General features: G+C 43.8%; 1 protein-coding gene across 1 annotated transcript; it reads left to right on the forward strand.

The window, feature by feature from the left end:
* The first annotated feature begins 1,561 nt into the window (after positions 1 to 1,561).
* Positions 1,562 to 71,113, forward strand: CFAP300 (cilia and flagella associated protein 300). Its single transcript, XM_075849972.1, has 7 exons — positions 1,562 to 1,740; positions 8,484 to 8,565; positions 11,887 to 11,962; positions 21,350 to 21,516; positions 22,296 to 22,468; positions 68,052 to 68,118; positions 70,533 to 71,113. The coding sequence occupies exons 1-7, from the start codon at positions 1,625 to 1,627 to the stop codon at positions 70,656 to 70,658; spliced, it is 807 nt and encodes a 268-aa protein (XP_075706087.1). The 5' UTR covers positions 1,562 to 1,624; the 3' UTR covers positions 70,659 to 71,113.
* The last annotated feature ends 50,124 nt before the right edge of the window (positions 71,114 to 121,237 follow it).

Genomic DNA, 121,237 nt, shown 5'->3' on the forward strand with positions numbered 1-121,237 from the left:
GCGGAAAAATAAGCACAGAAAGTGCAAAATCTGTCTCAAAATTCCTGAAGGAATTCTGAGGCAGTTTTGTCAGCGTGAACGTGCCATGATGTGGAGAAACAAAAAGAAATACATTTTCAAATAAAGTGTTTTTATTGTGCAAAAGTAGTAAAACATAAATAAAATATATAAATTTGCTATCGTTGTAATTGTAACGATCCACAAAATAAAGTTTACAATTAATTTTTACCACACGGTGAACGTCGTAAAAACGAACCCCAAAAAGGAATGGCGGAATTGCTGTTTTTTTCCATTCCCACCCCAAAAAAATTTGGTAATACATTTTTAATGTACCCCAAAATGGTGCCAATATAAAATACAACTTCTCTCTCAAAAAACAAATACTCATATGGCTACGTTGATGCAAAAATGTAGTTATGGCTCTCGGTGATGAAAAAAATGGCTACGTACTCAAGGTCCAAAATAGCTGCGACCTTAAGGGGGATGTCTACTTTAGACAGCCCTTATATATATATATATATATGGTCTATAAGGGTATGTTCACACGGCCTATTTACGGACGTAAATCGGGCGTTTTAGCCCCGAATTACGCCCGAAAATAGCGCCTCAATAGCGCTGACAAACATCTGCCCATTGAAAGCAATGGGCAGACGTTTGTCTGTTCACACGAGGCGTATATTTACGCGCCGCTGTCAAATGACGGCGCGTAAATAGACGCCCGCGTAGAAGAAGTGACCTGTCACTTCTTTGGCCGTATTTGGAGCCGCTATTCATTGACTCCAATGAATAGCAGCGCTAATTACGGCCGTAATTGACGCGGCGTTCAAGCGCCTGCACATGCCGGTACGGCTGAAATTACGGGGATGTTTTCAGGCTGAAACATCCCCGTAATTTCAGCCGTTACGGACCCCCGCCGTGTGAACATACCCTAAGAGTGTATGGATGTAATAGATGGGGGGTGGGGAGGTACCTCTTGGCAGCCCCGTCAGCTAAGGCAACCCTCCATCTGGAGGACCCCAAGGCCTTATAAGGCTGGGTTCACACGAGCACATTAACGTATTTCGGCCGGAAGTCCCGGACCGAACTCAGTGCAGGGAGCCGGGCTCCTAGCATCATAGTTATCTATGACGCTAGGAGTCCCTGCCTCTCTGCAGGACAACTGTCCCGTACTGTAATCATGTTTTCAGTACGGGACAGTAGTTCCACGGAGAGGCAGGGACTCCTAGCATCGTACATCACTATGATGCTAGGAGCCCGGTTCCCTGCAGTGTGTTCGGTCCGGGACTTGCGGCCGAAATACGTCCGTCAATTACGGACGTAATTAGTGTGTGTGCACATACCCTTACTTTCAATGTTTGAAGGGGATGTTATTTTAATGAAATTCAATGTGGTCACGTCATGCCGTCATAACAATCCCCAAACACTTAATAACCAATGAAGTTTTATGAATAACCATCAGGTCCATAGAATATAGATATAACACATCTATCTACGATAGGAACAGCGGAACCTTTATGTCGTGGCAACATTTCCGGGCGGGTTCCTTTTCCCCGAGCACCGACTGAGCTCTGTTTCCATGGAGACATAGACGCGGCAGAATACAAGTTGCTAGTGAAGCAGAAAGATGGCGCAGGGAGCCGCAGTGACCGGTTCAGGTGCTAAATTCACGTTTTATCATCTGCCGAACCGAACATTCAGCTTCCTGGAGAACAGAGACACCCGGGAGCTGCTGACCAAGTGGTAACTAATAGTCCGTTCCCTCCTCCCGGTGTTCTGGATAAAGGCTCTGCTGTATTGGATCAGGGGAGTTGTGATGCTGCATCTGTGATCATCTATCAGTGTCTGGATTTGGGGACCAGACTGTCCTGTCCCGGTTTAGGATTGTCCTATGTGCTGTACACTGACTATTACTCTGGTGTCTACATTGTGTAGGGATTATGGCAGTCCTTGCGGTTAACCCTTTCATGACTAGTAACCCATTAACAAATACCCTACTAGGGCATTCTGAGTTAATACGGGGGGGGGGGGGGGGGGATGTTCAGGACCCTCATCTAAGTGGGCACAATGTAATGCTTCGTGGCAGGACTGCACCTTTTCGGCTGTATTCCCCCATAGATTGCTGCTAATTGCTAGCGCTCCTAGTGGCGGGGCCTCCTGTGATCACTTCTTGTCAGGTGTCCCCTCTAACAAAAAGGGAGTGTCCAAAGCAGACACCCTCTATAATGACTTTTTTTAAAAAGAATTATTTCGACCATTATAGGGGTTTTCCCGTAATCAATATGTATCACCTCTCCGCAGGACAAATATCTGGTCGTGGGGGTCCCAGCGGTTGAACTCCCTCCGATCAGTGGCCGACATCGCTCATAGAGTCCCACTGTCAAAAAAAAAAATACTCTGTAGAATACATTTATTTTTTTTTATTTAATTTTTCTTTAACACTGGATCCCTCTGTATTGAATAGCGTATTCAACTACCCTTTCCCAATCAGTTAAAAAAGGGGATGGCTACACATACCTCCCCGACTTATACCAAAAGAACACACACTTGGCATACATCCTTCAGCGTCCCAGCATATACGCCAAACGTACGTTTCAAACCCAGTGTGAATAGGCTCTAAGGGCACGCTCACACAGCTTATTTTCAGGCATATTTTAGGGTGAAAAGCGCTCGTGTTACGCTTTGAAACACGGCTGCAAACAGTTTTCCATTGATTTCAATGGGAAATTCACCGTGTAGCTCATACGAGGCGTACTTTTACACTGTTGAAATAAAAAACGCCTCGTCGAACGTTAGACAATTGTAAAGCTTGTAGAATGTTTCATTGACGCTTGCAAAAATCAGCTCCAAAAATGCCTGAATTTAGAGGCTATTTTTTCTTGAAATCAGCCTTTGTATTTTTCTGCCTCAATCAAGTGCCGTGTGAACATACCCCAACGTAGCCTAGTTAGGAGTATTAGATCAAGGCCAGCGCCTCCTGGCAGGACGCTGGGGGCAAGGGTTAATAGGTTATTTGTTGTTTTTATTTTATTTTTTAATGTAAATTATGTACACTTACGGTTTTTATTTTATCTATTTCAACATGTAACATCTGAGCTCCCACCATGCACTGCTCTCTGCTAGCACGGAACCATTAAAGTTGTGTATTTAGCTTTAGATCTAAATGGAGTAGAAACCATCATGTGACTCAGTACAAGGTAACAAAGAAACATTTTTCACAATGTCCATCAACATTTTATGTAGATTTTTTTTAAAAGTCGGATTTCTCTGAAATGCTGACTTGTTCAGCCCATACAAATGGCTGCCCCAGCACATTCAGGCCTTGTTCACACAGTGCAGATTTGACACAGATTTTGCAATATTTTTTTTGAAAGCCAAAACCAGGAACGGAACTCATCCACTGCTTTATTCACTTTCTACGTGGCTGCTGGAGATAGCCCGGCTTCCCTATAGAAGATGAAAGGAGCAGTGGCCGAGCAAGCGCAGTACCGCTTAATTCATATGTAGCACACAGGGACAGCCAGGTAAGCCCGTTCTTAGAATCGGTGGGGGTCCCCCCCAGGGCCGGCTCCAGGTTTATGTGGGCCCTTGGGCGACACAAACTTAGTGGGCCCCTTTTGCGGGGCAACTCACGGTGGGAAGAAAACGGCAGTTTGTGACCCAATATAGAGGTTAGGCCTTCAGTTTGTGCCCCCATATACGCACAGCCCCCTGTATGGCACTGACCAACGGCCCCCCCAAGTGTAGTGGGTGCCGGCACTTGCCCGGATTTGCCGGGTGCTGATGCTGGGCCTTCTCCCAGCGATCGGACCCCCACTGATCAGATATTCCTCACCTATCCTGTGGATAAGTGATAGATATAGATTATGGAAAAACACGCTTAAACTGAAGAAATATATAAATGAAGGCCTAAAAGTTTTCTTCCTGGATTCAATTCAGATTTTAGTTTAAGAAATGCATACAAAATCTGCAACAAACCTGCACTGTGTGAACAAGGCCTTTGGCACATTTTGCATGCACTTTTTAGAGTGCCAACCTACATGGCCTTCCTTCATATATTTTTTTAGCTTGAGGTTCTGTTCCTGTTTTTGGCTTAAAAAAAAATAAAAAAATACATGCAAAATCTGCACTGTGTGAACAAGGCTTTAAGGTGAATCTCCAGTTCTGGCTATCAATGCAAAATCAGATCAGTACATTGTCTTCATTATTTAAGATGCAAGGGTTAATAATCGCGTGCTGTTCACACAGGGCTCTGAGGTGTTTGGTGAAATCCTCTGCAGCTCCGGCGGCTGCTGGAACGTAACACTGACTTGTCTGTTCCTTGGCGGCTGCTTTCCTCCTTCACTTCTATCCCCCTGTTATGTGCTCGCTAATAACAAGTCAATAACATGAAACCGCTCGCCCTGTCTCGTACTCGCTGTAAATAATGGGGCGGTTTGAGGATTTTTTTTTTGAACACTTCTTGACTTTTCTCTTTCTTGTTCAGCATTAGGACTGGATTTAGAAAATATGATCGGTCTGGAGTCCGTGTTACTACTTCACACGGGTCTCAGTTTTGCAGAGATTATAATGCAATGTAATGAGAGATCCTGTTAGAAGTGGAGGATACGGCTACCGGCTAATTCTAACATGGCTTATAATTCCTGGGCTGAAACCTCTCGATGTCTTAGAACTTTTTTTTTTTTTTTGTTCCCAAAGCTCGAAGTAAACATTTTCTTTAGCATAAACACTTCATCAAATATCCACAGGAGATCCCACTAATACCTAGTAGGTGCGGGTCCCACTTCTGGGACTTTCACTTGTCTGGAGGACAGGAGGGGTTTCGTGACCCCCATTCACCAACTCACTTTTGGTCCCCATTCGCCAATTCGTTTGATTCTTTCTGTTATTTAGTCCCATAGAGAGGGAATCCTATAGTGGCTGCAGTGGACGTTAATCAGCCATTTTTACAATAAGTGAGGGTCCCAGAGGCGGGACCCACACCTATCTGCCATTTATTGTTTGAGATGGTAGTGCCCCTTTAAGACCCTTATTCGTTTTTAGAATTGGGTTGGGGGGACTGGCAGGGCAAATTTTATTTTTGTCTCCTGTATGTACAGTAAAAAGAAAGCATGGAAAATAGTCACAAGACATTTATTGAACAATACTACAGGACCGGCGCAAGAATTAAAACTTAACCCCTTTGAGGACAAAACCTTATCTCTTTTTCTTTAACTTTTGTTGATGGCATACCCAGTTTTAAGTCCGATAAGTGATGATCCGACTGATGTGTTCCCCGCTACAATGATGTGGCAGTGACATTAGGAATTCCCTGCTTGGCTTCTTAGGCCCCTGTTCACACGGCACTCCAAAAAAATGACGTGCAAAGGCTTGTCCACACGTAGCGAATTGCTGCATATTCTCCGTCCGGAAAATATGCAGCAGAATACAGCAGCAGCAAAGTTGGTGAGATTTTAAAAAACGCGTTGTATACCCTAATGGTGCGCTTTCCCTTTGCTGTCAATGGGAAGCTTAAATTGAGCGTTTTTGACACATCAAACGCGCCCCGTGAACAGGGAGTTACGGTTGCTGCATGGTTGACCATTGTCTATAATGGGCCAAACATGCGGCCTCCGAAAGAGCAGAGCAACCGGTACTTTCCTGGCCTCACACCACTTTATTCTAGTGTTCAGCGGGAATCACATTGCTCTGACCGCCTTAAATTGTCCATCAATGTCTTAAAGGGGGTGTCTGCTTTTTATTTTTTTCAGTTTGTTCATTTATAGAATAGGAAATCCTACAGTTTTCTAATATACACGTGTAACAAATTCTGCTCTCATGTCTTTCCAGTGTCGTAGGCCCCGGCCTCCTCACAGTAGAGTGATATAACACACAGATTACTGTAATAAATCCATGGGCTAAATGAACAGGACTAAACATGGCGTCTGTCATGTGACACCCCCCCCCCCCCACACACATCATGTGACCCCCTGCAATTCAGTTAGCAGCAGGGTTACATGACATCCATGTGTTAGGTCCACATAGAGGACACATCCATGGAAAAAGCGACTAGTGTAATAATGATGATGAACACTGTGCCTGTCTCACACAAAATAAAAACGTCTGAAAATACGGAGCTGTTTTCAAGGGAAAATATCTCCTCATTTTAAGACGTTTTTTAAGCCACTCGCGATTTTCGCTGCATTTTTTTACGGCTGTTTTTCTGTGCAGTCAATGAAAAACGGCTCAAGAAGTGACATGCACTTCTTTTTCGCGGGCGTAAAACGGCCGAAAATAAGCCGTGTGAATATAGCCTAAGGCAGGGGTCTCAAACTCGGCCAGGTAAGTAGGCCATACATATATAAAAAAAATTAGAAGTGGTCGGGCCGCATTACTTTCAAATTTGATACAATACAAAATTATTGTTAATCAATTAGTTATTTGAACTACAATAACACTACATTACTATAATAATAGCGCTAGGTTAAAATTTGAGAGCATTCTCCACGTGCTTATTTCAACAATCCAGTTTAAGTGTCGCTAAATGCAGTCCGGCGGCCCAGTTGGCGGTGTTTGGCAGACACACATGTCAAGATTGGGCAGCCCCTTTTTAGCTAGTGCCACAGAGTCCTCTGTAGCTAGTGCGACAGAGTCCTCTGTAGCTAGTGCCACACACACCCCAAGTAGTTGGCTCTATTGGGGCTCCCTCTAGGAGTGGAATCCCCAGCCAGAGCATTGCCGACACTTTGGCTGGGGATTCCTCTGCTGTTGTAGCCCCTGACGTCACTGTCCATACACAGTGACGTCAGGGGATCCTCCTGGACCGGAATGTGATGTCAGGGGCAACCCCAGAACCAGTGTCCCGGAGCAGAGCACTAGTATAAGCTCTGCGCCGGAACTCTGGGAAAGCCACTGACATCCGTGTCATGTATGGACAGTGATGTCAGGGGCTTGCCCAGAGCTGGAGTCCCCGAGCAGAGCCGCTTCTAGCACTCTGCCTGGGATTCCAGCTCTGCTCCTGACATCACTGTCCATATATGGACATGGATGTCAGGAGCAACCCCAGATCTGGAGTCCCGGGCAGAGTGCTAGTAGGCTCTTCCTGGGACTCCAGCTGTGGTCCTGACATCACTGGGACTTTTGCTCTGGGGAAGCCCCTGACATCGCTGTCGATGCATGGACAGCGATGTCAGAGGCTTCCCCAGAGTCCCGGAGCAGAGCCTATACTAGCACTCTGCCCGGGACTCCGCCCTGGGGAAGACATGGACAGCGATGTCAGGGAATTCCACAGAGTCTTGGAGCAGAGCCTATACTAGCGCTCTGTCCGGGACTCCGCTCTGGGGAAGACCCTGACAACAATGTCCATATATGGACAGCGATGTCAGGGAATTCCACAGAGTCCCAGAGCAGAGCCTGTACTAGCGGCTCGGTGTCCCACGGGCCGCAGCTTGAGACCCCTGCCCTAAGGGATGTTGTTAAAAAAGTTAACTGTAAAAGAAAAAAACAGAGATGAAAAGATAAGGCCCTGTTCACACTGAGTTTTTTAGTAGGCAGAATAACCTGATTTTGACCTGCCTGCACGCCGTTTGACGCGTTTTTCGTCCGTGGCCATTGAGCTCTGCGATCAAAAAAAACGCAGCCAAAAAGCGGCCTCATGCCTCTTCTTTTTCCCACTAGCGTTTTTTTTTTTTTCCGCTCGCAGCAAAAAACGCCTCCGTCTCCCATTGAAATCAATGGGAGGCGATTTCTGACGTTTTCCGATGCGGTTTCCGCGGCAAGAACGGCAGCAAAAAAATTCAGTGTGGACAGGGCCTAAGAGCTTCTCCTCACAGACACTGACACGCATGATGGGATGCCGCTGGAGGTAGAAATACTTTATGCTCCTTAGTAAAATACTGTTACCTGCACAGTGTTACCTGAATTCCAGGGGTCACATGATGTGTAGCTAGTGGGTCACATGACTGATGCCAAATTTAGCCCATTCAGATATCCTATGGATGCATTACGCAGGACTAATATGCAGGTTATACCATATATTATAATTTTTTTAAGCTGTGGCTAATTTTTAATTCATGTACATCAGAGAGCCGTATGATTTCCTATTCTACAAATAAAAACTGGACAACCCCTTTAAGTGTAAGATAACACCTTTAGAGATTTAATTGGGGAATTGCATAAACAACTATTGTTTAGGGCACCCGGCGTGTCCATGCGTTACATGGGCGACCATTTAATGTATGCCTAGACGCAAATTGTTTCGGTGATTACAGCAGTTCGGCGAGGGTGAGCGAAGCCGGCTTAATTTAAAAAGGGGTTATCTTTGTTAGCCCCCTTTTAATATCCTGAATTTTCTCCCATATTAGAGATCCAATAACTTCTAGATTTCGAATCCCCTGCAGGAGTCGTCGTGATAGCAGCACTGCCCTACACAGCCTGCACCCAGATTGTGATTCATTGCTGCTGAGCTGTACTTCTCAATAATTCCTGTATTCTTTTCTCGATATCAGGTCCATGAATGGTAGAATCACAGCCCAGACCTTCCGCTATGACCAGTACTTCCAGTCCTATCAGAAGGATGACTTTGTTCTGGTAGGTTATGTAAGAGACCTATAGCTTCTCCTACGTGAATGTACCTCCACCGGGGAAGGGTCCTTCTACTTAACACATCTACAATTATATTTCCCTATTTCCTGCTGTTATTCCAAGTAATCATTTGTGAAGTAGATTTAACGCCGCCTGATATGTGGTTATCCTAAGGGGATGTAAAGATCTATAGAATATCTCTGTCCAAATAGTCAAATTAAAGGGGCTGTCTCATCAAAGATATGCCTCCAATGGCCGATTGGTGGGGTCCAGCCTCTTTGAACCCCGCTGATTGCTAGAATGAAGTAGCAGCGGTGGTAGGAAAGCGACTTTGTCTCCTGTCGACTCTGCTGAGCTTTTTTTTTTTAACAACTGATATTGTCCGCACCGCACCAATCAGGCACTGGTGGCATGTTCCATACACCCTGTTACCTGGCCGAGCGTGGATGTTCATGTCAATGCGGAGAGGCAAATAAGTTACACCTCTGGCAGCAGCTTATGTCCTGTGCGGAAAAATGATTGGGAATATTGAAATCCAACATACACGATCCTCCTTTCCCCCAACATCTGCTATCATGGGGCAGTCGGGTGGCACTCCTACACATTAGATCGCCAACTCAAATCAGCGGCTAAGGCCGAACCTTGTCTATTGTGTATGTGCACCTTTAAAAGGTCACTGTCATTTTAAAAAAAACTTTGCATAAATCAATAGTACAAATGAATATGAAAAAAATGTGTAAAAATATCTTTTTAAAGAATATTGCCTTTTCCTCTACTTATGAGCCACGTTTTCTCCTCCCCCACCCGCCTCCTGCACTGATTATTTAAGCCAGATTCACACAAACGAGTGCAAACTCAGCCGTGAAAAACTGCAGTTTTTTTACGTCCGAGTTGCACCCGTGCGTTTTGCGTTTTCACGGACCCCTCATAGACTTGAGTCTATCGAAGGGTCTGTGAATAATGAAAAATATAGGACATGTTTTGTTTTTTTCAATGGACCCTTCACACGGTCCGTTGAAACAATGGCTGTGTGAACGGCCCCATTGAAATACATGCGTCCGTGTGACGGCCGTTGTTTTAACAGTCGTCCAACGGACGTACACTACGGTCGTCTGAATTCAGCCTTACTCTCAATTCATAACTAAAATCCATCTTGAAAGACGCAATGGATTATCAGCTTCACTGAGGGATCAGGTTCCATACTGTCAACAGAAGTCTATAATGAAAGGAGGGGGGAGGGAGCTGCTAGAGGGAGACAGAGGCAGAGAGACTCAGAGATGCTGCAGCAGCTTCTAGTAAGAGTTATTTCTCACCCTAGTTCTGGATTTACTGCTACACTGCTAATTACTATGGTATAATCCCCTCCTTGCTGCTGCAGCTTCTATATATGTAATAGTTAGAAGTGGAGAATCCTGCTCTCCTATCTTTATGTGCAGTGTATAGAAGACATGATAGCTGTTAGGCTCCGCCCACAACCTCAGAGACACTATAAATGAGAGATACATCCTGCAGAGGGATGTGGTGAGTGGCATGATGGGATAGTTAGTGCTTCCATTTGAGACCGAATGCTAAATAAACGTCTCCGTCAAGTTTTCCAGTGCCAATATTACAACCTGCTTGTTAATTATTCAGCTTTATAATAATGATATAAATTTTACTATATACATAATTTTGTTTACTGTTGAAGGCGAATGGGAGATGAACTGATTGTACAGATAATAATCCCATGATCTGCAGATGTAATTAGTGGCAGACTTTCTACCTCAGACTGGGGAATATCTTGTAAATGACTTTATCACATGCCAGCGCGAGTCACATTGCGTCCAGCAGACATAACGTATGTTAATGACATTTCCATATTTACAATGTGCCACTTAAAATATCTGCCTTTTAGTAAAATATATAGTACATGGTCAAAAGAAAAAATTATTCTTGTCTAGCTGTGATGTCAAGAGAGGACAAATAAAATGACCAGTTTAACATGTTACATACAAACAAAAAAAAGTATTTTATTAATTAATTGGTTTTAGCATATAACTCTATTCCAATAGATTAATCAGTAATGCCCTTTTAAATCGGACCTGACCCCTCTGCTGATACGTCTGTTCGAGTAAATGCTTGATTCCCCGATAATATAACACTACTGGAAAATGTGTTCTTAAAGCCCTGCATTGTGCCGTTCCTCTATTATTCCTCCTGGAAATGTATTAATAAATTGACTATCGGGTGTGTCCATACAGTCTGACACTGTCCAATCAGTGCTGTCAGAGTAAGATTATGTACGGACACGCCCCTTTGACAATCCGAATGGTAAAGCCCAGTTGTCAATTTAGTCAATAATTTCTAGGAGGAATAACAGAGGAACGGCAAAATGCAGAGTTCTAAGTATATATGCTTGAGAATTGTTCTATTATTGGGAATATAAATATTGAATATAACAGGCATGTCCGGAAAGCTGACAGGTCCTCTTTAAAAGGTAGACTGGTCCTGCTTGTTCTGAAAACCCTGTATAATCATTGTGTTTCATTATTACTCGTTTGAATAAAGTGGCTTTGGTTGAGGCTGAATAAATATTAAAAGGTATTAATTAAAAAAAACATTCTACCGTCTTGTGTATACAGCTCCTATGCAGACCTATGTGTCTCAATAGTTACAAACTACGAACAAACTTTATAAATAGTCTGGTATTGCGGTCATGTTTTATTCCTTTTAACCTGCCACCTCTAACCTATAGATGGCAGGAGAGGGGGCAGATTGAAGGTAGTAACACATGACGTCATCACGTCATCGCATCCACCAATAGTGCTAGGGCTGCACTCCCACATGATCGCTCCATGAAGAGCGTTCTGTGCATGTCCGGGGGGAGGACCTGTATGGGCTAGGTTGCGGCTGTATGTCACATTGCAACTGATGGCCAGCAGGTCTGCATTTAGGAAAGGGTCAACCCCTCTAAAATCTGAACACCGTGAAGTCTGTGTTGAGCTAACAAAGTTCAGTGAAATTCCTTTGCTCCAATATCCAATAATCCAGAAATTCTTTTAGTCCAGCTCTCGTTTCTAATACCAAACCGCATTACATCCTTGAATTTACCTAAAACAGAATAAGAAGACTGAAGAGAGAGGACATAATGCGGTCATGGTGGTGTATTTTATTTTTGGGTTTCTTCCTCGTAGATTATGTATACTTTTGCTATATATCCGATAATCCAGCACTGTTAACGGGATGTTCATGCCAGATTAAAGGAATCTTACTGAAGTATGCCTTGTGGATAGAGCATGTACCCAGCGAAAGTCTACTTCATGCATCCATATTGATTCTATTTGACAGGCCTTCTTCCAAGACCTCAATGTGACTTCCCACCTGAAACTACTATCCGGCTCATCAGGACAATGGACTACACTGGGTAAATGTAGCGTTTTAAATATACAGATGTACATGAAACTAGAGGCAGATTCAATGTTTTTCCATTTTGAAACGAGTTGAAAAAATAAAACATGACTTTTTGTTTTATAAATGTTGTTGTTTTTTTTTTGTGATCTTTTGTTTCTGAGGGTTTTCTTATTTAACATTTACCAATATCTTGTATTTATCCATTGCCCAACAGACAAAAAAACATTTGCATTGATAACAGACACAACCCCCCCCCCCCCCCCCCCATACAAGGAAGGATGGTGTGGAGGGGAAAAAAGATAGTATCCTAGTTTAACGTGTATATTTGTTGTGTTGTGATGTCACCGAGGGCATGGTGACATTAGTGCATTATTCCTGTGCTGTGATATCATCATGTGCATTATCCGAGTATTGTTTCCTTTACTGTGACATACGTGTGCGCGTGATTCCTGTGATATGATATTATTATCTGGGTTTCCCTAGACCTGTGACATCACTGTGTGCATTATTCCATTACTGTGACATACGACTGCGCATGATTCCTGTGATATGATATTATTATGGGGATTTTCCTTGACCTGTGACATCACTGTGTGCGTTATTCCATTACTGTGACATACGTGTACGCATGATTCCTGTGATATAATATTATTATCTGGGTTTCCCTAGACCTTTGACATCACTGTGTGCATTATTCCATTACTGTGACATACGTCTGCGCATGATTCCTGTGATATGATATTATTATGGGGATTTTGATGGTCCTGTGACATCACTGTGCATTATTCCTTTACTGTGACATCACCGGGCACATGATTTCTGTGCTATGATATTATTACGTGCATTATCCCGGTACTATGATTTCACTGTGTGCATTGTTCCTTTACAGTGACATAAGTGTGCACATGATTCCGGTGCTCTAACTTTGAGTTAATTAGCCGTTTTCTACGCTGGGGAAGGTGGTCATAGTGGAGTGGGGCTCCGATCCAAGTTTTGCTTTGAGGTCTCATGGGTACTTGTTACGGCCCTGATTTGCCTAATCCTATATAAGAATATACAGGGTGGGCCATTTATATGGATAATCCTATATAAAATGGGATTGGTTGGTGATATTAACTTCCTGTTTGTGGCACATTAGTATATGGGAGGGGGGAAACTTTTCAAGCTGGGTGTTGACCATGGCGGCCATTTTGAAGTCGGCCATTTTGTATCCAACTTTAGTTCAATGGGAAGAGGGTCATGTGACACATCAAACTTATCTGGAATTTCACAAGAAAAACAATGGTGTGCTTGGTTTTAACGTTACTTTATTCTTTCATGAGTTATTTACAAGTTTCTGACCACTTATAAAATGTGTTCAAAGTGCTGCCCATTGTGTTGGATTGTCAATGCAACCCTCTTCTCCCACTCTTCACACACTGATAGCAACACCGCAGAAGAAATGCTAGCACAGGCTTCCAGTATCCATAGTTTCAGTTGCGGCAAATCTCGTATCTTCACAGCATAGACAATTGCCTTCACATGACTCCAAAGATAAAAGTCTAAGGGGGTCAGATCGGGAGGCCTAGGGGGCCAGTCAACTGGCCCACGACGACCAATCCACTTTCCAGGAAACTGTTCATCTAGGAATGCTAGGACCTGACACCCATAATGTGGAGGTGCACCATCTTGCTGGAAAAACTCAGGGAACGTGCCAGCTTCAGTGCATAATGAGGGAAACACATCATCATGTAGCAATTTCAGATATCCCGTGGCCTTGAGGTTTCCATTGATGAAGAATGGCCCCACTATCTTTATCAGAAACTTGTAAATAACTCATGAAAGAATAAAGTAACGTTAAAACCAGGCACACCATTGTTTTTCTTGTGAAATTCTCGATAAGTTTGATGTGTCACATGACCCTCTTCCCATTGAAAAAACTAAAGTTGGATACAAAATGTCCGACTTCAAAATGGCCGCCATGGTCAACAACCAGCTTGAAAAGTTTCCCCCCTCCCATATACTAATGTGCCACAAACAGGAAGTTAATATCACCAACCATTCCCATTTTATTTAGGTGTATCCATATAAATGGCCCACCCTGTATAATGAGTGATACAAGGTCAATTAAAATTAAGCTACAAAAATAGAGTTCCAACTTCTTGTTTTTGCCTGTCTTGGCAGAATGCTACAACTATGGCCATTTATGAGAGATTTACAGAGAAGGGAGGGATAGATAAGAATAGCAAACATTTCAACAAAAACTTCTATAAAATTGACCCTTTGTTCAGAAGATAACATTTACGATTCACTTATTGGCTAGAGAGCTTTTGCATTGGCCAAATATGACCGATCAAATTACCCCTCGGAAGCAAACGCCCAAGGGTGCGCCTGGCAGCCCCTCCATGCGCTTTAGATCATTATCGCATCCCTACAGAAATGGCAGATCTTAGGCCTATGTATATGGGTGGCTTTACACTGTTCACACTTGCACTCATTTCTTACTCTCCTCCTCCCTTTCATTATCATTCATTCAGCTCTGTCACCAGATTATAAGTGCCCTATCTCATACATAGTCTGATCGGCGCGGTAATGTTGATAACAGTGGTTTTTATTTTGAAAAACGATCATTTTTGAGCAAGTTATGAGCAATTTTAGATTAGTTTCTTAAAGACCAACTGGGCGTGTTTTTAGTTTTGACCAAGTGGGTGTTGTAAAGAAGTGTATGAGGCTGACCAATCAGTGACCAATCAGCGTCATACACTTCTCATTGTTCCAGCCCAGCATGATCCACAGCACAGTGAGATTGTGCAGTGAAAGAAGCTGGGCTGGAACAATGAGAAGTGTATGATGCTGATTGGTCACTGATTGGTCACTGATTGGTCAGCCTCATACACTTCTTTACAACACCCACTTGGTCAAAACTAAAAACACGCCCATTTGGTCTTTAAGAAACTAATCTAAAATAGGTCATAACTTGCTCAAAAATGATCGTTTTTCAAAATAAAAACCACTGCTGTAATCTACATTCCAGTGCCGATCAGATTATGTATGAGATATGGCACTTATAATCTGGTGACAGAGCCTTTTTAAAGAGAAACTAAACCCAGAAGTGAATGAGAATAATATGCATAAATATGAGAAACCATGTACCTTTCTGCAAGCCCATGAAACTGGTAGAAATCTGCCAAACAGGTACTTACCCTTTTGGTTTTCTCCAATTTCAACTAGAACATTATTAGAAGGGGTGAGGCTTGGTCTCCATTGTAGACAGAGCAGTGGGAGAAGCTTTCTGCTGCAGCAAGCTGCCTACCAGCAAAAGATGTAACTTTTTCATGTTGGACTGCAACATGAAACCGAACAGGATAACGAAACACTCCAGACACAGAGTTAAGAACCCCAAAGAGAATCCCTGTGTCACGCTCTGCCCCCTCAGGTCGTGTTGTAGGCATAACACGGTCTATCAGTTTTTCTTAAATAAGAGAACGGTGTATTTTTGGCAATACTTGCCATGACAATAGGTGACATCAAAAGATTGAAATTTGTCTTTCTTATCTCTCTGTCCACCCCCCATAACGTCAATTATCATTTTTGGTTGCGGTCAGGCAGTTTGCACAAGTAGTATATAGCTGACATTTGAGTTTGGATGGCGGATCCAAGCATTTTTCTTCCCATAATTTCTTCCTAGGCTCAATCATCTGCAGACTTCACGCTTTCCAAAAGTCTGTGGAGTTTTTTTTTGTTGTTTTTTTTAACCCTTGCAGGACTGATATAGAGAAGTAGTTTATATAAATGATATTCAGTTGGGAATTGTATGAGGAGAAGCCCAAAAACAAAATGTCTCTTAAAATCAAATGTCTACAGCCAGCTTGACAGAGTGGCATCTCCTTTAAAGTGTACCTAAACTTTTCACCTGTCATAGTGATGTCAGAAGTTTTTAACGGTGGGGGTCTAAGCACTGAGACCCCCCCACCAATCACTAAAACGAAGCGTCACAAGCACTCGGGTGAGAGATGTGCCGCTTTGTTTCTGATCCGCTATCCTCGAAACCGTGTACGGGCTCAGTAGAATGTCTACAAATCCGTAAACCGCTCGCTTGGCTTTCCGAGGAAAGCCGATCAGGAAGGAAACGGCACAGTGCTCACCCGAGCGATTCTGGCACTTTTTTTTGTTTTAGCGATCGTTGGGGGGTCTCAGTGTTTTTTTAAGAAACAGCGCCATTGTTGTGTGCGGGTAGTGTCTGGTATTGCAGCTCTACCTTATTCACGTGAATGAAAATGCAATACCAGGCACAGCCCATGACCAATAGATCTTGGACCCAACCATGAAAGTCTATGGTCAGCCTTGACTTCTTTATGACATGATGCTGAAGCAAGCGATATTTTAGGAAGCAAAATCTGTAAGCAGAGCTGACGCATCAATACAACTGATAAAGATTTACATATAACACAAGTAATTCACAGAGACCTTGTTAGTGGGAATGGTCATTGCCTCATAAGTCAATAGATGCATTTTTTCCAATAATCCACCGATCACCTCCACTATTGGAGGAAATAACCCTCATTCTCGGCAGTCTACTGTCTAGTGTTCAGCTATTTGCTGGGAGTACCTGTCGTATATAGATCAGACGAGGTCCACACCTTCTATATCCTGTGTTACTAGTGATTGATGAGTCACATTGACAATCGCTATCCCCACCCTTGTGATGAAACCCTATACTTGTGTGTAATTCTCCCTGAGGACATACCCAGCCTTTCAGACACAATAGATAAAGATTATCAGCCAAGTCCCGGGGACTATCATTAAATTGTCACTGTTTTATGGGTCAGCATTTTCAGGGTTTTAAGCTGCCCATAAACTCGTTCGGCCGACAGCTATTCCTCCCGGCTCCCCCATGCACATGCACGCAAGTCTCACCATAAACATGCCTGGTTCTTCTTTTCCCGACGTCTGCCTTCGAGGGATAGTCGTGACTTCCCTACACACATTAGATAGTCCGCCGAACAAGCTGACTTTCCTCTATGTATGGGCACCCTTATAAGCAGGCCATTTCTGGGCCCTGGGAATGGGTGTTTATGTTTTGCATAATTTATTACTTCTTGTCGATTCCTGTCAAGTTGTAGTAGTCCTTCTTTCTTCTTCTTTCTTCTTTCTTCTTCTTTCTTCTTTCTTCTTTCTTCTTTCTTCTTCTTCTTTCTTCTTCTTCCTTTTTATTTTTTTACTACAGTGTAAATCACTGTCCTCCAAACTGACTTGAATGCATCTTATTCCGCAAGTCTTTGCACTGCAAGGTCTCAAACAGCCTCTTGTTGACACTTTTGGAAATCCTGCATCTGTTAGGGGTAGTTCACACAGCGTTTTTTTTTTTTTTTGCGCTAATTTTGACACTGAAACCGCATAGGAATCCGCGCCGAGAAACGCCCCAAATTGCCCCCGTTGACTTCAGAGGGAGGCAGAGGCTTTTTTCCTGGGTGGCTTTTGGCCTCTCACGAAAAAAAAAAAAGCGCGTCATGCTCTTTCTTTAAGAGGTTTCCTCCTCTCACCTCTTATTGCAATCAATGGGAGGCAGAAAAACATTGTCGCGTTTATTGCCCCAGTTTTTTGTTTTTTTTTAGCCGTAAAGTCTAATGCAAAAACCATGAACGAAAAAACAAAAACACTGGCAATTCAAAACCTGCCTCAAAATTTGAGGCAGATTTTTTTTTCTGCCTGACAAAAAAAACGCTGTGTGAACTTGCCCTTAGTCCAATATAAATCTAAGACCGCCAAGCACAATATTAAGAGGACTACACATGGTCTGATGTTTCTATGTATTTTTCATTTAGGAAGAAATGCTCTAATAGTAAAGTAAAGCTCGAGTTTTTTTTTTTGGGCAACCGTTGACCATCAACAACAAAGTCATTCATGCAGAACCCTTTCCAATGATCACGGAATCTCTCCTGGGTTCTATGGGGGAAATATTGGGGGATAGCAGCTCGCCTCCGTGATGCCCAAGTGTCCACCCAGGGCCCACATATAGACTGTATATGTGCCGTGTGGCCCAGGCTCCTGTAGATGGCAACCGCATAACTGTCCCCAAATTATTTGTCCTTTCCCAACATTAAAGTCAGGCCCTATGTTACAGAACACTGTGAACAAATAATGACTGTCATTGGGACTGTAAAAGTCCCCCAAGCACCCCTCACCCTGCCAGTGTTTATTACCGAGTGTTGCTATTGGCTACATCCTCCTGTAGTCAAGGCACGATGAGCATGCACAGATTCTCCAAGCGCCACTTACTTGACCATATTAAAACCTGGTCCGTGGCAAATGTCGGCAGCGCACAGGAGAACGCAGCAAGCACCTGAGAACTGCTGGATCGCCTGTTTTCATCTCTGCCTTCCAAAAACATAGCGGAGAGGATGGTGTAGTAAGAAAAACAATCCTGCCAGAGACAGAGTAGTTTTGCTTAGGAGAATTTTTTTTTCTTTTTCTTTTTTACTACATTTTTTTTAAAAAGAGACCAGCGCTTATTGACCGCCGCCCCCCCCCCCCCCCCCTGGTCTTGGGACAACATTTTAAATATGATGGTGCATATGGAGTAATAATTTCTGATGCCCTCCAGTTGTGTCCCTCTGATGTGGATCTGCCTTTTAAGGGTCCCCATTTTTTTGCTGTCACAAAATAGCTGCAGCGCTTCTTACGCCTCATTCACACGACAGGGTCCGAGTGTCGGCCGGTTTGCATCCGTTCCCTTCCGGGCCGTGTTGCCGTTTTTAACGGCCGATTTTGACCCGTTTTGCATCCGTTTTTTTACCTGTCCGTTTTAAAATCGGATGAATTTCATTTAAATTTGTTGCCACACACAGCCTTTTGTAGATAATGCCACCCAGCCCCCTGTTGGTAATGCCACCCTGCCCCCTGTAGGTAATGCCACCCTGCCCCCTGTAGGTGATGCCACCCTGCCCCCTGTAGGTGATGCCACCCTGCCCCCTGTAGGTGATGCCACCCTGCCCCCTGTAGGTAATGCCACCCAGCTCCCTGTTTGTGATGCCACCCTGCCCCTTGTAGGTGATGCCACCCTGCCCCTTGTAGGTGATGCCACCCTGCCCCTTGTAGGTGATGCCACCCTGCCCCCTGTAGTTGATGCCACCCTGCCCCATGTAGGGGCTGCCACACAGCCCCCTGTAGGTGATGCCACACAGCCCCCTGTAGGTTGCACCCATTCCCCCCCCCCCCCCCACATTCCAGGAGAAGTCACTGACTTCAATGTCCATATATGGACAGTGTAGTCACTGACTTCTCCTGGAGAGGAATTCCCTGCCACAGGTCGGGGATTCCGCTGCAGAAGTGAGTGACGTCGCTGTGCCCATATATGGACAGTGTAGTCACTCACTTCTCCTGTAGTGGAATCCCCGGCCATAGAGTCGGGGATTCCTCTGCAGAAGTGAGTGACGTCGCTGTGTCCATATATGGACAGTGTAGTCACTCACTTCTCCTGTAGCGGAATCCCCAATCTCCGGCCAGGGATTGGAGATTCCGACTTCTACAGGGAGCAAAAAAAGACCCTCCTCCTCCTCACATGCACTCTGCACTGTGAGGAGGAGAGAGAGCGCAAGCGACGGAATACACGGCCATCACTCGGGACACATTCCGGTGATGGCCGTGTATTACCCAGCCCCATAGACTTCTATGGAGGCCGGGTAAACGGCTGAAAATAGGGCATGTCCCATTTTTTGACGGCCAGGTTTCCCGGGCCGTCAAAAACTCGGTCGTGTGAATAGCCCCATTAGGGGTCTATTGTTCCTAATGCAGACGGGTGACGGCCGATTTATGAACGGCCGTCACCCGCCCAGGAAACCCTATCGTGTGAATAAGGGCTTAGACTATGAGTCTCCCACTTCTCAGATTGGCCAGAGCAGCTCACGTCTCCACGCACACGACCGTATTTTCATCTATCAGTAAATACTGTCCGTATATACGGATCCATAAAAATAAAGGGAGGCTGAAAATGATGTCATCAACATGTTTACGGATGCACATCCGTAGCCGTCCGTATTTACGGAAGCTCCCATAGACTTCTATTGGAAAGTCTGTGCCGTAATTACGGACAATAATAGGACAGGTTCTATAATTTTTTTTTAGCACGGAAACCCATCCGTAAAAATACTGAAAGGTCTCCGTGGCCAATAGAAATTAATGGGTCTGTAATTACTGTCCGTAATAAGGACGAAAAATGTGGTCGTGTACATGGAGCCTTGGACTCCATCTGAGAAGCGCTATGGCCATTTTCAGACAACACAGAGGTTACCCTAAAACGTTGGATCCACGGCATAGGGGGGCAACTGGAGGGCACCAGGTTATATTACTTCATATACCCCATCACATTTATGATTTTTTTCATGAGACTGGAGGGTCACTTTAATAATAATCACTGCTCCGCTTGTGTTCTGAACTGACGAACACCTAATACACAGCTGTATTCATGGTTTATGTTGCAAAAAAAAGTGACAAACTATAAATATGGCCACGTAAGAAATATGTACACTATGGGTATGCTCACACAGGGTGGATACGCTGCGTAAAAGTACACAGCGTATCCACCCTAGTCACCGCAGGGAATTCCGCATGAGAAACCACACCAAATTGCGGTGCAGGTTTTCGTCCTGAATGTCCGCTGCGTAGAGCTGCGCGTAAAGGAAGAAAAATAAAAAAGGCTTCATACTTACCCGCAGCCATGGTGATGCGTCCCTCTGCCGCCCTGCAGCCCGGTCTCATGGGATGCCGTCACATGAGAAAAAACGTCATCCCAGGAGGCCGGCCTGGATGAAGAAACACAAAATTCTGTGTAAGTATACGATTTTTTTTTTTTTTTTTTTTGTTTTTTTTTTTCTGAGATGTGATTTTTGTGGCTGAATCAGCTTTTCCACCACAAAGATCGCAACATTAGCTGTTTGTTTCAGGTTTTACCTCCCATTGAATTCATATAAGCAGCAATTATGCAAATATAATTGACATTCGGTGGATTTAAAAAAACGCACCACAGGTCAATTTGAGCGTTTTTTTCCGCACAGCATTTACGCAGCATGTGGATGAGATTTTTTTCAAATCTTATCCACTCTGCTGCTACTGTATTATGCTGCGGATTTTCTGCAACTAAATTCGTTGCGGAAAATCGTCAGTATTTACGCTACGTGTGAACTTACCCTATATGTGTATATTCTTCACCCTTGAACTGGATGAACATGATATGCGGCTCTCTGATGGTGTCAGGTGCTCCCATAATGTGCAGCTTGATCACTGCTGAGACAATCATTGGACATAAGTGTGTATGATGTAAAGTAATAGTAATAAAGAACAATAAAAAGTAACATGTTTTGAATGAAGAAAACTTTCAGCAATTTTCTACATGTAATTACAATGGAGATACTTTTTCTTGCAGACACAAATGTTAAGAAGATTGAAGCAAGTGAAGTGCCGTGCACTCATCTGTCCTTGTCACCCTTTGATCGCTTACAGAAAGAGAACATTGTCAAAGAATGTGGAAATATCTCGAAATGCCTCGATGAATATGTTGACGATTTTATTGTTTCAGATGAACTTCGTAAGGTAGGTGCAGCAATAGACTTGAAGCTTTTATTTTTTTTCCTACCATAGTAAGTGATGGCATATTGCTAGGATATACCATAACTTACTGATCGGTGGGAGTCCTACCACTAGGACCTCTACTGATCAACAGAACAAAATGATCGCATCACTAGTAAAGCACAGTGGCGCCTCTTTGGCGTCTTTGCCTCCACTTGCACCACTACCAAATGGCGACATTTTCTTCCATTTTTGGATGATGGAAATCTTTAATATTCTCCTATATTCAATATTCTACGGGGTTCTGGCTCTCTATAGAATACAGCTTTACCTTTCTACTAGCTCAGACTTCTTCCGGTCTCTAGTACCACACCTTCTTACGTGTTTAATTAAAGGGTTAACCACTTTGGACAATACCTACTTGTTAGAAGGGTCCCTTGACAATAAGCCGATAACAAAGTGTCCCCCTGCTGGAACCACCAGCGATCACCTGCAATCTATGAGGAAATCTGGCAGTAACTGTTCAATTTCCCTGTAGCGCTACCACAGGGGAAATTAAGCATTACACACTTACTCCAATCTATTGTTTGTATAATACAGGACGGGTCCTCCAGATAAAGAGACGCTCTTTATTACTGATCTCCACTCTGACCATGACCTGAGGATCCTAACAGAGAACCCTCTCAATTAACCCCCGAATTCCCTAATAGGCTATATCAAAAAGTTTTTTTTAAACTAGACAACTTCTTGAAAACATCACTTGTTTGTAGCTTTACATTTCTTTCTTAATCTTTTTGTTTTAGGTCCTTCTTTTGGAAGACTCTGAAAAGTATGAGATTTTTAGCACCTCGGATAGACAAGAGTTTTTATTCCTCCTCTTCAAACACCTCTGTCTTGGGGGAGCTGTTTGCCAGTTTGAAGATACTATAGATCCATATCTAGAAATCACAAAATCCATGTACAAAGAACTGATAAGGTAAGACTTCATTTAGTTTTTTTAGTTATACAGGTTATCTATCTTATTAAAGAGGTCTATCAGATTATGGCTTCTTTTTGTCCAGAAATAGCGCCACTCCTGCCCACGGGCTTTGTCTGGTATTGCAGCTCGGCCACATTTATTGGACTTTCAAGAGGACTTGTCATCTCTGTTTTAGTATATGCCTGTATTAGTAAATACTTGTATTTCCAGTGAAATAACAATTCTGGCGCATCTTTTCATAGAACTCTGCATTGTGCCATTCCTCTGTTTTACCTCCTGGAAAAGTAGGCATAAAATGACAACTCCGCGTTCGTATTTCCCTTGTTAATAGGGTGTGTTCCTATACAGCCGTCAGTCCATTCATACGGTGCAGTCAAATGGCAGTTTATTGCTGCATTTACCACAAAATAGCTGTGGATTTGCAAAATCGATCCAAAATCGCGTCCTTCTACCACTGTTTTATGTAATCGTGGCAATAAACCGCAATTTGATCGCACCATGGGATAGACTCTGAGTTTGTGTGTACAAACCTTTTTGACAAGACAAATGGTGACAATAACATCTGTAAAGGGGTCTTTGATGAAAATAATTTAAATGCACATCAATCGCTAAAAACGTTCAACCCAATAACGGGTGCACAGTTCCGTTCTGGCCAGAGTAGAGAGACTGCTTTGACAGAAATGGGGGTACCAGGAACTCATGTTGTTTGTAGGGGTCTGACTGTAATCACGCTTTTTATAGTATGTCTAGTTGATGTACTGTAAAATTGTTTACCCTTTAACCCGTATCTTTAACCCCTTAAGGACACGGACAATTTTAGCCTTGAGGACAGAGCAATTTTTTTAGATTTCCCTCTTTGCATCCCGACGCTCATAACTCTCTTATTTTTTGTACGACGTAGTTGAATGAGACTTTGTTTTTTACGGGACGAGTTGTACTTTATGTGCGTACCATTTTTTTGTACAAATACATTATCGTTTAATTTCTATAAATTTTTATTTTGGCGAAATTGCAGAAAAAAAGCAGTTCCGCAGCAGTTTTAATATTATTTTTTTTTACACCATACACCGATCATCATAAATAATGTTATACATTTGTTGTACAGGTTATTACAGTCGTGGCGATACCAAATATGTCTATTTCAAGTTTTGGGACTTCTATTTTAAAAAGTTTATTTATTATAAAAAAAATTGTGTTTCTGTGTATTTTTTTTTTACTTTTTATTTATTTATCATAAAAAAATGTCACATTCATTTAACTTTTTTTTTTAAATCCAATAAAGGGATTTATTATTTTGATTTTGTAACTGCAATGTACTGGCATAGATCTATATGCCAGTACATTAGCCTGTGTACTGATTGTGCACAGGCAGTTGTTAGGGCATATCTCAGTATGCCCTAACAACAGGAAATATGTTTAGACAGCCCTGGGGTCCTTCAATGGACCCCGGGCTGTCTGGCCATATGAGTTGTGGGCTTTGATCACGTCACAGTTATCTTCTGTGACGCGATCAATGTGCAGTCCCCTTTCCTTGAACGCCGCGATCAGCTTTCATCGCGGCGTTCAAAGGGTTAACAGCGGAGAGAAGATGTTTCTCTCCTCTCCGCTGTCAGAGCGGGGCCGTGGCTGTGTATTACAGCCGTTGCCCCGCTCTCGATCGCCCGCAGAGACGGCTGTCACACAGGACGAGAATGCTCGTCCTAATGCGCAAAGTACTCGCCGCTCAGGACGAGCATTCTCTTCCTGTGTCGGCAACCAGTTAAACGACGTTCCACCTTTTTAAATACCCCGCATTTACAAGATTATATCCAGGTGTCCTTCTGCTACCACAAGAGGGAGCTGAGGCGCTTACTGCATACTGCTGGGAGAACTTGTTAAAGACTGTACATTAGTATTCTGGTGTAAAAAAAATAAAAAGTTGCAAATTTTGACACTTTGTTTTTTTTTTTTTTTGTGCAACTTTGCCGAAAAGTGGGCATGGTTTGGCAAATAGGGAGCGAGTTCCCACTAATTAATTATAATTTACGCCAGAAGTGGCGTAACTTCTGGCAGAAATCGACAACCGCGCATAACTGCCGTAGTTTTCCCTTTCTGGCGTACAGACAGCCCAAGATGCTGCATGTGCCTCTTAATAAATTAGTCGTGTCTTGCTCCTGCGAGCTTAAGACTAATGGGCCGTGAAAACGAGCGCCTATCAATGACACCGCTCATTGACAGGCGCTCGTTTGCTCTTTTCACAAGGAGCTATGTATGGGGACGAACGCTCACTACTACGATCGCTCGTCCCCATACATTTCATTAATGTCGGCGGCACATCTCTCTGTTTACACCGGTAGATGTGCTGCCGACAACTATAATATTTATTGCTGCATTAACAAGCAGATCAGCCGATGAACGAGTGTTTGTTCGTTCACCGGTTGATCTGGGCCATGTTCGGGCAAGCGAGCGTTCATATGAAAGCTCCTTCCCGATCATTGCCCTGTGTAGTTTGCACGATCATTTGCTCGTGTAAAAGGACCTTTATTGAATTCAGTGTATAAACCGTATACAAAAAGCTCCTAAGCTCCCCCTAGTGTTGACTGCTAGTAGTCAGCATGTTAAATGTTTTCAATCTATGTCTATACAGGGAAATTGGAGCTCTGTATCAGAAAAATGGGACTCCAAACCCTTTCAAGGTATATTAACCCTTTCCTGCATTATCACGTACATGCACGTCACATGAAGGGTTCCCTTCCCGCATTCCAATGTACATGGTGATCGCGCCCGTGCCATGACTTCAGTAGCCCGGCTGTGACTGACAGCCAAGATCCTATTGCAACGGACAGAATCATAGAAACCTTCAATCACTGGCATCCTTAGATGCCGTGGTCAATATCAACCATTGCATTTATGTTGTTTGACAGAGGGAGGGGGTTCCCTCTGTCACCCATTGGCGGCCCGCAAAGTGATCGGGTTGCAATGGCAACTGGAAGCCTAACAAAGTAACAAAGCCCCCAGGCCTGCCATAACTACAGTGCATTCGTAAAGTCTTTAGACCCTTTCAATTTTTTTCACATTTTGTTATGTTGAGGTCTTGTGCTAAAATAAAAAAAATGCAAGTTTTTCCCAATCATTCTGCACTCAATACCCCATAATGACAAAGTGAAAACAGAATGTTAGTAAATCTTTGCTAATTTATTGAAAAGGAAAAACTAAAATATTGCATTGACCTAAATATTCCGACCCTTTACTCAGGACTTTTATTTTTTTGCAAACTCCAGGTGGCTTTCATGTGTCCTTTACCAAGGAGAGGCTTCTTTCTGGCCACTCTGCCATAAAGCCCAGATTGGTGGAGTGCTGCAGTGATTGTTGAAGTTTCTCCCATCTGCACACAGGATCTTTGGATCTCAGCCAGATTGACCATTGGGTTCTTGGTCACCTCTCCCCTGATTACTCAGTTTGGTGGGGCAGCCAGCTCTAGGAAGTGTCCTGGTTGTTCCAAACTTCCACTTAAGAATTATGGAGGTCACTGTGCTCTTGGAAACTTTCAGTGCAGCAGACATTTTTTTGTACCCTTCTCCAGATCTGTGGCTCCACACAATCCTCTCTCTGAGCTCTACAGGCAGTTCTTTCCTCCTCATGACTTGGTTTTTGCTCTGATCTGCATTGTCAGCTGTGAGACCTTATATAGACAGGGGTGTGTCTCTCCAAATCATGTCCAATCAAATGAATTTAACCCAGGTGACTACAATGAAGGTGTAGAAACATTTTAAAGATGATCTAGAGCAGGGGTCTCAAACTCGGCCGGGTAAGTGGGCCGCATATAGAAAAAATGGGAAGTTGACGGGCCGCATTACTTTCAAATTTGATACAATACAAAATTATTGTTAATCAATTAGTTATTTGAACTACTATAACACGATATTACTAGAATAATAATACTACATTACTATAATAATAGCGCTAGGTTTAAAATTTGAGATATTTCTCCACGTGCTTATTTCAACAATCCAGCTTTCCAGTTTAAGTGTCGCTAAATGCAGTCCGGCGGCTCAGTTAGCACACATGTCAAGATTGGGCAGCCCCTTTTTAGATAGTGCCGCAGTGCCCTCTGTGAATGCTGCCGCAGTGCCCTCTGTGGATGCTGCCGCAGTGCCCTCTGTGGATGCTGCCGCAGTGCCCTCTGTGGATGCTGCCGCAGTGCCCTCTGTGGATGCTGCCGCAGTGCCCTCTGTGGATGCTGCCGCAGTGCCCTCTGTGGATAATGCAACACACCCCTAGATAAGGCCACAGTGCCCTCTGTAGATAAGGCCACAGTGCCCTCTGTAGATAAGGCCACAGTGCCCTCTGTAGATAAGGCCACAGTGCCCTCTGTAGATAAGGCCACAGTGCCCTCTGTAGATAAGGCCACAGTGCCCTCTGTAGATAAGGCCACAGTGCCCTCTGTAGATAAGGCCACAGTGCCCTCTGTAGATAAGGCCACAGTGCCCTCTGTAGATAATGCAACACACCCCTAGATAATGCCAGTGTCCTCTTCAGATACTGTCACACACCCACTTGTAGATAACGCCCCAGTGCCCTCTGTAGTGGCTGCCCCAGTGCCCTCTGTAGAGGCTGCCCCAGTGCCCTCTGTAGAGGCTGCCCCAGTGCCCTCTGTAGAGGCTGCCCCAGTGATGTCAGGGGCTTGCCCAGAGCTGGAGTCCCAGGCAGAGCGCTAGTAGGCTCTTCCTGGGACTCCAGCTGTGCTCCTGACATCACTGGGACTCCTGCTCTGGGGAAGCCCCTGACATCATTGTAGATGTATGGACAGCGATGTCAGAGGCTTCCCCAGAGTCCCGGAGCAGAGCCGATAATAGCGCTCTGCCCGGGACTCCGCTCTGGGCAAGACCCTGACACACTGTCCATATATGGGCAGCGATGTCAGGGAATTCCACAGAGTCCCGGAGCAGAGCCAACACCAGCGCTCTGCTCGGGACTCCGGCTCTGGGGAAGCCCCAGACATCGCTGTTCATATGTGGACAGCGATGTCAGGGAATTCCACAGAGTCCAGGAGCAGAGCCGACACCAGCGCTCTGCTCGGGACTCCGGCTCTGGGGAAGCCCCAGACATCGCTGTTCATATGTGGACAGCGATGTCAGGGAATTCCAGAGTCTCGGAGCAGAGCCGATACTAGCGGCTCTGTGTCCCGCGGGCCGCAGATGACAGCCCCAGGGGCTGCATGCGGCCCGCGGGCCGCGTGCTTGAGACCCCTGATCTAGAGAAATGGGACGCCCCAGAGCTGAATTTCAAGTGTCCTAGCAAAGGGTCTGAATACCTATGTCCGTGCAATTTAAGTTTTTCATTTTTAATAAGTTTGCAAAAATTAATAACATTCTGTTTTCACTTTGTCATTATGGGGTATTGAGTGCAGAATGATGGGACAAACTTGAATTTTGTTTTTTATTTTAGCACAAGGCCTCAAAATAACAAAATGTGAGGGGTCTGAAGATTTTCCGAATGCATTGTATATGCCTATTAGGCCCTGCCAGGGGCATGGCCTAATAGTGTAACCCTGCAAGGTATCTCCTGACGAAGGTTGTGAAACGCGCGTCGAGGTGTTACTCATTGAGCTTTTCCCGCATCCATCATGCCAGCCACAGGTAATTGAATTTGGGATAACTATCATTACTTTTTTTGTTACATACAGTTTGTGGGGTTGTGATCTAGATTCTCTCTCCCGCTATATATATTACCATCCTTTTATAGCTATGTCTCTATGTATATTGGTATATGGCTGGTTAGTTGATGGTCTCAATTGAGTTCATGATTTTACTTATGTTTTAAACTTTTTTGTATGTATTTATTTGGGGGGGGGGGGGAGTGTTCCATGTTCATGGATTAATAACGTATTTTGACAATTAGACTGCAATTGTGTATATGATGGTTTATAATTTACACTTCTAGTGGAGACATTTATTTTTGGTTTATGTTCGTATTATATTGTCTTGCTAAACATTGGTGCTCATAATATACTATAGGTTCTAACACTGAAAGGCAGTCTGACCGGCAATAATGCTTTGGTACAACGAGTCTACCAAGGCATTATATGAGAGATCAGAAGATCGCATTGTTAAAGTGTAGCTAAACGTTTGACAAACATGTCATAGTGACATGTCAGATGTTTGGATTGGTGGGGTCCAAGTACTGAGACCCCCACCAATCTCTAGGACGAAACAGCTGAAGCGCTCGTGTGAGCGCTCAGCCGCTACGTGTCCGGCTTTTTCCGAAAAATCAATGTATCTGAGTACGGGCTCATAGACTTTCTATTGAGTCTGTACACCGATGCATTTATTTCTGGAAACAGCCGAACAGACACGAAGCGGCTGAGTGCTCACATGAGCACTTCAGCTGCTTCGTTCTAGTGATTGGTGGGGGTCTTAGTGCTCGGACCCCACCAATCCAAATATCTGACATGTCACTATGACACGTCAGAAGTTTGTCAAACATTTAGCTACACTTTAAAGAGGCTCTGTCACCAGATTCTCAAACCCCTATCTCCTATTGCATGTGATCGGCGCTGCAATGTAGAGAACAGTAACGTTTTTTTTTTAAAAAAAACGTTCATTTTTGGCCAAGTTATGAGCTATTTTATATTTATGCAAATGAGCTTTGAAATGGACAACTGGGCGTGTTTTTATTCGTATGTCCAACTGGGCGTGTATTGTGTTTTTAACTGGGCGTGTTTACTTGTTTTACTAACTGGGCGTTATGAATAGAAGTGTATGATGCTGACGAATCAGTGACCAATCAGCATCATGCACTCCTCTCCATTCATTTACACAGCAGCATCACGTTCTTACTAGAACGATGTGCATCCACATACACAAGTGTCCTGATAATGAATACACATGACCTTCAGCCTGGACGTCATGTGTACTCAGAATCCTGACACTTCTGAATCTTTTCTGTGAGATTCCAGCAAGCCACGCATAATCTCGCGAGATTACGAGGTAAACGAGATTTCGTTTCCCTTGCTGGAAATCTCACAGAAAGGATTCAGAAGTGTCAGGATTCTGAATACACATGACGTCCAGGCTGGAGGTCATGTGTATTCATTATCCGGACACTTGTGTATGTGGCTGCACATCGTTCTAGTAAGAACACTATGTGCTATGTAAATGAATGGAGAGGAGTGTATGACGCTGACTGGTCACTGATTCGTCAGCATCATACACTTCTATTCACAACGCCCAGCTAGTAAAACAAGTAAACACACCCAGTTGGACATACGAATAAAAACACGCCCAGTTGTCCATTTCAAAGCTCATTTGCATAAATATAAAATAGCTCATAACTTGGCCAAAAATGAACGTTTAAAAAAAAAACAAAAACGTTACTGTTATCTACATTGCAGCGCCGATCACATGCAATAGGAGATAGGGATTTCAGAATCTGGTGACAGAGCCTCTTTAAGTTCCCTAGTGGGACTAAAGAAAAATAATATGAAATACAGATAAATAAAGTTTATTAAAATATAAGTGCACAGGAAAAATAAAAAATTTAAACCATTTTTTTCCCTAAAAAGGGGTTTTATTTAGTAAGTGTAATAAAAACCACACCACACATATATGGTATGGTTGAGAACGTAGCGACCCGAACAAAGAAGTTAACATATTAATTCAACTGCATGGGGTACGCCGTTTTTTATTTTTTTATTTTTTCCCCATCCCCCCACTAAAAAATATAATTAAAGTTAATAAATTAGTCCCATGTACCCCAAAATGGTACCAATGGAAACTGCACCTCGCCCTGCAAAAAACAAGCCCACATATGGCTATATAGTGTTTTTATTGTGCAAAAGCATAAAAGCATAGAAAACAGGTACATATTTGGTATCACTGGAATCGGACCGACTCATAGAATAAAGGTAACATGTCATTCATGCCGCAGAGTGAAAGGCATAAATTTAACATGCAAAAAACAATGCTGTAATAGCTGTTTTTTGTCAATTTCCTCCCAAAAAAGTTACTAAAAGTTAGTCAATGGATTATATGTAGAAAAATATAAAATAAAATAAAAAAGCCCTCCTACGACTATGTCGACAGAAAAATTACGTTATGACTGTTGCAATGCGTCAATGAAAAAACTAAAAATAATGCTTGTTCGTTAAGGCTAAGTTCTGGTTGTTAAGGGGTTAAAAAATGTATACACACAGAATTCGCTTAAAAAATAGTGTTCAAAGGTGGACATTCACTTGAAGCTCTATCTCGTGAGCAGAAGGGTCTATTTACACGGTGCAGTCAAATTGCATTTTATCACCGCGATTACAGCGAAACCGCTGCTGAAAACCTCTTTATATATAATCTGTGTATAAACTGGAAAACCAAAAATTAGTTTAGAAAAGATTTGCCTTGAACTTTGCGCACTTTCATCAACACGTGCTTTACATTGACACGTTACAGAGTACGCAGAGTTTTTGTTAACAATAAAAGGAAAAGTCTGAGGTTCACCGGAGAAATTTCACAACTTTCAGTACAACGGAAAACAGATGGGGACAAGAATGAGAACCGCAGTCCTAAATGAGGACAATTTAACTAATTAAAGCCCTAAATGAGCAGAACATACATAGAATAATGGGGTCTTTGTGTAAGTCATGTGACCACACAACATTTCCATCATCCTCCTCTATGTGATCAGTTCCAGCATTGCGCCGTTATGTTTATTTTTCCTAATATTGTTTTTGGAAGCGGATTCATGTTAGAAATTATTAAGTAAAGAAAACAAATCCGTTACCCACTAGGCCAGAGCACCTTGTGGGAGTTACTATGACAAACATGCCCTCCACCTGAACCAGAAAGGGATATGTTACTTTAAAAGCGGGAAAAAAAAAAATCAACATGGTGTCCATTCACTTTCGTCGTCCTTTCTCCAAACCTTATGAAAAGAGGAAAAGGAAACAAGTAGCGCAAATCTAGTATGTGCTCTATTATATCAGACCTGCCTTGTACACGGTCGCACACAGACTCGCACATAATAGCTTCCATTCAGCTAGAAATTTTCCCAGACTTCTGCAGCATCTGGGCTCCATAAGCCTTCCCGAAACTTCAATCCTGCTACACGGTCCCGTCACTAGACCACCATACCGTGTTTATATGTGCGGTGGGCAAATAAAGAACACATCAGCTGAGCCTAAACTCCAGGCTCCTATAATGAGCATGGATGTCAGCGATCACCAGCTCCCTCACCATTGACTTCAATGCATGTAATTAGATGTTGATTTGCAGTGTTTCTTCAGATGTCTACAATTACATTTGTTGTTGGATTCACAATAATTCAAAAATACCCCCTCAGGCCGACTTTTTAAGATTTGACCAGTCAGATGAAAGTTTCAATATCTTTTTGCTATTAAATGGTTCGACTTTTTCAGAAGGAGTTTTCAGAAGTATAAATATGTGGTGGCCTAAAATGCTATAATGAAAGGTCTCAAATACATACTTATTCTTTACTGGCCACTGCTGGTCTGTGCCTAGTGTTGATAAGATAGATATATATATATATGTATGTATATGTGTATATATATATATGTATATATATATATATATATATATATATATATATATATATACACACTACCGTTCAAAAGTTTGGTGTCACCCAGACAATTTTGTGTTTTCCATGAAAACTCACACTTATACTTATCAAATGAGTTGCAAAATGACTAGAAAATATAGTCAAGACATTGACAAGGTTAGAAATAATGTTTTTTATTTGAAATAATAATTTTCTCCTTCAAACTTTGCTTTGGTCTTGGAATGCTCCATTTGCAGCAATTACAGCATTGCAGACCTTTGGCATTCTATCTGTTAATTTGCTGAGGTAATCGGGAGAAATTTCACCCCATGCTTCCAGAAGCCCCTCCCACAAGTTGGATTGGCTTGATGGGCACTTCTTGCGTACCATACGGTCCAGCTGCTCCCACAACAGCTCTATGGGGTTGAGATCTGGTGACTGCGCTGGCCACTCCATTACAGATAGAATACCAGCTGCCGGCTTCTTCCCTAAATAGTTCTTGCATAATTTGGAGGTGTGCTTTGGGTCATTGTCCTGTTGTAGGATGAAATTGGCTCCAATCAAGCGCTGTCCACAGGGTATGGCATGGCGTTGCAAAATGGCGTGATAGCCTTCCTTATTCAAAATCCCTTTTACCTTGTACAAATCTCCCACTTTACCAGCACCAAAGCAACCCCAGACCATCACATTACCTCCACCATGCTTGACAGATGGCGTCAGGCACTCTTCCAGCATCTTTTCAGTTGTTCTGTGTCTCACAAATGTTCTTCTATGTGATCCAAACACCTCAAACTTCGATTCGTCTGTCCATAACACTTTTTTCCAATCTTCCTCTGTCCAATGTCTGTGTGCTTTTACCCATATTAATCTTTTCCTTTTATTAGCCAGTCTCAGATATGGCTTTTTCTTTGCCACTCTGCCCTGAAGGCTAGCATCCCGGAGTCGCCTCTTCACTGTAGACGTTGACCGTGGCGTTTTGCGGGTACTATTTAATGAAGCTGCCAGTTGAGGACCTGTGAGGCGTCTATTTCTCAAACTAGAGACTCTAATGTACTTGTCTTGTTGCTCAGTTGTGCAGCGGGGCCTCCCACTTCTCTTTCTACTCTGGTTAGAGCCTGTGTGTGCTGTCCTCTGAAGGGAGTAGTACACACCGTTGTAGGAAATCTTCAGTTTCTTGGCAATTTCTCGCATGAAATAGCCTTAATTTCTAAGAACAAGAATAGATTTTCGAGTTTCACATGAAAGCAATCTTTTTCTAGCCATTTTGAGAGTTTAATCGAACCCACAAATGTAATGCTCCAGATTCTCAACTAGCTCAAAGGAAGGTCAGTTTTATAGCTCCTCTAAACAGCAAAACTGTTTACAGCGGTGCTAACATAATTGCACAAGGGTTTTCAAGTGTTTTCTAATCATCCATTAGCCTTCTAACACAGTTAGCAAACACAATGTACCATTAGAACACTGGAGTGATGGTTGCTGGAAATGGGCCTCTATACACCTATGTAGATATTGCATTAAAAACCAGATGTTTGCAGCTAGAATAGTCATTTAGCACATTAACAATGTATAGAGTGTATTTCTGATTAATTTAATGTTATCTTCATTGAAAAAAACTGTGCTTTTCTTTAAAAAATAAGAACATTTATAAGTGATCCTAAACTTTTGAACGGTAGTGTGTATGTGAAAAAGGTCCTAAGGTTGGACAGATACGTTGCATCCTGTTCGAAATAAATCACCTTTATTTGCCATACCGGAGTGCTGCAGAATATATATATATATATATATATATATATATATATATATATATTATAACTTTGTATTCGAATATATACAGTGTGTGTGTGTCTAAATAAAGTTTTGCAAGTCATGGTCTTAAGCTGGCTATAAGATTTCGGATGATCTAATGTATATGGGGAACTTCCAACTGTCCTCTGACGTCCGATATTGGTTGTCAACATGTCTGATCCACTGTATAGCGGCCGTACTGCAGCTCTGCTCCTATTCAAGTGAAAAGGAGCAGAGCTGCAGTAACCCAGCATGGCCTCTATACAGCTGAGCGGTTCGGGGTCCGTGTGTCGGACTTTGAGGCATCATATACTAATGACCTATCCTGTGGATAGGTCATCAGTATAATAAAGCTCCGAACCTGGACAACCCCTTTAAAGTCTCCCAAATAGCTGGATCTTCTTAAAGGGGTACTCCACTTTGAATAATATCTGCCTTTGTGAAGGGTCCCTTGACAATAAGTAGATCACAACTTGTTCCCCTGCTGGGACCTCCTGTAATCCGCTGTTATCTGTGGGGAAATCTGCAAGTAACTGTTCAATTTCCCTGCCGCGCCACAACAGGTGAAGCCTAGCATTCCACAGTATCCATTCATATCAATAAGTTGTCCATGTAATGTAGGACAGGTCCTCCAAAGAGAGTCACTCTTTGTAACTGCTCTCAACTGGCCGAGAGATGAAAATCCTGTACAGAGGACTCGTCTATTAACTCTGAATTGCCTAATCGGGTATATGAAAATAGGTTTTCTAAACTGGACAGCCCCTTTAAAGGGACTATGTCACCAGTTTATCAATTCCCTATCTCCTAAATAATATAATAGGCGCTTTGCTGCTGATCACTACAGTGTGATTTGTTTTAAAGAAAAAAACGTTTATTTGCAAAGTTATGAGCATTTTTCTAAATCTGTAAATGAGCCTTTAGTAGACAAGTGGGAGGTAACATTGGCGATTCTCCTGAGGTGGAGCCTCCTCATAGCCTCTGATGCTGTCCTATCAGCATGAAGCTGCTTCACACACAGTGTGAGACTAAAGCTGGAGGGAAGGGGGATCACTTCAAACAGCCATACTTAGGGAGTTGGTGGTATCATAATTAAAGTTGTTTCTTCAAAGAGATTCAGTACATTAATCAGAAACCGAGTTGATGATGTCATCACCAGTAGGACAGGGGACCTAAATGTCACCCATAGCTTCCATGTTGCAAGGAAGGAGTCTAAGTGTCCATCATCTCCAGCTCTGATTTCTTCCATGTGCATGATGTGATTGAGAGCCCCTACCTATTGCAGGGGCGTGAAGGCTATGGTAGATTTTCATAGTCTGGGGATAATTTGCCTTACTGCCAATACACAGGGACAGCGCAATCCGTTTTTACGTTTTCTAATCGGACCCCTAAACATGGAGAGGAGAGCTTGAGATGGTGTTAGGCTGATATTGGTTCTATATAGGGAGTTATATATTTTTAAAGATATCTTGCCAAAGGGTGGCTATGGGCTGACATTCCCACCATATATGCAACATGGATCCCACTCCAAGATTACCACGCCAACACATTGGTGAGACCTGTGGATAAGCTTTATGTAGTTTGTCAGGAGTCCTGTACCATTGTGACAAGATCTTCTAATTTAATTCTTGTCATCTGCTGAAGACTGACATTTTGTGAGTAAGAGAGTATGATTTAGTCAACTGGTCAGTGGAGAATTTCTGGCCCAATTCTCTCTCCCATCAGAGAATAAACTTAGGAGTGAGGTCCCCCATCTCCCTTGCTAACAACACTACATAGACTAAAGAAATAGCGTGTGTCAGTGCTGAGGAAGAAAGATAACTCCTCAAATGTAGTTAAAGGTTTTGTGAGACATGTGTCAGGGGTCAAAGAGGATATGAAACTCTATAACTGAAAGTATGGTAGCCATCTATTAGGAGATAATCCTACAGTTTCAGCAATGTCTGCTAAGGGTTTCACCCCATTTTCTCCCACAACATCCCCATTCCTGGCTAATGAATTGGTGGAGCTAAGTTCATAGGATAGAGTGATGGTGAATCCTGTGTTCGCTATAATCAGTGTGAGAGGACCTGGTACAGATATAAGTCCCGATGTAGAAAAGAACCTATACCAAGCCTTAAGCAAAGTCCTTAGGGGGGGTGAGGCGATAGGCTCATGTCGGGAGTAGGGGATCTTACGGACCACTGGAACGCTCCTTGTGCCTGAACAGGACTGTAATCTAATTCCATCTCCACCCAAAGTTTTGATGAGCGGTGATGGAAGATATCCAGAACACATGTCCTAATGGTGGTTCTATGATACAGATTGAAATCAGGGAGACCCGTCCCGCCTCAACGTTTGTGTTGGGTTAATAAAGAACGTTTGATCCTTGGTCTCGAAGGGCCCCACACGAAAGATTGCGTTCTTTTTTGTAGCCTCATAAAAAAGGTTCTTGGTATACTCCGAGGGAGAGTTTGGAATAAATACAACAACAATATATCCATCTTCAGTACACTAATCCTTTAAAACCAGGACAAGATTAAGGTGGACCAACTATGAAGATCCCTTTCAATGGATTGCAACGTTGGTTGGTAATTTAGAGACAAAACCTGTCCCGAATCTGAAGGAATAAATCTCCCCAAGTGTTTAAAAGAAGAGAAGCGCTAATTGACTGGGAACATAGTTTTAAGGCATTTTACGTCCTCTTGGGAAAGGTTGATATTTAGAATCTCTGATTTCTGAGAGTTCACTTTGAAATTGCTGAGTTTACTATACGTATCAAATTCATGCATAATTGAGGGAAGCGAGGCTCTCTGTGATGTGACTTATATCATCATGTCATCTGCAAAAAGCGATCGCTTGTGTGTAAGGGTACCGGTAGATATGCCTTGTGTAGATAGATTTGCTCGTATGGCGTTGGCTAAGTATAAATAGAGAGATAATGGGCACCCTTGTCTAGTCCCATTGGATATTGCAAAAGGGGAAGATCGGAATCCGTTGACCCGAATCCTCGCTGTGGGTCTATCATATAAAGCCATGATGCTAGGGCTAGGCGATTAATCAAATTAATTTGATTAATTCGCCCTTAAGGACTCTCACTATTCTGTTTTTAACATAATAGTTGAATCGAGTCTTTACTGGCGCCGTCGGGCCGTGCTGCAGGAGGCAGCTCCGCCCGCCTTCTCGTCAGTTCCTGGTCCACCCCGTTCTCTGCTTCTTCACGGAACTGCTGTTCTGTACTGAACAACATAAAAGTGTATGAAACCGCAGTTCCGCGGGGAAGCAGAGACGCCTTGTATATAGCGATAGCGCCCCGCTGTAGATACCACGCCTCCTTGCAGATTGAACCACCACCAACCTTGCCGATCGCATCACATCCCACTTGTAGATAGCACCACTCCTCCTTCTAAATCCCACCACAAGCTTCAGCAACCTCTGGCTGGGGATACGGCACCTAGTGGCAGCTACAGTGGCGATATCTACGGGGAAGATGGGGTGGGGTGCGATCTACAAGGGAGTGGGGGTTGTGCTGCGATCTACAAGGGGGTAGGAGTGAGACCTACATGTTGGGTTGCTATCTACAAGGGAGGAGGGGTGCTGTGATCTACATGGGGGTGCTATCTGCAAGGGTGTGTGGCACTCTACATGGGCACTGTGGCATGATATTGGGGGAATGGCACTGGGCACTGTCCCTATATGTGGGCACTGTCACTATATGTGAGTACTGTGGCACTATGTGACTATATGTGGGAACTATCTACAGGGACATTGCGGCACTATCTACATGGGCACTGCTCTTTTCAGGGGACTAATAAAAAATCCCTGACAAATAAAATCCATCCTTCTTCTTTTTTATTTTTTTTAATGGCCATGAAAGAAGGACGGATGGACGGAAATGGTTGAGAATTTGGAGACACTTATGCAAAATGCAACAGAAAAACTGACATTTCATCAGTTTTCAATGGGCATTTTTTTTTTTTTTTACTGTCGTGAGACTGTTGCATAAATGTCTATGATGCCAGGAGTCCCGTTCACATGTACTGCGATCGGGCTGGGAAATCGGGAAGACACAGACCGTTTTTCACAGTCCAATCACGGTCGTGTGAATCCGGCCTTAATGTCGTTTATTAAAACCCCATGGTGTGGCTGGTACCGCACAGGTTCCTGCTGACACTTCAGACACTATAATGTCATCTCGCCCCAGAGTGCCCGCTGAGCGCTAGCGAGAAAAAAAACGAAAAATCGAGATTCAAATTGAAAATCACCCAAACTGTTGAAAAAAAAATCTAGATTTTATTTTTGGGCAAAATCGCCCAACCCTATAGAGTGAAAAGTTTCCTCTAGAAACTTCCAGTTAACCCTATTGAAGGCCTTTTCTGCATCCACAGAGAGCAAGCAAAGACCAGAGTCGGTGTTACGAGCCCTTCCTATGAAGGACATGGTTTTTATGGTGTTATCCCTGGCTTCACGGCCGGGTACAAAGCCCACCTGCTCTCTGTGGATCAGGGCAGGTATTAATGGCTGTAGACGTAGGGCTATAATTTTGGCATATAATTTCATGTCTACATTAGGTAGGGATATCAGTCGGAAGTTCCCGCATTCAGTTGGGGCTTTACCTGGTTTGGGTAGTACTGTGATATGTTCCTGTAGGGATTGGGGAGGGAAACAGTCATTTCTGGAGATAGTGTTGAATGCTGTGAGAATGAGTGGGAAGATCTTTTCACTAAGTTTCTTATAGAATCTCGGGTATACCTGTCAGGTCCCGCACTCTTCCCTATTTTAAGGTCTTTTTATTGCGGCTCGCACCTCAAATTCAGAGAAATCCTGCTAGAGGTTCGTAGCTGTCTCCTCTGAGATGGCTGGACAGACAATTCGACACATCCACAGGAGTTGAGCCATGTGAAGAATTGTCTGGCTCAGGGATGTTGTATAGTAGGAATGAAATTCCTCTAGGATGTCGTTATTAGAATGGACCATACCTTTTTATCAGGTGAGTTTATAGAAAATGTGTGTTCGAGGAGCCCGTAGATGTATCGCCCTGACCAGCCATGCCCCGCATTTATCACCATACTCGAAAAAGCCCTTCCTAACCCGATCTCTGAAGCTTCTAGAATGGATAAAATCTCTTGTCTTATGGAAGAGATCTCTGATGGAGTAGATTTGTTGCAAGTTTCTTTAAAGGGAACCTGTCACCAGCATTTTAGCTATAAAGCCAGCATTACCTGGTGAAAGTGGGTGAAAAATCATTGTCATCTAAGCTATAAATATGTTCTAAGTAATCTCTGTAGCTTTAGTATTCCGGTTTTCAGTGGTCCCACGCCGTATGCAAATGAGCAGAAAAGAGTCAAATCTTCATCTGAAAAGAGTCAGGTTTTCATTCCTCCAGCGTCTCAGAGTGGACTCCACCTCCTTCTTTTTGATTGACAGCTCCTTAGCCAGTCAGGGCCAGACAGGTGGCAACGGTGGGCGGGGTTAAGAAGCTGCATCCCAGAGGGAAAAATAATTACCATAAAAGGCGGGAAGAGTTTAAACGACGATATTTACAGACAGAGGAGGCCTTCAGGGAAGAAGAGAACAGGAACGCACTCTGGACAGCTGCGGCCATTGAGGGGTCAGGCGAGTTTAACAGGTAAGATGTTGATGACAGGATCCCTTTAAGCCCTAGAGTTAGGAACAGTCCTCTGAGCTTGTGGGTACATTCTCTTTTGAGCTTGTGGGTACGTTCTCTTTTGAGTTTGGCCCCATGTGAAATGGAACCCCCTCCCCCCCCTCCCCTTAGAACACACTTAAGCGGAGCGCTTGTGGTGTCTGAGGAATGATTTTGAATGAAGGATTCAATTGTATGAATCGCTCTGATGCAGAGAATCGTCCAAAAGGTTGTCATTGAGCCTCCAGGATGATCATGGAGCTCCAATCGCAGATCCTGAAACGGAGCCATATATAGGAGCATGATCTGACCATAGAAAGCTATCCATAGAGCTACGTGGATGATGGTCAATGAGGTTGTGCGAGATAAATAAATGATCAAGCTTGTGATAACTATTGTGTGCTAGGAAATGTTAACTAAATTCTTTGAGCCCTGGGTGTAGCGTCCTCCAAAGGTCGGTTTTAAGTGTAAAGCCTGAATATCTCTCTTTAGCCTACGGAGGACCTGCTTGTTGACCAGTCCATGGCTGCATCGAACACCAAATTGAAGTCGCCACCCAATATTCTGTTGGAATCATCAGCGAAGTCCACTAGAATTTTCAGAATCTGTGAGCCAAACCCCACTTGTCCCTAGTTAGGAAAATAGACATTAGCGACAGTCAATACGTGATTGGCAAATGCAATCTTGAGAAAAAGGAACCTCCCCTCTGGGTCACATTTAGTATCAAGTATAGTATGTGTGTGATTTATGTAAGGCTATGGAGACTCCACCTGCTCTAGCAGTAGGATGCGGACTATGATGCCATGATGAAAAATAGTTGGTGGGGCACTTAGGAATCTCTCCCAATCGAAAATGTGTCTCTTGAAACATAACAATGTTTACATGATTATGGAGAATCTGTCCCCTTTGCTGGGAGCATTCATACCTCTGACAGAGGGAGCAAAATGACAGTTCATACATCTTTCCTAGACACAAAATACCACCGTATATTAATTAGGAAACACTGGGTTAGACACAGGGAAGAGAGAGGGAGAGACAAAGACGAAACTAATGTAAAGAGGATAAACAAGAAAACAAATAGAGTACAAAGGAGAATTGATGTAGTTCTTGAACTAAGCAAAACAAATGCAACACTCGGTGTTGCGGTCCCTAGGTGGGGGAGAGAAAACCGATGTGGAAGAAGGCTACTCTAGGGAACCCCTGGTATAGGAGACCCTGTAGGGCCTCATGATTCAGCTTCAGGCACCATGGTGAAAGAACTAGTCGTGGCATAACTAGGAAAACAATAAGGAAGAACAGGCATATGTGTTCTGTATATCGAAGCTAAGTATGAGAGCTAAACTGTATGGAGGATAAAAACATGGGGAACAATTCGACATGGTGATATTTTCGAAAATCCATCACAGTTGAAGAAGGGCATTCTCATCTCTGGAAACTCAAAACCTCAAGGTATCAAGAATCTTGGACCACATTAGCATATTTAGAAAAATGCTCATAACTTTGCAAATGTTTTTTAAAACAAATCACACTGTAGTTATCCGCAAAGCGCCTGTTAGATTAGTGTCACGTGGGGTGCGTGGACCCACTGGGCCGTACCGCCTTGACGGTATGGCAGCTGGCCAGCAGGTCACAGTCTATAGTTCGTATAGTGTACCTGTGGCAGCTCGGACAGTAGCAATGACCGGCTCGGCTGGGACTTAGGCAGCAGGCAGACATCAGGCGTGGTGTAGCAGGACAGGATACAGGTACAGGAACGGGGAACACTGGGAACTGGAAAACACTAGGAGACCATTTGCTAGACAAACTTGGGGTACGACAGCAATGCTCAGGCTGAGCCCTTCTTATAGTCCAGGGTGCTCATGGGCTCATTTTAATATTAACTTCAGGTGCGTACGCGCGCACCCTACGGGACCCGGCCGAGGTAAGCGGAAGTGAGCGCTGGTGTCTCCTGAGGAGGAGACACGGGCCAGCGCTCGCAGACCCATGGCTGCGGCCGTCAGGAGGTGAGTGAGCTTGACGGCCAAGGACATGACAGTATCCCCCCCCCTCTTACGCCCGAGCGAGAGAGAAACTTCTTCAGAAGGGTAGGAGCATTGAGGGTCTCTTCTGGCTCCCAGGACCTCTCTTCAGGACCAAACCCCTTCCAATCCACCAAATAAGTTTTTCCTCTTACCTTCTTGGTGTCCAAGATCTCCTTAAAGAGGCTCTGTCACCAGATTTTGCAACCCCTATCTCCTATTGCAGCAGATCGGCGCTGCAATGGAGATAAGAGTAACGTTTTTTTTTGTTTTTTTTTAAACGAGCATTTTTGGCCAAGTGATGACCATTTTTAGATTTATGTAAATGAGGCTTTCTAAAGTACAACTGGGCGTGTATTATGTGTGTTACATCTGGGTGTGTTTACTACTTTTACTAGCTGGGCGTTGTGACGAGAAGTATCATCCACTTGTCTTCGCAACGCCCAGCTTCTGGCAGTGCAGACACACAGCGTGTTCTCGAGAGATCACGCTGTGACATCACTCACTTCCTGCCCCAGGTCCTGCATCGTGTCGGACGAGCGAGGACACATCGGCACCAGACGCTACAGTTGATTCTGCAGCAGCATCGGCGTTTGCAGGTAAGTCGATGTAGCTACTTACCTGCAAACGCTGATGCTGCTGCAGAATCAACAGTAGCCTCTGGTGCCGATGTGGCCGACACGATGCAGGACCTGGGGCAGGAAGTGAGTGACGTCACAGCGTGATCTCTCGAGAACACGCTGTGTCTGTGCACTGCCAGAAGCTGGGCGTTGTGAAGAGAAGTGGATGATACTTCTCTTCTCAACGCCCAGCTAGTAAAAGAAGTAAAAACGCCCAGATGTACACACACAATACACGCCCAGTTGTACTTTAACTGTAAACACGCCCAGTTGTACTTTAGAAAGCCTCATTTACATAAATATAGAAATGGTCATAACTTGGCCAAAAATGCTTGTTTTAAAAAAAAAAAAACGTTATTCTTATCTCCATTGCAGCGCTGATCTGCTGCAATAGGAGATAGGGATTGCAAAATCTGGTGACAGAGCCTCTTTAACTCGAAGGTGTCTGAACGGCCGCTGGAGGGAACTGCAGGGCTAGGAGTCTTGGTATAGCGGTTCAGAACTACCGGCTTCAGGAGGAAGAGAAGAGCTTAGAGAAATATACATATACCATTGACTTGCCCTTGGAACTTCTCTGGAACAGGAGTGCACCAGCACCGACAGAGGAGGCGTCCACCTCCAACGAGAACTGTCGAGAAATATCTGGATGATGGAGGATAGAGGCTGATGTGAAGGCGCTCTTCAGGCTATTGAATGCGTACTCTGCCTCAGGAGTCCACACCTTGGCGTTCATGCCCTTCCTGGTGAGGAGAAGTTTGGAATGAACGGTCTGTAAAAATTGGCGAATCCCAGAAAGCGCTATATGGCTCTCAAGCCTTGAGGGCGTGGCCATTCCAGTACGGACTTTACCTTTTCAGGATCCATCTTGAGACCTCTATTCGAGACGATGTAGCCCAGGACGGGTAGAGCATCCTTTTCAAACACGCACTTCTCCAACTTGGCATACAGACGATTCTCCCTTAAGCGCAGTAAAACTTGACCGACATGTCTCTGATGAGTCATAGGATCTGGAGAAAAAATCAAGACGTCATCAAGATAGACCACAACACAAACATAGAGGAGGTCGCGGAAGATGTCATTAATGAACTCCTGGAAGACCGTGGGAGCATTACACAGGCCGAAGGACATTACTAGATATTCATAGTGTCCATCACGGGTGCTAAATGCAGTCTTCCGTTCGTCACCTCAGCAAATTCGGTTGTAAGCCCCACGCGGGTCTAGTTTGGAAAAAATCTTGGCACCACGTATACGATCAAACAGTTCTGAGATCAGTGGCAATGGATACTTACTTATTTTTCACCGTGATCTGGTTGAGACACCGGTAGTCAATACAAGGACGCAGGGAACCATCCTTTTTCTTGACGAAGAAGAACCCGGCTCCTGCCGGGGAGGAAGACTTCCGTATGAAGCCCCTCTCCAAGTTCTCCTTAACATAGGCGGACATGGACAGAGTCTCAGTAATCAGGAACCAGGAATCCACTCAATAGGACAGTAATACGCCCGGTGTGGGGGCAGCGTCTCCACCTCCATCTTGCTGAAGACGTCTGAAAATGCAGCATAATGACCAGGCAATCCTGCCAATAACCGAGGCAGAGGAGGCTGAGCCGAACAAATCTGTACCAGGCAACGGTTGTGACTCAGGGCCCCACTGGAGAACCTCTCCAGATTTCCAGTCCAGGACTGGGGCATGTAGTCGGAGCCAAGGCAGGCTCAGCAGCACGGGGTTAACGGCCTTTGACAAGACAAAGAACGATGGAAGCTCCCACTTGGAGCCTCAGCGGCTTGGTTACAGCTATAACTGGGTCTGGCAGAGGTAGTCCATTTTCCGATGCAACCATCAACGGCCTCTCCAGAGGGGTGGTGGGTAATTGGAGAAGATCCACCAGGTCTCTACGAATTAAATTAGCAGCGGATCCAGAGTCCAGATACGCAGAGACCCAATGCGTTTTCTCGCCGGACACTATGGTCATGGGTATGGACAATTGAGACGGAAGTCCTTCTTTACCCGAGGTTGTCTCTCCAACCAACCCTAGGCTTTGAGGCTTTTGGGGACACAGACGCACAAGATGGCCTCCGAGTCCGCAATATAGAGAGTCCAGAATTGTGTCTGCGTTGTCTCTCCTGGGTAGATGGCTTAATCTGGTCCATCCTCACAGACTCCTTAGGAGGATCGGCATCTGAGGACAGTAGGATTTGCTGCAAAGTAGGGATCGGACTAGGAAGGCCTCCCTCCTGACGAGCTTCTTAGAGCCGTTCTCGGATCCTTATATCAATTCCGGGCAGCCAGAAGGATGAGGTCATCCAGGGTAGACGGTAGATCTCGAGCGGCAAGCTCGTCCTTAATCTTAGGAGACAGTCCCTGCCAGAATGTAGCCACCAGGGCCTTATTGTTCCACAACAGTTCTCCCGCCAGGGTGCGGTAGTGGATGGCGTACTCGCCCACGGAGGTGTCTCCTTGATGTAAGTTCAGCAATGAGGCTGCTGCAGACGTCCAGGCTCCTCAAACACTGTGCGAAATGTCCGGAGGAACCCCTGGAAGTCACGGGTCTCTGGTCCTTGTCTTTCCCAGATAGGATTCACCCATGTAAGGGCCCCGCCATTGAGGAGAGAGATTTACGAAAGCGAACCTTGCGCCCTCAGACGAAAATGCCCTTGCAAACAGGCTGAAGTGGATCTGGCACTGGTTCAAAAATCCACAACGGGTCCCTCATATCGGTCAGGAAGTGGCAAAAAAAATCGATTATCCACACCGCCAGGAGGTGTAGTAGGAGGAACGGCAGCTTGTGCCGACGTGCGAAAATGTTCAAGGCCTGGAGGAGTTGGTCCTGGCGAGACCGGAGATCCAGCATATCTATCCGCATTTCTCTGGTAACGTCATCTTGGTCTTGGATCGACCAGTGGGGCCCATGGCCTGAGCGTACCGTCACGTTTGGTGCGTGGACCCACTGGGCTGTACCGCCTTGACGGTATGACAGCTGGCCAACAGGACGCAGGTCACAGTCTATAGTTCGTATAATGTACCTGTGGGAGCTCGGACAGTAGCAATGACAGGCTCGGCTGGGATTTTGGCATCAGGTAGACGTGGAATATAGCACCGCATGACTACAGCTCAGCACGACACTTGACCAGGTAATACGGGATACAGTATACAGGAACGGGGAACACTGGGAACTGGAAAACACTAGGAGACCATTTTCTAGATAAACTTGGGGTACGACAACAATGCTCAGTCATGGAAGGAAGGGGCTGAGCCCTTCTTATTGTCCAGGGTGCTCAATTTTAATATTCACTTCAGGTGTGTGCACTGGCCCTTTAAGAGCGGGCACGAGCGTGCGCGCGCACCCTACGAGACCCGGCAGAGGTAAGCGGAAGTGAGCGCTGGCGTCTCCTGAGGAGGAGACTGGGGCCAGCGCTCGCAGACCCATGGCTGCGGCCTTTCGGAGGTGGGAACCTGACGGCCCGCGGCCATGGACATGACAATTAGATAGGCGATAGGGAATTGATAAACTGGTGACAGAGTCCCTTAAAGGAGGATCAATACCTTTCTTTAGTAAATTTCTGCTATTGCACTTATATAATATGTTCTATAGTACCTCCAAAGTAGTAACATGCTCCCTAGTAGAAAGTACCAACCTTCAAGAGCTTTCCACCAATTCATTTCTATGAGGGAATGATTTCCCTATTAACATTGGTTCCAGCTCTCAGATCTACTCTTTCCAGCAATGTGAAGTGACAGGCTGCTTCCTCCTGACAGATTGTTTGTACGTGTGTTGTAAGTGGGTGTGAGAGACACTAACTTGGCTCTCATGGCAAGAAAAACAAAACTAGGGCAGATGCACCTGCCATTTACTTTCGATTCACCTATTATTGCTCATTTCCACACCCTGCACTAGACTCCACATAGCCCTTATTTACACACCATACTATTCATTAAGCTGCAGAACACAACTGAGTATGTCATGTAGAGAACTTTTTTTTTTACTGTGGGAAAAGATTGCTATAGAACAAAAGCTAGGAAATATGCTGTAACCGTGTGGGTTATCACAGGGTCATCCGAGAGGTGTTGGGGCTCTGCTGGGATTGAGTATATTACATAAAGGGGTTCTCTGGTATGACCTAATAGGGCTGAGCATGTCTAGTACGCAACTTGCTAATAAATTAGAGAAGTGGGGCACACTTTCCCTACAGGACGTATTGGCCAATCAGCATTTGGCCCTAAAGGTGCCCATACACATTGGATAAAAATTGGCCGAACACGCAGATTTTAGCGGGACTAGCCAACTGTGTCCTGCAGTCTCGGATGTCGAAGGAAAGAAGGATCACTCGGACAAGCCAATCGTGCATGGGTATGGTGAGAGGAATAGCTGTCGACCGCTATCTAAAGATATGGGAGGTTAATATTCGAGGCACTCTGTAATGCTGTACCGGTCTATCTGTCTTCTCTATTCCCTCTTTGTGTCTTGCTCTGCACTCCTATGTGCTATCTTCAGCCATAGTAACCACCTCCTATATTCAAGACTTCTCCCGTGCTTCTCTTCTTTGGAATGCTCTCCCCTGTTCCACCAGTGTACAACCCTTTAAGAGCGCTCTAAAAACACACTTCTTAGGGGAAGCCTTCAACAATACCTAGCTAATAAACTATACACTTGTTCCCCCTTTTTTTTTTTTGTCCTAACTCCGTCTTCTCTTCCTCCTTTCTTTACAATATTGTGGTTGATATTGGCTGGTTCAGAATTGCATGAAATACCCCTGTTGGCTCGTTTCAAATATAATTATTCTTATTTTTGGGAAATGAAATAAAAAAATAAAGTAGATATACCATCTTGGGTGTACACAGAGCAGAGGGGGACCAAATAGCAAAAAGTCAAAATGCTAGTACTGGATTGTGCCATGGCACCCAGCCATCCTGATGCTTGTTCGAACCCCTCCTCTTTATACCCGCTCTTTCCTACCTTTGTGGGCAAGAAGCATGGCATTATCTCCTGGTTGTCTCCTTCTATCTTGTCTGCTAATGTTGCTGCAACTATGATGTGGGTGAGCCCTGGCTAGGTTCACACCGCGCATAGGTAAAGAGGATAGGTCTGTCTTGAACTAAGCCCCCTTTTTTCAAGGGCCCAATAGCGCGTGCCTCCTTTATGGTTCGTACGTCCTTCTACACCAGCAAGATGGAGCACCTAGATATAGTGAGAAAATTTTTAAAAAAAGACATCATAAATACCACTGACTGATTCTATTTTATAAAACTTTATTAAGTGTAGTGTTGAGAGGACGTGCATGTTTAGCAGATGGACATGTGTTGGTTCTAGATATGTCTATATAAGAGCATGACTCAGCAAGTTGAACCTATTCACCTAGACAGTGGTGTATTGAATTCTGGAGTGGTCCTTCACTTGAGAGTCCTTGTAGGGTTGGGTTTGAGATCATACGTAAAGAAGAGGAAATACGGCGCCAGTGGTAAAAGTAAAATTAAATGGAAGTTTATTTACCATCAACATCCATCAATCAGGCCGTGTCATTCTCCCATTGACTGACAGTACCTTGGTTTCAGCTCACAGACCTGAACAATAGATCATAGACTTCTGAAACATTCCTGTTCTTACACTCCCACTACTTGTCCGCTTCTCTAGCCATGATCTTAAAGGAGTTTTTCCCATTCAGGTGGATAAGTTATTGGTCTTATTTCTTATGCTGCTCACTTCTCATAGCCCTTTATGGTAAGTATTCTCCTTGTACCATCTAGGTGGTGTTGACCGAACCACTCAAAAGATCGAGCACAGTGGGCTTCCTTGCAAGTGGATGGTGGAGTTTGTGGGAAAGGTGGAGGAATTGTGGTGTCCCTATGCTAGGACGTGTGGCAGACCTTTTATACAAACTAAGTACTCAATATATCGCACATTGGAAAAGGACAAAAAAAGTGATGAAAAAAGAACATTACAGGGGTTCTCCGATTTTGTCAATCTCTACTCATGAGGAGGGTATCTGGACGTTAAAGGGGTTGTCAGGGCACGGGACCGTTTTCATACTGATGACCTATAGTTCATAGGACAAGTCATCAGTATATGATCGTGGGGGTAACACACGGACCCCGCACCGATCAGCTATTCCGGTTGCCTTCAGGAATCGGATGTTATGCAGTGGCTGGTTTCTGAATCGGATGGTTTTGCACACTGCATAGCGGCCGTGCTGCAGAGCTGCAATTTGAATAGGAGCAGAGCTGCAGCACAGCCGCTATACTGTGGAGCCATCTGCTCCTTGCACGGATATCTGGTTCCCGGAGGCTGCCGGAGCAGCTGATCGGTGCGCGGTCCGGGTGTTGGACCCCCACCTATCATATACTGATGACCTATCCTGTGGAAAGGTCATCCGTATGAAAAACCACCCTGTGACCCAGATACCCCTTTAAGTAGAACACAAAGTGCCCTCCTGCTGGAAACCCCATCAATCAGCTGTGATCTGTGAGGAAACCTGACAGTAAGCGTTTAATTTCCCTTTAGCGCCACCACAGGTGAAACAAAGCATTACACAGTGACCAGTCAAATCAGTTGGCTGTCTTGTGTAATGCAGGACAGGACCGGTCCTCCAGAGCAAGAGACACTCTTTGCTATCGCTCTCTGGCCAAGAGATGAGGATCCTGAACAAGGGACCCCCATCTCTATTGACTCCGAATTCCCTAATAGGGTATATAAAAATGAGTGGTCTAAATTAGACAACTCCTTAAAGTGTAGCTAAACGTTTGACAAACTTCTGACATGTCATAGTGACATGTCAGAAGTTTAGATTGGTGGTGGTCCGAGCACTGAGACCCCCACCAATCACTAGAACGAAGCAGCTGAAGTGCTCGTGTGAGCTCTCAGACGCTTCGTGTCTGTTCAGCTTTTTCCGGAAATAAATGTATCGGAGTACAGGCTCATAGACTTTCTATTGAGTCCGTACATCGATACATTTATATACATTTCACACGAGTGCTTCGTTCTAGCGATTGGTGGGGGTCTCAGTGCTCGGACCCCCACCAATCCAAACTTCTGACATGTCACTATGACATGTCAGAAGTTTGTCAAACGTTTAACTACACTTTAAGGCTATATTCACAAGCGACAGATTTGTTGCAGCAATTTCTGCGACTGAAAATCCGTTCCATACATCTGATTGGGGTTGGTTCCCCATTCAGATTAATGTCAAAGTCGCAGAAACTTTTGACTGCAGAAACAGACTACACAGGGTTTGTTTGTAACCATGGAGACACATAAGTCTGAGAAGGAGCTGAAGACCCAAAACGATAGGAGTTTTTACAAAGTTCACTTTTGCAACCAGTCTATAATTCTGTAATCTCCTCAGGTCCGTTTCACATGAGCGTCATAAGGACCTTATTTCGGGTCATTAGACCCGTGGTCGATCCAAGATTTTATGGGTGTAATACGCTTGTGCGAAACTTGCCTTAATTGTCCTTTTATCAATTTTTATTGAAATCTAAATTGCCTTTATTTTTTTATAGCAGAGCTAAGGTCTCATTTGTGCCTCCACAACCTCCTGTGCTTCACAGCGGTCTCACATAACCTTTATTTCCCATAAAAGATTCTGTCGTGAGTGGCAGGGAAGTATTTGAAGGGGAATGTTTTTCTAAGAATTGTTATTGGACTTTTCTCATTACTAGTGCACAAGTGGAGGTTGTTGAATGGCTTGCGCTGTCTGTACTATTAGAATTCCACATGTGCAGCTCATTATATTCATATGGGCACCTTCATCTCCAGAGTGGTACTGACATGAACCCAACTGTGCTGTCAGGATGATTTACTCTGAAACTCTTGTAATAGCTTGTTAGCGTAATATTTAAGCCTAGCCTGAAATAAAAACACTGCTCTGTGTCCGGTTTTATTTTATTTTTTTATGTAGAGTCACAATAAACGTGTCTTTGACCTCGTGCACATGGGCATATTACAGATCCCTGCATGTGGTATAGATCCGTAATATGTTGTTCATCTAGGGGTCCGTACTGTACCTCCCTGTGCCTCTAATTTTACTCATTTTGCGTTACGCTATAAGAATCACTGAGAAATAAATCTTGGCATGTTCTTGCTTTTTCATGCCATATTAGACAGGTATTCTTCTATAGAAACATTTTTTTTTGGAGAGAATACAATGCGTCATCGAGGCAGAATACAACGATACGCAGCGTGCTTACCAGTCTGTAATATGGACCTGAAAACACTCCATATGCCCCCATATGGGGTCCAAGCATTGCGGTGTATACAAACTGTTACATCTATAATTTATTCTGTTGTGAGCTCTACTCCCACTACGGAAATTAAGGGAAATGGCATGATGATCCTGAATCTGGACGTGATTTATGACAGTGGTGCTGAGGAATATAAGACTTCAAAGAGTTGTTCTAAAAAAGTGTAAGGCAAAAAGTAAAAAAACAAAATAAAATACAGCATTTGGCCATAATTGTAGACTTCTAGCTGCCGCCAAATTTTTATTGTGCAGCCAACATCCCACTGCAGCGGCCAGGAATTGGAGTTTAACCTTTGATGCTGCGGTCACCAGCACGATACCATTAAAAAATACAACTTCTTCTGAAAAAAAACAAGCCCTCCCTCAGCTATGTTGGTGGTGACATAAAGTTATGGCTCTCAGAATGTGGTTATGCAAAAACAAAAACAAAAATCTGTGTTATTAACTAAACTTTTCGAAAATTTCTGACCTGTCATAGTGACATGTCAGAAGTTTTTGATTGGTGGATGTCCAAGCATTGAGATCCCTTCCGCTAAAACGAAGCAGCAGAAGCGTTTGGGTGAGCGCTGAGCCGTTTTGTTTCTGATCGGCTTTTCTCGGAAAACCGAGGTAACGTGTATGGACTCAATAGAAAGTATATGAGCCCGTACACCGACTGCTCAACTTTCGGAGAAAAGCCGATCAGAAACTAAGTGGCTCAGCGCTCACCCGAGCGCTTCTGCCCCTTCGTTTTAGCGATTGGTGAGTGTCTCTGTGCTCGGACCCCCCACAGATTAAAACTTGTGACGTGTCACTATGACACATCAGAAGTTTTCGGAATGTTTAGTTACCCTTTAAGAAGTTAAAAGACAAAACAAAAACCGGAATTATATTTGCAATGCAGATATTATATAAAATATCTACTTCTACTTAGTCTAGAGAAGATAGATTTTACTATCCTGCAGAATATCCCGCTTCAGTGAAACTAAGCATCAGATCCTTCATAGCAAGTGGTGGTAAAGATGGCACGCATGCTGCTCAGGGAATTAGCTGCCTATCAAACATTGCCGCCTACTGTGACCAATGACAATAAAGAAGGACTCCACGTTAATGTTTTGTTTCTATAACACTGTCACCATGTTAGCACAGTAAAGATGATTAACTATGTGAGTGACATTTGCTTGAAGACTCCAGACTTTGACCTCCAGGGCAATCAGGATATCACACACAGGCAGGGGTAAGTTTCTACCAAACTGCAGGGGGGTCCAGTACACTGGAATACCCACAGGCCACAAATTCACAGAAATATCATTTAAAAATCAGAAGCCGAGAAGTACCCTGTCTATGTCTCCTCAGCCCACTGAGAGGGGGAGGGCACAACTTTCCATGTGATAACAGTGAATGCTGGGAGATTCAGGAGCCTGAAGGGCAGTGATCAGGTGATCACCAGGCCGGTTTAAAGATGTCGTCTGCTTTAGACAATTCCTACTTGTTAGGAGGGTCCCTTATTAACAAGAAAATCACAAAGTGTCCCGCTGCTGAGACTCTTGAGCTGTAATCTGTGGGGAAACCTGGCAGAAAGTGTTTGATTTCCCTGCAGCACCACCACATGTGAAATTAAGCATTACACAGCACCCATTCAAATTAATAGGTTGTCTGTGTAATGCAGGACAGGACAGGTCCTCCAGAGAGAGATGCTCTTTGTAACTGCTCTCCACCCTGACCAAGAGATGAGGATCCTGAACAGTGGACCCCCCCCCCCTTCCATTAACTCAGAATTCCCTAATAGGGTATATGGAAGTGGGTTTTCTAAACTGGACAATGACTTTTTAATATCACATAGGGGTTGTTGAGATGAGACAATCCCTTTTAAGCGGTTTGCATTATTTTAGCATTTTTAAAACTAGAGTTGTAGCTAGACTTCCTTTCTCCAGGGTCATAGATCCAGTTATATGCTATAGCTCTCTATATAAGTACCCTGGCCAAGGCAGCCCCCCAGCTACGCATATATGTTTCAAATAATTGTTTGATCTGGTAAGCTAACTGCTAGCTTCAGCTGCGGAGATAGGTGGTGGCGGCTGGCAGGGCATGTGAAATACACTGCGTTCTGAGTGCCATGGGGCGCCAAGAAGCCACTCTGCCTTGGTTAGGGTATTTAGGTACAGGGCTAGGGTATTTAGGTACAGGGCTAGGGAAGTCAACTGAATAGTTCCCCCGGGAGAAGAAAAGCCTAGCTACAACTCTGCTTGCTTATTGCTTTTCAAATTAAGACAACCCCTTTTTGAAGAAAAAGTCAGCTTCTCTCATTTTTGGTATTCAGCGGTTATTGCAAACACTTCAGGGGAAATCTATGGTCATCCATGTAATGCAAGGACGCGCCAGGTCCGCCAGAGTGGCAGCCACTTTTATAGAGCAGCTCTCCGTTCCGGCACATAGAGGGGGTCCCAAGTAGGGGACCCCCTTTTTGATGTCTATATTCTACACTAGGGCATTTGGACATGGGTTGTCCTGATGAGAACAACTCATGAATACACGTGAAAACACCTCATTACAACATCAGTGGAAGGCTGCAGTTCTGTCTTTGGCAATGTACTATAAGGCCGGGTTCACACATTGCGTAAATATTACGCTGTTGAACCAGCCAACATGTCTGCGCCAAAATCTGCAGTTGAATTTTGTTCCGGATTTAGCCATGGATTTCACACATATTATTGCAATGGATGAAATCCTTTATGAAAATCTGCGGTATTTACAGAACACATGGGGCATGCTGTGGATCCTTCAACAAATACGCAATCTGTGAAAGGGGAAAACGGACATGACGAGGATATGGCTACTCAGGATGCATAGGACCTATTATTTCGGGGCCTTTCAATATTCTGCCATGTTTAGCAAAACTGTAAGTAATGCATTATACTGGGGAAAGCTTTATTCAGAGAAGGTGCGTAATATATCATTTATCTGGTTACCATAACATTAAAGGGGTTATCTGGGGAGATAAAATTGATAGCCTATCCTCAGACCATCCATATCTGATCGGTGATCGTCCAACTCTCTGCTTCATCGCTCGGGCGTTCATTCCTTTCATTGCTCCATACTGTAAAACACAAACACATTTGTAGTGGCGGTTCACAGTATTACATCCTTCTCGCTGTCGTTTCGCAGTAGCATCACGGCGTGTGTCATACGTACGATACTATTTTTCTTGGATAAAGTTTAGGAAATTTGAGAACAATACTGTACGTGTGGGACAATACTAGGGTATTGTCACGAAGGGTCTGTGGACCCACTGGGCCGTACCGCCGTGGCGATAAGGCAGCTGGCCAACAGGGAGCAGGTGACTGTCTATAGTTCTATAGGTACCTGTGGCAGCTCAGACGGGCAGGGCAGGCTCGGCTGGGACTTGGGTAGCAGGCAGATGTCAGGCGAGATGAAGCAGGTCAGACTTGGATGTAGCGTAGCACGACTTTGGCACAGCACAGTGCTCGACCAGGAAGGTATGGATTGCTAGTAACAGGAAATGGAAACCAGTATAGGGACAGGGACAAACTTAGGGAATACAACAACGCTCAGGCATAGAACTAGGAGGCTGGACCCCTCTTATAGTCCAGGGTACTCACGGGTCAAAGGTCGTCCATGAGGTCCGATGCGCATGCTGCCCCTTTAAGAGCCCCTACGGGATCCGGCAGAGGTGAGTGGATGCGAGCGCTGGCGTCTCCTGAGGAGGAGGCTGGGGCCAGTGCTTGCCGACTCGTGGCTGCGGCTGTCAGGGGGAGGTTGGAGCTCACAGCCCGCAACCATGGACATTACAGGTATGATATTTTTTACGTGAGCTTAATAGCTTTCCATGGGGTAAAATCACTTGTGTTATGGTAATTTTATAATCTATACCATGCTTATTATTAATGTGGATTCAGTGATGAGAAGCTGTGGATAAGCTCCATTGAACTTCAATGGAGCTAAACTACAGCAGTTTCAGCTGCTGATTTCTGCCGTGGATTATCCTGAAAATTCACTACAGATTTACCTATTGCAAATCCTGATTGTGTGAACATACCATAAGTGTTCAATTCCTTTGCAGCACCACCGCAGGAGAAATAAAGCATTACACCGTACTTAATTAAATCCATGGGCTGACTGTGTAATGTATTGATGTGCAGGTTAACTCAGAATTCATTAATAGGGTATTTAAATTTTTGTCCTTAAAATGTCCATATTGATAAATGTGTTTCCATTTATACACTAGAATAGTCGATATTACAGGTTAGAAAATGATATCAAAGCGATCATAAAGCTTACTGCTCGAGGCAGACCTTCACACTTTACATACTCGTAGAAATATGTTGCAGTTTGCGGGTGCATGAACAGGTCTGGCCTTCTTCTGGATTCTTCTTGAAGTGTTTCCTAGAAGTGTAACACACACACAACATGTACATCTCCAAGAGATAGAAATATGACTTATGACTTGTCTGTCTAGAGAAAGCCCCATGCACAGTCCAGTCCTTCTTCAGTTCTCCCATCACAGTCTTCAGAGCTGAGAGGTATGGATAACATGGTGTGGGGCAGGAATGTCTTCTTCCTAAAGTATCAGTCTCTACTTACTGTTAAATCTCAATTTTAGAGCAATTATTCTAATGCCACCCCTGATGCTAATGGATCTTCAAAGATCCCCTCGGGCATCCATTCTCAGTTGGTGGGAATGGGGTTGGGTGAAGGAATCAGTCATGTTGTGTTTTTTCACACAATTCGTGTGATAATCCACCCAAGACAGAAGATGACTGCAGACCACCAAGTCTACTTTGGAGGAAACTGCCATTAACACTGTTGCCAGATCTTTTCAGATCATGTTATCACGGTTACCTTTAAAAGGAATGTATCATCAGAAAAAAACATATTTTATCATAAACATTTTATGTATGTGACTGTCTATATAAAAAGTGAACTAGTCCCGTTCTCACAATAGCTACTGGGGCGCACACAATAGGGTGACATTTCCTGTTTTCTGCAGCTCCCTTTTCAACTTTGATGTGTAGACTGGGATTGGGTCATCATAGGGGACATCTCATTATCACTAGAGGAAAGTGGATTACATTAAAGATGACCGCTCTATTGTACTACTGAAGGCCTAGATAACGCAGGACGGAGTCTACACGCAGATGAGGCTCAGGCCTTATTCACACGACAGTGATAAACGGCCGTGTGACGGCCATTCTTTTAACGGCCGTCACACGGCCATTTTCAGAACAATGATGTTCCATGGGTGTATTCACACGCCCGTTTTTTTAACGGCCCGTGAATAATGGCCGTCAAAAAATAGGACGTCCTATTTTTGGCCGTTTTAACGGCCTGATGGCCCCCATAGAAGTCAATGGATCCGTTTTTAACGCCTGTCAATACATGTAACAACCGTTAAAAACGGATCTGTGACCTGGGGATTTGCAAGGGAACTACTAGTTCCCTTGCTGGCTATCGGCGGCTCGACACACGCTCACCGATGCAGCACCAACTTCTCCTGGTCTGGTCGCTAGTCTCGCGGGTTATGGGAAGGCGGCGCGATGACGTCATCGCCTTCGCAAGTCCCGTGAGACTAGCGACCAGACCAGGAGAAGTCAGTGCTGCATCGGTGAGTATGTGTCATCGCGTCGCCACAGATCCCGTGAACACGAGAGGCCTTACCTGAAGAAGACAGCGCTGCATCGGTGAGTATGTAGGGCATTCATGTCGGGCTGTGTGGCATCATATACAGGAGGGCTGTGTGGCATCTACAGTGAGGCTATATGGCATCATATACAGGGAGTCTGTGTGGCATATACAGAGGGTCTGTGTGGCATATACCGGGAGGTGTGTGGCATATACAGGGAGGTGTGTGGCATCATATACAGGGAGGTGTGTGGCATCATATACAGGGAGGTTTGTGGCATCATATACAGGGAGGCTGTGTGGCATCATATACAGGAGGTGTGTGGCATCATATACAGGGAGGTGTGTGGCATCATATACAGGGAGGTGTGTGGCATCATATACAGGGAGGTGTGTGGCATCATATACAGGGAGGTGTGTGGCATCATATACAGGAGGTGGGTGGCATCATATACAGGAGGTGGGTGGCATCCTATACAGGGAGGCTGTAAATAGTGTCTAGGTGAACATGTGACCTTCCTTTGGGTGTTTTCAGGGGGTTGGGACAAAAAAAGCCTGACCAATGAAATTCATCAGGTTTTTTTAACCCCTTCCCGCTCCTGGACATACTATTAGGTCATGGTAGCTGTATCGTTCGCGCTCCATGACCTAATAGTACGTCTCGGGAGTAACGGCCGTTTCGGCCGTCCTCCCGACACATACAGGAGATGTGACAGCTGCTGTCTCGTACAGTAGCTGTCACGGCTCCTACAGCGGGGACCGATCGCTGTGTCCCCGCTGATTAACCCCTTAAAAGCCGCGTTCAATAGAATTCGCGGCTTTTTAGGGGTTAAGCTGCCATCGCCGGCCTGCTACACGATAGCTGCCGGCGATGGTGACTATGGCAACCGGACACCAAACAGTGGCGTCCGGCTATGCCATCGACGGAAGCCTACCAACCACTATGCTTGCTGTCAGTGAGTAGCTGACAGCTCTAATACACTGCACTACGCATGTAGTGCAGTGTATTAGAATAGCGATCAGGGCCTCCTGCCCTCAAGTCCCCTAGTGGGACAAAGTAATAAAGTAAAAAAAGATGTGTAAAAATAAGAAAATAAACGTTTTAAAAGTATTAAAAGTAAAAATCCCCCCTTTTCCCTTCCCAGTCCTTTATTATTAATAAAAATATATAAACAAACAAACTATACATAATTGCTATCGCCGCGTCCGTAACGGCCTGAACTACAAAATTATTTTGTTATTTATCCCGCACGGTGAACGCCGTAAAACAAAATAATAATAATATACCGTACCAGAATCACAATTGTTTGGTCACTTCACCTCCCAAAAAATGGAATAAAAAGAGATCAAAAAGTTGCATGTACCTAAAAATGGTTCTGATCGAAACTACAGTTCGTTACGCAAAAAATAAGTCCTCGCACGGCTTTATTGATGGAAAAACAAAAAAGTTCTGGCTCTTAGAATAAGGTAACACAAAAAGTGAATGATTTTTTACAAAACATATTTTATTGTGCAAACGCCATAAGACATAAAAAAAACTATTAACATCTGGTATCGCCGTAATCGTATCGCCCCGCAGAATAAAGTGAATGTGTCATTTATAGCGCACGGTGAACGCTGTAAAAAAAATAGAATATAAAAACAATAGTAGAATTGCTGTTTTTTAGTCACCACACCACCTAAAAATAGAATAAAAACTGATCAAAAAGCCGCATGCACCCCAAGAAAACTACAATGGATTCCTCAAGGGGTCTAGTTTCCAAAATGGGGTCACTTTTGGGGGGTTTCCACTGTTTTGGCACCACAAGACCTCTTCAAACCGGACATGGTGCCTAATAAAAGAGACCTCTAAATCCACTAAGTGCTCCTTTGCTTCGGAGGCTGGTGCTTCAGTCCATTACCGCACTAGGGCCACATGTGGGATATTTCTCAAAACTGCAGAATCTGGGCAATAAGTATTAAGTTGCGTTTCTCTGATAAATCCAATTGTGTTGTAAAAAAAATGGTATAAAGAGGATTTTCTGACAAAAAAAAAATGTCAACTTCACCTCTACATTGCTCTAAATTCCCATGAAACACCTAAAGGGTTCAGAAAATTTCTAAATGCTGTTGTGAATACTTTGAGGGGTTTAGTTTCTAAAATGGGGTGTTTCACAGGGGTTTCTAATATATGGGCCCCTCAAAGCAACTTCAGAACTGAACTGGAACCTAAAAAAATAAATAAATTAGGCAATACTTCGCTTCTTACATTATACTGATAATGAGCCGTGCCCACCCCGAGATGACCCCAGTTTTGACCGTTTGTATAAACGGAGACCCCTATTAGACCGTTTCAGTGCCCGGTTTTCCCAAGCATTCACCCCCGAGAAGTGTATTTCTATTGATGAGTACCTGGTACATTTTAAAGGGAGGGTTCAATTCCGCGAGTACCTGCCGGGTAAGAGGGCAAGGTATGGCGTGAAGATGTATAAGCTGTGTGAGAGGGCATCAGGGTATACCTACAGATTTAGGATATATGAAGGGAAGGACACCAGTATTCAGCCCCCAGGATGCCCCCCCCCCCTTACTGGGAGTTAATGCAAATATTGTGTGGGATTTGGTGCACCAAATCTGCTGGACCAGGGTTACCAACTCTACCTGGATAATTTTTATACCAGCGTCCCACTCTTCAACTGCCTCGCTTCCAGGCATGCGGCACTGCTAGAAGAAATCTGAGAGGCCTCCCTAAGACTCTGCTTGGGCAAACACTCAGAAGGGGTTGAGAGCAGGGCACAATCTAGCAGCAACATATTGTGTGTCAAGTACAAGGACAAGAGAGATGTCCTTGTATTGACAACAATACATGGCCACACCAGTACCCATGTACCTGTACGAGGTACCAGTACAGAGACCCCCAAACCAGACTGCATCCTGGACTACAATAGGTACATGGGAGGGGTGGACTTGTCAGATCAAGTCCTGAAGCCCTACAGCGCCATGCGGTGTGGTATAAGAAGCTGGCCGTGCACATCATACAGATGGCATTGTACAATGCGTATGTGCTACGTCGATGTACAGGCCAGACGGGAACTTTCCTGGAATTTCAAGAGGTGATTATCAAGAACCTAATTTTTAGGGACCAGTACTTCTGGAAGCGAGGCCACACGCATCATACCAGGGCAACACTTTCCAGGAGAAGTTCCCCAAACTGGCAAGAAGGGAAAAAGTCAAAAGAGCTGCAAAGTCTGCTATAAGAAGGGGATAAGGGAGGACACAATATATCAATGTGACACGTGTCCCGAAAAACCAGAGCTCTGTATGAAAGAGTGTTTTAAAATTTATCATACATCCCTTGATTTATAATTTACCCCAATTTTACTTACCCTGATGCACTCCGCACAGCTTATCCCCCTCGTCTTTCCACTCTGGGCCCTGCTGTGTGTCCAGGCAGCTGATAACAGCCACATGTAGGGTATTGCCATACACGGGAGAACCCACATTACAGTTTATGGGGTGTAGGTCTCCGGTCAAAATGCTCACTACACCTCTAGATGAATGCCTTAAGGGGTGTAGTTTCCAAAATGGGGTCACTTCTGGTGGGTTTGCATTGCTTTGATACCTCTGGGGATCTGCAAATGCGACATGGCACCCGAAAACCAATCCAGCAAAATCTGGACTCCAACAAACACATAGCGCTCCTTTCCTTCTGAGCCCTCCCATGGGCCCAAACGGCAGTTTATCACCACAAATGGGGTATTGCCGCACTAAGGACAAATTGGGCAACAAAATGGGGTATTTTGTTCCCTGTGAAAATAAGAAATTTTGATCACAAATGAAATTTTTTGGGAAAAAATGACATTTTTTTAATTTCACAGCCCAATTTAAATAGGTGCTGTGAAAAAACTGTGCGGTCAAAATGGTAACAACAACCATAAATGAATTCCTTGAGGGGTGTAGTTTCCAAAATGGGGTCACTATTGGGGGATTCCTACTGTTTTGGCACCTCAACACCTCTTCAAACCTGGCATGCTGCCTAAAATATATTCTAATAAAAAAGAGGACTCAAAATGCACTAGGTGCTTCTTTGCTGCTGGGGCTTGTGTTTTAGTCCACGAGCGCAGTAGGGCCACATGTGGGACATTTCTAAAAACTGCAGAATCTGGACAATACATATTTAGTAGTGTTTCTCTGGTAAAACCTTCTGTGTTACAGAAAAAAATTTGAATACAATTGAAATTCAGCAAGAAAAATGAAATTTGCAAATTTCACCTCCACTTTGCTTTAATTCCTGTGAAATGCCTGAAGGGTTAAAAAACTTTCTAAATTCTGTTTTGAATACTTTGAGGGGTCTAGTTTTTAAAATGGGGTGTTTTATCAGGGTTTCTAATACATAGGCCCCTCAAAGCCACTTCAGAACTGAAGAGTTACCTTAAAGAAAAGGCATTTGAAATTTTCTTTAAAATATGAGAAATTGCTGTTTATGTTCTAAGCCTTGTAACGTCCAAGAAAAATAAAAGAATGTTCAAAAAACGATGCCAATCTAAAGTAGACATATGGGAAATGTGAACTAGTAACTATTTTGGGTGGTATAACCGTCTGTTTTACAAGCAGAAGCATTTAAATTCTGAAAAATGCTATTTTTTGTAAATTTTCTCTAAATTTTGCAATTTTTCACAAATAAAGACTGAATATATCGACCAAATTTTACCACGAACATGAAGCCCAAAGTGTCACGAGAAAACAATCTCAGAATCGCTTGGATAGGTTTAAGCATTCCGACGTTATTACCACATAAAGTGAAATATGTTAGATTTGAAAAATGGGCTCTGAGCCTTAAGGCCCAAACTAGCCTGCGTCCTTAAGGGGTTAATGGCCATTAAAAACGGACAGACGGGGGGGCGGAGCTTGCCGCTGACTGAGATGGCGGTGTAAGACAAGTTCTCCTGCATACCGAGTAGCTAAGTAGCGGCTCACAGCGACAGATCGCCTTGAAAAGAAGCGGAAACACGAGGGTTCCACTCCTTAAAGGAACAGTGTCATCACAAATTATTTTTTTATATGTTAAAGATGTTAGTGCTTTATTAAAAACGTTTATATTCATTTGTGTGTTTGTGTTTTACGTTTTCTTATTTTTACACTTTTTCTTCCCTAATGGGGGCTGCCATTTTTTGTTCCATTTCTGTCTGTGTCGATTAACGACACATACAGACATGGAATACGGCAGCCACAGTCCCATAGGGACTGTGAACGGCTCCCGTCCCATTGACTTCCGTGTACGGCGTCTGTGTGGGAACTGCGCATGCGCCGCTCCCACACAGTCCAATTCGAAATTGGCGCCGTCCGGCGCCATTTTCCTGTGGACCGGTAGTCGCGGCCGGACAGTAATATTACTACTTCCGGTCGCGGCTTCCGGATTTGTGCACTTGGACCAGCGGCAGCAAACGGAGCGGACGGGCTGGAGGGAGCCGCGGCGGCAGGAGCAGGTAAGAGATTTCAATGTATGTTCGTGTTTGTGTGTGTTTACTACTGTATGTAAACCTACTACGCTGTGTGTTAGCTCAAAAAATGGCGACACACAGTGTAGGAGGTTACACCGTTCAAACCCCTCGTTTATCCCGGCACTAGCCAGGATAAAGGAGGGGGGGATGCTGAGAGCTCACTAGAGCGAGGGCTTTTAACCCAATGTTGCAATGCTGCAATTTTGGGAACTAGCTCCATCTAGTGACCAAAAATGGGTAGTATTATAAATTAGAAATAATTTATAATATTTCATGACCTGCGAAAAAAATAAAAAAAATTTGAACAATGTTTAATCACCCACACACTAAATGTTTAATTTTTAAAAAAAAAACATGTTTTTCTGGCAACACATTCCCTTTAAACTTCCTAGCACCGGGGAGCAACATGACTAAGAGGAGGGGAGCAAAGGTAGAGCTGAAAAAGCTCCCGGACTACTTCCCAGCGACGGACCGCATCCAAGATGGCGCCGGCTCGCCTCATGAGAGGGAAGACACGCGTCCCTGTGCCTCAACAACGGCTAACGCAGGTCAGTCAGCAGAAAGGGATATATCTATCCAGGGAAGCTCAAAAGATGTGGGCAACCCGGCCAAACGGGGGGCGACTCGTTCAGCACCCTCCCCGCCTATCAGCATGAACCCGAGGCAGGAGAAAGCACAGTCCCCTGCTCCATTAACGGCCTGCGTGGGCGGCCTTACAGCAACCAACGTTCCTGAAATGGCGGCCATCTCAGACGATGCACCCCTTACTACTGCTATCATGAAGGGGTTAATACAGTCGTTGCAAAGCTCAATATCGGAGACATTACATAAAATGATGTCACAGATTCAAACGTCGGTGGATGACCTGGGGTGCCGCACCGATCACATTGAACGCAAAATGGGTGATTATGCTGCAGCCCATAATACGCTTATAGATGCTCACTCTGCCCTTAAAGACGAAGTGGTATGGCTGAAGTCCAAACTAATGGATCAGGAAGATAGATCCAGACGTAATAACTTGAAGGTACGGGGGGTCCCAGAGACCGTCTCCCTTGGGGACTTGCAGAATTATCTACAGGACATGTTTAAGGCTTTGTCTCCTACGATAGCTCCTCTAGACCTGACTCTAGATAGAACGCACAGGATCCCTAAATCCCGCTCAGCTCCTATTGATTCTCCAAGAGATGTATTAACAAGAGTACATTTTTATCAAACTAAAGACCGCATCCTTCAAGAGTCCAGAGGATTGGGAAAACTTCCTGAACCCTACACCCAAGTCTCGATTTTTCCGGATTTATCTGCTTCTACGTTGATGCTTCGCAAGCAATTCCAACCAATTACAGTCACTCTCAGGGAGCACAATTTCAAGTATAAATGGGGATTCCCGGTCAAGTTGATCGTCAATAAGAATGGTTCTACTCATGTGATATCGTCCCCTTCGGATGGAGTATCGCTGCTGCGACAATGGAATATCCCGATCACTAACTTTGCGGCCGTCCCTTCAAGAGCATCTCCACGCCGTATTCCCCCCGAGTGGGAAACGAATTAAGGACACCCTATGGATGGACTCTCAAAGGTGACTGTCTGATCATAAACGCGCGATATATGCTACCTAGATGCCTTTTTTCTCTCCCCCCATGGAGGTTCTTTCGGCGCAGTGTAGGCGCCATGTGTTTCTCATTTATGCTTTAATGCTTTTGGTTTTTATGTTTAACGTTGCCAGGTTTTGTCCATCCAGATGTCTTGCTTGGATCACCCGCAGCCAGCGGGCGACAACCAGGTATTTAGCTCTTACTAACGCACCTTCAGATTTAACACTATGCCGGTTACAATATCCTCCTTGAATGTTAAAGGGCTTAACAGCCCCTTCAAGCGCCAAATGATGTGGAAAGAGGCGCTAAACTTGAAATGTGAGGTTTTCTTTGCACAAGAAACTCATTTCTCGCAACTCAACCCCCCTAAATGCACACACTCTAAATTCGCGCATGTTTATCAAGCTAATAGCTCCAAGAAAACCAAAGGAGTCCTTACGGCAATTAAGGAATCGGTGGTTTTTAAAGAGCACGAGGTGATCTTAGATCCCCAGGGCAGATTTTTGATCCTCATTTGTGATATTAATCATATTACGTATACTTTGGTTAATCTATATCTCCCGAACTCTCATCAACTCAGGGCCTTCCATAAAATCCTCCGTAAAGTTCGGAAAGTTGAAAAGGGCTTACTAATTATTGGCGGCGATTTTAATGAGGTAATGCACCCTATAATTGACTCCTCGAACGCACTTCGGCCACGCTCCCAATTACACCACACGATACATGGGGAGGAGCTGTATGACATTTGGCGATGTCAGCATGGAAACGAACGGGACTTTACGTATTTCTCAGCACCCCACAGGGTGTATTCTAGAATTGACATGTTCCTGGTATGTAAAAGAAGCCTGCGATATATGTCTACATCGTTGATAGGAGATATATCGTGGTCTGACCATGCCCCGATTACTGTGGTGGTTTCGGATACGTCCCCCTCCCCTCCCTTTTCTTCTTGGAAATTTAATGATCTGGTCCTAGATCACCCAATGACTGAGGATCTTATGAATAACCACCTCAATTTATACTTTGAGGTGAACTCTCCCTCCTCCGAGAATAGTTTCTCCCTATGGAACGCGCATAAGGCGTATATGAGGGGAATGGGGATTCAGGCCGCGTCTAGATTAAAAAAGCATCGGGAAAAAACGACTGCTGACATTCTCTCCCAATTACATAGTTTAGAATCCCTTAATAAAAAACAGGTAACTCCGGACACTTCCCTCCGCATCAAAGCTCTTAGAGGGCAACTCCAGAGTGTGCTTACGTCAAGATATTTGACATTGTCAAAGTCTATGCAGCTGGGGTTTTACATTCAAGGGAATAGACCGGGAGCCTTACTAGCCAAAATGATCAAAAAGCGCAATGCTAAACAAAGAACTGCGCACCTATTAGATCGTCAGGGGGGCTACATCACTCACCCTCAGGAGATAAGTGAACAATTCAGGAACTATTATTATAGTCTGTATAATCTGAAAGAGGATCAATTGACGCACCAGCCTTCCCCGGAGGATATAAATAATTTCTTGGGCGGCCTGAATCTCCCTTCCCTCTCAGAAACCGATAGTACGGCCCTGAAAGCGCCTTTTACAGAATTGGAGCTCTCCCGAGCCATTAAAAGTTTGCCGCAGCACAAGGCACCGGGCCCTGATGGGTTCACTAATTATTATTATAAAAAATTTACGAAGGTGTTGTCCCCACATCTGGTGGGGGTGTTCAACAAGGCGGCGGCAGTAGGCTCCTTCCCAGAGGAGATGCTGTCCGCTACTATAGTCACACTCCCAAAACCTGGGAAGTCTCCGGACTCCCCGGCAAACTTCCGTCCCATTTCACTTTTGAATGTGGACATTAAACTTTACGCCAAAGTAATATCTAATAGATTGATTAATCTGCTCCCTACCATTATACATGAAGACCAAGTGGGATTTGTTGCAGGTAGGCAGGCACCTGATGGCACAAGGCGATATGTTAATCTGATAGACTGGGCTGTAAAAAGACGAGTGCCTTCTGTGCTCCTTGCTCTGGACGCGGAGAAGGCATTCGACAGGGTTCATTGGGGATACCTGGAAGCGATCCTTATCAAATTCGGATTTACAGGATGGATTAAATCTGCGATCCTAGCGTTATATTCTAACCCTTCCGCCCGAGTCTTGGCATCAGGCTTCTTTTCCACACCATTTCCCATTACTAATGGTACTCGACAGGGATGCCCACTCTCCCCCCTGATATTTGCTTTAGTAATGGAGCCATTAGCGGCAGCAATCCGGCAAAACACTGATATTCAGGGAATTCAGGTTGGTCACACCCTGCATAAAATAGGGCTATATGCGGACGATGTGATTCTCTCCTTAACAAATCCGTTAGCTTCTCTGACAGAAGCTCAAAAGACGCTAGACAAATTTGGGGAGGTGTCATACTATAAGGTTAACTGCAACAAGTCCCACTTGCTGAATGTAGGTCTCCCTTTACATGTCCAAACCTCCATACGAAGTACATTTCCCTTTCAATGGAATCCCCTTAAAATTTCGTATCTCGGCATTTCTCTTACCAAGTCCACTAATCTCCTTTTTAAGCACAACTTTAGCCCATTATTGCAAACCATTCCTCAACAACTGGCATCATACTCCCATGTCAGCACGTCCTGGGCGGGCAGAATCGCGGTCATTAAAATGATGATCATTCCCATAATCTTGTATCAATTTCGTACGGTGATAATACCCCTTCCTAACTCGTATTTGAGAGAACTCCAAAGATTGCTGAATAATTTTATATGGGCGCACAAAAAACCACGAATCAGGATGCACACGATGTACAGACACTGGAGGAAGGGGGGGATGGGGGTGCCAGACGTCCAGAAATATTACCGGGCGGTTATTCTTGATCATCTAAAATTTTGGTGTACGTCTACGCCCTCAAAACAATGGGCCCAAATAGAGCAGACCATAATAGAGCAACCTCTTTTATCACTCCTGAGGGTAAACCCCAAGGTAAACATTAAGCCTTCCGGGGTAATGTCCCCGCCTATTTCAGCTTCACTTAAAGCTTGGAAACACTACTCAACACATCTCCCCTCATCGGCTCTTACACCTATAAAAAATTTACCTTTTGAAATTCCTGACCTCGGAGCTCCCGGGGGTGTCTCTGGACAATTGGATATCATCTGGAGTCTCCCACATACACAAGCTGTTCACGGGTAGCACCCTGCGGGCATTCTCTGACCTGGTGTCGGAGTACTCTATTCCGAATAGGGATTTTTATAAGTATCTATGTATCAGGCATCTCTTTACCTCTCTGAATGTTAATGTGCCATTATTCCCTTCTGTGGCCCAAAATTATTATTTCGGTCCTGTAAATCAAAAGAAGGGTATCTCTATGTTTTATGAAGATTTGTGTGCCCGCCTTCTCTCCAGCAGGCCTCCTTACTGTGTAAAATGGGAGGGAGAATTACGCTCATCCTTCACATTGAGGGAATGGGGTTCGGCCTTCACGTGGACTAGGAAAATATCGAAAGGGGTAAAACATTGGGAATCGTCTCAAAAACTACTACTACGATGGTATATGACTCCTTCACAGATTGCGAGATCAGATCCTACTTACTCGGAGGCGTGCTGGAGAGGGTGTGGGTGCAGGGGTTCATACTTTCATATGTGGTGGCAATGCCCTGAGGTCCACTCATTTTGGGTTAGGGTATTTGCAATGATTTCCCAAGTGTCTTCCTGCATAGTAGAACCAAGTCCGGCTATGGCATTATGTTTCCTCGATATGTCAGAGATCCCAGCGGTATCCAGGACGGTGTCTAGCCACATTATTATAGCGGCTCGTTTGTTGATTGCTAGATCATGGAAATGCAGTGACACTATTTCCAGTCCTGAACTTGTCAATCTAGTGAATGTTTCATTCACGATGGAACGCATGCATGCGTTACGAACACATCAGTTGCCAAAAATGTTAAGACTATGGGAGCCATGGCAGACTTATCTGGCTTCTTCAATCCCGGGCTCCAATTCAGGAGCATCTATATGTCCCATAGTTTGACCCTGTTGTAAGCAGACACTTGGGACTTCATAGGAGACCTAGAAACCCGCGGAAGGGATGTGCCTGGCCACGGCCGGAGGCTCGGATACCAGAGCACGGGTAATGCCAGCCGGTATTGTGTATGGTTTTTCTACCTCATCCATAGGCATGTAACGAAGCCAAGACATGTTTAGTTCTGGATGGACGATGTTTGTTTGTTGTTCTTTTTGTTCCTTTGGTTTTGATTATTTTAATTGCTGTAATTTATTTTTCTTTTCTATGAATAATGCACTGATAAGCACTGTACCTGCCCGGGCTTTATGTCTCTATGTAAGATTGTGACAAGAATTGTTCATTGTGAATACCGTGGGTTATGTATACATTTTGTCATTGATAAGCTGATTAGAGATATATTGTCGTATGCATTGTTTTTGTATTACCTGAGAAAACTTAATAAAAATTTAATGTTGAAAAAAAAAAAAGACGGACTGGAAATGGATGAAAGGTTAGAGACACTGATGTAAAATGGCCATGAAAAACTGACAGTTGATTAGTTTTTAATGGACATTTTTTTTTCACTGTCATTTGAATATAGCCTCACTTTGTAGCATCCCTGGTCTCTGGGGGAGGGCTCTATTATACTTCTATATTTTCTGGCTACTGTAAGTGAATATCCACAGGTTTGTTGCATACATTTCCGCAAATGAAAAATCTTTTCCATGAATGAGGTTCTTCCTACATCATGTGAATGGAGTTCTGCTGATTTCTTCAGATATTTGGGACAATTGCAGAAATTTCTGTAACAAATCTGACGTGCGGAAATTTACCCAAATAGTTCATGAACGCTTTCCTGACTATTAATTCCCATTCATTGCAGCTGCCATAAAGCAGACACACCCGGGAATACGGGATTGCAGTGTGTACATAAAATAATAACACAATTTAGTGAAATACATGAGACATTCCCTTTAACAAGTCCTACAGCCTAATGGGATTTGGGAAGTTATCGAGGTCCGGGAAAGAGAATTATTACCGTTTTTCTGATGTTGCACTAAATTCTTTATTTCTCTTTTATTTTTAGCGTTCAGAAGAATCCAGAGACAAAGCAGATAAATATCATATCTTATGTCTTCAAAGTATTGGCCCATGTAAGTCTCCATTACTGCATGTACTGTAACAACACCCGATGGGAAAACTTGCGTGTGTGAACATGGCCATCCCTGGCTGTGATTGACAGACGAGAGGATTATTTCTTACGTATATGTTTTGTATATTTTGTATACTGGCTTACTACTTATGAAATATAATAGTCATATTACCTAAATCTGTCACCGGGGGCCTCAAAGAATGATTGCAGGATGATTGTAAGTGTAGCCATATTTGTCAGAAGATCCTACCATCGTCATGGTCCAACCAAACCCAATCTCTAAGAAGGCAGCAGGCCTTTCCCCATTGTCTAATGTTGAGAAGAGGGGAATGGACGGGCTGGAATTTTCCCTGAGATGAACAGTTCAGAATTATTTAGCTGCCTCTCATTTTCCCCTGCTCTACTTTAACTACACACACCAAATCAAAGGCTCACAGTAGAATCGTCCATCTTCGATCTAAAACTGGTCATACATTAGTGATTGCAGACAGACGTTTTCTGAAATACTTGTCATTCTCCATTGATTTATGAAGGTTGTTATTTTGGACAACAACTTGCAAGTTAAAATGACACCTCATCCTTGATCTGTGGTCTGGTCTGGGATTCTATTGATCGGATGCAGATCTGTCGTTTGGCATGAACAACTTTCCGATGAACAAAAAAAAAAATCACACAAAGCAGATCAACTTTTTCACAGATATTTTCTATCGGTCGGAGTCGGTCACATCTGTCTCCTAAAAAAAGACATCGACAGTGGTCAGAAAATGGTCCAAATCTACCTTTTCGGCCCGGCCAAAATCTCTAGTGTCTTGAGCCTAAAGATCTTGAGCTGACAATTGTTAAATGTCTGTGGCTGACTTTAGTGGTCACCGTCTGATTTAATTATTATCTGGACATTCATTATGAGATATTAACCTAACTACTGTATATGAATGTTCCTACCCCAGACCGCAAGTCATGAGGAAGGTCAACACTGAACACAGCATTAGCGAATGTGTATATGTCCCACAATGTCACTTTCGTGCAACTACACCCCCCTCTGACATTTGTAGTCGTCCATGTAGTTTTAAAGGGTGCAACTACTGCAGTAGCGAAGTCACATCTTGATGCTGCCCTTTGCTTCTGCTGTGTTGCAGATTTATTGACCAGCATCCATTGTGCTACTGTGCATATGCCAATGAAATATGGTATCTTGTTGTGTGGTACCAGTAACCATCAAGACCGGAAAGGAAATATTACCTGAGCAGCTTGTTCAGCAGCACAGGGGCCCATAGGGGTAGTGGGCCCACTCGGGCCTGAGGAGGACATTTTAAGACAAGTATCCTCCCCTGCACCTCATGTTCTCCAAATGTCTGTGATAAATTACACTGCCACTACTTCATCTTAATTAGCCAATCACTTAGTTACCCTACCCTAGACCACCAGGGATGTTACCGTTAACCCGTTTCCTGCCCTAGACCACCAGGGATGTTACCATTAACCTCTTCACTGCCCTACACCACCAGGGATGATTTTAATCCTTTTTCTACTCTCGATCACCACTAGTTGGGATTATTTTTTTTTTAGCATGTGCATATGTTAAAGGGAACCTTTCAGCAGTTTTGATGCCTCTAAACTGCTGACAGGGCGATATGGCGGAGGGCATCTTAAACATAACTTTTGTCTCGGTCATGCACGTTGCATCACCGATGAAAACTATATTTATTCCTCCGGCGCACCGATCTTAAGTGCCACTAAGGCAGGACTTGACGACGTGCAAGTGCCTCTGCACTGCAAGACCTTCGCCTCTGCTTTGCTCTAGTGATCTCCTGATTGGTTGCTAGAGCTGTCACTCAGAGCAGAAAGTGGCACTTGAGACCTTTGCGCCAGGGGAATCAAAGGTAATGCGTAGTTTTTGCTGGATGAGTAAGTCACATGTCTTACGATCATACTGATAAATGATACTCACTATGTCAGGTAAACAATAAAGTGGGTGGTCGGTAAGGTGTTCTTCACAACTGCGTTAGAGCTCTGTTATGGAATCCTGACTGGAACAAACAGAAACTATAGGTTTCCGTTTGCATCACCATTGATTTCAATGGTGAAAGATCCGTTGTGAATGGTTTCCGTTTGTCTCCGTTGTGCAAGGGTTCCGTCGTTTTGATGGAAGCAATAGCGCAGTCGACTACGGTATTGCTTCTGTCAAAATCAATGGGTGAAATTAATGGTGATGCAAACGGAAACCTATGGTTTATGTTTTTTCAGTCAGGGTTCCGTTCTGACGAAAAGCTCAGATGGAACGCCTGAACAGAGCCCTGACGCAGATGTGAACGAAGCCTGACTGGGTGACGTATGGTTTGTGTGTTTTTTTTTGTTACAATCTCGGATAACACTCGTGATTATACTTTCTTTTGTGTTCTATCATCTTCCTTGCAGGATGAGAATGGATTATGTTATCCATCAACCACAACTCATGAGCAGACATTTGCCTATCTGATCGTGGACCCACTGAAGCGTCACGTGACTGCGCTCTACCATTGTTTTGGGGGTGGAATCTTTTAAATCATCAGTGTCAAGGAAGATTGTTAAAGGGGTATTCGGCAATAGCAAAAGATGGCATCATCACTAGAGTATCCTGTCACTGGCTGATCAATGAGGGTCTGACCAATAGGACCACAACAGATGATAACAAAGAGACTGAGGCCCCTTTAATATTTTCTCGGAACGGCGCTGTGCAAAGAACTGAAATTTAAGTGAATGGGGCTGAGTATTGGTCAAAGAGTCCACAGTGCGCCGTGGCCCCTTCATTATTGCAATCAGTGGGGGTTTTCATATACCCACCGCTTAGCAAAGGATAGCATGTCCTAGCAATATGCCGTCACTTTCTACAGCCGGTGTACCCCATAATTGTCAATTCTTTACATTTCAATTTATTTATTTCTGAGTCTTTTTATTTTATTTTTATAATTAGATCTATCTAGTGATGCAAGTGAATAAATTGATATCATATGAATAGAGCTTTGTGTTATGCTACATTTTTTGTTCTTTATAATAAAAATAACAAGTGTGGTTTATACATTGCCTTTAAAAAACATCATTGACAAAATGTATCATTTTAGTCAACACTAGAATTTTGAATTACATTTTGCTTTCTGATGTAACCCAGTGTCCGATTCTGCACACAATCTAAATTCCCTATCTGTATGTTTTTGGGCTGCGGGAGGAGACCCATGGAAACACGGGGAGAACATATAAACTCTATACAGAAGTTGTCCTTGGTTGGATTTGAACCCAGGACCCCAGTGCTTCAAGACAACAGGTCTAACCACTGAGGCTCCGAGGACTGTGGCAGGTGGAGAGCTTGACTGGGGCAGTACACCTGTCAAATCGTAACACAGGTGTCCTAAGGGGAGCTCAAGGAGGACAAAAACCCTCTCGTGGAGCCTCAAATTCATCAGCTGATTGGCTCTTTTATGCGGCCAAAAAGAATTACCGTGGGTTGACAGCACATCCTTCCTTTGATCACTATAAGTCTGACTTCAGCTGATCACTTATTTGCTGGTGATCTTATAATTTTCTATTTGGTACATATTTAGAATAGTTCACTAGGACCTTCACTTTTGGAGCGTCTTCTTAAAACATATTAAAGGTGTTGTCTAAGATTAGAAATAGAGTCTGTTTTTTTTTTCCAGCTCCACTCTTGTCCATAGGTTGTCCATGATATTGCAGCTCAGCCCATTTGTTTGAATCGGCTCAGCTGCAATACCAGACACAACCCAAGAAGAAGAGTGGCGCTGTTTCTGGGGAATATCATTCCCCACAAAAATTGTTTGTTTTTTTTGTAATCTCAGAAAAGCCCTTTGCTTACATAACCATTCCCTAGTATTGGGTTATTAACCCAATCACTCCCTCTAGCACCAGGCGTGAACCAAGAACCTTTCAGACCACAGATGTAAACCAGCCTGATAATCACGTGAGTAATAGAATTGCTAAAACATACAAAGGTGAACCTACACTGTAAAATGTGGTATTAATAATAGAAAAAAATGTGACATCTTTGGCCAGTGGTGCAGCTATCGGGGGTGGAGAGGTAGCAGTCGCACCCGGACCCTGGTGTCTAAAGGGGTCCAAAGGTCCCTCTAACCTAAGAAGACGAGTGGACGGCCCTATTACAGATTTTGTATTGGGGTCCAGGAGCTTCAAGTTACTCCTTTTGCTTGGGCCAAACCTCCCAACTTGTAAATCCAATACACCAGCCTATTCCGCTCCTGAACATTCGTACATTTGCTCTTTTTTACAGGTCTCTCATCGGCTCAGTTTACAGCAGAAACTTGATCTACAAGATTCTTGCATGTGACATTTCTGCAGGGCAAAAAAACAAAGCACGTTGATATGTTCTTGAGATCGCTGTTTAGTATCAGACGTGTATGACTGTCCGGCAGGATGATAACCAGAGCCTGAGATAAGCGTGCAATAGAAGGACTCACGCTGTGCCGGCCTCACAACAGTTTCAGGGGCTAAAAATAAATGTGGAAAATACATTTAAGGTCATTTGTTCAGGATTGATGATTTCATGTCGATTTTTTCCGTTTTATCAAGCTGATCATGTGGCTGGTACATTACTACATTGTAATAAAGCCATCATTCTTACCCTCCTATGTAAGGGACTGGTGTGGGGACATGTCCGCTATCCTATTAGCCCAAATGGCCAAAAAAAATGGCTAATTGCTGCTAACAAAGAATTAGAGCATTCCCCCGCCTCCTCCCACCCCCCTCTAGTGTCAGTTACACGTAACGTAAATACTGCGGATTTCATTGCGTAAAATCCGGAGCATGATTCAGTAGCGGCAGAGTGGATGAGATTTGAACACATCTCATCTATACGCTGTGTAAATGCTGAGCGGAAAAAACGCTCAAATTTACCTGCGGTGCGTTATCTTTAATCCGCAGCATTTCAATTGTATTTGCATAATCGCTGGTTTGTTTTCTTTTCGTGTTTTTTGTTTTTTTTTTCGTTTTTTTTTACTTCAGCCGCAAAAAAATGACAGCTCAAAAAAAAAAAGAAGCTTATTCTTACCCGGAATTCGGTGCTTCTTCATCCAGGTTGGCCTCCTGGGATGACATTTCATCCCCTGTGATTGGCTGCATTGGTGACAATGGATGAAACGTCATTCCAGGAGGCTGGGCTGCAGGACGGCAGAGGGACGTGTGACCAAGGCTACGTAAGTATCAGCATATTTTATTTTTACGTGTAGTTTTCCGCAGCGGACATTCCGGCCAAAAAACTGCACAACAACTTGGTGCGGTTTTTCCCTGTACTTTTACACAGGGTAACCGCCCTGTGTGAACATACCCCTAAAGTTAGTGAAAGTTAGTGACGGTTGTCATGTATACATGCAAGTACAGGGCAGCTGTCAGTTACTGGTGAGAGGGGCATAGAATTTTTGGGATGCCCCTGTCTCAACAGGACGTTTCTATATCTTCTCTTTCATGTGCCACTTAAAGCGGATTCCTGTGTCTTGTAAATAAATCATAATCGTTGTATAATTAAACTTACTTTCTAATATAATTTTGTGTTTTAATTCCTCATCAAAAATCTGTGCATGCTGTCATTGAATGGACGCGTTCATCTATTGCATCCATATAACGCAACTGCTCGTCTCATTGCAAGAGAGAGCTCTGATACACTGTAACATGACAAGCACCTGTGTTGGACATCAGAACAGTTTTTCAGACATTGAATGTTTCCATTCACTGAGAGCATTCAGAGATCTTTAAAAAGAGGAATTGAAAAACAAAGAACATTAAAAAAAATTCTTTCCAAGGAGTTTCAGATGATCAACCAAATATAGGACAAAATCTTCTGCAATCACTTTATTTTTTGGTTTTCCTAATCCGGGAAATCTCCTAATTAATTACCTCCGGCCTGAGAAATTCCACTTTACCTGGCAGTTCCATGATGGATATCAGATTTCACATAAAACCTATTTATGTATTTGGACCCAGAGCATGCTCAATATATTTTCAGATTTTACCTGTGAATACTATGCGACTTCTGCAGAAAGTTTGACTGAGGCTTCGTTCACAGGAGCAAAACAATGAAAAACCGGTGCCGCCTTTTTCCATCGCATGATGGAAAAAACAACGGCGCCCAATGGATCCCCTGGACTTGAATGGGTTCTGTCGGATTTCCGTCATGATGTCCGTCGTTTTGCCGGTCAAAAAAAGCACGTCATGCAGAAGCCTAACAGAGCCTCTGACGCAGATGTGAACAGAGCCTTTTACTGTCTGCTGGTTACAGGCCCCACGGGGACACAAAAAGTAAAGCAAACATTTTTCTTTAAAAAGTGCCTGTGCACATAGCGGCCACAATTTTGTGATGCGGTTTTTGACTGCGTGACTTGTACAGATGAAGCAAATTGAAACCATCTGCTTTCCTTGTTAAAGCCGCGCAACCAACGATTACATAATATAACCGTGTGTTTTTTAACCGCGCAGCACCATACCGGCACGGTTATTGTAATTTAGATGTAATTAATCCATCTACACTTAAAGACAACCTGTCCAATATGTTTTTGTGTACAGGGCTTTAAAGATTTTGATTTTAGAGATTTTTTCTGTCTTGGGCTTTTTCTGTCCGTACTATCTGGGAGGGCACTAAGGCAAGTACTGCTACTGCCAAGCTTTCTTCCAGTGGAGGCATCAATACAAGGAGATTGTTCTATTTACTGGTAGCAAGAGCATAAAAAGTGCAAAATTAGACAAATCAAATGTATTGATGAAGGAAGTTCTTCATGGATCTTTACATTGGCCATAGAAAATAGCCAAGAATTCCTCATGTGCCATCAGCAAGGTAAGGGAAGGAGCTGCTTGATACTTCCAACTCCATTTCTATCAGAAAAGAAACAAGTCAACTGGGCAAAAAAAAGATTCCACACGGCCAAATCCTTTCCCCCCAAAAAAATAGATAACCCCCTCCCCCATTCATGTTAGATCTTCAGTGAAGAAAATGATGGGATGCACCAACTTTAATGTCTAAGGGCATCTTAACTCTATCTATTGTGCCCCCGTGAAATGGCTTTAGCACCAAGCCCTCCAGCTTCAGGCAATGTCTATAGCTCCAGTATGACTAATCATCAGGCTTTACGTAGAAAGTTTCTTTATTGGATTCCCTCCATGGGTGGCCAGAGAAGAGAATGGACTGGCTATTCACACACCAGGTAACCCTGCCTGCAGGGTGCTTAGATCTACAGATAATGTGGAAACTGTCCCAATGACGACATGCAATTAAGACAATTAGGATATCGGCAAAGTAAGTACAGGGATTTGCTGGTCAACTGGACATCTACAGTGTTACAAAGTATAGCAGCTAGGTTGCTTGAAAGTGTCTGTAGGTTATGGGACTATCATATAAAAAAAAACATTTTCAGTGAACTCCAAGAGGAATGGGGGGGGGGGCTGTGTGACAACCTGTGTTATCTTTAGTGGTGGTTGTATTGGTGGTCACCCAGTTTTAATAGAAAGTAAGATGACTAAAAAAAAAAGCTGAACGGAATCTGTTCAGACCTAATACTCCTCAAAGCTGAGGATTTTATACAATGTGTTCTTTCTAGGCAAAATAACATCAGCACAAATCTCTCTCCCGGATTTGCTGCAATGCATTAGTGTAGGTATAATGCATTAACCAGAAGTACAGGAAAAATTGCCTGCTGGGTAGATTTTGTCAAACTCTCAACTGTGAGAATCATCGAACTTGTTCAGGGGTTGGAAAGTTGTGTACATTTTTATCATTCACCAATGATTAATGTGGTTTTCCCATTTTGGCATAACCACGGGATATGTTATAAATATCTGATAGATTGGGGTCTCACTTCTGGGATCCCAACCTGTCAAAAGAACAGTGTTCCCATATCTACCGTTCTGCCCGGCAACTCAGCAGGGGAGAAGTGTGTGCGCATGTATACAGCTCTCTTCATTGAAGTCTATGGGAGCTACAAAAACCGCCACAAAATCTTGTGCCCGGCTCTTTCCAATAAAGTAACTTCCATAGACTTCAATGGGGAGAGACATTCACCTGCATGGCCTCATCTCCATTCAGCCTCTGCTTGGATGCCGCCGGTTGAAACAGGGATCAGATGACCTCTCTGCTCCTGATGGATGGGGGCCCCAGAAGTGGGACCTCCACCTATCAGACATTTATGGATATGCCATAAATGGCTAAGATGAAAAAGTCCATTTCAGCTTAATTTACATAAGACTTAACAACCCATTTACTGTTATAACCACTTCTTTCCACTAGATCTTGGAATATGGCCACAGCCGCTTGACCATGGAAATCCAATCCATGAATCTCCCAATGATCAGTCCTTGTGGTGACATTGCCTCCATAGACAGTTATTAAATATTAAGATAGTGTTGCAACCAAAGGATCCACTATGCGCTTTAGCACTTGGCAGTCCTGTTCAGCGGGTTTGTATAGTTTACCACTTTGCAGTTGAGATGTTGAATGTTTGAGTGATGCAACTTTAGCAGGGCAGAAATTAGACTGGGATTTTAAGAGATGCCATCCTATGAAAGCACCATCCTGAGAGTCAATGAACTCTTGCATTCAATGTACTGGAACTATCTACCTTCCAGGGTCTCCCCATTTGCACCAAAGGTTGGAAAAACAATCAGGAAAGGGTTTTCAGAAGCTATATTATTCTTCTATAGTCTGGCCCTGGGTCTATGGATGCCCTTCTTCCCCTCCCTCCTCCTTAGAAAAACGGTTTTGGGTAATGAGCAGTGACAGGGTTTTTCTCTCCCTGGAGGACCATACATTACACGGACAGCCTACTGATTTTAATCGGAACCATGTAATGCTTCATTTTTCCAGTGGGGAGCGCTGTAGCGGAACTGAACCCATGCTGATGCGTTACTTCACAGATTACAGCTGATTGCTAGGGATCCTAGCAGCAGGATACCCTGTGACCAGCCTATTTTCAGAAGACCGTTCTAACAAAAATGGGTTGTTTAAAGTGAACAACATCTTTAGGGTATGTTCACACGAGGTCATTACGTACGTAATTGACGGACGTATTTCGGCCGCAAGTACCGGACCGAACACAGTGCAGGGAGCCGGGCTCCTAGCATCATAGTTATGTACGACGCTAGGAGTCCCTGCCTCGCTGCCGGACAACTGTCCCGTACTGTAATCATGTTTTCAGTACGAGACAGTTGTCCGGCAGCGAGGCAGGGACTCCTAGCGTCGTACATAAGTATGATGCTAGGAGCCCGGCTCCCTGCACTGTGTTCGGTCCGGTACTTGCGGCCGAAATACGTCCGTCAATTACGGACGTAATGACCTCGTGTGAACATACCCTTAACGTGCACCTTCAGTCAAGTAACATTGACATTAATAGCATGTCGTGGGGTTTTACCTGCAGATAAACTTTACTCTGGCATTTATCCTATGCATCTGGCAAACCTTTTACTTACAAAAACTTTTTTCAAATATCACCTACATATGGCAAGGTTCAAGCTAGCTATACACCTAAAGTGGCCACATACATTAGATTACTGTCGGCGGAATGCTCATTCGGCTGACCGCTATTCCTCCCGACCCCAGGGGAATAAGTCACTAACAGACCACTTTGGAGGAGGCTTATCTCCCTGGAGAAGAAAGGATCGTGCATGTTGAAATCCAACATGCTGAATTGTTTTTTCCCCGACATTTGCCTTTAGAGGAGAGTCGGAACACCCCCATATACGACAATTACTGCTGAAATTCCCAGCGGGTTCTGGTGACATTTATGTAATGTGTATGGGCACCTTTACTATAGCTGTTCCTCCCGGCATCCCCGTGCGCATGCAAGCTCTGCCGTACCTCTGCTAGTCGGGTGCTTCCGTCAAAATCGGCTGGTTCGGACAACTTTACTCTGTGTATGGGCACTGCAACCTTAGGCTACATTCACACAAGCGTGTCAGATTCACGCACGTGAAATATGCGCGTAAATCTGATCCATGTGTGTTGCGTTATGCATCAGTGTACTTTGCGAGTGGCATGCGTTTTTCAGGCACCCGCAAAGCGTTTTTTTAAATTATTTTTTTAAGTTTCATGTAGCGGACCCTCGCTGTGCGAATACTCCTGCATGTGTGAACGGCTCCATTGAAATCAATGGGTCCGTGTGCTGTGCATGATTTCCATGCGCAGCACACGGACGAGATTCACGCTAGTGTGAATGGGCCCTTGGCTGGTAGGAATCAAGAGGAACTAGGAATCTGCGAATAGTAAGTGGCTGAGATTATAATCACAATTATTGTTTGAAGATGGAATCATAAAAGCCCTGATAACGGCAAGTAAAGCAATGTCGACATTTCCTCCTGAATGATTCAATATACAAAGAAGCCTGTGTAATGTTTACCCCCTGCTAGAGCGCTATTTAAAACCTGAGCTGCAAACGAAGGATAATGCGAGGCCAGGGCCGACCTGATGATGCTGACAAGCACGGGCCTGCCCGCTTATAGATCTGTGAAGGGTTCTTTATCTTCCTGTTTTCTCGGGGCACAATCCGCAGTAATTCACAGACTGTTATTGTTCCGCATTAGTACTGTTTCGGCTTTTCAGAATCCAAGGCACCATTTTTGTTGCTGTAAGTTCTATGGCAACCAGCACAGGTTTTAAATAAATCCCTTGCTGAGAATTTATCTCATTACCAGTAATCTAGAAGGGACTTGATGTTCTTTATGAGTTCAAAGCATGGCGGCAGCTGAAATATTCCTATCTTTGTTAAGGTTTCCATCAATATATTGAAATACTAGTTCAATTTCAAAGCAAGGATACAAAAGAAGAGAAAATGAGTGGGGTATGGAGGATCGGACGCAGCCCCAAATAAGACATTTGTTGACCGCAAATCCCATCATGTTTTTTATATCTTCACTTATCTCTGTCTACCAGCCCTCCCGTGTTCTTCGTTCTTGTAATCATCCATGTCTCCAAGATTTCTCTCGTGCTGCACGTGTTCCCTGGAATGCCCTTCCCTACCTAATATCACTAACTTCTAACATTCACTTTTTTGAAATCATCACTTTGGTGAAAATCGTGTACTGTGACCTATCGATCGGTTTCTATGGGTCAAAGGCATTCTATGGGGCCCTTGTTATGTTGTGTGAATATGACTTGTCTCTTGGGGCCCTTGTTATCTTGTGTGAATGTGACTCGTCTTTTGGGGCCCTTGTTATTTTGTGTGAATGTGACTCATCTCTAGGGGCCCTTGTTATCTTGTGTGAATGTGACTCGTTTCTAGGGGCCCTTGTTATCTTGTGTGAATGTGACTCGTCTCTAGGGGCCCTTGTTATCTTGTGTGAATGTGACTCATCTCTTGGGGCCCTTGTTATCTTGTGAGAATTTGACTCGTCTCTTGGGGCCCTTGTTATCTTGTGTGAATGTGACTCGTCTCTTGGGGCCCTTGTTATCTTGTGTGAATGCGACTCGTCTCTCTGGGCCCTTGTTATCTTGTGTGAATGCGACTCGTCTCTCTAGGCCCTTGTAATCTTGTGTGAATGTGACTCGTCTCTAGGGGCCCTTTTTTATCTTCCGTGTATATAACCTATTTCTTCGGTTTGGTTTCATTGATATTTAGTTATGTTTCCTGTCTCTTCTCATAGATAGAAGCTCTGTTAACATCTCTTCAGGAAATGGCACATATAACATCTCCCTGTTTACTGTAGTATGAAAATTACACAGGAATGTTAGCTGCACATCCCACGTATCATAAATTTGCTCTGGTAGGTATGTGGTCGCGGCAGTAAACATGCTTCCCACCGTGCTGCCTATAGACAGTGGAGGTTTGGATTTACATGTGGCATAAGACAGACAGGTCTGAGCATCCTAGTAAACGTGTAATCGGGGGAGTTTTATTTTCCATACAGTATCATCAGTCGTACAACTTACTACCTTTTCTATGCTTACAAGCCCGCATTTGTATGTAAGCAAATAATGATTGGTGGGAAAGAATGCATGGCTAGGACTCAGGGCTATATTGCATATATTGAGCATTGTATAGCGATGTGCTGATCATCAGGACGCCTACTTATAAAACTATGGCGCCAACAGTGTCGGTTTGGGCCCGCCAGAGGACATGATTCTCCATCTATACAGAACATACCCGCTACCACTTTTAATTGAATCTTATAATTTATCAATGCACTCACAGGACATAATAGATTTTTTTGTGAATCATCCTATAAGAAATAGACCCAAGTGGCAAGTGAATGGCTCCAAAGTCAACTCCAAATGGGGTTGCCTGGACCAAATGAAGAATCCTCTGGTACGCTAAAAGGGGTTTTCCCATTAGGAACATTTATGACATATCCAAAGGATATGCCATAAATGTGATATCCGACCATGAAGAAGAAAACAGCATAGGTCGCTGAGCTACGTGGTTTCTGTAACTCCTATAGTAGTGAATTGCAGTTACGGAAACAGCGGAGCATTCGAGCTGCGCTGTTTCTGTGACTACCATTCAGTTCTATGGGTCTTACGGAAACAGTGTAACTCAGCAATCTGAGCTGTTTTCTTCTTCATGGTCGGAAATCACACGAGTCAGCTGGAGCACAGAGCGGTAGAACTGGGTTTACGGGGCCCCGTTCTAAAGATAGGTGAGGGTCCAGGAGGTGGAACCCACATCTATCTGACATTTATGCATATCCTGTGGATATGTCATAAATGTCCCTGATAGTAAAACCCCTTTAAGGGTATGTGCACACACACTAATTACGTCCGTAATTGACGGACGTAATTCGGCCGCAAGTCCCGGACCGAACACAGTGCAGGGAGCCGGGCTCCTAGCATCATAGTTATGTACGATGCTAGGAGTCCCTGCCTCGCTGCAGGACAACTGTCCCGTACTGTAATCATGTTTTCAGTACGGGACAGTGACATGCATGCTGCTGCACATGACACGGTCTGCAGCTTCTCATGTGCATTTTCCTGTGCATTTTTAAAGACCTGCATCTGTGGCTTCACACAATCCTGCATACAATTTCATATGATCTCTATAGCTATATGTGATCTAGCCACACCTAATTTGTAGAATGCCTGAGCAAGTCATCATGGCACATAAAGTTACCGGAGCTACTGACTGCCGGCAGGGATTTCTAGACAAGATGGCGTACAGATAATTCTCTTCCAAAAAGCAAATTAGAGGATGCATGGGAGAAAAGATAATAACACTTTTAATAAAAAAGGATAGTCCAAAGCTGACAGCCCCTTTTGAAGTTGTTTTTTTTTTTTTTAATTTATACAAGTGTATTATTTTACTATTTTAGTTGATCTTACTTTTTTTGTATATCAGAAAACCCCTTTAAAATCTTCTTATTTTTTCATGAATATGTCACAGTTCTGCCATATATCTTTTCACTTTTGGTGGTGGTGTTATTTGCTCACTGGTATGATCGTTTATTTGTTCTATCTCGGCCAAATTTCATTGATCGATAAATATAAACCACAAAAATGTCCCACTAACTTACAACTAACAAAAAAGTATAGATGTGCTGACTGTTGATAATATGACACTTTATTAAAGTCCGCAAGATACAAGCTGAAGGGATTTCAGGAAAACTGCAATCTCTGGAAAGAGTAATGAACCTGAACTGAAATCCACTATTAGAACATTATTTACTCCATAAGTGTAAAGGATCTGCCAGACACAGCTTCTGTGTCGACGCCCGTGGTTAATCAGTCTGCATCTTCTCCTAGGTCTGATAGAGTGACTCGATCTGCTACCATTCAGGCTGGTAGGCTGAGGAGTGGGAGAACCTATCACAGCCTGGCCAGACGGTTCTATCTCCCGCCCTTGGTCTATATATACCTTCATTTGCTTCTTGTCTTTGCCTGTGATTCTCTCTTGTTTCCTGGCTCTGCTGTTCCAGCTATTACTATTGACCTCTGCTTCATATTGACCCTGGCTTTACTGACTACGCTCCTGCTCTGCGTTTGATACCTTGTACACTCCTGGTTTGACTCGGCTCGTTCACTACTCTTGTTGTTCACGGTGTTGCCGTGGGCAACTGCCCCATTACCTTTAGCTTCTGTGTACCCTTGTCGGTTTGTCTCTCGTGCACGTATTGAGCGTAGGGAACGTCGCCCAGTTGTACGCCGTCTCCTAGGACGGGTCGTGCAAGTAGGCAGGGACTGAGTGGCGGGTAGATTAGGGCTCACCTGTCTGTCTCCCTACCCCGTCATTACATAATCACAGGCCCATATACCTTTTCTACCCTGGTTCCTACTACTATGGACCCCCTTGAGACCCTGGCTCAGCAAATGCGGGGTCTCTCCCTACAGGTCCAAGCCCTGGCTCAGAGAGGCGACCAGCGTGATGCTAACCAGCTAGTGCCCTCCACCTCACCTCTTGAACCCCATCTCAAGTTGCCTGACCGGTTCTCAGGGGACCGGAAGACTTTTTTCTCCTTTCGGGAGAGTTGTAGACTCTATTTCCGTCTAAGGCCCCACTCCTCAGGTTCTGAGAGCCAGCGAGTGGGTATTATTGTCTCCCGGCTCCAGGACGGCCCCCAAGAATGGGCCTTCTCCTTGGCTCCTGATGCCCCTGAACTTTCCTCTGTTGACCTTTTTTTTTCCGCTCTCGGGCTCATCTATGACGAGACTGACAAGACTGCCTTTGCCGAGAGTCAGCTGGTGACCTTACATCAGGGTAAGAGACCCGTTGAAGAGTACTGTTCTGACTTTAGGAAGTGGTGTGTAGCTTCTCGCTGGAATGACCCTGCCGTGAGGTGCCAGTTTAGATTGGGTCTGTCGAACGCCCTGAAAGACCTGTTAGTTAGCTATCCCTCTTCTGACTCTCTAGATCAGGTTATGGCTTTAGCGGTACGTCTTGACCGACGTCTCAGGGAACGATGACTTGGGGAGGTCGCTTGGGCGCACAGGTATTTCCCGTAAATATGAAAGCTAATAAGATCTTGCTTCTCTTTCAGGTCTCTTTTGAGGGTAGGTCTGCCACCGGAAGTGGATTCAGGGTCTTCTGCTAATATTATGTCTGTGGAATTTGCTATGTCTCTAGCTATGCCTTTGATTGATTTGCCTAAACCTGTCCCGGTAGTGGGTATCGACTAGACTCCACTTGCTAATGGTTATTTTACGCAGCATACCCCTGTTTTTTAACTCATTGTTGGCTCCATTCATTTGGAGCAGTGTTCTGTACTGGTAATGCAGGGATTATCGTCCGATTTGGTTTTAGGCCTTCCCTGATTGCAGATGCATAATCCCACGTTTGACTGGAGTACTGGGGATCTTACTAAATGGGGTAATGAATGCATGACGTCCTGTTTTTCTGTTAATTTTATTTCTCTCCCTGAGGAGGTGAACACTCTACCTGAGTTTATTCAGGACTTCGCTGATGTTTTTTCTAAAAAGGCCTCCGAAGTGTTACCTCCTCATAGAGAATACGATTGGGCAATCGATTTGGTACCAGGAGCTAAGCTCCCTTTGGGTAGGATTTTTAATCTCTCTTGTCCCGAACGTGAGGCCATGAGAGAATATATCCAGGAAAGCCTGGCCAAGGGTTACATTCGCCCCTCTACTTCTCCGGTAGGTGCCGGCTTCTTCTTCGTAGGGAAGAAGGATGGGGGTCTTAGGCCGTGCATCGATTACCGAAACTTGAATAAGGTCACTGTAAGGAAACAGTATCCCCTTCCTTTGATTCCTGATCTCTTCAATCAGGTTCAGGGGGCCCAATGGTTCTCTAAGTTTGATCTTCGGGGGGCTTATAACCTTATCCGCATCAGAGAAGGGGATGAGTGGAAGACTGCGTTTAACACGCCCGAAGGTCATTTCGAATACCTCGTCATGCCATTTGGGTTGTGTAATGCTCCCGCGGTCTTCCAGAATTTCATAAATGAGATTTTAAGAGACTACCTGGGGGTATTTCATGTAGTGTACCTTGATGACATACTTATGTTTTCCAAGGACTGGTCCTCCCACATTGAGCATGTCAGGAAGGTGCTCCAGGCCCTTCGGGAAAACAAACTCTTTGCTAAAACCGAAAAATGTGTGTTTGGGGTGCAGGAGATACCATTTTTGGGTCAAATCTTCACTCCTAATGAATTCCGCATGGACCCTGCCAAGGTTCAGGCTGTGGCTGAATGGGTCCAACCTGCCTCCCTGAAGGCGTTACAGTGCTTCCTGGGGTTTGCTAATTATTACAGGAGATTTATTGCTTACTTCTCGGTCATCGCTAAGCCTCTTACGGATCTTACTCGCAAAGGTGCTGATCTCCTCCACTGGCCTCCGGAGGCGGTCCAGGCTTTTGAGATCCTTAAAAAGTGCTTTATCTCTGCCCTAGTGCTGATTCAGCCTAACCAAATGGAGCCATTCATCATGGAGGTTGACGCCTCCGAGGGGGGAGTGGGTGCTGTCTTGTCCCAGGGTACCAGGTCCCTCACCCATCTCCGTCCCTGTGCCTACTTCTCCAGGAAGTTCTCGCCCACAGAGTAACTATGACGTGGGCAACCGCGAACTCTTAGCCATTAAATGGGCATTTGAAGAGTGGCGCTACTTCCTGGAGGGGGCTAGGCACCAGGTAACGGTCCTTACCGACCACAAGAATCTGGTCTTCCTAGAATCTGCCCGAAGGCTAAACCCGAGACAAACTCGATGGGCGTTGTTTTTTACTAGATTCAACTTTGTGGTCACCTATAGGGCTGGGTCTAAAAATATTAAAGCTGATGCACTGTCACGTAGCTTCATGGCCAGCCCTCCTTCGAAGGAAGATCCTGCTTGTATTTTGCCCCCAGGTATAATAATATCCTCTGTTGATTCTGACTTAGTCTCCGAAATTGCGGCTGATCAAGGTTCAGCTCCCGGGAACCTTCCTGAGAACAAGCTGTTTGTTCCCCTGCAATTCCGGCTAAGGGTATTCAGGGAAAATCATGACTCTGCACTATCTGGCCATCCAGGCATCCTGGGTACCAGGCACCTCATTGCTAGAAACTATTGGTGGCCTGGGTTGCCTAAAGATGTTATGGCCTACGTCGCCGCTTGTGAAATTTGTGCTAGGTCCATGACTCCCAGGTCCCGACCAGCAGGCTTACTATGTTCTTTGCCCATTCCCCAGAGACCTTGGACCCATATCTCCATGGATTTTTATCACCGATCTGCCTCCATCTCAAGGCAAGTCGGTGGTGTAGGTTGTAGTAGACCACTTTAGTAAGATGTGCCCCTCAAGAAACTACCCAATGCCAAGACGTTACCTACCTTGTTTGTCAAACACATCCTGCGTCTCCATGGGGTTCCTGTCAATATTGTTTCTGACAGAGGGGTACAATTTGTTTCATTGTTTTGGAGAGCTTTCTGTAAAAAGTTGGATATTGATCTGTCCTCCTCGGCCTTCCACCATGAAACTAATGGCCAAACTGAGAGGACTAATCAGTCCCTAGAACAATATTTAAGGTGTTTTATCTCTCATTGTCAATATGATTGGGTTTCCTTCATTCCCCTCGCCGAATTTTCCTTTAATAACCGGGTCAGTAACTCGTCAGGGGTCTCCCCCTTTTTCTGTAATTTTGGGTTTAATCCACGGTTCTCCTCCGTTTCACCTGGTGGTTCCAACAATCCCGAGGTAGATGTCGTTCATCGGGAACTGTGCACAGTCTGGGCCCAGGTTCAGAAGAACCTAGAGGCGTCCCAGAACATACAAAAGACTCAGGCAGATAGAAGACGTTCTGCTAACCCCTTGTTTGTGTTCGGGGATCTGGTGTGGCTGTCTTCAAAAAATTTGCGCCTTAAGGTTCCGTCCAAAAAATGTGCTCCCCGGTTTATAGGGGCGTACAAGGTCATTGAGGTCCTCAACCCTGTCTCCTTCCGGCTGGAGTTACCCCCGTCTTTTCAAATACACAACGTGTTTCATGCCTCCCTCCTGAAACGCTGCTCCCCGTCCTTGGTTACCTCGAGGAAACCTCCGGTCCCTGTTCTCACCCCTGAAGGGGTAGAATTCGAGGTGGCCAAGATTGTGGACAGCAGGATTGTCCAAGGCTCCCTCCAGTACCTGGTCCATTGGAGAGGATACGGGCCTGAGGAGAGGACTTGGGAATGCGCCCGGGATGTTCACGCTGGGGTATTGCTCAGGAGGTTCCATCTTCGGTTCCCCAATAAGCCAGGTCCACCTAGGAAGGGTCCAGTGGCCCCTCATAAAAGGGGGGTACTGTAAAGGATCTGCTAGACACACAGCTTCTGTGTCGACGCCTGTGGTTAATCAGTCTGCATCTGCTCCTAGGTCTGATAGAGTGACTCGATCTGCTACCACTCAGGCTGGTAGGCTGAGGAGTGGGAGAACCTATCACAGCCTGGCCAGACGGTTCTAGCTCCCACCCTCAGTCTATGTATACCTTCATTTGCTTCTTGTCTTTGCCTGTGATTCTCTCTTGTTTCCTGGCTCTGCTGTTCCAGCTATTATTATTGACCTCTGCTTCATATTGACCCTGGCTTTACTGACTACGCTCCTGCTCTGCGTTTGGTACCTCGTACACTCCTGGTTTGACTCGGCTCGTTCACTACTCTTGCTGTTCACCGGTGTTGCCGTGGGAAACTGCCCCATTTCCCTTAGCTTCTGTGTACCCTTGTCTGTTTGTCTGTCATTCACATATTGAGCATAGGGACTGTCGCCCAGTTGTACGCCGTCGCTTAGGACAGGTCGTGCAAGTAGGCAGGGACTGAGTGACGGGTAGATTAGGGCTCACCTGTCTGTCTCCCTACCCCGTCATTACAATAAGAAAGTGAAAGCTGAAGGTGTATGAGAAACCAGCCATGTTGTGGGTGGAGACCATGTTCTTGGAGACCTCCCACTAAGGACCGGTAACATCTTCAGGCTTGTTAAATTGTCAAAAATTTATGGTCCATTATTCAAGGAATGAGATCAGTAGAAGTGGTTCCTAGCAGGGCTAGGATAATGTTTAGACATAGTAGATGGCCCCCTTGTGGATATTTGGGGGGTGGGCATTTAAAGGGGTTGTTTGGTTTAGAAAAAACATTTTCAAATACCCAATTAGAGCATACTGAAATAATATAGGGGGTCCCATGTTGTGGAAGCTCAGGCACGTCCATACATTACATAGACAGCCCATTGATTTCAGTAGGCACATGTAATTCTATATTTATCCTGTGGCGGCGCTACAGATAAATTGAACACTTGCTGCCTTGTACCCTCACAGATTACAGCTGATCGCTGGGGGTCCATGTAATGGATCTATGATAAGCTTATTTTCAGGCAACCCTTCTAACAAAAATTTATAGTAAAAAGTGGACAACCTGAGAAACCAAGGGTGGGTGGAGAACATCCATGACTTGGGCCATTCATGCCAAGCTCAATAGAGCTTGTTCCACCTTTTGTTCCAGTGATCACATAGTTACAAAGTTACGTAGTTTGTACGGTTGAAAAAAGACACATGTCCATCAAGTTCAACCAAGGGATGGGAAAGGGGAAGTAAAAATTTTCTACACATAGGAGCTGATATTTTTTTTTCTAGGAAATTATCTAACCCTTTTTTAAAGCCATCTACTGTCCCTGCTGTGACCAGCTCCTGCGGTAGTCTATTCCATAGATTCACAGTTCTCACAGTAAAGAAGGCTTGTCGCCTCTGCAGGTTGAACCTTTCTTTCTCCAGATGGAGGGAGTGCCCCCTTGTTTTTTGAGGGGGTTTTACATTGAACAGTATTTCACCATATTTTTTGTATGTGCCATTCATCTTTCCTCATAACTTAGATTCTCCATGCCCCTTATTAGCTTCGTCGCTCTTCTTTGTATTTTTTCCAACTCCAGGGCATCCTTTCTATGAACTGGAGCCCAGAACTGAACTGCATATTCTAGATGAGGCCTCACTAATGCTTTGTAAAGTGGTAATATTACATCCCTGTCCCGCGAGTCCATGCCTCTTTTAATACACGACAATATCCTGCTGGCCTTTGAAGCAGCTGATTGACACTGCATGCTGTTATTGAGTTTATGATTTACAAGTACACCCAGATCCTTCTCAACAAGTGAATCCGCCAGTGTAGCTCCCCCTAGGACATATGATGCATGCAGGTTGTTGGTACCCAGATGCATAACTTTACATTTATCTACATTAAACTCCATTTGCCAAGTGGACGCCCAAACACTGAGTTTGTTTAAATCCGCTTGCAATTCACGAACATCTTCCATAACTATATTACATAGCTTCGTATTATCTGCAAAAATAGAAATAGTGCTATTAATCCCATCCTCTACATAGCTAGTGCAGATCCCTAATCGGGGCATAGACGCTAACATTGGCTATAGACATGCAATAGCTGTTGTCCAAATGATCGTTGGTCAAAAGCCATCACCCCTGCATGCATGTTTTTTTACTAGGGAGATGTAAGTAGCTACTAGGGAACACTGACACCAACCTGCTGGATCCCTGCTGATGTTTATGGTGCTTGACATTTTGCACAGACCTTTAATTGTCAGCAGATCTCATCAAAGTCGGTGGAATGTGGTAAGAGAAATCGATAGCCAATTTCAGGAATGAACAGCAACAGACAGCCAATGTGCAAGAACAGTATATGGGCTCATTGAATTTGAACTGCTAATTTGACAGTGGGGTACTAGCCATGGACCATTTTATTTACACCCCTGCACCAAATATTTTCTTGACTGAAACCCACCAGTCATGTCCCAGCAACTTGTCAGACAAGAAAATGGTTGTGATATTACAGCAGCTAATCTCACTTAAACCCACCTCTGATGTCACAGTAGCTTTTCTGACTGAAACCCCATTGTGACATCACAGCAAGCTACCTGAGTGATACCCACGTGTTAAGCTGCAGCAGCTTACATGAGTAATACACACGTGATGTCATAACAGGTGACAATTGTTAACCTTCTGGATTCCACTTGTGATGTCTCAGCAAGCTACCTGAGTGAAACCCACTTGTGATGTCACAGCAAGCTACCTGAGTTTAACCCACTTGTGAAGTCACAGCAAGCTACCTGACTGAAAGAAAGACATTTGTGACATCACAGCTACCTGACTGAAACTCTTGTCATATCTCAATAGCTTACTCAGGGGCGGATATCAACAACAGAAGGCCCCTATTTCCAAATGCTAATTTGATGACAGCGGGGTGCTAACTTCAGTGCACAACATTCTCCACTCTCCAGAAAATCCCTCGCCCCTGTACCAATCCACCAGTTGTGAGACATGGATGGCAATGAGCGTTGCTCCTTAAATGTGATTTCATTGAGATCTGGGGGCATTGTTTTTCTTTAAGATAGCATTGGCCTCCGTGTCTGTATGGCCCTTTTGCAGCTGCACAGGTTGCACATATGGTATGTCCACCCCTTGCCAATATATTAGGCCACTGTTACCAGAGTCATCCTGAGACATATGAGCTTTATTTTTGCTATTACCTGAAAAAAAAGTGTGCAATAGTGTTAGAAATATATGACAGCAAATATACGTGATAAGTGATCTTATGTTGGACATATTCCTCATTCACTGAGACATTTCCAGAGGTTGTGTGGCTGAGACATTTTCTCCAGACATTTCTTATACTGTGAACAGGATACATAAAACCTTCCGACAGGCAAACAAAAGGGTTCTTTAAAAATTAAAACAGATTATCTTGTAGGTTTTGCCCAGGAATGAGCGAAAATCATAAATCATGTGATCTGCCTGCCCAGTCCAGAGCCGATACACATGTGTGAAAGAGAACATATGCTATGCGCAAACGAGAAGGTCTCTCCAAGACCGACAAGAAGATGGGATCAATGCAGCAAAAACGACTTGTTTGACATGTTAATATTGGAGGAAATATATAAAAATATTGACGTCAGTTTTGTGGTGTAAAACAGTTGCTAATTTCGGCGCACGTTACAATCTTTGCAGGTGTACATTTGCAGTTCTTTTGCATGGACAATCAAAAATACGCCAAATTTATTAGGATGAGTACACCTCTTAATAAATTTCGAGTATTTTCCACCGGCATAAATTTGTTTGAAACACCAATCTTAATATTAAAAATTTGACAGTGTACAATTACATTTTAATTTATTTAAAAAAATATTATTTTTATTTTTAAAAATGACCAACAAAAAAATTGGCAGATCATCATAAAACAAAATTTTATTGTGGGAATGAGAATTTACCTGGATGCTCTGGTTTTCTATCCACCATCAAAGTCAATCTAACCTAAACTTTAAAAAAGAACTATTTGTACTACTTATTGCCATTTATTTATTTCTGTTACAGCCCACATATTTCTCTGCGCTGTCTAAATTCCCTATCTGTACGTTTTTGTGGTGTGTTTGGGGGGGGGGGGGGGTCCGCTGTCTAAGACCTCCTCTATTAGCCAGAGCAGAGAACCAATAAGTAATAGAGTAGCTCCCATTCTGGCGTGCTGATCTGGCCATGCATTAGTTGTAGCTAGTCTTTCCTTCAGTCTGGGGAAAGATTAAGTTAGATGCCCCAGCCCTGTATCTAAATAACCTTGCCAAGGCAGAGTGGCTTGTTGGCATCACTTAGCACATGGGGCATAGGTCTGTCAGCCCACCCCTGACTATACCCCAGTATTATGAATACTACAATGCAGCTGGCAATATCAGCTTATTGCTGGTTTTACAGGAGCCAAGCTGGACCCGTGGGAATCAGCTGATCACCAGGACGGCATTTTTCAGAGGGGGGGTTGTCTTGGTGACATACAGCTAAATTACTGCAAGATACAAAGATTCTTGGTCTTTGTAGGATCTTGTAAACTCATGGCCTGAAGTTGTCAGTGACAACAGTGTGAATTGCCTGAACTTCTATCCCGGGTAAATAAATTATAAGGTGTGTGTTTATTGGGCTGTTGACACAGCTTTGGGAAGATCACAGTTTGCAATGTTTATCCACCAATCATCTTTTCCTGTTTCCTTCTTCAGGACTCCAGAACCAGACAACGGCCTCAGATTTGAGGATTGCTGGGAAAGATGTCAGGAGATAGCAATCCGTTTATCTTTCCCAGGTTCTTCACCTCCTCTCACACAATATATAGCCCATTAAATAAACATGATGTTTGTGGAGCAGTCTAATCTCCTGGAGAGCGGTTCAACATTTACTACAATACTTCTCCAATGTCTTCTGAGGACCCGAATGCCACATCATTGGAACAGAAACCTGGTGGGAACTCAGTTCAGCTTTTTTAATGGCCTGCAGATGTACACATAGCGGTTTCTGGTGTGGGCTTTTACTGCAGTGGCCAGATGTTCCTTTAAGAACTTGAATTTTTTTAGACCCCCACCCAATGACCACCAAAAGGAAGGACATAGTGCTGCAACCCTAAGATGTCTGTATCTCCGAGTTATGTTGACAAGTCTCCCAATTAAATGTATAAAGCAGAAATGCGCATTACAGTCCCATTGGTTTCAATAGGAAACCCTTGATGGTACAGAGACCCCCATGAACAGTCCCATTGAAAAGTTGAATCATAGAAGCAGTCGGACTAACCCTCCAGCATAGACGCTCTTTGTATAGATTGATGATGAGTACTCTGCATCATTTCCTCTGGTGTGTGAAAGGTACCTCAATCTCAAGGCCCTATTATACCGGCCAATTTTGGCCGCTGCAGCGAGCGCCGATCAATGAGACATCATTGATCGGCACTCGTTTGCTTCTGTCACATGGAGCTATGGATGGGGACGAGCGCTCGTTACTCTGATCGCTCGTCCTCATAGATTATCATCATGTCGGCAGCGCGTCTCCATGTTTACACAGTGAGATGTGCTGCCGACAACGATAATATTTTACTTTTTTTAAACGATACGACCAGCAGTCATTTGCTCGTTCATCTGCTGATTTCTGCGCTGTTTACACAGGGGAATTATCGCCAATGAATGTTCTATGAATGCTTGTCTGCCTGATAATTGGCCAGTGTAAAACCCCCTTTAGAGTGCATAAGGCCGGATCCACACGAGCGCGTGCGTTTTGTGCACGCAAAAAATGCGGCGTTTTGCGTGCGCAAAAGGCGCTTAACAGCTGCGTGTGTCAGCCACGTATGATGCGCGGCTGCGTGCTTTTCGCGCAGCCGCCATCATTATCACACTCCATTTGGATGTTTGTAAACAGAAAAGCACGTGGTGCTTTTCTATTTTCATTCATCCTTTTCACTGCTGTTGCGCGAATCACGCGCGTCCCACGGAAGTGCTTCTGTGTGGTGCGCGTGATTTTCACGCACCCATTGACTTCAATGGGTGCGTGATGCGCGAAAAACTCAAAAAGAACGGACATTTCGTGACTTTTACGCAGCGGACTCACGCTGCGTAAAAATCACGCAACTGTCTGCACGGCCCCGTAGACTAATATAGGTCCGTGCGACGCGCATGAGAATCACGCGCGTGGCACGGACGTATATCCCGTTCGTCTGAATAAGCCCTAAGGGTGACCGCCAGCTCATGTTGGTTAACTCCTAAATAGGTGGTGAGGACTTATGTTAGGACTCCCCCTCTTCAGAAACAGCAACATTAGTAAACAATGGGAAGAGCATAAAGGGTCATGCTGCTCTTCTCTTCTTAATGGGATGTGACTGAGAAAGCAGTGGGGGGGCAAGCAATGGCCGGGACCTTTATGCCCCAAAAGAGAATTTTGTTGGGTTGAGCCGCCACCACCACCAGGAGGACGGCCTGATCTTAATCTTGTAATGGGGCCCATGTTACTTATGAAACCTCTGCTTAGAGATCTAGAATGGTTGACAATGGGCGCAACACTCAGTAGAGCACCGCAACTCCTTGGTCTTGGCTCATGGACCTTTACTGATGTCTCAATGGCACCAGAAGATATTTTAAGGTGCTCCATCACTTTAATAGAAAGCAGTTCTAGGACTACCAGTTGCACACATGAGATCTGAGGAATCCAATGTGTATTGTTTATTATAGAATTTTTCATGACCTCATAAAAGGTTAATATATATATATATATATATATATATATATATATACACCGTGTTCCAAATTATTATGCACATTGTATTTAAGTATCATAAACATTTATTAGTTTTTCAATTAAACTCATGGATGGTATTGTGTCTTAGGGCTCTTTGGATCATTGTAATCAATCTCAGACACCTGTGATAATTAGTTTGCCAGGTGTGCCCAATCAAAGGAAAACGACTTAAGAAGGACGTTCCACATTATTAAGCAGGCCACAGGTTTCAAGCAATATGGGAAAGAAAAAGGATCTCTCTGCTGCCGAAAAGCGTGAAATAGTGCAATACCTTGGAAAAGGTATGAAAACATTGGATATTTCAAGAAAACGTAAGCGTGATCATCGTACTGTGAAAAGATTTGTGGCTGATTCAGAGCACAGACGGGTTCGCTCAGATAAAGGCATAATGAGGAAGGTTTCTGCCAGACAAATTAATAGGATTAGGAGAGCAGCTGCTAAAATGCCATCGCAAAGCAGCAAACAGGTATTTGAAGCCGCTGGTGCCTCTGGAGTCCCGCGAACGTCAAGGTGTAGGATCCTCCAGAGGTTTGCAAGTGTGCATAAAGCTATTATTCGGCCACCCCTAAACATGCTCAGAAGCAGAAACGGTTGCAGTGGCCTCAGAAATACATGAAGACTAATTTTCAAACCGTGTTGTTTACTGATGAGTGCCGTGCAACCCTGGATGGTCCAGATGGATGGAGTAGTGGATGGTTGGTGAATGGCCACCATGTCCCAACAAGGCTGCGACGTCAGCAAGGAGCTGGCAGAGTCATGATTTGAGCTGGAATCATGGGGAGAGAGCTGGTAGGCCCCTTTAGGATCCCTGACGGTGTGAAAATGACCTCTGTAAAGTACGTAGAGTTTATGACTGACCACTTTCTTCCGTGGTACAAAAAGAACCGTGCCTTTCGTAGCGAAAATATCTTCATGCATGACAATGCACCATCTCATGCTGCAAAGAATACCTCTGTGTCATTGGCAGCTATGGGCATAAAAGGAGAGAAACTCATGGTGTGGCCCCCATGTTCCCCTGACCTCAACCCTATTGAGAACCTTTGGAGCATCCTCAAGCAAAATATCTATGAGGGTGGGAGGCAGTTCACATCAAAACAGAAGCTCTGGGAGGCTATTCTGACATCCTGCAAAGATATTCAAGCAGAAACTGTCCAAATACTCACAAGTTCAATGGATGCAAGAATTGTGAAGGTGATATCAGAGAAGGGGCCCTATGTTAACATGTAACTTGGCCTGCTAAGTTTTTTTTGATTGAAAGAGCTTTTGATTTCTGTAAATATGACCTCCTGATGCTGCAAATTCAACAAATTACCATTTTAGTTCTCTTTACAACCTTTAAAATGTTTTGATCTCTGTTGTGCATAATAATGTGAAACAGTGTATTTTGAGTTTTTTACTTCTAAAAAAAAATCTGTTGTCATTAGGAGATTTGTTCAATAAAATTTGCATTATACTCCAACGGTTGATGGCTTGAAGATTATACTGACTGTCATTTGCATCGACTATTTAGGAAAATCAGCGAAAAATAACATTTGGATAATAATTTTGAACACGGTATATATATATATATATAAACGCTGCATTGACATATTCTGTTTGTACGCAATGTATATAAAATAGGGATATTATTGATTAGCCCAAAAATCTATTAAGGTATTATTCTTCTGGAGTAGTCCTTATTAACCTAGAGATCATAGATTTATTAAGCCACCCAGAATATACCTCATTTATCCATAGATCATACATTTAATAACTTATAATCTTCCAGGGATATTACTTATTAACCATAGACCATATAGTTACTATCCTCTTATCCACTAGTTATCAATCCTTATACCACCAGACATTTATTAATCTCTAGACCACCAGGATCCGAGAGGGATTTTCTGCATCTACTATAGCTTGTTTTTTTAACCCATCAATAATAATCAGAAGTGGTGACAAGAGTTGATATCAATATTAACACATTCGTACTATTTGCAGATAATATCAAGCCTTAGAAATTCTGTATATCTAATGAATTTCTTGCAGGATAAGAATAATATGAAAGTAAAAGTGTTCCTGTTTGTTATGGATCAGATCCAAGTGTTTTATGTTTATTGTATGACTCACCGCAATATGTCTTGGCAAACCGCGTTCCCTCTTTGCTCTCCAGAGAGATTATCGTTTTAGCACTAGTTATGCTAATTTGGTGCGGCGTGGGAAAACATTCTGCAAATTCGCACTTTATCTCTCAACCAAAACCTGGAGACCTGAGATGACAGACAATAAGTAACTGGATCCCAATAGTCTTGCAGTGCTTGAATAACAATATATTATAGAACTTTCTGTAGAATATTGTGGCTTAAATAAGTTCTACCTATCTATCTATCTATCTATCTATCTATCTATCTATCTATCTATCTATCTATCTATCTATCTATCTATCTATCTATCTATCTATCTATCTATCTATCTATCATCATCTATCTATCTCATAGATATCCAGCAACTGGATAGGGTATATACCATTGGTCCAATAAAAACTTGGTACAGTATATATGTAATGGCCACGGTCGCAGGCCGCCAGCATTACTCACCCGCAAATGGCCGTGACCGCAGACCCACAAGCTCATGCCGACGTCTCCCTCCTCTGAGACGCCGGAACAGTGTACTGTACTCGGCTGCTGCTAGGGTGCGCTCACCAGGAAAATCGCCCCCATCCTATCCTAGCATACCAGGAACTATAACAAGGACTCTGCCCTCTTCCTCCTTGCCTGAGCGTTGTTGTGACTACCCATGTTCGTTTAGCAAAAGGTCCCTTAGTTGTATCCTGTTCCCAGTGTTCCCGTATCCTGTATCCCAGCGGCGACGGCGGAGTGACCTAGTGGGTCAACATACCCCCAGAGTCGTGACAATATACTAGTCCTTCATCAGGAAGCTAGTACAGTATATACCATTGATCTATGAGGGACTAGGTACAGTATATACCACTAGTCCATAAGAGTACAGTCTGTACCAATGGCTCAAACAGGGCTTTACCATATGTACTGGTTCACCAGGGAAAAGGCAGATATATATATGTAGTTTGAGGTACAAATTCAGTGTTGCCACAGCAATAAATTTTTAATTCCTTTGCAGCGGTTTTTTTTATGCCTACCCAATATTTTTTGATCATCCAAACGGATGTTTGGTATCTTGAACATCCTAATGGATGTTCAGAACTATGTTTGCACATCCTAATGGATGTTTGAGATCGTACTTACGCTTCACCTTCCGGTTAGCATACAAATGGATGTTTAAATGCTAAGACCTTTCTCCTTGCTGTTTTATACCTTTTTTAATGAATGTTGCTTGTTAGTCATTTACACACACATGCCTTTTTAATTTTTGTATTGATAATGTTCTTTTAATGTTCTTTTAATTTTTGAGTTTTTGCTAGTGATTACGTCATTCATGCACTTTGACCCTGATCACATTGGCGGTTCTTTTTTACCGCGTGGTTTATTTAAAGCATTGGTGTTTGTACTGTAATTTATATGGCCTGAGGAAGATGCCGGTGCGGCATTGAAACGCGTAGCCTGGATTGTTCAATAAACCATCATCCTACATTATCCTACTTTCATTGAGAAGCAGTGCCGTACTTATTCCCATTTTTCCTAAGTTATTAATTGTCTTCATTGCGGTGGCCAGTGGGCCTGACCGGTTGGGATTTCGGCAGCAGCACTCACTCCTACAAACAATTTCAACGCGATTGTTCTACGGTCCTGTGGTGAGCATTCATTTGTATCTCACTGGCTGATACTTCTGGGCTTACTCACACTATGTGGTGCCGTGTTTTTTCCTTTTATTTCTCTACCCAATATTTTGGGATCCAAGTTGAAGTTGGAGGCCCAGCTGCTTACCTTACAAAAGTCTGTAGCAGTGACCACCTTTGGTGAACCTCGTTTGAACATTAGGGAATTCCTGGATATAAAGCTAGAATCAAAATTGTTCCTTTTATAAACCAAAGGAAGTGAAAACATGGTGGGGGCATTTTTGGTAGTAGAGCAGGAACCAATTCCCTACATGTGCCTTTCCACCCCTATAGCAGATTGCAGGCTTCCTTATGGTGGCCTGTATTCTGGAAGTCCAGAGGGGCTGTTGCATATTTTATTTAAATGCCTAAAGAGTAAAATATTGAGTTACTATTTTACATATTAAATTCCATCTGATGTACATGTGCTGTAGATTTTTTGTATTACCTCCACTGAAGGGCTAGTTCTACCTTGCATACATATGATGTAGGTACCTGCATAGAGTAACAAAGTAATACAGACATATCCTAAAGATACCAGATAGTCTACTGTCTGTGTGGGTGGAAGTGCCTAAGCTAATCAACCCCTTTAAATTACACCCATTGGCTGCTACCTATTGCAGGGGATCTCTGAGCCGAATGATGAATGTGACCAACATTCTACAGAGAGAAGACAAGAAAAATATATTATTTCTTTATGAATGTGGAGCTCTTGTTATTTTCAGACATTCTTATTTGTAAGGTGAGTCTTCACTGAGCTCCAGGCAAGTAAGGGGGGAATGCCTTCTTTGAATGTAAGATGAAATGTATGAGTAATTTGTTCTTGTTTCTGAATGCCACGTGTAGATACTCCTCCTTGATACGAATCTGACATACAGTAAAAGGAATTAGATAGACTTCTGGAGAAGAATGACGCTCATGATCAGTGGTGGAGTAGTGCTGACCCAGCCATCCTACCACATGTTCCAATGGTTAGCTCATGGGGTCACACACCGGTTATTACTGATTTATGGTATATAAATTCACACATATATACAGTGAAGGAAATAAGTATTTAATCCCTTGCTGATTTTGTAAGTCAGCCCACTGTCAAAGATATGAACAGTCTAGAATTTTTAGGCTCGGTTAATTTTACCAGTGAGAGATAGATTATATTTTTTAAAAAAAAGAAAATCACAGTCAAAATTATATATATTTATTTGCATTGTGCACAGAGAAATAAGTATTTGATCCCCTACCAACCATTAAGAGTTCAGCCTCCTCCAGACCAGTTACACGCTCCAAATCAACTTGGTGCCTGCATTAAAGACAGCTGTCTTAAATGGTCACCTGTATAAAAGACTCCTGTCCACAGACTCAATTAATCAGTCTGACTCTAACCTCTACAACATGGGCAAGACCAAAGAGCTTTCTAAGGATGTCAGGGACAAGATCATAGACCTGCACAAGGCTGGAATGGGCTACAAAACCATAAGTAAGACGCTGGGTGAGAAGGAGACAACTGTTGGTGCAATAGTAAGAAAATGGAAGACATACAAAATGACTGTCAATCAACATTGATCTGGGGCTCCATGCAAAATCTCACCTCGTGGGGTATCCTTGATCCTGAGGAAGGTGAGAGCTCAGCCGAAAACTACACGGGGGGAACTTGTTAATGATCTCAAGGCAGCTGGCACCACAGTCACCAAGAAAACTATTGGTAACACATTACGCCGTAATGGATTAAAATCCTGCAGTGCCCGCAAGGTCCCCCTGCTCAAGAAGGCACATGTACAGGCCCGTCTGAAGTTTGCAAATGAACATCTGGATGATTCTGAGAGTGATTGGGAGAAGGTGCTGTGGTCAGATGAGACTAAAATTGAGCTCTTTGGCATTAACTCAACTCGCCGTGTTTGGAGGAAGAGAAATGCTGGCTATGACCCAAAGAACACCGTCCCCACTGTCAAGCATGGAGGTGGAAACATTATGTTTTGGGGGTGTTTCTCTGCTAAGGGCACAAGACTACTTCACCGCATCAATGGGAGAATGGATGGAGCCATGTACCGTCAAATCCTGAGTGACAACCTCCTTCCCTCCACCAGGACATTAAAAATGGCTCGTGGCTGGGTCTTCCAGCAAGACAATGACCCGAAACATACAGCCAAGGCAACAAAGGAGTGGCTCAAAAAGAAGCACATTAAGGTCATGGAGTGGCCTAGCCAGTCTCCAGACCTTAATCCCATCGAAAACTTATGGAGGGAGCTGAAGATCCGAGTTGCCAAGCGACAGCCTCGAAATCTTAATGATTTACAGATGATCTGCAAAGAGGAGTGGGCCAAAATTTCATCTAACATGTGTGCAAACCTCGTCATCAACTACAAAAAACGTCTTACTGCTGTGCTTGCCAACAAGGGTTTTGCCACCAAGTATTAAGTCTTGTTTGCGAAAGGGATCAAATACTTATTTCTCTGTGCACAATGCAAATAAATATATAATAATTTTGACTATGTGATTTTCAGTTTTTTTTTTTTTTTATATAATCTATCTCTCACTGGTAAAATTAACCTAGCCTAAAAAATTCTAGACTGTTCATGTCTTTGACAGTGGGCAAACGTACAAAATCAGCAAGGGATCAAATACTTATTTCCTTCACTGTATATATATATATATATATATATATATATATATATAATATATATATATACCAGTCCTTCTCAATGAATTAGAATATCATCAAAAAGTTAATTTATTTCAGTAATTCAATTCAAAAAGTGTCTCACATATATTCTATAGATTCATTACACACAGTGATCTATTTCCAGAATTTTTTTCTTTTAATGTTGATGATTATGGTAACAGTTAATGAAAACCCAAAATTTAGTCTCTCAGAAAATTAGAATATTATAAAAGCCCAATTTTAAAAATGATTTTTAATACCGAAATGTAGGCCTATTGAAAAGTATGTACAGTATCTGCCCTCAATACTTGGTCGGGGCTCTTTTTGCATGAATTACTGCACCAATGCGGCGTGGCATGGAGGCGATCAGCCTGTGGCACTGCTGAGGTGTTATCAATGCGGCGTGGCATGGAGGCGATCAGCCTGTGGCACTGCTGAGGTGGTATGGCAGCCCAGGTTGCTTTGATAGCGGCCTTCAGCTCGTCTGCATTGTTGGGTCTGTGGTCTCATCTTCCTCTTGACAATACCCTATAGATTCTCTATGGAGTTTGGGTCAGGCGAGTTTGCTGGCCAATCAAGCGCAGTGATACTGTGGTTATTACACCAGGTATTGGTACTTTTGGCAGTGTGGGCAGGTGCCAAGTCCTGCTGGAAAATGAAATCAGCATCTCCATAAAGCTTGTCAGCAGAGGGAAGCATGAAGTTCTCTAAAATTTCCTGGTAGACGCTGCGCTGACTCTGGACTATAACACAGTGGACCAACACCAGCAGATGGCATGGCCCCCAAACCATCACTGACTGTGGAAACTTCACACTGGACCACAAGCAACTTGGATTGATGCCTCTCCACTCTTCATCCAGACCCTGGGATCTTGATTTCCAAATAAAATGCAATTTACTTTCATCTGAAAACAGGACTGTGGACCACTGAGCAACAGACCAGTCCTTTTTCTCCTTAGCCCAGGTAAGACGCTGCTGACATTGTCTCAAGGAAAGCGAGAGTTGTAGCCCATGTCCTGGATACGTCTGTGTGCGGTGGCTCTTGAAGCACTGATTCCAGCCGCAGTCCACTCCTTGTGAATCTCCCCCAGATTATTGAATGGCCTTTTCTTGACAATCCTTTCAAGGCTGCGGTTATCCCTGTTGCTTGTGTGCCTTTTTCTACCACACTTTTTCCTTCCTCTCAACTTTCCATTAATATGCTTGGATACAGCAGCTTCTTTAGCAATGTCCTTTTGTGGCTTCCCCTCCTTGTGGAGGGTGTCAATGACTGTCTTCTGGACAACTGTCAAGTCAGCAGTCTTTCCCATGATTGTGTAGCCTACTGAACAAGAATATTGGACCATTTAAAGGCTTAGGAAACCTTTGCAAGTGTTTTGTGTTGATTCGCTGATTAGCGTGTGACACCATCAGTCTACAATCTTCAACTTTTACCCAATATTCTAATTTTCTGAGAGCCTAAATTTTGGGTTATCATTAACTGTTACCATAATCATCCACATTAAAAGAAAGAAATGCTGGAAATAGATCAATGTAATGAATCGATATAATATATACAGTACGTTTCACTTTTTGAATTGTATTACTGAAATAAATTAACTTTTTGACAATATTCTAATTAATTGAGAAGGACTAGTGTGTGTGTGTGTGTTTTTATATATATATATATATATATATATATATATATATATATATATATATATATATATATGCTGTAAGTATTTTACCATGTCATTGAAATTTAGATCTATGCAGTTGTAAAGAATGAGTCACGCATCACACCAAAGATGTCCTACAAAGAAACACCTCAACTGAAGATCTATTGTTCAATTCATAGGTAAAGGTTGTCATGTGAAATGCCCATTTTGCCGATATATGTTGCGTCTATGCTGAACTTAGTTATCAGATCCATCTCAAGGCGATTTGCTCCAGTTTCGAAAAAGATAAGACAAGGTTTCCAGCCAAGTCTCAGCATTATTTATTTTATTGGAATATTTAAGGTCTGAGCCAGCTGGCACTTTCATATAATAGGCCTGTATTTTTCTCAGTGCTTCCTTAAATGGATAATAAAGTATATAGGACTATATGTGTTTAGTGTAGAGGACTATGTGTGTCTTTTGTAGAGGTACTATATGTGTCTAGTGTAGAGGATTATATGTGTCTAGTGTAGAGGACTATGTGTGTCTAGTGTAGAGGACTATGTGTGTCTTGTGTATAGTGCTATGTGTGTCTAGTGTAGAGGACTATGTGTGTCTAGTGTAGAGGACTATGTGTGTCTAGTATGGAGGACTATGTGTGTCTAATGTAGAAGGCTATGTATGTCTAGTGTAGAGGACTATGTATTTCTAGTGTAGAGGACTATGTGTGTCTAGTGTAGAGGACTATGTGTGTCTAGTATCGAGAACTATGTGTGTCTAGTGTAGAAGGCTATGTATGTCTAGTGTAGAGGACTATGTATTTCTAGTGTAGAGGACTATGTATTTCTAGTGTAGAGGACTATGTATTTCTAGTGTAGAGGACTATGTGTTTCTAGTGTAGAGGACTATGTGTGTCTAGTGTAGAGGACTATGTGTGTCTAGTGTAGAGGACTATGTGTGTCTAGTGTAGAGGACTATGTGTGTCTAGTGTAAAGGACTGTGTGTGTCTAGTTTAAAGGACTGTGTGTGTCTAGTGTAAAGGACTGTGTGTGTCTATTGTAGAGGACTATGTGTGTCTAGTGTAGAGGACTATGTGTGTCTAGTGTAAAGGACTGTGTGTGTCTATTGTAGAGGACTATGTGTGTCTAGTGTAGAGGACTATGTGTGTCTAGTGTAAAGGACGGTGTGTCTAATGTAGAGGACTATGTGTGTCTAGTGTAAAGGACTGTGTGTGTCTAGTGTAAAGGCCTATGTGTTTCTAGTGTAGAGGACTGTGTGTCTAGTGTAGAGGACTGTGTGTCTAGTGTAGAGGACTGTGTGTCTAGTGTAGAGGTCTATGTGTGTCTAGTTTAATGCATTCTGCCGCAATCTCCTGATACCAGGACAAGATTTACCTCATATGCATTCCAAGTTAGGAAGTTGTATTCAGGTCCTGATGACCCAGTAGCATAAAACTCAATGGTATTTTTTTTATCTTGTCCACGGCGACCCAATGTATAGTATATGGTAAATCCCTGTTTTTAGTCTCCATCCCTGGTTCCTGTGTTGGTCTAAACACAATTGGCTTGATGATGAGCAGTTTCCCCAACATTGAAGACTGTATGGAAGATAGATCGGTGAAGGAGAGAGGGAACGCTTGAATACTTCTCAATTCTCAGTGATCAGACAGAAGTCAGTGACAGATCCTCCCAATTATTCAACCGAGCAAAGTAGGGCACTCAATAGGGCACTAAACTTGGCATCTAAGTGTAGAGATGACTCTTTCTTTAAATTTTCTCTATATGGAAGGGCGTTTTTCAAGTGACACGGGAGTACGACTGGTGCCAATATGGAGATGGCTTACCTGGACCTTTTAAAACTGGTCATCCAAAAGACCAACATATTACATCATGCACTTCAGGAACACTGGACTTGTGTAAACTAAAGACCTGCAACCTTGGACAAGATATTTCATCTGCAGATTGGCAGCAGTAGGTAACTATATATTAATGGAGAACATACTGCGCTGTCTTGACATATTCTCTTTTAAGAGAATCTCCAGAACCCACATTTATGGATGTTTGTGTCAATACAGTTGTGGTAAGCTCGATCCTGATAACCATCTTTAACAGAAAATCAGCTCTCTATACACTGACTTCCTACTGGGTTTCTGCTTATATACAGCAGCTAATCTGAATAAACAGTGATGCAGTATAAAGTATGGGGGAAAGTTTGAGTCTCTGATGAGAAAAAAAGTGGCTTTTCTGCTACTTCACATGCAAAAGAAAATGCAGCTAAGCTGAACTTACTAATCATAGTTGAGCCCTAACGAAGCAGAGCTAAAATACAGCCAACACTTAAAGAGGCTCTGTCACCACATTTTAAATGCCATATCTCCTACATAATCTGATCGGCGCTGTAATGTAGATAATAACAGTGGTTTTCATTTTGAAAAACGATCATTTTTTGACCAAGTTATAAACAATTTTAGATTTATGCTAATGACTTTCTTAATAGACAACTGGGCGTGTTTTTACTTTTTACCAACTGGGCGTTGTACAGAGGAGTGTATGGCGCTGACCAATCAGTGACCAATCAGAGGTGCTTGTGCAGGGATGGGAGTTGTGTCCATAACCTCTTGTCAATGGTGGATCCTGTGTTATCTATATAGAGGTGTTACCTATCAGTGTAATCCTGCCTGTGATGATAATCAGATGACTGGTGAGAAGTAATCTCTACAGAACAGGAAGGATCAGTCTATTATGAACGGTGGATCCTGTGTTATCTATATAGAGGTGTTACCTGTCAGTGTAATTCTGCCTGTGATGATAATGTGATGACTGCTAAGAAGTGATCTCTACAGAACAGGAAGGGTCAATCTTTTTTGAATGGCGGATCCTGTGTTATCTATATAAAGGTGTTACCTGTCAGTACAATCCTACCTGTTATGATAATGTGATGACCGCTGATCCTGTCCCCAGTGTAGACAGCACAAGATGAAAAGCCATATCTATGAAACAGAAAATATCAGCCTATTGTAAGGCTAAGTGTGAAAACTGGAGGCTCAGCCCCTCCATAGTATGAGCCCGTGTAACCCCTTAGATGCCGCAGTCAATAGCGACCACGGCATCTAAACAGTTAGAATGAGGGGGCAGCCCCCTCTGACATGCCCCCCCCCCACCGTATTGCGATATCGAGGTGCTGATGGTTATCATGGCAGCCTGGGGGCCTAATGAAGGCCTTCAGGTCTGCCTTTTTTGTGCTCCTATTAAGCCCTGGCTGTCAGAATCCCCCAAATATTCCAATACATTAGTATATTGTGTAAGCGATCCAACGACCGCTAGTTTAAGTCCCCTAGGGTGACTAGTAAAAAAAAAAAGCTCAAAACAGTGAAATAAAGTATTTTCATTTTCTCCCAAAAGCAGTGTAAAATATTTTTCAAAATTAACATAACTGGTATCGCTGTATTTGTAAAACTATCATAATATAACATTATTTAACCCACATGGTGAATGCCGTAAAAAACACAAAAAATTAAAACCCCAGAATTACTATTTTTTGGTCACTTTATCTCCCACGAAAAATGAATAAAAAAGTCTCCTGTACCCCAAAATGGTACCAATAGAAACTACAGCTCGTCCCGCAAAAAATAAAAAAGTTGTGGCGACACAAAACAAATTTTATTTTTTACAATTCGTTTTTTCCTTGTAAAAGTAGTAAAACATAAAGAAAACGATATAAATTTGGTATCACCGTAATTGTATTGACCCGAAGAATAAAGTTAACATGTCATTCTTACCGCACAGTGAATGGCGTATAAAATGAAACCCCCCAAAAAATCTGAATCGCTGATTTTTTCCCATTCCACCCTAGTTTTCCAGTGCATTATAAGGTACAATAATGGTGTCATGAAAAAGTACAACTTATACCGCAAAAATTAAGCCCTTATACGGCTTAATCGATGGAAGAAAAAAAAAGTTATGGCTTTTGGGGGAGGAAAAAATTCAAATTAAAATCGACTTCGGAGGCAAGGGGTTAAACAATAAGTCATATTCAGACGATACCTTCCCTTAGAGTAAAAGTCGATTATAATGTTCACTACATGTACGGCTGCTCCTTCCAGTAAACTCCATTGCCGACGATGGAAACTAGGACAAAACAAACATACATTTTAACGCAGTGAAATGCAGCAATGTAGATGGAACATATAAGGTACAGACAATAAAGGTATGTTTATAGTGAAGACATCATAAAGGAACAAGCAACTGTACAAATATTATCACTGACCACACAGAGCGGGCAGAGGACACGTTCTTATAAACAAAACAAACTTTTCTATAAAATGAAGGCTAACTTGGATGCCAGTCCTGCCTGGCCAGACCTTACCGTTACCATTGGTTCTTATCTCCCGTTTGCCCCTGGGCCAGCAGTTGCCAGTCCTCCAATAAAGATTGTCATTCTAATATGTGGGCCCCATACATACAAATGCTCGCGGCCACCTGAGCTACTTCCCACATTTCCTGTACATCTGGAACCCCATTATATACATTTGGTGGGTTTTTGAGGGAGGGTGCTAAGATTATAGTGCAACATAAATATATGCACCCTTTTAGGCCCATACTTTATATTTGATGAGTCCCTAGGAACAGAAGATTAACTGGGGGCATGTAAAATTGATGGACCTCATATTGACTAAAAAAGGGCTATTTCACATCTTTGGTGGGGGTCCAACCCCTTTAAATGCACCCCATACATTATACACGTATAGCGTGCGAGTTCCATGCAATGCATTTTGGGAGGCAAGTAGCAGCAAACAGAGTGCGGGGTGCTTTTTTGGACTCATTAACCTGGGCCCAGACTACAGTACCACCCTGATGGCAGCCCTGCCTCCAATACTCAGCCAGGTAAAGTATTATTAGGTTACATTACTGTTATTAAAAATCTACATATCCTGCTGCTCAGTACAGAGCCAGACTAACATACAGGTTAAATAAAATCTGGGGGTGTAATGAAGGTAATAGGGGTAACATTCCTTGACTATCGGATAAAAGTCATGGTTACTCGTTCTCCCTCTTCTGCTCCTTCAATGTTTGTGTCACATGCAGAACAACCAAAAAAACATAGGGGACATAGCACCCACTATTATATCTATGAATGTATAACTGACACGTATTTATGTAAAATATTATAATCTTTATTAATACATAATAAATAACAATACGTAATATCAGAAAAAATGACAATAAAAATAAGTCAGATTCCAAAGAACAGCATCAGAGTGGTATAGATGGAATTATACCTGAGGGTATACAGAAACAACCCATCTAGGAACAGACAGAATCAAATCATGCAAAAACCCCATGAAATATACAGGACATGTGTAGCTGTAAAAGACAGCAGAAATACACAGCCCAAATAGGAAGTAATTACTATAGGTAAATACCGGAAGTGAAAACCCAATAATGTATAGCTAAAAATGGAGTGCTATCTAATAGAAGAAAGGTATATCACTACCGAGAATGAACCATACCTATAGACATGGTGGCACGAGATGAACGTCAGCCTAGATGTGGCACAGAAAAAAGAGCACCTCGACGCGCGTTTCGCCAGGGACCGGCTTTGTCAGGTTTTCTATTCATTGTGTCACATGCAGACATGTCAACTCTCCTGGTTTTACCGGGCGTCACCTTATTTTTAGCCTCTTTGGTCACCCATTGATAGATATAATTTTTACCTGGGGAGGGAGGCTAAACATAGTGCTCAGGAGCAGCAAAAATTAAAAAAATCATCATGTACACTTACCCTCCTGGCTCTTCATCAGCTCCGGGCGCCAGTGTCAGGTCCTGGTGTGTGGCGGCGCTCACAATGTCCTGAGTCCTGACATTGGATGGCGTCCAGACCCAGAGCAGTTGCACCCGGAGCTGAAAAAACTGGGAGCGAGAAGGGTAAGTACAGTCTGGCCTGTATATCTTTCTTTTTTTGTCTGAATTAAGTTAGCGGGTCTGGTCTAGGGTCTGAAATTAAAGGAGGTGGTCTAGAGTCTGAATATATTTAGGAGTCTGTTCTTGGGTCTGATATTGAGTTAGGGGTTTGATCTGGGGTTTAATATTAATACAGGGGGTCTGAATATATTTAGTAGTTATAGTCTTGTGTCGGATATTAATATAGGGTCTGGGATCTGATATTAATATAGTGGGTCTAAATATATTAAATAAGCCAGTCCCATGTTTGCTGCAACCTGCGGCTCGAGTATCACCCTGTGAAGGACTCTCCCAGGTTGATAACTTTGCACACGATCTAATCACCTGACAGCACCTTATTGTACCTGAATGTCAACCTGATGACACGTCAGCACAGTCATGTGACCCAGGCCCTAATGGCCATGAACCCCCTTGAGGACGCTCCATACATGCTGAATATAACAACTACATTATTATAACACTTACCGGACTGGATAAATAGGAAAGAGACTTTGTATGTCCAGAACTGCAGTATTTCCACAATCCGCTCCAGCCTTATTAATATAAATCTGCTGCTCCAACAACCAAACAGAACTTTCCGCTGTAATGTATTTAGGGATGAGCCAGTTTTGGCCTTCAGGACCCACATTTTTTTTATTTGAACATTTTTATTTTTTTGCTTTTGCATTGACGCAGGAATATGAGGTCTTTTTCTATACATTTTTGGGGTGATAAACATTAGCATATACTTTTTATAAATGTCATTTTTTATTAAGGGGATGGTGTGGCAAGTTAAAACGCAGTTTTTTGTTAACCTAATATGTTTATAGAACATGATGTTACAATTATAGGGGATATCTAAATATGTGGGGTTATTTGATGATATATTATATGGTGTTAATTTGTATCTAGAGTATACTGACATATCCCCAAAAAATTTATCTGATCTCTTAAATATCATTCAGTGGACTCATGAGCAGTGTTGGGTACAAACATATACATGATTTGAGCAGTGTGGGCCACATACATATATATGTTTATGAGCAGTGTGGGGTACATACATATACATGTACATGAGCAATGTGGGGGTACATACATATACATGTTCATGAGCAGTGTGGGGCACATACATGTACATGAGCAGTGTGGGGCACATACATGTACATGAGCAGTGTAGGGCACATACATGTACATGAGCAGTGTGGGGCACATACATATACATTTTTATGAGCAGTGTAGGGTGCATACATATACGTGTTCATGAGCAGTGTGGAAGCACATACATGTACATTATCCTGAGCAGTGTGGGGCACATACATATAGATTTTCATGAGCAGTGTGGGGCAAATACATGTACATGTTCATGAGCAGTGTGGGGCACATACATGTACATGTTCATGAGCAGAGTGGGGCACATACATGTACATGTTCATGAGCAGTGTGGGGGCACATACATGTATATGATCATGAGCAGTGTGGGCACTTACATGTACATGAGCAGTGTCGGGGCACATACATAAACATGAGCAGTGTCGGGGCACATACATGTGCATGAGCAGTGTGGGGCACATACATATACATGTTCATGAGCAGTGTGGGGCACATACATGTACATGAGTAGTGTGGGGGACATACATATACATGTTCATGGGCTGTGTGGGGGCACATACATATACATGAGCCATGTGGGGACACAAACATATACATGTTCATGAGCAGTGTGGGGCACATACATGTACGTGAGCAGTGTGGGGCACATACATATACATATGATCATGAGCAGTGTGGGGTACATACATGTACATTAGTGTAGGGCACACACATATACATGAGCAGTGTGCGGCATATACATATATATGTACATGAGCAGTGTGGGGGCACATACATGAGCAGTGTGGGGCACATACATATACATGTTCATGAGCAGTGTGGGGGACATGCATGTACATGTTCATGAGCAGTGTGGGGAACATACATATACATGAGCAGTGTAGGGCACATACATGTACATGAGCAGTGTGGGGCACATACATATACATTTTTATGAGCAGTGTAGGGTGCATACATATACGTGTTCATGAGCAGTGTGGAAGCACATACATGTACATTATCCTGAGCAGTGTGGGGCACATACATATAGATTTTCATGAGCAGTGTGGGGCAAATACATGTACATGTTCATGAGCAGTGTGGGGCACATACATGTACATGTTCATGAGCAGAGTGGGGCACATACATGTACATGTTCATGAGCAGTGTGGGGGCACATACATGTATATGATCATGAGCAGTGTGGGCACTTACATGTACATGAGCAGTGTCGGGGCACATACATAAACATGAGCAGTGTCGGGGCACATACATGTGCATGAGCAGTGTGGGGCACATACATATACATGTTCATGAGCAGTGTGGGGCACATACATGTACATGAGTAGTGTGGGGGACATACATATACATGTTCATGGGCTGTGTGGGGGCACATACATATACATGAGCCATGTGGGGACACAAACATATACATGTTCATGAGCAGTGTGGGGCACATACATGTACGTGAGCAGTGTGGGGCACATACATATACATATGATCATGAGCAGTGTGGGGTACATACATGTACATTAGTGTAGGGCACACACATATACATGAGCAGTGTGCGGCATATACATATATATGTACATGAGCAGTGTGGGGGCACATACATGAGCAGTGTGGGGCACATACATATACATGTTCATGAGCAGTGTGGGGGACATGCATGTACATGTTCATGAGCAGTGTGGGGAACATACATATACATGTTCATGGGCAGTGTGGAACACATACATATATATGTTCATGAGAAGTGTGGGGGCACATACATGTATATGTTCATGAGCATTGTGGGGGCACATACATGTACATGAGCAGTGTGGGGGCACATACATATACATGTTCATGAGCAGTGTGGGGGCACATACATGTACATGAGCAGTGTGGGGCACATACATATACATGAGCAGTGTGGGGCACATACATATACATGTTCATGAGCAGTGTGGGCCACAAACATGTATATGATCATGAGCAGTGTGGGTCACATATATGTACGTGAGCAGTGTGGGGCACATACATATACGTTAGTGTGGGGCACATACTCATACGTTAGTGTAGGGCACATACATATACATGAGCAGTGTAAGGCACATACATATAGATGATCATGAGCAGTGTGGGGGCACATACATATACATGTTCATGAGCAGTGTGCGGCGCATACATATACATGTTCATGAGCAGTGTGTGGCGCATACATATACATGAGCAGTGTGGGGGCACATATAAATACATGTTCATGAGCAGTGTGAGGACACATACATATACATGTTCATGAGCAGTGTGGGGCACATACATATACATGTTCATGAGCAGTGTGGGGCACATACATATACATGAGCAGTGTGGGGGCACATACATATACATGTTCATGAGCAGTGTGGGGGCACATACATATACATGTTCATGAGCAGTGTGGGGGGCACATACATATACATGTTCATGAGCAGTGTGGGGCACATGCATATACATGTTCATGTGTAGTGTGGGGCACATACATATACATGTTCATGGGCAGTGTGGGGGACATACATGTACATACATGTACATGAGCAGTGTGGGGGACATACATGTACATGTTCATGACCAGTGTGGGGGCACATACATATACATGAGCAGTTTGGGGGCACATCCATGTACATGAACAGTGTGTGGGTACATACATGTACATGAGCAGTGTGGGTCACATACATGTATATGAGCAGTGTGGGGCACATACATATACATGAGTGGTGTGGGGCACATACATATACATGTTCTTGAGCAGTGTGGGAAACAAACATGTATATGATCATGAGCAGTGTGGGTCACATACATGTACATGAGCAGTGTGGGGCACATACATGTACATGAGCAGTGTGGGGCACATACACATACATATACATGAGCAGTGTGGGGCACATACATGTACATGAGCAGTGCGGGGGTACATATATATATATATATATATATATATACACACACACACATGTTCATGAGCAGTGTTGGGAACATACATTTACATGAGCAGTGTGGGGGCACATACATGTACATGAGCAGTGTGGGGGCACATACATGTACATGAGCAGTGTGGGGCACATACATATACATGAGCAGTGTGGGGGACATACATGTACATGTTCATGAGCAGTGTGGGGGCACATACATATACATGTACATGAGCAGTGTGGGGGCACAGACATACATGTTCACAAGCAGTTTGGGCACATACATATACATGTTCATGAGCAGTGTGGGGAACACACATATACATGTTCACGGGCAGTGTGGAGCATATACATGTTCATGAGCAGTGTGAGGGCCCATACATGTACATGAACAGTGTGGCGGCACATACATGTACATGTTTATGAGCAGTGTGGGGAACATAAATATACATGTTCATGAGCAGTGTGGGGAACATACATATACATGAGGAGTGTGGGGGCACATACATATATATGTTCATGAGAAGTGTGGGGGCACATACATGTATATGTTCATGAGCATTGTGGGGGCACATACATGTACATGAGCAGTGTGGGGGCACATACATATACATGTTCATGAGCAGTGTGGGGGCACATACATGTACATGAGCAGTGTGGGGCACATACATATACATGTTCATGAGCAGTGTGGGCCACAAACATGTATATGATCATGAGCAGTGTGGGGCACATACATATACGTTAGTGTGGGGCACATACTCATACGTTAGTGTAGGGCACATACATATACATGAGCAGTGTAAGGCACATACATATACATGATCATGAGCAGTGTGGGGGCACATACATATACATGTTCATGAGCAGTGTGCGGTGCATACATATACATGAGCAGTGTGGGGGCACATATATGTACATGAACAGTGCGGTGGCACATATAAATACATGTTCATGAGCAGTGTGAGGACACATACATATACATGTTCATGAGCAGTGTGGGGCACATACATATACATGTTCATGAGCAGTGTGGGGCACATACATATACATGAGCAGTGTGGGGGCACATACATATACATGTTCATGAGCAGTGTGGGGCACATGCATATACATGTTCATGTGTAGTGTGGGGCACATACATATACATGTTCATGGGCAGTGTGGGGGACATACATGTACATACATGTACATGAGCAGTGTGGGGGACATACATGTACATGTTCATGACCAGTGTGGGGGCACATACATATACATGAGCAGTTTGGGGGCACATCCATGTACATGAACAGTGTGGGGGTACATACATGTACATGAGCAGTGTGGGTCACATACATGTATATGAGCAGTGTGGGGCACATACATATACATGAGTGGTGTGGGGCACATACATATACATGTTCATGAGCAGTGTGGGACACAAACATGTATATGATCATGAGCAGTGTGGGTCACATACATGTACATGAGCAGTGTGGGGCACATACACATACATGTACATGAGCAGTGTGGGGCACATACACATACATATACATGAGCAGTGTGGGGCACATACATGTACATGAGCAGTGCGGGGGTACATATATATATATATATATATACACACATGTTCATGAGCAGTGTTGGGAACATACATTTACATGAGCAGTGTGAGGGCACATACATGTACATGAGCAGTGTGGGGGCACATACATGTACATGAGCAGTGTGGGGCACATATATATACATGAGCAGTGTGGGGGACATACATGTACATGTTCATGAGCAGTGTGGGGGCACATACATATACATGTACATGAGCAGTGTGGGGGCACAGACATACATGTTCACAAGCAGTTTGGGCACATACATATACATGTTCATGAGCAGTGTGGGGAACACACATATACATGTTCACGGGCAGTGTGGAGCATATACATGTTCATGAGCAGTGTGAGGGCCCATACATGTACATGAACAGTGTGGCGGCACATACATGTACATGTTTATGAGCAGTGTGGGGAACATAAATATACATGTTCATGAGCAGTGTGGGGAACATACATATACACGAGGAGTGTGGGGGCACATATATGTACATGAGCAGTGTGGGGGCACATACATGTACAGTGTAGGGGCACATACATATACATATTCATGAGCAGTGTGGGGGCACATACATGTGCATGTTCATGAGCAGTGTGGGGGCACATACATGTACATGAGCAGTGTAGGGCATATACATGAGCAGTGTGGGGCACATACATAAACACGTTGGTGAGCAGTATGGGGCACAGACATGTACATGAGCAGTGTGGGGGTACCAATATATATATATATATATATATATATATATATATATACAGGGAAGGAAATAAGTATTTGATCCCTTGCTGATTTTGTAAGTTTGCCCACTGTCAAAGACATGAACAGTCTAGAATTTTTAGGCTAGGTTAATTTTACCAGTGAGAGATAAATTATATATACAGAAAATCACATTGTCAAAATTATATATATTTATTTGCATTGTGCACAGAGAAATAAGTATTTGATCCCTTTGGCAAACAAGACTTAATACTTGGTGGCAAAACCCTTGTTGGCAAGCACAGCAGTCAGACGTTTTTTGTAGTTGATGATGAGGTTTGCACACATGTTAGATGGAATTTTGGCCCACTCCTCTTTGCAGATCATCTGTAAATCATTAAGATTTCGAGGCTGTCGCTTGGCAACTCAGATCTTCAGCTCCCTCCATAAGTTTTCGATGGGATTAAGGTCTGGAGACTGGCTAGGCCACTCCATGACCTTAATGTTCTTCTTTTTGAGCCACTCCTTTGTTGCCTTGGCTGTATGTTTCGGGTCATTGTCATGCTGGAAAACCCAGCCACGAGCCATTTTTATTGTCCTGGTGGAGGGAAGGAGGTTGTCACTCAGGATTTGACGGTACATGGCTCCATCCATTCTCCCATTGATTCGGTGAAGTAGTCCTGTGCCCTTAGCAGAGAAACACCCCCAAAACATAATGTTTCCACCTCCATGCTTGACAGTGGGGACGGTGTTCTTTGGGTCATAGGCAGCATTTCTCTTCCTCCAAACACGGCGAGTTGAGTTAATGCCAAAGAGCTCAATTTTAGTCTCATCTGACCACAGCACCTTCTCCAAATCACTCTCCAAATCATCCAGATGTTCATTTGCAAACTTCAGACGGGCCTGTACATGTGCCTTCTTGAGCAGGGGGACCTTGCAGGCACTGCAGGATTTTAATCCATTACGGCGTAATATGTTACCAATGGTTTTCTTGGTGACTGTGGTCCCAGCTGCCTTGAGATCATTAACAAGTTCCCCCCGTGTAGTTTTCGGCTGAGCTCTCACCTTCCTCAGGATCAAGGATACCCCATGAGGTGAGATTTTGCATGGAGCCCCAGATCGATGTCGAGTGACAGTCATTTTGTATGTCTTCCATTTTCTTACTATTGCACCAACAGTTGTCTCCTTCTCACCCAGCGTCTTACTTATGGTTTTGTAGCCCATTCCAGCCTTGTGCAGGTCTATGATCTTGTCCCTGACATCCTTAGAAAGATCTTTGATCTTGCCCATGTTGTAGAGGTTAGTGTCAGACTGATTAATTGAGTCTGTGGACAGGAGTCTTTTATACAGGTGACCATGTAAGACAGCCGTCTTTAATGCAGGCACCAAGTTGATTTGGAGCGTGTAACTGGTCTGGAGGAGGCTGAACTCTTAATGGTTGGTAGGGGATCAAATACTTATTTCTCTGTGCACAATGCAAATAAATATATATAATTTTGACTATGTGAATTTCAGTTTTTTTTTTTTTTATATAATCTATCTCTCACTGGTAAAATTAACCTAGCCTAAAAATTCTAGACTGTTCATGTCTTTGACAGTGGGCAAACTTACAAAATCAGCAAGGGATCAAATACTTATTTCCTTCACTGTATATATATGTATATACATGTTCATGAGCAGTGTGGGGACACATATATATACATGAGCAGTGTGGGGAACATACATGTACATGTTCATGAGCAGTGTGGGGGCACATACATATACATGTACATGAGCAGTGTGGGGGCACATACATGTACAGTGTAGGTGCACATACATATACATGTTCATGAGCAGTGTGGGGGCACATACATGTACATGAGCAGTGTGGGGCACATACATATACATGAGCAGTGTTGGGCACGTACTTATACATGTTCATGAGCAATGTGGGACACAAACATGTATATGGTCATGAGCAGTGTGGGGCACATACATATACAGGTTGGTGAGCAGTATGGGGCACATACACTACCGTTCAAAAGTTTAGGGTCACTGAGAAATTTCCTTATTTTTGAAAGAAAAGAACAGTTTTTTTCAATGAAGATAACATTAAATTAATCAGAAATACACTCTATACATTGTTAATGTGCTAAATGACTATTCTAGCTGCAAACGTCTGGTTTTTAATGCAATATCTACATAGGTGTATAGAGGCCCATTTCCAGCAACCATCACTCCAGTGTTCTAATGGTACATTGTGTTTGCTAACTGTGTTAGAAGGCTAATGGATGATTAGAAAACACTTGAAAACCCATGGCAATTATGTTAGCACCGCTGTAAACAGTTTTGCTGTTTAGAGGAGCTATAAAACTGACCTTCCTTTGAGCTAGTTGAGAATCTGGAGCATTACATTTGTGGGTTCGATTAAACTCTCAAAATGGCTAGGAAAAGAGAGCTTTCATGTGAAACTCGACAGTCTATTCTTGTTCTTAGAAATGAAGGCTATTCCATGCGAGAAATTGCCAAGAAACTGAAGATTTCCTACAACAGTGTGTACTACTCCCTTCAGAGGACAGCACACACAGGCTCTAACCAGAGTAGAAAGAGAAGTGGGAGGCCCCGCTGCACAACTGAGCAACAAGACAAGTACATTAGAGTCTCTGGTTTGAGAAATAGGTGCCTCACAGGTCCTCAAATGGCAGCTTCATTAAACAGTACCCGCAAAACGCCAGTGTCAACGTGTACAGTGAAGAGGCGACTCCGGGATGCTGACCTTCAGGGCAGAGTGGCAAAGAAAAAGCCATATCTGAGACTGGCTAATAAAAGGAAAAGATTAATATGGGCAAAAGCACATAGACATTGGACAGAGGAAGATTGGAAAAAAGTGTTATGGACAGACGAATCGAAGTTTGAGGTGTTTGGATCACACAGAAGAACATTTGTGAGACGCAGAACAACTGAAAAGATGCTGGAAGAGTGCCTGACGCCATCTGTTAAGCATGGTGGAGGTAATGTGATGGTCTGGGGTTGCTTTGGTGCTGGTAAAGTGGGAGATTGGAAGAGGTAAAAGGGATTTTGAATAAGGAAGGATATCACTCGATTTTGCAACGCCATGCCATACCCTGTGGACAGCGCTTGATTGGAGCCAATTTCATCCTACAACAGGAAAATGACCCAAAGCACACCTCCAAATCATGCAAGAACTATTTAGGGAAGAAGCAGGCAGCTGGTATTCTATCGGTAATGGAGTGGCCAGCGCAGTCACCGGATCTCAACCCCATAGAGCTGTTGTGGGAGCAGCTTGACCGTATGGTACGCAAGAAGTGCCCATCAAGCCAATCCAACTTGTGGGAGGGCCTTCTGGAAATTTCTCCCGATTACCTCAGCAAATTAACAGCTAGAATGCCAAAAGGTCTGCAATGCTGTAATTGCTGCAATTGGAGTATTTTTTGACGAAAGCAAAGTTTGAAGAAGAAAATTATTATTTCAAATAAAAATCATTATTTCTAACCTTGTCAATGTCTTGACTATTGTTATGGCAGGAAGGAGGAACACCGTGAGGAAACGGAGTGGTGAACGAGCCAGTCAGGATCAGGATGTAATGAAGTATACAAACGCAGAGCATGGAGCAGGAAGCAAGCCGGGGGCAGAGCGAAGCAGGATAAGCGGGAACTGAAGCAAGGCTGAAGCACGGCAGAAGCAGGCTGGAGCAAGGCAGCAGTGGGGCCAGGAAACCAGGAAGAATCACAAGCAATGAGGAAGAGAAAACGGCAGGTATAAATGGACAGGGGGCGGAGCTAACTCCGACTGACCAGGCCGCGATAGGCTCTCCCACTCCTGAGCCTGCCACCCTGATTGGTGGGAGCCGGTGTCAGTCTAAGAGGTCTGGCCTCAGGTGTCGATTGATTAATCCTGGGAGTATCCACAGACGTAGTGCCTGGCAGATCCTTTACAGTACTCCCCCTTTTATGAGGGGCCACGGGACCCTTACTAAGAGGACATGGTTTAGTGGGGAAGAGAAGGTGGAACCTCCTGACCAATACCCCAGCGTGAACATCTCGAGCAGGTACCCAAGTCCTCTCCTCCGGCCCGTATCCTCTCCAATGGACCAGGTACTGGAGGGAGCCCTGGATCATCCTACTGTCCACAATCTTGGCCACCTCGAATTCCACCCCCTCAGGGGTGAGAACGGGAACAGGAGGTTTCCTCGAGGGGGACCAGGACGGGGAGCAGCGTTTAAGGAGGGAGGCATGAAAGGCGTTGTGTATGCGAAAGGATGGGGACAGCTCCAGACGGAAGGATACAGGGTTGAGGACTTCAATTACCTTATAAGGCCCAATAAATCGGGGAGCAAACTTCCTGGACGGGACCTTAAGGCGCAAGTTCCTAGACGACAACCACACCAGATCCCCGACGACAAACCGGGGGTTAGCAGAACGTCTTCTATCAGCCTGAATCTTTTGTACGCTCTGGGACGCCTCTAGGTTCTTCTGAACCTGGGCCCAGACTGTGCACAGTTCCCGATGAACGTCCTCTACCTCGGGATTATTGGAACAACCAGGAGAAATGGAGGAGAACCGTGGATTAAACCCGAAATTACAGAAAAACGGGGAGACCCCTGACGAGTTACTGACCCGGTTATTCAGGGAAAATTCGGCGAGGGGAAGGAATGAGACCCAATCAAATTGACAGTCAGAGATGAAACACCTTAAATATTGTTCCAGGGATTGATTAGTCCTTTCCGTTTGGCCATTAGTTTCGGGATGGAAGGCGGAGGAGAAGGACAGATCGATCTCCAACTTTTTACAAAAAGCTCTCCAAAATAAGGAAACAAATTGTACCCCTCTGTCAGAAACGATATTGACTGGGGCCCCATGGAGACGCAGAATGTGTTTAACAAACAAAGAAGCTAACGTCTTGGCGTTAGGTAGTTTCTTAAGGGGCACAAAGTGGCACATCTTGCTGAAGAGGTCTACTACCACCCACACCACCGACTTGCCCTGAGATGGAGGCAAATCGGTGATAAAATCCATTGAGATATGGGTCCAAGGTCTCTGGGGAATGGGCAAAGAACGTAGTAAGCCCGCAGGTCGGGACCTAGGGGTCTTGGACCTAGCACAAACCTCACAAGCGGCGACGTAAGCCCTAACGTCTTTAGGCAACCCAGGCCACCAATAGTTTCTGGTAATGAGGTGTTTGGTACCCAAGATGCCAGGATGACCAGATAGTGCGGAGTCATGGTTTTCCCTGAGTACCCTTAGCCGGTATTGCAGGGGGACAAACAGCTTGTCCCCAGGGAGGTTCCCGGGAGCTGAACCTTGATCAGCCGCAATGTCAGAGGCTAAATCAGAATCAGTGGCAGAAACGATTATACCAGGGGGTAAAATACAAGCAGGATCCTTCTCAGAAGGAGGATTGGCCATGAAACTACGTGACAGTGCATCAGCCTTAATATTTTTGGACCCAGCCCTATAGGTAACCAAGAAGTTAAATCTGGTAAAGAATAGCGCCCATCGAGCTTGTCTAGGATTAAGCCTCCGGGTAGATTCTAGGAAAACCAGATTCTTGTGGTCAGTAAGGACCGTTACCTGGTGTCTGGCCCCCTCCAGGAAGTGACGCCACTCTTCAAAAGCCCATTTAATGGCTAAAAGTTTGCGGTTGCCAATATCATAGTTACTCTCCGTGGGCGAAAACTTCCTGGAGAAGTAAGCACAGGGGCGGAGATGGGTGAGGGAGCTGGTACCCTGGGACAAGACGGCCCCCACTCCCACCTCGGACGCGTCAACCTCCACAATAAATGGCTCCCTTTGGTTGGGCTGAACCAGCACGGGGGCCGAGATAAAGCACTTCTTGAGGGTCTCAAAAGCCTGGACGGCCTCAGGAGGCCATTGGAGACATCAGCACCCTTGCGAGTGAGGTCCGTAAGAGGCTTAGCGACGACCGAGAAGTTGGCAATAAATCTCCTGTAATAGTTAGCGAACCCCAAAAAACACTGTAGCGCCTTCAGGGAGGCAGGTTGGACCCATTCCGCCACAGCCTGAACCTTGGCAGGGTCCATGCGGAATTCATGAGGAGTGAGGATTTGACCCAAAAATTGTATCTCCTGTACCCCAAACACACATTTTTAGGTTTTCGCAAACAGATTATTTTCCCGGAGGACCTGGAGGACCTTCCTGACATGCTCCACGTGGGAGGACCAGTCCTTGGAAAACACCAGTATGTCATCAAGGTACACTACAAGAAAATTTCCCAGGTAATCTCTCAGAATTTCATTAATAAAATTCTGGAAGACAGCAGGGGCATTACACAACCCAAAGGGCATGACCAGGTATTCGAAATGACCTTCGGGCGTGTTGAACGCAGTCTTCCACTCATCCCCCTCTTTGATGCGGATAAGGTTATACGCCCCCCGTAGATCGAACTTAGAGAACCATTGGGCCCCCTGAACCTGATTAAAAAGATCCGGAATCAAAGGAAGGGGATACTGGTTCCTTACTGTGACCTTATTCAAGTTCCGATAGTCAATGCACGGCCTAAGACCACCATCCTTCTTCCCCACGAAGAAGAAGCCAGCACCTACAGGAGAAGTCGAGGGGCGAATGAAACCCTTGGCCAGGCATTCTTGGATATACTCCCTCATGGCTCCACGTTCAGGACATGAAAGATTAAATATCCTACCCTTAGGAAGCTTAGCACCTGGTACCAAATCGATGGCGCAATCGTAATCTCTATGAGGGGGCAACACCTCGGAGGCCTCCTTAGAAAAAAGATCAGCGAAGTCCTGAACAAACTCAGGTAGCGTGTTTACCTCCTCACGTGGAGAAATAGAGTTAACCGAAAGACATGACGTCAGGCATTCACTACCCCATTTGGTGAGATCCCCAGTATTCCAATCAAACGTGGGATTATGCAGCTGCAACCAGTGAAGACCTAATACCAGATCGGACGATAATCCCTGCATCACCAGTACAGAGCACTGCTCCAAATGCATGGAGCCAACAAGGAGTTCAAAAACAGGAGTATGCTGAGTAAAATAACCATTAGCAAGAGGAGTGGAGTCGATACCCACTACCGGGAGAGGATAAGGCAAATCAATAAAAGGCATTTTTAGAGACATAGCAAATTCCACAGACATGATATTAGCAGATGATCCAGAATCCACGAAGGCACTGCCAGTGGCAGACCGGCCAGCAAACGAGACCTGGAAGGGAAGCAAAATTTTATTGCGTATCATATTAACGGGAAATACCTGTGCGCCCAATTGACCTCCCCGATGATCACTTAGTCGCGGAAGTTTTCCGGCTGCTTATTCTTGCGCCTGGGACAGGTGTTCAGTTGATGCTTGTCATCCCCACAATAGAAGCAGAGACCATTCTTACCGCGGAACTGTCTACGTTGTCGAGGGGACATGGAGGCCCCGAGTTGCATAGGTACCTCCGAGTCTTCCGTGGAAGAGCGAGGAGACGGGACCTCGGGGGGAATCGCAGGGAAGTCAGAGGGGAAAACACTGAAACGTTCAAGCTGACGTTCCCTGAGACGTCGGTCAAGTCGTACTGCTAGGGCCATAACCTGGTCTAGGGAGTCAGAAGAGGGGTAGCTAACAAGCAGATCCTTCAGGGTGTCAGATAATCCTAACCTAAACTGGCACCTTAGGGCCGGGTCGTTCCACCGAGAAGCTACGCACCACTTTCTAAAATCAGAACAGTATTCCTCAACAGGTCTCTTACCCTGACGTAAGGTCACCAGCTGACTCTCGGCTAAGGCAGTCCTGTCAGTCTCGTCGTAAATGAGTCCGAGGGCAGAGAAAAAACGATCAACGGAGGAAAGTTCAGGGGCGTCAGGAGCCAAGGAGAAGGCCCACTC

The sequence above is a fragment of the Rhinoderma darwinii genome, chromosome 2 (genome assembly GCF_050947455.1).
Source record: "Rhinoderma darwinii isolate aRhiDar2 chromosome 2, aRhiDar2.hap1, whole genome shotgun sequence".
NCBI classification, from domain to species: domain Eukaryota; kingdom Metazoa; phylum Chordata; class Amphibia; order Anura; family Rhinodermatidae; genus Rhinoderma; species Rhinoderma darwinii.

Bases quoted from the DNA above. Each gene is read 5' to 3' on its own strand.
- CFAP300 (XM_075849972.1), top strand. From the start codon at position 1,625: ATGGCGCAGGGAGCCGCAGTGACCGGTTCAGGTGCTAAATTCACGTTT. The intron at 22,469-68,051 runs GTAAGACTTCAT...TTTTATTTTTAG, and splicing joins ATGTACAAAGAACTGATAAG to CGTTCAGAAGAATCCAGAGA. The intron at 68,119-70,532 runs GTAAGTCTCCAT...TCTTCCTTGCAG, and splicing joins TCTTCAAAGTATTGGCCCAT to GATGAGAATGGATTATGTTA.